The sequence below is a fragment of the Halictus rubicundus genome, chromosome 2 (genome assembly GCF_050948215.1).
Source record: "Halictus rubicundus isolate RS-2024b chromosome 2, iyHalRubi1_principal, whole genome shotgun sequence".
Lineage (NCBI taxonomy): Eukaryota > Metazoa > Arthropoda > Insecta > Hymenoptera > Halictidae > Halictus > Halictus rubicundus.
In genome coordinates this window covers 9,094,609-9,238,787 of record NC_135150.1, presented here as the reverse complement: position 1 = coordinate 9,238,787, position 144,179 = coordinate 9,094,609, and the positions used below count along the sequence as shown (strand labels likewise).

Here is a 144,179-nt window from a genome sequence, read left to right as displayed (position 1 = left end):
GCTTTTGCTACCTTTTGCGCCTCATCCTCTAGAATCTTTTCTTCAGTGTCGGAGAACACTGCTTTAGGTATTTTAAATTGTTCTTCGTTGACAGATTTTTCGTTTATCTCTTCTATTTCTTCCTTCTTATCTTCATATCTTAAGGGTGATACTACAGATCTAGTTTCATCTTCATATTGTGGGAATTCGTTAGAATTTACATTTCTTATCTTAATGTCCGGTATTGGCGTTTCTCTGCCAGTTGGAGTAGGGCAATCTAAAGACCTTTGAATTGCCAATTCTGTTAAAATATCAGGATCTTCGCTATTACAAGCCAAGGGACGATGGTCTGATACACGACTATCGGTGTCTTGCTGAAGATAAAAAATAAATTTTCATGTAGTACTACATAAATTGTACCTATTGCATATTGCGTACTTATAGTGTTTTGATTTATTATTACCCTAACGGACTTAACATATACCTCATCTTCAAAATTTCCGGAACACATTTCATCATCGGAACTATCGTTCGAACTGCTGGAAGATTCGCTACAACTCATTTCATCGCTGCAGCTTTCGTTTGACGATGATGAGGATGAAGATGATGAAGAAGCACTCGGAAGAGAAGTAAGTGGCCTTTTAACTTTCTGTACAGATGTTAAGTCAAGATCACTATCACTTTCTATAATTTCAGTATCACCGTGACCTGACTGGCGACTATCTTCATCTTGTGGTAATGGGCTTGGAGCTTTAATTTTACGCTATAATAGAGAAATATCGTACTATTATAAAAACTAATGAAATTATAAATAAAGCGTAGAAATATATACATATAGATCATACCCTGAAAGAAGGCATCTTTGGCATACTAGCTCTAATTCCCAAACCAAATCCATCGTAATTGAATCCAAGTGGAGTTGCCTGTTCTAAAAGCAATGATATTCCTTGAGGTTTCGAGCCTTCTTCTTTGTTACTGTTATTAACAATAGTATTATTATCTCCTCCTTGAATTTGACTTTTCTCAGACTTCTTCTCATCCCACCATACTTCAAACAATTTGAATGCAGTGTTCTCAATCATTTTTTTATTAAAATCCCTTTTCAAAATTTGTTTTAACTCATTTACGACTCTGTTTAATACTCCATTAATAGTAGGACCCTAAATTTTTATTAATTCATTGTTATAAACAGATGAATTGTATCATATACAACATATAAGTAGTTAAAAAACATATACCTGTGGATTATCTTTTGTAATATTATGATTTGCCATGGCATGAAGCCGCGATTGAAAAGAAGGATAATAATTTGCTCCTTGATGATTTCCTACTGCCCCAGAGAATGGTGTTGTACTAGGTTGACAATGGCTTGGTAAGTATGTTGTCCCATAAGGATATGGATATTGGGTTGGTCGAGGCCAATGATACATATCATTAGTGGGATAATGGGTTAAATGCCCAGCATAACCTGCTCCTGGATACAACTGATTTGTAGTTTCCGTTTGAGCTATCACCTGTATCCATTAAAATTATACAATTTATTACGCTTGATCTGAATATTAGAAGTATGCAAGAATTTGAAAATGTCGATCGTGGTGAGTCGAGAATTTTATTTGGGATCGGGACGGGTTTACAAAAATTTTAGGATTCTCGAGCTTATGGGGTTCTCGAATATTCTCGGGAAATTTTCGAGAACCCGATTCGTCTCGACCTGTCCCGACTATTGGGTTCTCACACACCTCTACCGAATATCAATTATATTATTCAATTTTATAATCACCTCCTCAATTTTTTCATCTCCCGAACTTAATGGACTTAATGACATCCTATCGTCGTCAGGTGGAGGTGGAGGTGGTGGTTCTTTTGGTGGTTCTGGTTCAATTTCATCTGGCGCAGGACTGTAACTTCCAAGTAATGCTTCGTCTTCACTTGAACTTATAACACTACCTAACTCTTCATCGACAGAAAATTGATTAATGTTGTTCTCATGTATTTTCCACCTTTCTTTATTCTTTTCCCTCATCTTTTCGAAGCATGATTTATACGTTTCATGAGATAAGAAAGGACTTGGTGGTTCTGAAAGCATTTCGTTGTCTGCGTTGACAGACTTTTTTTCATCTTCAGAATCGCTACCAAACTGTAGAAAGGGTGGTGCCATTCCTCCCGCTTTATCCTTCAACAACATGGCAATTCTTGTATCTAAATCTAACGTTTTACGAGTTTCTACTGGTGAGTCTCTTGAAGAACTTTTTGTGCCACTCTGATTTTCTTTTTCCTTTTCCTTTTTCGGTGTATGATGCGTTTTTACATTAGAAGCCTTTGTAATTGGAATTACATTCGAATTAGAATTATCTAAATTTGTCCCATGTTGTACAGGCCACATAGATGATGATGATGCATAACTAGCAGGTCCTGTATTATTTCCCCACCACATACTTGAATTTTGTTGTATTGGAAGATTATGTGATACATTCTGAGACATATTTGCTAGATAATTATTTGGAGGTTGATGATGGTAACCACCATAATAAAAATCATAATTTGTGGCTGGGGTAGAATTTTGAGAGTAATTATTAGAATAATTTAATTCGCTAGGTGCAGTACCATAGCCTAAATCGCTTCCGGTACTGCCACTAGGGGTAGGGTAATCTCTATATTTGCTGTATCTTGAGTTTTCTATGTACGTATCTCTGGATTTGTCTATACTTGACACTAATTTTTTACTACTCCGGAAATCATCTCTGTCTTCAACAATTTTATCGATAGGTGTATGTTTTTCTTGATCATTTTCAGATTTTAATTCTTTTTCTATTTTCTTCTCTGGTTTTTTCTCTATAGTTAGTTCATCATAGATCTTTTTACATTCTTCTCCAAATGCATCCAAAAACACTCTTAAGACTTTCCCCATCACAGACGTATTGTTTAATTTTTCTACACATGCTTTCGAAGCCTTCGTAGTTTCGAATACTACTCTCGCGATTCCGAGATGCTTGTTAGTTACAGGATGGTAGTAAACAGTAAGCTCTTCTACAATTCCAAACTTTTGAACCATGTCTGTTAAAAAAGTTTTATCAATATTGTCATTTAAATGGCAAAATGTTACTTCAAGCGGAGGTGGTTCACCACAATAATTAGAGTCAATTTTAAATCTAGGTACAGGCAAATCAAGCTGTTCTAAGCGAGTCCATATTCTTGTTAACTGTGATCTCGGGTCTCGTGGTTGAACCTCAGGATAAGTTGGATCTCCTGGAACCATGCCATCGTACCTATATAATTTTGATGCACCTTTCACTAAAAATGGATCAACTAGCAATTTGTAATTTCTTGGCTTCTGAGGTGTCTGTACAGCAGATGCATCTTTCTGTGAATGTGTTACATGAGTGTGGCTATGTTTCGACGACTGATTTGAGTTTTGTGATGCACTCTGCGAATTTCCATGTGAATGACGATGACGATGCGAGTGCGCATGTGAATGTCCATATCCATGCCCATGTCTCTCCATTCCGTTCATTGCCTCCAAGCATCATCCATTTAGGTAAATTGCTGCAATAATAGCAAAAAGAATTCAGTAATTAGAGAAATAAATGAAAGTAATTTTAATATTACAAAATACTTAAACTAAAAATATTCAAATGATGATACAATGTATATGATAAATGTACAATGCATATAACACGATAAAAATCAAATCTATAATGATTACAAATCAACTGTCACCGTTAGTTTAAAATATAGTATAGTTTCAATATGTAAAATTATAATAATACAGAACAATTTATGAATAAATGTTACAAACGAACGAATTGACAACAAAAAGTTGAATGGTATTATAGAAATGTACTTCCAAAAAGGAAATATACAGAATACATACTAATATAAAAAATATTTTCTAGGAAAAACAAGTGTAACACATAATTAAAGGTCTGTTTCCATTTTTAACTTACATCCAGTTTGTTTGTGTTGTCTTGATAAGTTACTTCGCTTGTTAATTCAAGAAATTCATGTTTTAATAAAACATAACCTTAAACATTTCGTAGCTTTTAAATTGGACTTTCAAATAAAGAAGCAACGTGATAACCATTTCTTAAAAAGAATTCCTTATAAGACGGCTTTTATACTTATTTCCTTGTACAAACTTCAATGAAGTTGAAATTTTTCTTATGCAAAACACAGCCTTTGAGTTTTATACAAATACGTTCCGGTTTTTTCGCTAACATGTAATTTCTCAACTTGTTTTTATAATATTATATTTACTATGTGGACATCGTTCGAATATCGCCTTCGTATCTTAACTCCTTTTTATTCTTCGTTAACCATTTTTCGTGAAAAATATAGGAGTTTATTGCTACTAGCTCTCGATCACACCAGCGCAAAACTACCTCAATGTTTGACTGCTAGCACAACGCACTGCGCCCTGATTTTCCTAATTTTTATTGAGTATTAATCCGTGGTAAAAACAACAATATGCCAATGAACTATTTCAGTGGAGTTTATCTCACTTAAACTTGGTATATAAAGTGCGTTTGATTAACTTTAACAAATCCATAGCTTTGATAAAAGTATGCAAACACATTCGGATGACGCCATCCTTGTTATAAAGACCATGACGGTTCTTTTGACCATTTTACTAAATAAATTGTACAAACATCTTGCTAAACAACATATACTTTTTTATCCATGAGAAGATATTCATATCATTGTAAAATAGTGATATGTTACAGTCCACCAAATGAAAGTTTAAATTGATGATTGAACCAAGTATTTAACATTTTTTTCGTCTCTTAATTCGTCTTGCCTCACAAATTTTATTATTGCCCAAAAAATTGTAGAAAATTTCAATTACTGTTGGCATTTTGTATATTTACCAATTATCTGCAAAAGGTAATTAAAGTTTAACGATAGTATTACAAAATTATTGCTGAAAATCTTTTTCCCATGCAATGAATGGCATTTGGTCCATGTATTGGCTAACTATGATCTAACAGAAATTTCAGTCAACTTATTAGCAAATCACCTTCCTGCCTTTAAAGAAAAGTGCGCGTTATCGTGTGCACACGTACAGTATCAATCAAAAATGTTAATTGAGTATGTATACATATACAATAACATATCATTTTAAATAAATTCAATGATTATAATAAAACTGATCATGAACTCTACTTTTTTAAATAACTGAATGTTGTCCAAAAACTTAAAAATGAAACTAGTAAATACTATCACATGATAAATGTATCTATATAGTACATGTATATGTATTTATATAGAAAAAGTAATTTAAATAAAAATACATTAATACTACTGCTTAGTTCAAATTATTTAAATATTTAACACTAGGAGAATTATGTCTAACATTATATATACATATATATTTTTACAATTAGTAACTTGTAATAATAACAATTGTTTTCATAGAAATTGTACCTAAGGTGCCTAAAGCCAGAGATTCGGTTCTTATTGCCATTGAAGATGGTACGTTTTAAGACAGGCAACTGCAACGAACAATTTCAGTCTCTTTATATCTGAAAGGATACCACGGAAACTCGGTGCACATTCTCAATTAATTTAGAATACTTTCATAAAACAAAACTCCACCTTTAAAAATATGTCTTTCCTACAAAGTTTGTTAAATCGTTATATTCCTACTGTAAAAGCAGACGACAGTGAAGATGAATTGGTAGACCCTCAAAAAGTACTTCGTGTAAGTTATAATTATTACATAATATTTTTATTACAACAATTCAAAATCCTTTTTCCCAATATTATATACATATAGCTCCTTCTAGAAATTATATTCAGCACTAGTCTTTTTCCGTGAATGGAAACATAAAACCTTACAAAGTATATACCAAATATGCTACTATTGCTGTCATTTTCTTACATATATATATATATATATATATATTAAATAAACTAATTCATAAAATGAGTAATTGTGTATCAATAATAAGACAAGCAACTGTTTTCTCTGCAGGAAAAATGTGCAGCAAAAGCCGATTGCTCCAATTTGCAACAGAAACTTAATACATGTAACGATCGGGTCAATTCAAGATCTAATACAGAAGAAACATGCCTTGAAGAGTTGATTGATTATGTAGAATGTGTAGATCACTGTGTATCAAAAACGCTCTTTAGTAAACTTAAGTAAAATTACACTGTGACTACAATTATATGATCCTGGTTAAAAAATGTTATTGATTAACTCGGTGCATTGTAGATGTACAATTACTGTTAGGAATAAATAATAATTTATCTATGGGTATTAATACTTGAAATGATATTTCCTTCATGTGTATTTAAAATTTTATAACTATAAATTTAACAAACGTTCAACAAGAATAATTATATAATACATATATAAATGAAGTGTATATAATATATAATGTGGCTGACATAGACTCGTATGGACTTTCTATACTTTCTATGAGAAGTGCTTATGGAATGACGTTTATTTTATTTACATATGAATATTTTTTATTATTTAAGTCTTTTCTCATTCAGCACCTACTTGCAATACATCGAAACATACTGCACACACACGCACTGGTTTATTCAATCCAAATTTTACAATTGGAACATCTTGACCAGAACATTTATTGCACAAAATTCGACCACAGTGGCGGCTAAAAAAAAATTAAAAAATTAATTTCACATATTCATTACATATAATCACACATTTATATATAATCATTTCATGGATTATATACCAGTGATGCCTTCGCATTGTGATAGAAAATTTTGTTCCACACTCCAAACATAAATCTTTTTCTGCCCATGGTGCTTCCTGCGTTAAAGAATCCAACAGTCTGTATAATAATTGTTTTGTTGCTACTTGATAGTTAAAAATAGTAATTCCTTCCTTATTCATAGAGGCCAAACATGCGCCAGCCTTCACCAGCGTACGACAAAGCTGGCCATTGCCTTTCATATAGGCAATTAATAATGGCGTATTACCCTCTAAATCTTAAACAAAATACCAAATTATAAACTGATTTGTCATAAGCTGACTAGTATATACAAATTTTGTGTGCGTTTTTGCATACATTTACCTGTTTTATTTATTGGATATTCTGGCATACATTCCAAGAAAAATTCACATATAGTCGCAGCATTATCCTTTCCACATCGAGCTAATTCATGCAAGGGATTTCTTCCCTTAAGATTTACTGCTTCTGCATCTAATGTACATTCAGTCAAAAGTGTTCTCACTACTGATATATGTCCCTCTCTTACAGCTACATGCAGAGCATTATCACCATCTGCATTTACTGCGTCAAAATTAATTTTATTCTACAAGAAAAAAGTAGTTTTTGTTACATACAAATATCACACACACACATTTATCTACTTTTCTAAAATAGTTAATATGTTAGAGTACTCTTCATTTTTACAACATTTTGGTGTCATAACAAAGTTTTAGTGAATCGAGCCGGAATTATTATACTTTTGTTTAAAATGATCTAAATAAACTGCTAAATCAGTAGGTTTATAAGTTTCTTCGACTACAAGCTTTATTATAAAACTTATACAGTTTTATTTCTATATAAGACAATGGCTCAGGACGGCTTTTGACGTACAACGGATGAAGAAATCTGTTCAGCTTGACATTGTTCTTGAGTGGACCGAGTGTTGTTCATTGGAAAAAATAGAATATGACATCTCGTGTTGGCACTAAGCGGTGTCGAGAGGACAACATCAAAAGAAGAAGAGAGGATAGAGATTTTCTAGTTGCGAAAAAAGCATTGTCGTCTTATATCGAAAAAAAGAAAAAGAAAACTGTAATACCATCATACTCCATGAATCTTAAAATTTTATCGGTTCGTAATTAAATTTTATTCATAGAATTTTTAGACACTTTCTACAAATAGGATTCGAATCTTTATGGACCCTGATATAAACTGTAATACCTGTAACAAAGCAGCTACGACTGCAGCGTGACCCGCTTTCGCTGTAGCATGTAACGCAGTGTTCCTATTTGCATCCGTGTCGTTAACGCGTGCACCAGCCAAAATTAAACTTCGTACTAACATTTCATTTCCAGAGATTGCAGCGAGATGTAAAGGCGGAGTTTGAGTAACATCGTGAACTCTAGAATTCACGTCTACCTACAAAACAATAATTATTTGATTATGCAAGGAAGCGTTGACATATCTACGATATAAATATATTTCAAAATTATGTTCACCTGTATAGATAACAGAAAAAGTATGCTTTCCATATCATTCTTCTGAATTGCAGTATGTAAAAAGTTTCTGCCTTTATTGTCGTATTGTTCAGCAGCTTTAGGTAATCGTTCCAATATTGATTGCGCTGCTTTATTATTTCTGAATGTTAAAGCTGTTGCAAATGGTGTTAAACCTTTCTTATCTCTCTTATTCAAATCTATATTAGGATGACAAAGCAACAAAGAAATAATTTGTGAATGCTGATTTTGTATAGCAACATGAACTGGTGTTTTTCCATCTGCATCCCGAGCGTTCACATCTGCGCCATGTTCAATAAGAGTCTGAACAACTTGTTCTAAACCCCATTGACAACACAGATGTAACGGACTACATTCATCTCGCGCTTCATCACCGCCTGAGCCATCTGGACCAGGCCTTCTCGGTGCATTTAAGTCGCAGCCACTGAAACAACGTTATTTTACAAACATATTCTAATTTTGAATACTTTACGCTTTACATTACCTTCTTATAAGGAATTGTGCAATATCCTCTTTATTTCCATCAATTGCTCTATGTAGTAATGTTTGTTGACAATCATCTGGTCCAGGACTCCAGCAATCAGTATCAGCTCCATATTTAACTAGGATAGATGCTATATCCTCTTGATCAGAATCTAGTGCATCCCATAGTGGACATCCTACAGAAGTATCCACACCTCTTTTACAAAGAGCTTCTACAACTTCACCCAGTCTACAATGTACAGACAATTGCAGTGGTGTGTCCCCATTTACAGTCCTAAATAAATTAAAATTTAATTTTTAATGATTTCCTGGGGAAATCTCTTACCTATCTGACTGGGGTGTTGTTTTAGTAATTGTAAAAGGTGTGCGAGAACCTGAAAATGTCGGGTCGGGATGGGTTGAGAATTTTATTCGGGATCGGGGCGGGTTCTCAAAAATTTCGAGATTCTCGAATTTATCGGGATTCCCGAGAATAATCCCAAAAATTCTCGAGAGCCTGTCCCGATTCCAACCATCGAGTACCCGACATTTTCGGGTTCTCGCACAGCTCTAGTAATTTCGCTTTTGACAAATTCAAATTTGGGCGTCTCCCGAAATATCAATGTGGTGCTACATAAAATTATCGGAAACAGTTGGATAACATTTACCAAAATCCAATCAAACACATATTATTGCAAGTATGATTGAAAGTTATCCACATAATCATTATTGTATGAAATTTACCTAGCATTCATATCTGCACCATTTTCTAGTAAAAAGATAGCTGTTGCTGAATCCTCCTTTAATATTGCTTGATGTAACAGTGTCAGACCCTCCTCATTGCATTGATTGATATTTGCTCCTGCTTTTATTAAAGCCAAAACGATATCTTTACCTTTCTTGAATGGAGCTTTTATAGCCAAGCTTAAAGGCGTTTCATTTGCATTATTTGTTAAATTTAATTGTGAACTTGAATTAGGAGCGCTTAACAATTCCAGTACAATGTCAAAATATAAATTTGCAACAGCAAAATGTAACGGTGCATCTCCATTAAATAATGTCACTTCGTCTAATGGAAAACCATTCTTTAATAAAGTCCTAGTTAAATTTTTCAAGCCAATTTTACAAGCTTCATGTAAGACAGAGTATCCTTCATTATTTTTTTTCATTAAATTATCTTTGCAATAATCAAGTAAAAACAATGCTGCCTCCTCTTTACTTTCTCTAACTAGAATGTGTAACAAAGTGTCTTCAGTATCTCTGTACACGGGGTTAGGAGTTGCACCCTTATCTAGGAGCTTCTTAGCAAAGGATTCACAGAAGGGTTCTGCTTTCATTGTAAGACACAAAGGAGTGTCATTGTCATTGGTAGTTCTATCTACATTTATAGTTTGACATTCTAATAAAATATCAAAAAGCGGTGTGTTTCCTTCCCAAACACAGCTATGTAAGGCAGTCCTGTAAAAACGAAACATAGTTATTATAAGGATATTATGAAAAAAAGTTTTAAAAAATCCTTTATTTAATTTATATAGTTATACCATCCTTTCTGGTTCTGTAAATTAGGATCAATGCCAGCTCGAAGTAATCTGGACCCTACAGCTGTCATATCTTCCGAGCTATGTTTTGTCACTAAATGCAAAGCAGTACATCCTTCAAGTTCTTCAGGATTGTTAATATCCTGTGTACTTTTTGTAATCTTGACTGGTTCACGTAACTGTTGTATATTACCACTACTTTCTAATTGTTCTATTATAAATTCTGCTGAATAGGAATCTCCTTTGAAAATAGCAGCTTGTAGTAAAGAAAATCCTCTTGAATCTTTTGCATTTAAATCAGCCCCGTGTCCAACTAAAGTACGAGCTAAAGAAGGCTGACGTGTTTTTAGTGCAACTTCTAGAGGCATTTCTCCCTTATTATCGAGAGCATTTACAGCCTTCGGTAACTAGAAAAATAATAATAACAGAATCTTAAAATAATAATAACACACTCTTCTTTTTCTTTATGTAACAAATTTCTGTGTATATATATATATATACACACACACACAGAAATATATATATATATATATATATATATATATATATAGAAGAAAGATAGAAGGAAAGATAAAAATATATTCTGCTATTTGATTCTTAGTTGAAATTTCATAATTATTCGGTTAGTTTGGCTTTCGTGACTGTACATCAGAATCGATTTAAAATACGTTTTCGTTATTAAGTAACAGTTTACATTAACTATGTATTTATTTTGTAATAAAAATTTATGAAGAAAGGCAGAATGGAATGAAAACATCAGAAATGACTGAAATGAAACTGAAAACCAGAAAAAATATACAATATCAAAAAAGGTTTCTGAAAATACACATGTATAGAAGAGACATGGATTAATATTGAACTAGAAATAATCGAAAAATAAATTTCCAGAATGCTAAACTATTACTTCGATAATGTAGAACAATGTTATGAATAATGTATTTGTTTTGTAGATAAAATATTAATAGATAATTAATAGAAATGAAATTCTCAATAACTGTACTATACCGAAAAGGAGCTTAAAAATGTTGTTTTAAATGGTGATTTAAATTTAGTTAGTTCTTTTAAATAATTTCACAAGAAGTGCTACTGAGAGTGACTTCTTGAGACAAAATAAAAAAACTATTGTTATTGAAAAATACTTAACTATGAATCATGGACTTTTAAAAATGATAAAATACTCATAAGTAGGTAATGTGTCAAAAAAGTCATTATAAAAAGTCATTATTTCGTTGGAATTTTTAACATGTTTCAAACTTTTAAGCGGGAGTGTACATGTATAGATGGTCATGGTAGTTGTCCACCCCACTCCAACGACACAAACGGTTGGGATAGGGTGGGGTGGATGACTATGTAACCACTGCATACGCCCATAGTACATATGTACTTGTGTAGCAATACCTGTATATTTTTAGTGTTAAAGATACACAAACGATGGTGTAAAAAAGTAAGCGGAAAGGAATATGATGATTATATTTGATATATCAGAAAGTGTGGTCCATAAATGATAGAGAGACCATGACGTGGCGTATAATACAGTCATCTGACTGCAGCCACTTCCCCATGGAAAGAACACGATTTGTTGTAAAACAGCAACAGATTCATCGAAAATTTAATATTGCGATGTGACGTTCGGTGAACATTAAGTGCAATTGGGAATGAATTTCAGTGTTGACTTAAATATGTTTCTTTCATTCATTACATGTAAACGTGGAGGATAAATAATTAAAGACGATCTTTTAAATGATTTTTAAAAATCAAATTATAAACACAAGATTTTTCATATTATATTCGTAAGTTAATTTGAATTATTTACATACTAAATCAATGATTTCTGTTAGTCATTGTAAATTAATTTTTTTTCCCTATAATTCTTGTTCAATGTAACAAAATGATATTCTACTAAAAATAATGATGTACTTTTATACAATTTGTTCTTAATTCGATTTTTTCAGGTTTTCATAATGTGGTGGTAAATTGGATTTTGAAGCTACAAACGAAAAAATTAAATGTTCACGAATGCTGTTAATTAAGTAAACATAAATAACATTTAAAAATCATTTCTTTGTAGAAGTTTTGAATTAATTGCAAATACCATGACTTTAAAAGTAAATTCAATAAAAATCATATTAATTCCTACAATTTTTTTGTGTATGTGTATGTATGAAATATTTAAGCTTTATTCATTTTACATTTATTATAGCATTTGTATCAAATCTGTTTATAGATTTGTTAATTGCTTTTTGTGAATTATTTACATATTTAAAACTTTTAGATGTGACAACACCAATAAGTGCAGACGGAATCTCATGCTTTAAATGTTATGCATCCCAACCAGGAACCGAAGAAACTGACTTATTATGCTCTCAATTTGATGGAAGTGCTAGATTTCAAGTATATTGTCCTTCGTCAACACTTTGCAGAAAGAAAACCATTTACTATAAACTCAAGAGTAAGTTCATTATAGTTTAAATTTAAAGTGTCATTGAATTATTTTTAATATATGTTGTATAGCATCTTTAATAACGGCTGTGGAAAGGGACTGTGCACCTCAAAAACGTACGATTCCTATTTATAGTGATGTAGATAATAAATGGCAAAACACAGAAGAAATTGTAAAAACAGCGTACGAGGAAGATTGTTTCCTTGGCGAAGACAGAGGAGCACCAGGAGGTCCACCAGAATATTGTTTTTGCAGTTATCATTTATGCAATTCATCTCAATCAATTAAAGCTATGAATATGTATTATATCTTCGCATTAATAATGATACTATTATTTGCAAAGCTGATATAATATTTTAATTTCAAGTATTTATTCATATAAGAATACTATAATAATATTTTTCTAATATAATATCAATTAAATATGTTATCATTTAAAACAAAGAACATGTGATATAAATATATGTAAATTAATATACTTAAGTAACACTCTTATGAAACAGAATATTCAGTTTATAGTTTAAGTAACATTAATAGTAAATATTTTTAGTATCAATGTTTAAAAGAGACCAGTGAAATGTACTTAAAACAGACTGTGAAAATGTATGTCTGTTTTTATCATACTGTGATGCATAAATTATTAATGACTATTGTGCAGGAATAAATCAAATTAACACAAATTTGAATACATAACTTACCCCTGAATTGTTTTCCACTAAATATAAAAAAACCACATCTTCTCTCATTAATCGGACAGCAGCATGTAATGGATATTTACTTTTTGTTTGTAATAACTTGTACAATAAGGAACCAGGCATTTCCTTAAAATCTTCTCCAGTTAAATCTTCCTAAATGAATAAAGTTTTAAATAAAGTTATGTTAAAATTAGCGTGTTTGAAGGTGTTTGCAGTATTTTTTACCCAGTGAGCTGAAATTAAAGAACTACAATGTTCTTTTAATTTTTGAGTCCCCAATTCTTCAGCGGCTGCATACAATTGTACACAATCCTTAAGCCCCACAATTCCAATTAAATATTTCTCACATTGATCAACTAATTCTATCAATTGAAAATTAGATGCTGCTTTCATTAGGTCCAAAGTTAAATTTTCTTGAGATATTTTTCCTGTATAAATCCACTTTAACAATACTAATCCAATATTTGTGTCCAAATAAGTCCAATCTATAAAGATGTTTCTCTGTGCTTATTCATGTGTACAGAATGTCTGGCATACCATGGACAACCAATAGGGAAGTAATTCTATATGCAAAAGCGAGTAGAAAAGAAAGAATAAAAGTTTTTTGTTTGATGCCTCGTTTTCGTGAGAAACGAGTTTAAAGATCCTAGATCGTAGATTATCATCAGACGCATCAGCTGAGTCCTATCTAATAGCAAGTGTATCCATTGAATTTTCAAACATGGTTTACTTGTAAACGAAGCGTCAAATGAAAAAATTTGATTCTTTCTTTTTGACTCAGTTTTGCGTGTAGAATTACTTTCCAATCGGTTGTCCATGCTATGCAGGGCACCCTATATATTATATAATTATTTTTCATATACAGTAGAGCTCTATTTATCCAAACCTGCTATGCAATCATTTGGCATAGACATCTAGAATATTCTTATAACAGTAGTTTACATATAAGTATTATTTAATTTGAAAATAAGTATCATATGCACATTCGTTTAAATAAATGGGGTTCTACTGTACTGCTTACTAAACCTTAATGTTTTACCTAAAGTATTTACTTCAGCAAGTACCGAATCACTGAAAAAATCTGTTCTCGCAGATAATATAAATTTATGTGCTGGTATATCTTGACCCATTAATTTGACAGTAACATCGCTATAAAATAAAATTGATTAATTATATATTATATGCATGTAATACTTTTGATTTAATAATCTTTACAAACCTATAACGATGTTGACCATATAAGGATGCTATAATTGTCAAAAGTTTCCCAATAAATCCAGATTCCTGTTTATCTGCAGTAGCAATAGCATATTCACGTTGAAGTTTTGCATTTGAATTATATAGATTAACGTATTGCTCACGCAATAAAGATAAATGCTGTTGCCATTTTTGTGCTTCCATCGAATCCTCTAAAATATACATGTATAACTAGGTGTCAACCAGATTACAACAAATGTAAAAACATTCTAAACTTACCCATAATTATAAAACTGTATCAAATCTTCCCACGAGTATAAAAGTTATTGCATGTTCGTTTTTTTTTTCACAGGAATTTATAGTTGCTTGTCATAATTTATTCCACATGAATACAACATAAAAATATATTGATATTAAATAACAAACTTAAAAAAGAACTTTTCAAGACGACGACGATATTAGGTTCACTCTTAGAAATATGTTAATCAGACTTTACAACATATCATACGCCCACAAACAGTACTTATTACATCTGTCACACACATAAACTTACAATATTTTCATTTCTAAAGGAAATGTAGCCACACTTTTGGAAGATACAAAAAGTTCTAGGCAATATAAACAAAAAATTTTCGTTAAGTTCAATACCAAATAATATAACAAGCAACCGGCACTGTTGGCAAATAGTATTTTTCCATTAAATAAGTTTAAAGTTCACACTTTGAATCGTACTTAATGCATAGATTTGTTTAATTATAGTTCGTCTAAAAGAATGAACAATACATTGTAGGTATGATGTATCGAGATATCTGGATGTATCATCTGGTATCATTACGAGTTCCCGGAACTAAAAGTAGCTAGAAACATGTGATAGTTTCCCTAGTCTTCAACTAGTAATATGAGATAATATTATCAGATATTTGATCATGAACACGTATGTACGACGACAAAAAGTACTTTTTTCTTGTATATCTAGATATAACGTGTTTTTGAAAATGTTCATAAACAGATACACGTATAGTAACTTATTGTTGTTGCAAATTTTAAGTCAACTTCCTAGTAAGAAACCATACATGTACTGATATGTACCAATCAGTGATGAAATATTGGCCAAGATTTTTTGCGCATGCACGGCGATTTTAGCCTCAGTAAAGTAAAATACTTGATAAAATGAGGTACCTTGATTTTGAAAATAGCGAACTGTACGCTTCTTTGTAGCTCCTTCTCTAATATTAGCTGCCATTGTATAATAAAATATTAACAATAACTTGTTAAAAACTCGTAGGATACTCGTCTTGTCTCGGAAGAGATTATTCCGGTATTTTCCCGCCAATATCACTGACCCACTACCTTTTCCTCATAATATAGATACGTTACTGTTTTGGGCGTGCATGCGCGAAAAAACTTGGCCGATATCTCATCACTGATACCAATATGGAAATACTTCAGCGCACACCAGTTGAGCACAGAAATATTGAGAAATATGCACGGCTGCAATGTAAAAAGCTAGAAACTTCCTTATGTTTCGAAAGTATTTATAATATCTGATAATATCAATATGAAATTCTGTATATATTTATTCATAATCTTTATGACAAATACTACACAGCAATGTTAACCAGAGAGGGGCTGCTCCTCTCTGTGTTGACTATGAACAATATACATGGTCATGATAAGTTCATATGTACATATACAGTATGTCAGTATACTTAGTAAATACGTGTGTAAGCATATGATTTGAGCTTACAAACCGGTAAGAATTGTATATATTATCTAAATTAATGAACCTATTACAAAAACAAAACTAGTTTTAGTTTAGTACAAAAATGTTTATATTTGTTCGTAGTACTTTACTTTATTTAATTCATTTATTGTAAATTTAGTAATTGAATAAACTTGTAAAGGGATGTTATATACTGTTTTATCAATATTATGACCCTGCTTGTCCAACTTTTTAAGAACAGATAAATTTTTATATAGATATCGAAATTAGTTTTTATACATAAATTTGAGAGCTGATTTTAATACCTATATGTATATATTAAAACATAATAACAAATATATTCGAGAATAATTTTAGAAGAAAAATACTTGACTTTTACTTCTAATTGAATTCATTGTGTATAATGCATATATCTCTATTTCTTTAGAGAAATGGAAATTAATAAAATGCACGATAGTTCTTCAAATGAAAATATGCACAAAGAAATAAGTGTTTCAACTACTAGAGAAGGTACATATAAATCAATTGACATATTGCACAACTTCAAATCGCTACTTTTGGTATTGCACATTCATATGTATTATTTTTTATTTTATTCTTATTTCGTGTTTTTATGTTTGCAATAGTTCTCACTTAATATTTATCTAAGTTTCCTTAGTAGCAAAAACTTTAATTGAAAATAAATATTAATACATTCATAAATTTATTATATTGCTTTCTTGGCATAGAAATATTAGTCTAAATATAAAATAATAAAAGTATGTGCTTTAGATTTGTCAGAAATACTTCAAAAATTTCAAGATTACAAGCATCACAAGTTAACAATTGGAATGTTTTTTGAGTTTATGAAAGTTGCATATCAAGTCAGTGATAACTGTAAAAGCATAACTACAATATTTACAACAGACAATAAATTTGATTGGGATAAATTAGCAAAAATTAATGTACATTTAGAAATATCCAATCATACAGTTCATGACAAAAGTATCGATAGCAATGTTGTAAACGAGAATAAAAATCCTGTTGTACCAGAATTAATGCTTGAAACTTCTGACATGAATCTTCAAAATTCAACTTATTTTATCACATCTTCAAATGAGCAAATTGAACATGAACAAACTTTTAATTATAATAAAAATTTAGCAACTAATACTGAAAACTGTAATAGAGTTATGGAAACTTTATCACATTTGGATGAATCGAAAGTAGTTAGATCTACAGACGCAACAGAAAATCTTTTAATAAGTTTGATGAAAACAAATTTAAGTGATATATTGCACGAAGGTTTATTAGATTCCGTATTACCATATATGATTCCAAAATCTACTGTATCACAACCTATTATTAAAAAATCAATTATAAACAATGAAATTAAGAAATCTAATTCATTAAGTAATAATATTGATACAAAAGTGGTTACAAGTTTAACACACAAAGAAAAGGAAAAAGATAAAACCAAGACAAATAAACGGTCACTGGAGTAAGTTTATCAACTGTAGTTATCGATTACAATTGTAAATTAGTATCAATAATTTATTCTATGTTTATACAGAAATGAAGTGGAAATTCATGTTTGTGACGAAGAGAAAAATATAAAAAAAAACTTTCATTGTCCTCAAAAACTCCTTATCCAAAAAATGCGTTATTTCGCCGATATAACAGCTGGACAAAAATTAGAAGAAATTGATATATCAGTTCATTGCGACATTGTAATATTTGACTGGTTAATGAGGTGGGTAAAGAAAGATATGACCAAAAAATCTGAGTGGCCAGTTTTAGAACCGTGTAATGTCATTCCAATAATGGTGTCTGCATCCTTCTTACAAATGGAACCACTTTTGGAGAATTGCCTACAGTATTGTCACGATAACATGTCTGACATATTAAAGACATCCACAATTTTAACTTGTTTAGATGATAATCTTCTTACAAGGTATTTTACTTTTCTACTGTATACTTACTTTATGTATCCAAAAAATGAAGAAATTTATTTATATTAAGCATTTTTACGTCTAAAGTTAATAACTTATTATAGATTAGTAGAAAGATTTACAAATGAAGATGTGGAAGCATTAAAAGACAGGAAAGATAAAATTCAAAGTAAACTATTCTGCAAATTGATTACTTCGTTGGCAGCAGTGATGCCAGACAACAAGAAAGGACATTATAGTTCTTTAGCTACATTATTTAAATGCAGTAAATGCGGGAAAAGTATTGTTCAATCTGTTTCCTATCATGTACCATGTATTGCAAGTGCAATGGTAATCGATAATCATGGACACATTCACAGTAAACACGTACGGTAAATAATAGGATAATAGAATACAGAATTTGCCTTGTAATACATATAGTAACAATGAAACATATGTTGTTTAGAGATTTGTCATGGACATTAAATGATTATATTATTACTCTTCGAACGGAGTTACGTTCTTGGCGTAAAGTTTATTGGAGATTATGGGGTGATTGTCATTTCTTATTTTGTACGCAGTGTAATGTATATTTTCCAATTCATCAAATTGATTGGTGCTGTTGCCATGCAGAACCTCCACAGTTTTTTATTAATGAACAGCAAAGATCTATGCCATTCCCTTTAGGTAGATATCCATGTTGTAGTCAACGAGCATACAGATTTGAAGTATTACCAAATCGTGAAGGCTGTAGGTACAGGGTAAGTATTTGTAAGTATTATTATTGCTACTGGTGAGTTGCTACTGAGATTATATGGGTAATTAGAAACAGTAAGTAGTTGTTTGTGTATTTAGGAACATATTCCAGACTTACAAACTCAAAGAGATATAAATATATTGAACATTTTCTCAATATACAGAGAAGTAATAGCGATGGAACCACCACAATTATTTTTTCCAGAAAAAATAACGAGACTAGTAGCTCGTGATACATCTCTTGATTCAGGAAAATTAATGTGCAAAAATACAATGTGGTGGGCTGGTTTAGAACTTGCTCCACAACGGCCGAGATTTGGACTTCTAGGTGAGTGTTTTAACATATATGTATTTTAGAAACATTTTTGTTTTAATCTACTATTCAATGTTTAGGAAAAATATGGAGTGGATCGGGATTTCGACGATCTTTTCAAATACAAGATTCGCAAAAAACATCGCTAAGAATTCATCAACAAGCCTCTCTTGCAAATGATGTTTCATCTATTACGTCTTCTGTCACCGAAAGTGACGAAGATGATGGCATTACAGTTGATGAAGATTGTAGCATTGATGAAGAATCCTATAACAGCGAAGAATCACTTACATGGTCTACTTTAAAAACAAGAAATAAAAATATGAAAAAGTCAAAAAATCAGATTCCGTGGAAGTAACGAAATTATATTTCTTCTTCATAACGGTTAAACGATTTATGATTATTGATAAAATCTTTACCACCTTCAGGAATAATGGACGATCTTGGAATAATGATTTAAGTGTGAGGCACAATCAAGATAATCAAAGAGAATTTGAAGAAAAAGCAAGTTCACAAATGGTAGCACTATTAACAAAAAGAGTATCTGCAGATTCTTCTCTACTAGTAAAATCATTGAATAAACACAACCGTAGAAAGAATCAGCTGAATGGTATTGTCGTGTATTTAATATTAATCTATGGAGAATTAGTATTAAGTCATTATTATATAGTGAACATTTATTTAATATTGTTTATAACAGGTGGAACATATATGAAACTAGAAGCAGAATTTCGTGATCAATTAAATCAATGTTGTAAAAATAAAACTCTGGCTGGAAAATATTTTCTCCGCATGAAAGCATCTAAATCATAAGCGGCGCTAGCACACGTACGTAAAACGTAGAAATTTGTCATAAAAATGAAAAATCCGCAATATGGTCAGTTGCACTCGACCTCCATATATGTACCTATCACTGAATAATAACTCTATCAGATCTTGTATCTCCGTCGCAACTTCCTTATAAATAATTACTCAAATATAAAAATAAATAGTATAAATAATATTAAATTACTTGACGCATTACAGAACTTTTTCATTTAGATTATCTCTAGCCATTTTAAGGAAATGTAAGGCAATCAAGTTTCTTTAGGTTTGCAGTTCTCAAATAAGTCACTTCTATCCATCAACTTGTTAAGTTCTTCTTCTGTAAAAACTGTAATCATATTTTGTTATTAAGGGAGCGTAAACATTGTTTATATTGAAAAGATATGAAGTTTTTATGGTTTACCTTCATTTTTAGATTCAACGACTTGATAATCATTTGACTCTAAAAATTGTTGTAATTCCAATAACGTCTCCTTATTTAGTACATTGGTAGTTTTGGAAATTACCATCTTCTCTAACACACGTTTCGCATCTGCACGTCTAATAATTATTTCGTCAATAGTTCCTTTAGTGCAGAATCTGTATATAACTATTGGCTTTGTCTGGCCTATCCTATGACAACGAGCCATAGCTTGTATGTCCATTTGTGGATTCTAAAAACATACATCATTAATTTTAGCTATTATAATAACGCTCATAAATCATATATAGATAAGTTAGTGTACCCAATCACTGTCATATATAATAACAGTATCTGCTGCGGTAAGATTTAATCCAACACCACCAGCTCTTGTGCTTAAAAGGAATAGGAAGACATTAGGGTCTGAATTAAAACTTTCTATGTTTCGTTTTCTTTCTTCAAGTTTAACAAGACCATCTAATCGGACGTATTCATAAGAACGCAATAATAAATAATCTTCTATCTTGTCCAATATTGTTGTCATAGTGGAAAATAATAAAACTTTATGTCCTTGACTTTTAAGTTTTGCAAGCATTGCATCTAGTACCAACAGTTTACCAGATGATTTAATTAAATTTTCATCTATTAATGGCAAACCAGATGGATCCAACGGACAATGAACCAGAAATGGATGATTTACAATCTTTTTATACATACTAACTGTAACAAAGAAATACATTTCATAACAAAAAGTTTTGTGGTTAATATCTTTTTACATACAGTTGGGGACAAAATTAAGTGGACACCTTTTAAAAACTAATAAGTTTTTTAAACTTGGACTAAACGACTTTAGTTTTTGGAGATGTTAGAAGGATTAGTTCACTAGGTAATGAGTAAAAAGATTTTTTTTCAAATTAATATCGTCACGATTTTTAACTTTTTCATCTGTGCCTGTGCCATCCATACACAAAGTTTCATCGAAATCGGTTGACGCGTAAAAAAGCTAAAAGGTGTAAGAATCTTTGAATTTGGGTTTACGATTGATCTAAATCGCATTTTCTCAATATTTTTTTGCCATTTTCAAGTATTTGTAGCAATCTTAATTGATTTTGATGAAACTCTATTCAGATCTATAAAAGGCATATTTTAAATTTTCGTTATAGGCACAGATGAAAAAGATAAAAATCGTGGCCTGCACGTTTTTCTTCAAAATTTTGACCAATAGTGATTTTTAAATAATTTTTTTATACATAAGCTAGTAAACTAATTCTTCTAACATCTAAAAAAACTTCCAATTTTAAAAGAGTTTTTGAAGGGTGACCAATTAATTTTATCCCCAACTGTATTATTAATGATAACGAACCTCTTTGCAGAAATGTAATGTTAAGAAGGAAATCTCGATTACGTTCTGTGACATCAGTATACTGTCTCCACATTTGTAATCTATCATGAGTTGAATCATTTTTCTGACGTGAACTACCCTGTAGATTTTCTTTCTCAATATCATTGTTGAGTTCATTGTTGTTAGCCATATTTCTTAAGACACATCTTCTCTTCCGTCTTTTGCCATCATCTGTATATATAGTAGGTTCTTCACTAATTTTAGATAATAATTGTAAATCACGGTTTAATACTGCTTTGTATAAACTATGTTGGAGTTCCGTAAGAGGAGCATAAACAATCAATTCTTTTTTTGGTGGAATCTCTAGACAAACATCTGACTTCTCACGTCTTAGCATAAATGGTTTTAATATTTCACGCAAAGATGCCAAAACATGCTTTTCTTGTTCACGTTTTAAAAATTTTTTAGTGCCTTCATCGTACTGAAGTTCCTTTGCATCAAACCATGATTCAAATGCAGCTAGATCATCAAAAATTTCTGGCAACAAGAAATTTAATAGTGACCATAATTCTGCTAAATTATTTTGTAACGGTGTGCCTGTTAGAAGAAGTCTATTCATGGATTTGCAGCCTGCTAACACCCTATATCACAATAATAAATGTAATTATAATCAACAGCTTCCATAATTAAATTAATTGTAAATGAAAAAATTGAGTGTACTCAAATATTTCAAAATTTTTAAATGCAGCAAACATACTTGATAAGTTGACAGTTGTAGTTCTTTATTCTATGTCCTTCATCAATTATTATATATCTCCATTGTTGAGATCTAAGAAAGTTTTTATCCTTCATTGGTATCTCAAATGTGGTAAGTACAATTGGTTGTGAACTATAATGACCTGCAACGTTATGCTTCTGTTTAATCTTTTTTTGTATGATTAATCTTTCATTCGTTGAACCATATAGTATGGTGACTGGCAGTTTTGGTGCAAATCTATCAAATTCCATTGTCCAGTTTGGTATAGTTGATAAAGGAGCAATTATTAAGTATGGTCCGCTTTGTTGTTTCTCAAACAAATGACATAATAAAGCTATTACTTGGATTGTTTTTCCAAGACCCATTTCGTCAGCTAGAATACCATTTATACCATTTTCATAAAGGACTTTTAACCACTGAAGTCCATCTTTTTGATAATTTCGTAAGTTTCCATGAAAATATTTTGGCATTTTAAAATTATCATAATTCTCTACACCATTTTCATCATCATTAATTAATTCATTTTGAATATCTTCTTGACTTAAATTTAATTTACTCCTGTTCATATGTATTTGTTTTTGTACCTATAGAAATTAATAATATTAAAAAAGAATAGATGAAATATACTAAATAAAGTTTACGAGTTTTCTTACATCTGTGGATATATGATTTCGTATATCTTGACTTTTCTTCTTTTTTTCCTCTAGAGGTGTGCTTTCATCCCTGTTATCAACCTTTTTTGTGTTTATAGTAATACTTTTCATGTTTTCCTGCTTCATAGTACCATCAATTTTATTAAAAATGTAATTGGAAAAAAATTTACTTTTATTTAGTAAGTGCATCAATCGTTTGTATTGCTGTTCTTGCATTTCATGAATATATTGTTCTTCTGCTATTAGTTTAGCTTGATATTGAGCTTCATTTCGTTTTCGTTTCCTAACATATTCAATATCTGATTTTAAGGGCTCATTATTAAATTTGACATCGGTTCCTATAATATTTGTATTGCCTTTCCACATTTAAAAGAGAAAAAGGAGAGAAAAATAAATTTTTATTGGATTTAAACCTTATTATTATATAAAGAAAAAATATTAGCACTACTATTACGTTTAATATTGGACAGAATACATTACTAATAAGCAACGGTGTTATCCCTTTTAATGTAAAATGTAAACTAGATGCTTACCTGTATTATTTAAAATATCAGTGTTCACATTTTCTTTATTAGTTTCCATTTTAATAATTATTATGAAGTAATAATAAATAAAATTAATTAATACAGATACAAAGAAAACAGTTTCAAACTGACGGCACCGCGTGACCTTTATATATAAATGCATATAAGTAAATCCCGCCAAATGTGACAAACACTATGTCGATAGTAACATAGTAAGTGATAGTAAGCTCACTTACAAAATCTGGACAGATAACTATATTTATGAGACATGACATCAGGGGGCGCTGATTTAATTTTTAGATGATTGCTAGGCAAAGTGTAATAATATACGTTCTAAGCAATTTTTCGGCCAATAGCGATGCCCGATCATTGCATGCATTATCGCTATTGGCCGAAGAATCGTCTTACGATTACAGTTAGAACGTATACACTTTACCTAGCTATGGTTGCATTTGCTTTCATTCCCTTCTATTAGATTTACTCTCTGCTTATATATATATATATATAATATATAATATATATAATATCTAGTTATATGTAATATATAAACACAATAACAATATTTTAGTTGCGTAATAATCAGTTCATGAGTATATTTGATCATTGTATATATTTGTTAAATATCGTTTTCTACCATATTATATTTCAAGTTTGACCAGCACAGGGGCACAGAGTATGTAGTATGTAGAATTGAAAAAATCCCAAAGTATCTGCGAAAGGAATACAAGTCTACTTAGATCACTGATCTACATAACTGGATACAGCAGACTTCGGAATGATGAGGAAATCTATTGATATGATAGTCGCCCTAATGCGCCACGTACAGTTCATAAGGTACGGACCTGAGGTATCTCGAGAACTTGGACCGTCACGGGAAACGAGACGCGCGGTGAGATCTAGGGGGCGTAGCCCTCGAAAATGCCTCGGAAATTGCTTTTAATTCCGAAGTCTGCTGTATCCAGTTATGTAGATCAGTGATCTAAGGAGACTTGTATTCCTTTCGTAGATACCGTGGGATTTTTGCAACTCTACATAGTACATACTCTATGCCCCTGTGCTATCGCGACCAATCGCGACGATACATACTACCTGATGCTACGTATATTATGTACGTGTATATGTTGAACTGTTCAGTGGTGTATTTAGTATCACACTGTATTACACAGAGGTGAACTTATAGGAATTTTCAAATAGGCACTTTGAGTTGCTGTGAGTCCGTCATTGTTCCCGGGGAGATTTGTATAACCTCTTCCTATTTGCACAATATTTGCGAAAAATATGTGTGTTTGCTTAATTTCCTAGTCATTATTAGAAAATTGACAATTTTTTAAAACGGAGTCTACATTCCTTCGTGCTCTACCAGAAGTTATTTACTAGAAAAAATTTGACAGTTCGAATCCCGACAATTTCATTTTCACAACAATTTAAATTAAGGTTATTTTTTGGACTTTTGTACGTATCTCGCAATGAGAACGAATTTGACAGTAGTATTGTGATTTAAAGAAGTAAAACTAAAAGTATTCGTATATTAATATATATTGAACTACAAAAGTATTAAATTGATCAGTACGTGTTGTAATTTTTAAAGACTTCGTCAGCAAGTGTGATTGCAGAAAGTTTGTGTATTAGTGGAGTTCAGTTGACATTACCAAATGTCAAAAAATAAATTAAATTTAACATTACCTCCTGGCTCAATAGAACCAGTACCAGCTGTTTCACCATCTCCACCAGTACCGTCACTGCCTATATATTCTGAGCCACCAGTAATACCAGAGTAATTAAGTTTTCTTATTCTGATAGATTCTTTGTTTATTAAAGTATCGATATTGTGTTTTCATTTTGATTTTCTGACTTTTGTTTGTTACAATTACAGCGGTGTTATGGGTAAAATGAGTATAGACGCAATCCAAGAGAGGCTAGAAGAATTAGAAATGGACGAGGAACAGAGGAAAAGATTGGAAAGCTTCTTAGGACAAAAGGAGAAGGTTGGAGAATTGTGTGCCGATGATTTTGAAAAACTTGGTGAACTCGGTGCTGGTAACGGTGGTGTTGTAATGAAAGTGAGACATAAAAAGTATGGACTTATAATGGCTAGAAAGGTGTGGTTTATAACTATTATTACACAATTATTTAGTACAATTGAATGATATTTGATAGTGAATAATGTAACAATAATGAATATGATATTTCAGTTAATACATTTAGAAGTTAAACCTGCTATAAAGAAGCAAATAATTAGGGAACTAAAAGTTCTTCATGAATGTAATTTTGCCCACATAGTAGGTTTCTACGGTGCTTTTTATAGGTAAAATTTGTTTATAAAATAATCAATGAAATTTAATAAATATCATAATAGTTGTATATTATGTAGTGATTATTATATTTATTACTTTAACTATTTAGCGATGGAGAAATTAGTATATGCATGGAATATATGGATGGTGGATCTCTTGATTTAATATTAAAGAAAGCTGGCCGAATTCCAGAACCTATATTGAGTACGATTACTTCTGCAGTAAGTATTAACTGCTACCATTTTTTATATAATCAGTTCAAATGTAGTTTACTTGTTTAATACATTCATAGTTCAAAATGAAGATATTATACTTTCTCTTATACTTTCACCATAGGTCATTTAATACAATAAAATTAACTACAATTGTATTTTTGAATAACAGATATAAAGAAATCATAAGTATCTTAATAATAAACAAATCAATTTCTTCATTCTTAGTTTCCTTGGTAATAGTTAGAATAAATATGTTCCTATCTTATTTGTATTAAGGGGACTGTCAACGTGTTAAAACAATAATGGAACATTCTTTTACTAATAAATAAGAAATATGCTATTATGAATGAAATGAAGTAAAATGTAACTTATGAGAAATACTTAGTAATAAGTTTCCTGTTCCATAATTCCTCCAGGAAATTTACGTATACATAATCTCCTTATTTCATCGTAAATCCAAAGAATCAAACCAAGAGGCAGACAGGGCCAGTACCAGTAAATACTTAGAGGCATAGTCTTAAATATTTTTACACTTCCTGGTATATACATTATCATACCGGTTAGAATAATTTCGAAAATGAATGAAAAATTCAAGAACCAATTGTCCATTCCTTGCTGTAGGATTGAATTCATCCGTGTTTTACACATAACTAAATCTATGAGTTGTGTTATAACGATAGATAAGAAATATCCAGTTCTAGCTTCATTCAGTAATTCCATTCTAGTGTCATATGTCCATGTTTGACCATAAGAATCTCTTAAATCATTGATGGATTTATTCTCCCACTCTAATCTTAATCCGAATAGACGATTAGGTAAAAAGCCATTTAACATTAGGATCATAAAGTAGGTATAAAAGCCAGCTAGAGACTGTGTCATGCCAATTTGTCCATAGGCCACAGATATTAAACGTTTGTTCACAAGTTTATCGTATTGTGGATTCCGTGGTGCGCGTTGCATAATGTTAGATTCTGCTTTTTCGTATGCCAGCGCGATCGCTGGGAGCAAATCTGTTCCAATGTCTATGCATAGAATCATTTCAAGAATGAATGGAAGAGGAATAGCTAATATGAGACTACTTAACATAGGTAGCATCTCAGGAACGCTAGATGTTAATGTGTATGCAATTGATTTTTTAAGATTATCGAATATTAGTCTACCTTCTTCAATGCCAGTTACAATAGTTGCAAAATTGTCGTCCATAAGAATCATATCGGCTGCATGTTTCGCAACATCCGATCCAGTAATACCCATAGCTACACCAATATCTGCTTTTCTTAGTGCAGGTGAATCATTAACACCATCGCCGGTTACAGCAACTATTTCTCCTAATCTTTGACAACTCTCGACTATATGCAGCTTTTGTTGAGGGGACGTTCTTGCGAACACAATTTCTTCATAGTTCCTTAGAATGTGATCCAATTCTGAAGTATCCATACTCCTTAGTTCAGTACCAGTGATGATTGTTGCTTGTGTATCAATATCCAATATTTGAGAGCTTGATCTGTTTTGCAGTATTTCCATTTCGTATCTAGTTGCAGTTCCCTCGCTAATGATACCAACTTTTTTCGCTATTGCCATTGCTGTTACAGGATGATCACCTGTAACCATTATTACCCTAATTCCAGCTGTGCGGCATTTCCTCACAGCATCGGGTACGGCTGGTCTGGGAGGATCTATTAAACTGATAAATCCGACAAACCTGTAACCCTTTGTTGGAAAATTATATGTATTTGGAGAGTCTGTATTAAATTTGAAACCAGGCCCATAGATATCGTCAGGTAGTTGAAGATCACAATAGGCTAACACACGTTGACCTAAGTATCCCAGCTCTGCACAGGCTCTTCGAGATATTACGTGTTCCAGTGGTGTCATTTCATTAGTCTCACCTTCTGTAGTTAGTATATGAGTACAGTTGTCCAATATTATTTCTGGTGCACCTTTTAAAATCATTACATATCCAGTTTCATCTCTGTGTATCGATATTTGATATTTGGTATTCGAACTAAATGGTACTTCAGCAACCTTTGGATGTTTGTCACGAAATGCTCTTGTGTCATGTATATGCTCACAAAATCTAAGTATTCCAGTCTCGGAAGCATCACCAATTATCGCCTGTTCATCAATTGGTTTTACTAGGGTGTATTCTGCAACAAACTCGGCGCGTAAACAGAGGGTAGCGTTCTTAATCATAATGTTAAAAGCAGGTTTTTCCATTAGCAAGTTCTTTTCAACACCTAGATTTTCTCCTAGTGAAAAATTGTATCTTGTATGACCAAACCATAAATTGGACACAGTCATTTTATTTTGCGTAAGAGTTCCTGTTTTATCGGAGCAAATTGTCGAAGTGGACCCAAGTGTTTCTACAGCTTCCAAGTTTTTTATTAAGCAGTTCTTTGTTGCCATTTTTTGTGCTGTCAATGTCAAGCTTGTAGTAACAGTTACCAATAGAACTTCGGGTACATTTGCTATTATAATGCCAAGTAGATAGGTAAATGCCTTTAGTATATTGGGGTCTATGATTAGATATAACGCGAAAAATATTATTCCACATATTATGGAAATGGTAATAATTATTTGGACAAAGTAGTTAATTTCTTTAGCTATTGGAGTTTGAGTTTTTATAAGCTGTGATGTCAGACCGGCCAATCTTCCTATCATGGTTTTATCACCGGTAGCAATTACTATACCTTTACCTTCGCCGTCCACAGCAAAAGATGAAAAAAAGGCAACATTAGCAGATTCCAAGGGATTGTCGTCTGTAGGATAATTGGTTCTAACAACTGCTTCACTTTCGCCAGTGATACTCGAATTTTCAACTCTTAATCCGCTGCACTCTATGATCCTAATATCAGCTGGTATTTTATTGCCAAATTTAAAGAGTACTAAATCACCTCGAACTAGGTTTTCAGTTGCTACACGTTGTTTGATGCCGTCACGTATTATTGTAGCGAAAGTTGGTACCATTTTCTCGAAGGATTCCATCACCTGTGATCACCATTATCACATTCGTCATTAGTAATTATTAGAGGTGTGCAAGAACCCGAAAATGTCGGGTCGGAATAATCAGGTACTCGATTTTCGTGTTTTCGCACACCTTTAGTAATTATTCATTTTGTAAAATTGTGCAGTAATTGATTAATTACCTTTGTATTCTTACTCTCTTGAATATAGGCAAATACACCAGAGATTAAGCAGACCATAACTATGATACTTCCAAATATATCAATGCCACCACCACTGCCTTCAGTTAGAATACTGATACCATATAAAATAAAACACAACACCGAACAAGCCCATAATAAGATAGAAAATCCATGAAACATACATTTTAAAAATTTTATGTACTCTGGCGTTTCTTTCGGTGGAGTTAATGCATTTGGTCCTTCTCTATGAAGAACTTCACGCGCATGTTGTTCCGTTAAACCGTTATTTATGTCAGTGTTTAATTTTTCGCACAATCTTTTTAATGGAATTGTATGATCATTAGTACTTATTTCTTTGTGGAGATCTTCTATATCATTGTCGGTAGGCTTCTTTTTAACAGCATGGTTCAAATGTGTGGTTGAATTAATTCTAGATGGTGATTGCATTGTATTTAAATGAAATTACACATAAGCTTTAAGTAAATTACAACACGTTTGCAGCTGAATATTGATATTTTCAAAATTCAATTGTTTAGAAATCGCAATCATGGCCAATTTGTCTTCATTTGGTTTCATGATCTTTCATCCTTCTACATATATTGAATGCATTCAATTTTATAATAATTATCATCATAGTGATCTTGTTTATACAGTACAAAAGTATATCTTGACGTAAAAAATATAAAACTTCAGAATAATTTGGACTCCAGAAGGTTAAGAAAAGATGAAATAAATTTGTGTAGTAATATTGGGTATCTTTATAGGTGTTAAAAGGTCTAAGTTATCTACGAGATAAACATGCAATTATGCATAGAGATGTAAAACCTAGCAACATTTTGGTGAACAGTGCTGGAGAAATAAAAATTTGTGATTTCGGTGTATCTGGTCAACTAATAGACTCTATGGCTAATTCATTTGTGGGAACAAGAAGTTATATGTCGGTAAGCAGTGTGTATTAAGATCATTGTTATTTAAAATGAAAATTTTTGTTTAAAAGCATTTCTTCTTTTCAGCCAGAAAGACTTCAGGGCACACATTACTCTGTACAGAGTGATATTTGGTCACTAGGATTGTCCCTTGTAGAGATGGCTATCGGAATGTATCCAATTCCACCACCAAATGAGGAAACTTTAGCTACAATATTTAGCACTCCACCAGGACAACCACCTGCAGAAACTCGTACCACCAACAATGCTTCCACTCCAACACAGTCACCTGGACACAGTTAGTTTTGAGTTCTCTTAATAGTTCCACTTTAATTTTGTTTAATTTTGAATACTGCTAAATTTTGTTGCATGCGTATTAATCACTCAGATACAGGTAGTCCACCACCAATGGCTATATTTGAATTATTGGACTACATTGTTAATGAACCACCACCAAAACTGCCATCTGGAATCTTCAGCGATGCTTTCACGGATTTTGTTGATCGTTGTTTAAAGAAAAATCCTGCTGAGAGAGCAGACTTAAAGACATTGATGGTAAGTAGCGTGCGTGTTTGTATAATAAATTTGAATTTACTTCAAACACGTATATTATAGCTCATGTTCATCTTTTTGTTTATATTTATTGTTAGAACCATGAATGGATAAAGAAAGCTGAATCCGAAAACGTGGATATTGCTGGATGGGTATGTCGTACAATGGATTTACAACCGACTACACCAACACGTTTAGCGAACGTACAATCCTGAATAAATGTTACTCTTACATACTTGACTACCTATATACACGTTCAGTACTCTTAAATGAATTTCAGTTTCTTTTCGTTCAATTGGTGTAGACAGTGGCGTTCACGAACTATTTTTTTTTTATGATAATGATTTTTAAACTGAAAGTGGTTCGCGATTTTGAAAATAGACTGTGTACTGGTAGCCAGAATAAATTTTATCTATAATTTCTCAATCATTAACTAGCGTTTGAGCAAAAACATCCATCACATAGAGTTAAATATATATATAAAGGTATGTTTTGATACTGCGCTGCTCATATAATTTCTTTTAAATAAGCGAAATTAATCGTTAAAAGATTTTAGTTTTTAATTTTAATAGTGAGAATAGAGATATAGAACATTCGATTATTTTCATCTGTACGCTATGGTCCAATTTCAAAGTCGCGATGTAAAAATCACGTAGAAATGAACATGTTCGAGATGTAATTAATTTCACTCTACATACATATTATGAAATATGGAAACGTGTTTCAAACATATTTGCATAAAATACGTCACTGTACTTCGATTTTATTTTCTTAGAGGTATTTTTTATTATTGTCTTATGCTTTTGTTGAAAGTATGTAAGATGAACGATTATCGTATAAGTTTAACATTATTGTACTATCATGGGCAAATTGTGTTCCCTATGATGATACTAGGATACATAAATGGGCATCGAATTTACGAGAACATTGATTCGAACAAAAGAATTGTTAACTAGAAATCGAGTTACTAGTATAACGTTTGTACCTGACATTCGTAGAGCATTATTTACTCCATTGAAGAAAAAAACTTTTGTTCCATTATTACTAGAATGCCATACTATTTTTTACAAGCGACTAATCTACGATTCGACGCGATTGGAAACTGTAATGAAATAAAACAGTGTTTCGAGTAGTGGATATAAAGGTATTGAACATACATATGTGTATTTCGTGTAATCACAATAATTACTGTCTATGATATTATTGTATGGCAAACTTTGTCATAGAATTGGTGTTTGTTCATAATAATATTGTAAACAGCGTATTATTGTGTCTTGTGCAATTTAAGAATAACCCTGAAGTATTTTTTTATTTAGGATCAATTAATATGAAACTATTACATCGTAAACAAGTATACTTTGATCCCTTCAACCTGACGTTTGCACATGATACAGATCTATAAATTTTTTAATTTAGCACTTATTTATCATACATCTAAATACATATATTTGGAATAAATAAAACACTGATATTATGTTTTGATACTTTGTATGATACATATGTACATAGTTCTTCATGTAATAGGATTCTTAACTTGCATAAGTTAATTAATTTTTCGTAATACATCTACTTTATCAAATTCTCATACTTACTATAACTTTAGTTATCAATCTACAATAATCGTATTTATGTAAAATGTTTGTATTTATGTAAATTGCATTAATCTTATATGCAATTTAACTAGCTGTGGTTCATATATATTTTTTGATTTCAATGAATATTGCAATTTTAGAAAAGTGATGCTCTAACAAATAAAATTGTATCTATAAACATTATTTTCATTCGAACATAATAGCGAAAATTGAGTTAACAAACGATTGAAAATCATAGATCTATTAAAAGTTATGATTTATGCAATACTTAATGTTGGCAAGTCAGAATGTCGAATTTGATACGCTGTGACCGCCAAGGGATCGAAGGAGTTGAAACAATTTCTAAAAACAAAAGATACTTTTTCTAAGTATTTAATCTCTTTCTAATGTACATTAATAATATAATAGTGTAATATCTTTGCAAATATGCGTTAAATTGTCACGATGTATCGTGATCTAAGACATTATACTTTAGAGGTGCAATGGATAACATAATTTTCATGTCTATCCATGTGTTCACATGATATAAGTATATACATACACAACTGTACCTATTGTATAGCTATGCGTCGAGTTTTTTTTTTGTGCAATTTTTGTGAATTACATTTCAAAAAATAGTCACTCACTTGGCTGTCATTGTGTCTACATGTACTTCAGTAACTAAACATAATTACAAAATATTAATTATTTTTTTTATAACAGATAAATAAGAAAGATAATTTAGTGAAATTTGAATTTCAAATTGTTAATTTCGTTGCTACAATCCAGTACGTGTTTGTTTCTTCATTCTAATTGATTTTTGCTTTGTCTGCATCGATAATGAAATGTTTAATATTGTATCATTTAGGACGTATGTAGATTGCTTATCATTGTAATGTACGGGCAAAGAATATCTATATGTATATAGTATAATGATAATGTAAACATTCGTATTATGTTATATGCAAAGGTTACAGATTTCGTTATCTCCTTACATTACAAAATGTCGCAATAAAATAGTTAATTGAGAATTGTAAGTAAAAATCATTAAACATGTACATCTATTCATTACACATGTTATATGATATCTAACTTTCAGTTTTACTTATTCATGTATGCTTACACATTTTTTCTTTTGTAGAAGACGGATATAGTTGTTTAGCCTTTCCCGATTTGGCTTAAAAAAATATCGGATAGTACTATGAGCATATTGTGATGTTTGCAAGCACAGTGAGACTCTGCTCACTGTGAAGCTTCGGAGTAAGAGGCCCAAGAACTGATTTTTCGTATTATGTTTATATACATCTAATGTATGATGTGCGTAACGCTATTTACTAAAGACACGACTTTCACAATATATATATTGTAAACTAAGATCATTTTTAATATCAGAGTTCTGTTAAAAAAAGGAGAATGTAAAATAACAGTTGAGGAAAGCCCAATACACAAAACAGTGAATCTTAAATGTCGATGGAACGATTACTTCTGGCACTTATTATAAATATATGGATATATTCCTTGTTACAAATTTGTGTATAATAATTGCCGTTGTATCGATTTACTATCTAAATGTTGTAATTATGCAAAGAATAAATTTATCCTACATTGAAATATAATCTTGTTATTTTAAAATCTAGGTAATAATAAGATACCTTCAAACGTGAAAGAAAACATTATACATTTTATTTTGGAAAAATACATAGTTTTATAAAACCGTTACAGGATATTTCATTGTGACACGAACTATATGTAAAAATGATTTTACCTAAAGGATTACATTGACTATTTGCAAAAACGGTGAGACTTCCTTAAAATCATTCAAGTTTACTCCAGTTTCTCCAACAAAAATTTTCAAGAGTATATTATTAGTTCTATTTACAGTAACTGCAGCAGCCTCCTTCAGAGTTACGTTTGTGATGCCACGACAAAATGTTAAATCCAATAATTCTAGTTGAGATGCAGAAGCTAAAAGTTCAATCATTGTTGTGTCTGTAAAATTAGATCCACGACACTCTAATTTTTTCAAACTACACATATTCCGCATGTCCGTATCTGATACTTGATACAAGTAGTTCATTATCAATGTTTCTAATTTTGGTAATGTTGCTATGGCTGCTATACCAACACTTGTGACGAATTTACACCCTGCAACATGTGAGAAAATATGTATATGATTTTATGTATGCATATGAAAAGTGAAGGGCCTAAACTAGTAAATGCAAATAATTTGGCAATTGAAAGTTTCCTATACACTGTACATAATAACTGTATCTCTTTCTTTGTAGGTATAGGTCCTATAAAAAATTTCGAGGACAAATTTATTCTCTTTTTAATTAGAATGTTATATTTTCAGGAATAAGGTTTGAAAGAATGTGAAATTCTGAATAAACATGTGTTAACTACTGTTAGTTCTATATTTAATAACTAATGAGATATATATTGTTTCATAGGCTTCATTCTACAAATTAAATCCCTAAACATCTTGATAAGGAAAGTATACACATTAGGAAGAACTTCTGACAAAATCATGTAACTTTTATATACAATGACGTTTTATATAATACATAATTATACAATGCATAGTTTAGGACTTAGTATGATTGGTAGGCTTGCAAATGAAATGTCTTTAATATATAATCAACTAAATGTTTTAACGTCTTGTATACATTTTGAACATTCAACTTACCAGCGATATTTATGTAAGCGAGTTGCTGACATTTTAATACTACATTACTGAGAAATTCGTTCGTAACAAGCGTACTGCAATTGATTGTTAGGGTTTCAAGATTAGGCAACTGTATACTTTGTACTATATCATTAGTAATCGATAAAAAGTCTTCTTCAATAGCATCCAAGAGATTTAATATTTTTAGTTTTTTGCAATGTGTATTAATAGCTTGCAATGTATTAACGTAAGAATAACAGCATCTGTCAATTGTAAGGCTGCTTAGATTCTGCAATTTTTCAAATACCTGAAGAAATATAAGTAGTAGGTACATATTAAGATGATACTTCAAAAGAAAAATATTGTAGATTAAGTGTCTGCTTTACCTGAGATAAACATTTTTCTTGGAGACATGTACACTTTTTCAATACAATTTCTTCCATTGTTTCCACAGGTAAATATAATAAACAACTTCCAGATATTTGGCCATTGACGATTTTAACGTATCGTAATTTTTTATTTACTTCGAATAAGTTTTGCAAGTCTCTATCACAATTGTAAGTAGCTGGTTTAAGGCTGAGCTTCGTAATGTCATGACAATGATTAGTTAGTGAATTTATTCCAGTTGAGGTAATAGTGAGAGCAGTGACATCAATTTTTTGTAAATTGGGGCACAATTTTGCAACAACTGTCGATGTACTTGGTCTTAATAAATATTTCGTTTGTGATAGATTGATTTCATTTAAAAATCTACCACATCGCAATAGTATTTTACGAAGAATAGTTGTATTGGTTACCAAGTAATAAAGTGAATTTGGCATACATAAAAGATCCAGTTTTTTAACGCTGCTCCATGATTCTTGAACTAAAGCTCTCCACCTTTTGCACACTATAAATATTGAAATATACTGATTTATAATAAGTTTGTTATTAAAATATTTATTATAAATAGTATAAATCATTAACATACTTTTATGTTCTTACCTCTCTCTATTCTAATTCTATCTACGATTGGCAATTGGTGAAAAATATGTATTAAGCAATCATCATTTAATATTTGAATGCTATCCTTTGTAATGTCACTTTCAACCAAGTTTTGATTGCATTGTTCATTCGACTGTTTCTCATCACATGTTTGCCCATCTTTGTTATAGTATTGATATCCTATGCTATCTGGTTGATGCCAAGAATCTGCTGGTTCCACTCTCAAATATTTATTGTGCAGTTGAATGACTTCATCTCTAGCTCTATGGATTATTGTAATACATTAGTACCACAAATCCCTGATGATTAATTTTATCTTCATTTTTATTTAATTTTCACCTCACAGCTGATTCCACTGTATCAAAAGTAATAAAAGCAACATTACTTTTTCTTGGATTCCTTATTAAGAAGCAACTTTGCACATTTCCATATGTAGAAAACCGTTTAATGAGATCTTTATATGTGGTCTAGGGAAGTAAATATCTTGAATGTATCATCAAATAATCGTTGATCATAATATGAGAGATATAAATACAAACCCTTTTGGCTAAGTTACAGACGAATAATTTCTTAATTGGCATACCATCATCAGTTGTTTCAGAAATATACTTACATTTACTTAAATCTACAACACAAGAAAGATAGGATTTAGTCAAATATTAATAACATCAACTGATAAAATAATGTGTAATTATAATTACCCTCTTTTGTGTAGAGGTGTCTACAATACAAGTCATTCAATAGATTTGTAAAAGTCATTTTTTTGATTAATAATATTATCTCGTTACAAATTGTTACAAATTATCGTTCGATATTTTTATTGGACGTTTAAAAATATGTATTGTGAGTCAAAATACATGTGTGTGATCATAAAATATTTATACACCACTGATTCAAAATACGACAGCCCTCACTACCATCTGTGTTGATATACAGGGTGTTCAACTACAGGTGGGAAAAAATTTAATGGTAGGTTCTCCACGATGATATAAGATGAAAATGAAGAATAAAATTGTGATTTCAGCTTCGTTATTTAGGTATTGACAATTAAAAATCCGCCTAAAATGCAGCAACCCCACCAACGAAGGTGTATGTACTCGTAACGTACGTCGGAGAGACACACAACTACGTCAGGTTGCCGCATTGTAGGCGGATTTTTAATTATTAATGACTGAAAACGAAGCCGAAATCGCAATTTTTTTCTTCTTCATTTTGATCTTGTATTGTCATTGAGAACCGCCCCTTAAATTTTCTCCCACCTAAAGTCGAACACAATAATATGACAGTGACAGTGCAAGACTTTCAAGCTTTCGTTGGATGTAACCAATGTAACCAGAGAGGAAATGAGAGTGCTCACGCCCGGGATTTTAGTGTCCCCGGTATAGTGCTGCCCCCTAGTCTAATTTTTAGCCTGGACCAGAACCTGCATCATCTTACCACAGACGAGATATAGGAGTAGACCAATCACCCAATATATTTTTCTGTCTCACGTCCGCGGGGTAGGCCTGCAGCCAAGCTCGCATATGCGAGCCGAGCTCGGGTCGAGTCGAGCCGGGACTCGCTTTTCGAGTCGAGTCGAGTACTCGCACGATGCGAGCTGCTCGCACCGATGCGAGCTACTCGCAACGATGCGAGCTACTCGCAACGATGCGAGCTACTCGCACCGATGCGAGCTATCCGCACCGATGCGAGCTGCTCGCAACGAAGCGAACGGCTCGAAATAAAATCAGGCGTAAAATGACATGATGCGAGTTACAGCGGGAAGATCAGCACATCGATATTATCAAGCATTTTAGTATATTGACAATGCTAAATGTTTGCGATGTTTTATTATATATTTTGATAGTGAAATGTTGATTCAGAATTTGTATAACCCTTATTGAAAATAATTATGCAATAACAACTATTTCCTAGATTTATGTAAATAACTAGATGTGAAGAACGGTATTTTATATATTCCTTTATATTATACTCCGGGGTTCAGTGTACAGTCGTAAAAATGTGTTGTTGCAAAATTGTTTATAATGTTGAAAATTAACGTTAAACTTCGTTAAATAGTTTTTGAAGGAATGGATATATAAATATTGTATAATATTGATATGTATTTGTACGCATTCGTGCCAATATGTGCCAGTCTACAACCTTTCACACAAGTTGGAAGTTCCAACAGCCTGTCATTCGGTACTGTGCACGTATAGGTGATAAGATTTAAAAGGGCATAGCCGATTAAGATGGTCAAAACAATTGGAACCGCAAAAAGATTCCATTTCAAACAGTATTGATTTCTTGATTTTCTGGAAATGACAGAAGTGGATTTCAAAATTCTTTTCACGGAATCTTACCAATTTTCACAAGCAATTTCATATCTGGCGGAAATCGTGGACGAACACAATAATATAAATATTCATTGCCTAATCAATGTTACTTCAATATTTTTAGAACATTAAAAAAATATTGTTAAAATCACATGAATAAATAATATAAGAAATTGAAAAAATAAAGATGATGTATGGGAAAAAACATTTACCACCGACGGGATAAGAACCCCAGCGTATCCGCTCCTTAGTTCGACGTCTGGCGACGTATGTTACAAAACTTTACGAACATTCTGGTATATATCACACAAAATACAATTTACTCTTTCTCTTAAATCACATTTCTTAGGTCAAACAATTACTTGTTTCAATTTAATAATGCTAAAAATTACTTAATATATATCTGCGATAAAACCAACAAATGTAACTTTCCTCCTAATAGCAAAAACGTCGAAAAAATTCGGTTTTTATTGTTTTTTGACGATGATGTCTCACAACAAAAAATCTAAAAAAAATTGACGACACTGCCTGTTATAGTACTTTAACAAGGAACTAAACAGTAGAATAGCATGTTTTCACATTTTTGAGAAATCTGCATTTTTCCGATTTTTTGGAGGTTTTTCATTTTTTTACGACCACAGTTTGTAACAAAAAAATCTGAAAAAATTATCAAAAGTCAGCCTTAGAATCCAAAATATGTCACATTTTTTCAGAATTTTAGGAAGCATCAGAGTGCGGAAAATACGCGGAGAAGCGCGAAATCTAATTTACCCTGTAACCAACCTCATGGGCAAGATAGGGGGTTGAAATTTTACTCAGAGGGGTTTTTCTTAGTCAGCTTTCGAATTGTTCATTAATCATTGAAAAACCTCTAAGGGCAGTTTTGACCATAAATCGGCTAGGCCCTTTTAAAAGGATCTGATGTCTACGTTCAACACTCGTCATACTTTCTGTTTAGTTAATATTTCAATGTTTGTAAAAAGTTTACCGATTCTCATCTCGAAATCTTTTTTCAATTTGCAATTGTTGGCTCTTCTCCGTGGATAACAGTCGATCTTTTATACGATGGTCCAAAATCATGCTAACTACCAAATAATTCGTAGTGGCAGCAAAGTTAAATCTACTTCCTAGCTCGACAATTAACGCAATTATATAACGCAATTTTTCCTGAGTTTTCATTACATGTCATCTAGTAGCTGTCACGCCGACCAAAGATCACGCCGATCAAAGAGCACGCCGACGAACCGCCAGCATACATTGTAGACGCGGCGGCGACCTCGTATAAATACACATCAATATTATACAATATTTATATATCCATTCCTTCAAAAACTATTTAACGAAGTTTAACGTTAATTTTCAACATTATAAACAATTTTGCAACAACACATTTTTACGACTGTACACTGAACCCCGGAGTATAATATAAAGGAATATATAAAATACCGTTCTTCACATCTAGTTATTTACATAAATCTAGGAAATAGTTGTTATTGCATAATTATTTTCAATAAGGGTTATACAAATTCTGAATCAACATTTCACTATCAAAATATATAATAAAACATCGCAAACATTTAGCATTGTCAATATACTAAAATGCTTGATAATATCGATGTGCTGATCTTCCCGCTGTAACTCGCATCATGTCATTTTACGCCTGATTTTATTTCGAGCCGTTCGCTTCGTTGCGAGCAGCTCGCATCGGTGCGGATAGCTCGCATCGGTGCGAGTAGCTCGCATCGTTGCGAGTAGCTCGCATCGGTGCGAGTAGCTCGCATCGTGCGAATACTCGACTCGACTCGCACAATCGAGCCGAGCTAAGCTCGGCTCGCATTTTCGGGTACTCGCACAGCCCTACCGCGGGGCTCTAGATCCCCATTACCATTTTTTTGTCACATCCTACCGTATCAGTTGGAACTAATATTGTGGAACTAATATTACAGACGAGATGTAGGAATAGGCCAGTTCAGTCATCTCATCTTATGCTGTTTTGTGTCGCACGACATAAAATACCGTGAGAATGTTCATGGTTTAAAAGTTATTCTGTACCTTGAATTCTATTACCTACCTTTTCTAAGAAATTAGATGGCTACATGGTCAAAGGAGTGCTTGTCGACATCATTGGAAAAAGAAGTTGTTGTAAACATTACACAGCCAGAAATAAGAAATTTATCAGTCTATTGCGTTCGATAATTTAATGGGTGCAAATATTCATGGTTCAAAAGTTATTCTGTATCATGAGTTCTATCAATTACTTTTGCTAAAAAATTAGATTCCAAGATGGTCAAGGGAGTGCTTGTCTACATAGTTGCCAAAAAGAATTGTTATAAACATTGACCAGCTAGAAATAATCAATTTACCAGTGAATTGTGTTCGATAAATTAATGCGTGCGAATATTCATGGATTAAAAGTTATTCTGTATCTCGAGTTCTATAATTTATTTTTACTAAATAATTAGATGGCAAGATGGTCAAGGGATTGCTTGTTGATACCATTACCAAAAGAAATTGTTATAAACATTAAACAGCCAGAAATAATTAATTTATCAGTGAAATGGGTTCGATAAATTAATACGTGCGAATATTCATGGTTCAAAAGTTACTCTGTATCTCGAGTTCTATTAGTTATTTTTACTAAAAAATTAGATGGCAAGATGGTCAAGGGATTGCTTGTTGATACCATTACCAAAAGAAATTGTTATAAACATTAAGCAGCCAGAATTAACAAATTTACCAATAATTACTATCGCGGCGATTGAAATCTAGCGAAGTTAGTTTGGGGTGGGGGAGTTGCGCACCGCGCACCGCGCACCTGATCTCGGCGGCCGCGCTCAGTCCGTCAGTCGAGGTGCGCACTCAGGAGGGAGCGGGAGGGCTCCGGGACCAGAAGGACGAAGGACCTTGGAGTTGACCAAAGGTTCTCCAGAGCTGCCCTGGCCCACCCTGACCACCCTGGCCTACCTTCGCCTACCCTCGAGTGGACCAGGGATTCTCCAGAGCTGCAGTGGACATCACTGGTCAACCCTGATCCGCCTTAAGCTGGCTCGCGGTCGGCCCGCGGTTCCTGGAAGCCGTCTCCGCTCACCTTGGTCAACTTTCAGCAGCTGGTAAGTAACAACACAAATATACATTTTCTGTTTTGGAATACGTGTTGATTCAACGAACGCCGTCAATTATTATTTCTGTATTTTTAATTCGAATTTGCTTCGGAATTTTTCACAAGTTTCTTTTCATGAAATTATATTATATTATATTTTTGACATAAAATTAGTATTCTGAAATTTTATTATATTATATTATATTTTTGACATAAAATTGGTATTTTGAAATTTTAATATATTATATTACATTTTTGACATAAAATTGGTATTCCTCCGATCGGAGGTCCCTCAGGGGCTCACTCACGGGCCGGACCGTGGGTGAGTACGGGTATTAGCGAACCCGGGGCGACACTAGCTTGGTGTTTGTTGCTTCCTAATTTCGTTACATTTATTTTTTGTTGAAATTGATCATCTTTCCAATTAAGCATTACTTCTGAACTTTCAAAAGTTCCTCTTCTAAAATTTATTTATCTGATTTAAAATTGGTATTCCTCCGAATGGAGGTCCCTCAGGGACTCACTCACGGGCCGGGCCGTGGGTGAGTACGGGTATTAGCGAACCAGGGGCGACCCAAGCTTGTAGGTTGTTGCGTTTTAATTTCCCTATATTTATTCTTGATTAAAATTGTTCAACTTTCCAATTAAAAATTATTTCTGGACTTTCAAAAGTTCCTCTTTTAAAATTTATTTATCTGATTTAAAATTGGTATTCCTCTGAACGGAGGTCCCTCAGGGGCTCACTGCTGTGGGTGAGTACGGGTATTGGCGAACCCGGGGCGACCCGAAGCGCCACCTCAGTAGATTGAAGTTCTGACTCATCTACTCTTCTTGGTTTCTTGTCGGTTAGGCCGTACTTGCGTACGGGGTTAGTTTGGCTCCCTTGAGCCGGTTAGATTCGCACTCTTGTGCATATTAGGTAGGCCGTACTCGTGTACGGGGTTAGTTTGGCTCTCGTGAGCTGGTCTTAGGTAGGCTCTCGTGAGCCGGTTAGATTCGCACTCTTGTGCATATTAGGTAGGCCGTACTCGTGTACGGGGTTAGTTTGGCTCTCGTGAGCTGGTCTTAGGTTGGCTCTCGTGAGCTGGTTAGATTTCGCACTCTTGTGCATGTTAGGTAGGCCGCACTCGTGTGCGGGGTTAGTTTGGCTCTTGTGAGCTGGTCTTAGGTAGGCTCTCGTGAGCCGGTTAGATTCGCACTCTCGTGCATATTACGTAGGCCGTACTCGTGTACGGGGTTAGCTTGGCTCTCGTGAGCTGGTCTTAGGTTGGCTCTCGTGAGCCGGTTAGATTCGCACTCTTGTGCATGTTAGGTAGGCCGCACTCGTGTGCGGGGTTAGTTTGGCTCTCGTGAGCTGGTCTTAGGTAGGCTCTCGTGAGCCGGTTAGATTCGCACTCTCGTGCATATTACGTAGGCCGTACTCGTGTACGGGGTTAGCTTGGCTCTCGTGAGCTGGTCTTAGGTTGGCTCTCGTGAGCCGGTTAGATTCGCACTCTTGTGCGTGGTAGGTAGGCCGTACTCGTGTACGGGGTCATCGTTTCTTCATTGATTACTTCGGTGTTCCTTTATTTTGTGTCTAATTATTACTAGACTGTTTTAGTTATATCACAACAGTTCAGCAAGATCATCGTCGCACGAAGACAACCAATAGTAAGAAGACATCACATTATTTATAAGTTCGTATTAGTTCTCGAGCAATTATTGTGTTAGAATCACTTTGTTATTTTCGCTTGTTGATTTGCAGTTGGTAGCGTCACCCTCGAACCAGAGCCTTCTGCTCTGGTTCGCTTCTTTCATTTTTTTTTTTTCGTAAATCTGAGCCTTGTGCTCCATTTTTATTTTCTTTGTCATCATTCAGAGTCTTGTTAGACTTAGTTCTTTTTTTTTTGCTCACAATAATTGCTCGACTTAAGTTCGTGCGTTAGTTATTAAGCTTGTTTGTTAGTATTGTATATATGTCGAGTAATTTTTGCCCTAACTTGACTTTGCTCGACTCGATTGTCAACTCCGACACAGTCTCCTGCTGTGTCGGACCTTGCTTGCAAGTGTTGAACCGGTCCAGTTGCGATATTCGGCGTGGATGCATAGAGAATTGATGGTCAGGGAGCAGTACTCGCCAGGTAGAACCCTTCTTTCGTAAAATGTCTGCCTAAGTCATGTCAACGCTGGCGTGGCTCGCGCCGGGAGCAGGGGATCCTTCGTCCGTAAGTCTCTTCGTCGCCTTGTTGCGCCAGCGTTGCTCGTGGCGGGTAGTTGGGGAAGGTAGTTCTACCGTACGGTGGAGGCGTCCCTGGCCGTCGTTCTCTGTGAGGAAGCGTCGGATACCGTACTGGTCGGCAGATAGCTTGCAAGCATTGTACGCGTCGCGTCACCCTCGATCCAGAGCCTTCTGCTCTGGTTCGGTTTTGTTTCTCTCTTTGAAAGAATCAGAGCCTTCTGCCTGATTCGTTTTTCATCTCCCGTGAATCGGAGACTTCTTCTCCGACTCGCACCTTTTTCTCCGCAATAATTACTCGACATACGCTGCGAAATTTAGTTTGTAAGACTCGAAAGCGTCGTTGTAAGAAAGGGAGTCAAAAGGAAGCGTATTGAATTCCTTCTGGCTTCCTTTCGGGTCTCTCCTGCAGCAACCTCCTCGTGGTGAGACCCGGGCAATCGGTATTATTCTCTATTCGTAAGAACTTTTAGTATCTTACAAATAGAGAATAATATCGAGCTAATAGCTGCTTGTTTATAATTTCCGATAATAGAATTTAAGACTTACTAATTATAAAAACTTGTGTATTCAATTGAATTGTGTCAGAATTTACTTTAGGCTAGCTGGGGATGAGCCAAGGTGGGCCTTCAATGCTTTTCTTGTTTTCCCCTGGTCCTCCTTCAGTTTCTTGGTAAGCTCCTTTGAATTACTAACCGAAAAACACAGTTTTTCATTGTCATCTTTTTTCCTGGATTTCTAATTGAAATTTGCTTCGGAACTTTTCAAAAGTTCCTTTTCTTAAAATTGACATTTTTGTCTAAAATTGGTATTCCTTCGATCGGGGGCACCGACGAGATATTTCTCGTCGGTGATTGGGGCCGTTACCGACCGCTTCCAGTACCCAGCTGGGACCCACTTTGAGACTCGCAGTTTAACACGGGGGCTGGCAGTCTTTATATATATCTCGTCGGTGTCGGGGGTCCTTCCATTTATTATAGGTATATGGTCTAAGCTTCTCGTGGATCTAGTTGCAACATTTGTCGTTCGTCAGCGTAGAGGGCGTAAGAAATCTAGTTGTTGTTAACGATGTCGGTATTTCAGATTGTGAGACACGAAACCCCATATGGTGATTGGTCTACTCCTATACCTCGTCTGTGCTCTCATTCCTCTCTGGTTTTATGCTAAAAGACTGACCGGTTCTGTTCCAGGAAAGACTGACCGGTTCTGTGCCATGCTAAAAGACTGACCGGTTCTGTTCCAGGAAAGACTGACCGGTTCTGTGCCATGCTAAAGCGGAGATGTCACGAAAGTGGGAACGCCGAAACCCCGGGCGTGAGCACTCTCATTCCTCTCTATCTATATATCTCGTCGGTGACGGGGGCTCTAGAGCCCCCCGAGCGTGAGACAGAAAAATACATTGGGTGATTGGTCTACTCCTATACCTCGTCTGTGCTAAAATCCCGGGCGTGAGCACTCTCATTTCCTCTCTGACGGTACTATAGATTCCTAGGATACCAAGGCCCATAATGTGTCAGGTCTATTCCTAATAATTCCTATATCTCGTCGGTGCTGTGGTCACGTCACTCTTATATCTCGTCTATGATCGAAATAAAATTTCGTAGGATATACAAATAATATACTATACATTTGTAAATACTTATATTTCAACGAAAATGCAAATTCTATCGAATCGCTACAAAATTACAAATGTATAGTTTTAGTAGACATATTTAGATTTGTTGGGTTTTTCATGGTCAAATGTAAAGGTGCAATTACTTCTGACGTTTTTGTAATTACTTTAGAAAGATACATGATATTTTGATAATTTATAGTCGAAAAGCGATTATATTCTCAGCGTGTGCCCTCGTGCTGATACAAAACATGTCTATACGTATACAGTCCCGCTCAATTATGCGTGAAAAGACGTTACCGATAAGAGAATCGTGGGGCGTATGTAATTCTACGAGAACGTTGTAATTATTGCGGGACTGTATTTAATGTACAATCATGTATTTTCATTGTGACACTTAAAGGTCGCGATTAAATTTTTCAAGACAGTTGAAATTCTGGCGTGGAAACCTCAATCTTTCTCTTCTCCCTTTCGCCATTAGAAAATATTTTAAAGCCGATGTACATAACACTCATAAAAACCCGCAGTACCTGGTGTTCGCCAATTTTATTATGAAACCAATCATGCAAGACTGCACGAGCTTTTGTGCGTGCACTGGAGATTACTTTGCGCCGCGGGTTCGTCAACATGGAGAACACGATACATTCGAATAAACCAGGGTTGTGAGTATCAAATTTTCCCTCTCGGTCGTTCGATTCATGCAACACTATCTCGAGAATTCATTAACCGGGGGAATTACTCTAAGAGTCCAGGAAAGGACTACTTTCGAAACCACAAATTAGGAATGTTATAATGCTGTTGTAAACTCATTTTCACTGGCCATCAAAAAATTAGATGAATTGCATTCGTGTAGTACATTATTATGTGTATACTAATCAGCAACGTGATCGTTGTTTTTTAACTTTTTTGGAAAACAATAACGAACGGACAGCCGATTTAATCGGTTATTGTTAGACTTGGATTTTATGCATTTATCATAAAGACGAGTAGATCTTTGGAAAACTGTACAGACATTTAAAGAGTTTAAAAATGTACTATTTTCGATTCATTCGAATTATTAAATCAAGAAATAAATGTGTATGTAGCTTCTGTATCTTATTATAAGTTTAAAAAGATTTTTATATTCTTTGGAATATCACGGTATCCCTAATAGAAGAAATAATATATTTTGCGATTTTTATACAATCATTGATTGACACGTCCGCATAAGGACTGAGTAACAACAAAATCGCAAAGTTTATTTTAATATTTTTTTATTTTAATAGTACGATTTAATGATTACAATTTCGTTAAATTATTACTGCATTTCAATATGGCTTTCGAGTATTTAATTCACCGTTTGCAAAATATTCAAATACTAGTTTACTAAACAAATTCAAAAATGCACACACGGTGTTTAATTAACGTAAACATATTTTAAACGAAATATTAATCGATGCTGCTTGTAGTCATTATACGTTTCCGAATGTTTCTATTATTAATGAATGAGCGGTATAATTAAAGAAAACTGTAGAAACAGATTTAAACATTTCGTTTCAGAACACTTTAGTGCTTGAGATTCATGGCCATATATTTATTACAATAATTACTATCATCTGCAGTTACCGTTATGTATGTATATCTGCAAATGTAAAGTGTTCTTTTATAACTACAGGTTAGAATTAAAATTAAAGCAGTTTTTAAAAAATAGTTTCTTTTTTTAAAGACAGGCTATATTTGTAAGTGAGAGTAAACTTTATAATAGAGAGTAGTCTATAATAAAATTGAGTGGATCTAATGCAAAACAGTAAAAGCATTTATAGAATTTAGAAATATTATTGAATTATTTATAATTCACTAAAATTATTAACAAAAAAAAAAATAAATGTCTATGCAGCTCCTGTAGCTTGAAATTAATGCAGACAATGTTCGTTTTGCATAAATAGCCGAATCAAATAATTAATAGCAGAATGTTTCTCTCAGTCGGTATTCATGACAACCGAATGCTTCATATCTGCGTGAAAGTATATTTGGAAGTGACGATAGAGTGAGGTTGTAAAGAAGCCAATGGTATCATAAAGAAAAGTTTAGGTCCAGCGGTCAACACGAAATATCAACCTAATATCAACCTAATATTAACGAATGAAACGAAAACAACTGTAATTCAGTCTGGAAGAAATCTGCAAATAGAAAATTTTGTTTATATGTCGATCGATAGTCACCGAATGTGCTACCTCACTACTGAATCGTTGTAGTCGATAGATAAGATATAGATAGAAAGATAAGAACGTCATTTTAATGAAAATAACAGGATTGAGAATGTAACTAATATCGTAAATCTTAACTTTTCAATTTTTGTTTTATTAAAGAAATCGCTTCAATTTTATCCAATTTTTGTAATGTTTTTACAATGTTTAAATTGAATTCACCTAGATACATATGTTGCATTTGATCTTTTCTCACGTACAAGATAAAGAGGCACATATCATATAAAATTATGTTTTATAATCGAATCCGAGGATTATATAAACTAAATAACAAAATATACGAATATATGAATATTTCCAGTTTCCTTAACATATATGTGTAAGTGCTAATTTCAATAAAAAGATGACCATGCTATGCCAGTATAACTTTGCACACTCAAATAATGGTTTCCCTCCGTACACTCTTTATGCAATAATAATCAACAGTTCACATACCATTTGCAAAATGCTTTCGGTGTAAATCTTCCAAAAAATTCTCGCTTTATTTTATCTTGACCGAGGTTTAATTATGACACAAATAAAAAATTGGTTTGCGCTAAAGGTGAATTATTCTACATGCACGCAGTGCTTCACCATTGGATTTCGGAGTTTTATGTGAAATAAAAGATTGTTGCATTAATTGCGAGAAACACGAGCCGAACAAAAACTTCTCTCCTCCTTCAACAATTTCAGTATGTTGAAAGGAATGTGTATAGGTATCCTTAAATTCTTTCCATCTTCCTAATGTTTTAAATCGCACCCACTAATTTTTGTCGTAAATGCATAAATCCGCAGTCTATTCATCATTTTCTCAAATTCCAAATTCGCTAACTTAACTTTTGCTAGATCGTCTCGTCTTAAAGTCATAGACCTCTTTTAACAGAATGTTGAATATCTGATAGAGTTGAAAATTCGCTGAAGTAGCGGCTTCCGAAATCAAAATACGATGTATGATGTTGCGGCTATCCGAAAATGCTTACGGTTCCGCGATTCAATGTTGTTGATCGTTCGATAATGGAAATGATAATGTCGGGTTATCGAGTGTCCCCTACTTTCAAGATAATTACAATGGACAAAGATATAGGCTAAGCTACTTGAAGACAGACGCTCCTGTGCCGTTCGGTCATGTACGTCCATTTCGTTTGCGTAATAGTCCGTGGGAATTGTTGAAAGAAGATTGAAAGCTCATCGGTTCGCTACACGTCAAGGTCAGTGACATGTTGCGTTTTATTTTAATATAATGAGTCGCCCATATCGAATCGTAAATAAGAAACCTATTTAGGATAATAATCACATGATCGTACATAATTAGCGTAAAAAAATGTCGTTCCTCGAAGAACGATAACTGGCTCAACTAATTAATTTGATCGATAAGATAACGGGACGGCTTAGTGTTGAAATTTTGAGTCTATCCTGGCCGACCACGTTAAATTGACTGGTACGGGTCATGTTCACGTTGTACGCTCCTGAACAAAATGACAGACTGCGGATTTTACGCATTTATGACAAAAATGAGTAGCTATAATTGGAAACAGTAAACAGATTAAAGGTATTGCGAAGAAATGAAAAGAAATGAGAAGAAAAAGAAAACATTATTGGAGTTGTCTGCTAATGTATTAATTCCAACCTTCTGAAATTATGAAAAAAAGCAGAGACCAAAAATAATAGCTATTTTAGAAATATTTTCGAAAAAGATCATTAACAAAATGTTATTTTTTATTCAAATGGATGTCAGGACATAGTAAATGTTGCAAACATTTTTCACTTACGAATCACCGTTATCGCCGATGAGAATTACCTTTTTGGTTACCATTAACCATTATCGATGGCACGAACTCCGTTTTATTATATTTTACGAGGTAACCGATATCGATGGCGAGATTTTTATTTTAGGTCTTTCGTTTTAGTTATTTTCGATCATCTCATTTTTTCCAATAATATTATTAATAGTTAGTATCTACGCATGTTGTAAAATGAATTAAAGCATGTATACAATACTGGATGATCAGCGGTGCAATTTATCACCGCATAATTTACATAAATTATTTGAAAAACTTAATTTTGATTATACACGGTACATAATAAAATACATTATTAAAATATTGCTTTCATTTTAAAACATATACATACTAATGATTGATAGATGATTGATGATTAATGATTGATGATGGTTGATACTAATTATTAATAATGTTAGTTAAACAAATAAGATGATTGAAAGTAATGAAAACGAAACTCGTGTCATCGATAATGGTTAACGGTGGAAAAAGTAATTCTCGTCATCGATAATGGTTATTCGTAACCAAAATCATTTAAAGAATAATATTAACACTTATGAACTTACTATTAGAATACTACCTTTACTATTAGAATTTTGATTATACCATTTATGATCTCTGGAAAAAAGGAAAGAAATTCCCAAGTGGCTTCTGTTTCTAACAGCCTTTGTGCTATCCACAGCCGCCAGATTAAGACTCGTGTCCCCACTCTACCTTTCCCTTCTACCGCGCTGTTCCCCACGCTTCTGCCGCCGCCCGGTCACGTGACGCGTATCGTCTCTGTCGTGCATGTGTCACAATGTTATGTGACTAATCCGGTACTGGCAGAGAGAGGGTAACTATTTCCCCTCAATTCGTGCTCCCTCCCCTCATCTGACGACTCTGGTTTTCGGCCAATGACAATGTCACGATTGGTCGATGTTTTTCGTTAATAACTCCTTAACAAAGCTGCGGAGAATATTTTCGCAAAGGAGAAGTTACTTCAAATGAACTCACGAATCACCCCTTTGAAGGAAGCACAGCATTTTTGGGACACCTTGCATAAATCCTTACCAAATCGAATGCTAGAAGTAATAGAAAGTAAATGATAATATACTCGTTATTAATTACCTAGCAAGTAGTATGTAACTCTCTTCCTTGTGAAGATACATGTATAAACTTTGTAAATGTGCTATCATTTCGTCTCAATCAGTTCCGTTTTTCTTCTGTTTGTTCACAAAGCCAGCGAGGCGAACTTTATTTACTAGTACCTTCCGTCTTTCGGCGTTGTAAAAATTACGATTAGACTCCAGATTTTATGCATTTGTGACAAAAATTAATAGATCAAAACGGTAAAATCATTTGAAAATTTTGAAAATAATGTGTTGTTTTCAGCTTTATGATGTTACTAAGAAAAGAAATGAATGTTTATGTAGTTTCTGTACCTTGCAATTAATACAGACAATTTTGATAATTCAATCAGAAATTCTGTACAGCCTTCGAGAATTGAAGCCCCAAATGAATTCAAATTTATACTAATGATTATGTATTTGATGTGTTACTGTCCATAATATAACTATTTGTGGATTTAGATGAAATATTACTACCCTACTACGTTTCTGTTTACCATTTCGATGAAGATGAATATAAAATATAGATATAATACTCCCTCTGTCCCATAATAATAGTAGCAAGTGAATATTTAAACGGGAATTATTGGCAAATGCAGCTGTAAGTTACGTTGTAGCGAAAAATTGCGAAGCCTTCAATCAAAATCAATGTTTCATGACATCTGTCATTTGTTCTGACACATCTTTTAATTTTCAGGTTAACCTAATTATTAAGAATTATAATTATTTTTCTAATTTCATCCGTTGATCGAAATCAATTGTTTTACTTCAGTTGAATATCAACCCATTGTAAAAGTAAGATGGAAAAAAGGGAGTTTGAAGAACGATAGTGATGATCATTTTAAGCTCACGCATATAGGGAAAGCAAAGCTTCTCAGCCAAGGGATCCTACCTACAAGTTTAAAATGTAGTAACGAAAATATTGAAAAATCCAGAAACTATACCTGACCACTCAAAATAAAAATTGGGAGTAATACTTTTTAATTTGTTATTTAATTTAACCTAACTTTTTGATAATAAATGTTGCGTTCTATATTTATTTTCTTTTGCTACTATTATTATGGAACAAATTAAATTCATCAACTGCTACTATTATTATGGGACAGAGGGAGTATTAAATATAATTTCATTGAATCCTTGCATTTTTAAAGTACATTTTTAAGGTCCACTGGAGGGTTAAAGATAGCACACGTGTGTGTGTGTGCTATCATTTTGTCCAGGAGATTATTTCAACGAAGTCGTATGAAGACGACAAATAATGATCGGAGACGCGGACATTTCAGAGTTCAAAAGCTATTACGGCGCCCGGATGTTCGTAACTAACTCTCTGATGGCCCCCACATCTAGCACACGTATCCACGGTGCACAGAGCTGTTAAGGTGCATACGCAATTGTATTAGAGTGCAACAGAAGTGTGCAGATGATTAGATGCTAGATACGAACAAAATGTATTTATAATTCGTCAGATTCGCGGGCAATATCAAGGTATAATAGCGGAAGAAGCTGTCACCTTTCGTTAACTTATAATTTGAACATTTTCTTTTCACAATTAGCACTCGTTTTCATTCAGAGTATTATAAAAACGCGTAGGTGGAACACAAAGTAAAAGAAGAATCAAATAAATTTAATGCCATCGGTACATTATTTACAATCTATTAAAGTTATTAAGAGACGAAATCAATTTTTATGGAACTCCCTTTTCTTGTAATTGACGCAGAAAATTTGAGTTTTGCATAAAAATCCGGAGTATTATCATCAATTTTGGTTTAAACGTTTATTTTTATAATTCCCCGCTTTCACAAATTAATTATCAGCTACATTACGTTTCGATTTTTAGTGAAAGCATTTTACTAATTTATTGATTATACGTAGTAATTTTAGCTGGTTGATTGAACATGATGTAAACATACGTATCTAACGTTAAATCTTCCGAGTAAAACAACGTCTTTTGAAAAACCGTTTCTTTTCTGTATTTGTTGATAGTTTTGGTCTAATAATTCATATCTCCTGACAGTAATGATGAAAAATAATTCGAGTTTTTCGTTCAAGGGATCAATTTTTATTTTGAATGTGGGTGCAAGAGGAGCGGAAGAATTTAGAACAATTAAACTTATCAACAAAAGTTAGGAATTGCTGGAATAACAGTACGATAATTATAACAAAATTATGTGTTACAGTATGCATTGTAATCGTGATGTGGTTACGTATGTTTATGAAAATTCGAAAATTGAAAGTGTAATTTAGAAATATTACGAATAAACATAAATTTCACTCCCCTGTCGCTAATTTTTAAATGAAATATTATATATATATTATATATTATATATTATATATTATAAATTATATATATATATATTATATATTATATATTATATATTATAAATTATATATATATATTATATATTATATATTATAAATTATATATATATATATATATATATGTATGTATAATCTATTTATCATATATTATGTATAATATTTATACTCTTTAGTGTTATCCTAAAAGTGTGGACTCACCTTTAACTTGTTATTAAACGTGTAGCTTCTGAAGCTAACACGTTCAATTTAGATCAGGCATGAATGGTACATTTGATGGATAGTATGGACGCCTGTCATATCTGACTACCTGTTGCGTCAAAGAACTAATGTTTTTAATATCCATCATCGGCGAATATGTTGTAGTTCATTGAAATGGCAACTCTTTTCTAATGGAATTTCAATTGTATTCCAGTGGAAATGTGCACCAGTATATTTGTTAGAGCAGAAATCTGGTTCATTTCTTCGAGAGCACACGTTCCGTCGAGTTGGTCGCTAATTTAAACACGAAAACTGTAATTTCACAGAAAGATATAATCAACATAGCGGAACGATTACTGCACAGAGTAGCGAAGGTCGTACGTAAACGAATGATTTGTCAATACTGATTGCGTCGCGTCATTCGTAGCTTTGGAAAAATAGTTCCATCCGTAGCAAGAATTTTTAATAAATTCAATTCTCAAATCTTCTTAGTTGCTTTGTAAACTATAAACTACGCCGTTTCAATACAATCGAATAATATTTACTGTTTAATAAATTTTATGTATTATATTATAGTAGTATTGCTCGAACCGATAAAACAAATTCCAAACTTTAATAAACTAAAAATAATAATAGATGAAGTAACTGTTTAATAAACAACGACCGCTAAGTAGAACCTCCACAATAGATGCTATTCATATTAAAAAATCGTGGAGATCGGTGGATGGTATCTTTCTGTACATAGGGAGTAATCATTTACCACCAGTCATTAGTGTTTTATTAAATATTTGAAACATAACGAAATAATTTAACTTGTGGCAAAGGCGCGAGAAGAAATTAATAGCAGCAAAGAATCCAGACAACTAAAGTGAAACTAAACCAGTAAAACTAATGAATACCACAAAGTGAAAAAAATAATATTAAATATTATAATATTAAAAATTATTCGAGGCTGAACCAATCTATTAGACGTTGCTGCTAATGAATCTGTATGTATAATTACGTTGTGGAGCCTATGTATGCATCTCTGATAAAAATGAATAGGCGAAGTACAAAACAATGAAGACATTATATGATTTTAAGAATATTCTTGTATTATTTTCGAGTTATTCAAATTTACGATTAACTTAGAAAATATTCATTTTGCATAAAGATCCGCAGTCTAATAATTTACTTGTAGAGTAATAATACAACTTCGATTCAATGTTTGAGTTGACAAGAGTAAGGTGTCCTTGAGTATATTCAAATAATTAGATTTACTTTTAACAAATCTAACATATTCACAAGGTGTCCAACTTAGAGCGCCACTGTTCGTTTCTTGAAAATTTGAAGTCAAAGACTGAAAAAGACTCATGTCAACCCTACATAACTGAACTTTCGTAAATATGACGATCGGAACATTTAAATCTTGTGACATCAAATGGTCCACCAAATGATGGAATTATTCTGATTTTCACACGGTAAAGTATTTTGGTTATCAGATAAAAAGCGTTCAATTACATTTGTGTTTTTAATCGGTGTTGTTATTTCCACACACCATAGCTCGGTTACTTAGGGTTAAATAAACACGTTTCTTCTGATTATTTCAATAAGAAATAATTATTGCAATGTAGTTACTCTTATTTGACAATTTAACCTTATACGAATAAAACCCTTCACACATATAAATATTATTACGCAATAAATGATAAAACCCTAAATTTATCATTCCCATTCCTAAAATTCTTATTGTAAACCCTAACTGTCTTAACGTTGATAAAGCAATAATTTTTTCAAATTATATTCATAATTTGCTACATGATACTCTTATTTGCAACAAAGAAAAGTTCAAAAAATCAATTGTACATGTTTTCGAAAAAGCTTGTGCGTCCGGCGCTCGCAGAACTCCCCTAATTGCCAAAATATCAGAGATAAACAGCTTAGTCATCGAGTAAATTTTTCGTGGTTCGAGGGATCAACAGTTGGAATGTAAACAGAGTTTCGTATTTCGGATGCTCAAAATTGTAATTTTTCAACGGCTCAAACTCTGACTCACCATCTCGTTGGTCCTCCGTTATCCGAACACCGTACACGCGCATTGAACGGTTGCTCGAATTGAACGGAGCGGTTGACTCGTGGGGACACGTCAGGGAATAATAGGGTAGAAACTATCGTCAGAATGGCTGGACCGTTCGAACAAACAATCGACCTTTCGTAGGTAGATGAAGGGACCAATGTCGGCGGGGGTGAACGATAGCGGCGATAGCCAAACTGCTCATCCAGCCCGAATGGACTAAACGCAGAAGAACCGTGGTAGCGGTAGCATCCGTCTCGTCAATATCGTTTCGTCCGGAGAACCGTCCCGTTCGGTTCGTCGCTGATCCGTGTCCTCATCTTGTTGAATCCGTCGCGACGAGGGGAGCATAGTTGTGGTATAGTACGTACAAAGCAGCCGGGAATAGTAGCTCTATCCGCTCGAGTTTCCGTTATCGGTATCACGGTGAAACTGCGGGTATAGTGTGTTACAAGCATCGGAGACGGTTCCAGAAGAAAACAAGCGGATCGACACGACTGAAAGTAAAGTGATGCACGGTGAATCGTTTCGGTGGACTCTCTTTCGCCTAGTGACCGTGATTCCCAAGCGAGAACCCTCCGTTTCTTCTTTATCTACGTATCCCCTCCCCCTCCCACCCCGTCCCTTCAACTCGTACACCATATCTCTTCCGCTCCTCGTGGATACGACCGATGACAATCACCGTGTATACATTGTTTTTCCATCTGTATCGAACGGCCACATTCGTCGACCGATTCGAACTACGTTCCGATAGACGAGAGAATTCATGCCGTCGATTGTTCTGCAACGACCGATTTAAAACTGCGACTCGGGAAACATTCCGTCACCCGTTCTCGGCTACTTGGAATGTTTCGTTAGGCAAACAACGTGCGTACCTTAAATATCACCTCGTTCTCTCACCGAACTGTGTTACTAAGTTAGGAAGTATAGTGATCTCTGGGCTCAGGTGTGTGGGACTGTTGATTAAATCAGAATTTATTCATTGTACATTCCGGGAAAAAACGATTGTAGCACGCATTAAGATTTATTTGTTGCATATAAAACGTCCGATATTATTATACAAATGTTGTAGTAATGTTAATTGATTCAGAAATATTGTTACAATACTTAGGTTTAATATGCATAATTTTTAGGTAGAAAGCTGATCTTTAAGGTTTCGTCTTCTGTATTTACATATTGGGACATCTAATTTTACTTTTAAATCAATTTTATTTCAATGTATACTCTTTTTATGTGAGTGGAAAGCAACGCATTGACAATAGGATTGTGCGATGTTTGGTCAGTATGCAATGATCAAGCAAAACACTTTTCGTCGATGGCAATGGAGGTGCGTTCAAGCATCGTCTTCAATAATATTTTCTTAAAATATCTCAATAACCAATCATTTGTTTACCATTGTTCCTAGACCCGGATTTTGGACATATATCGAGTAAATACTGTGTGTATTGTGTGCAATGTGTCTCGCAGACACGTTCGAATTTGATGTCGTTCTTATTGTTGCACATTTTTCGTGAACGGATAGGATCTGTGAACGTCCAGGACTTTTTTCCATAATTTTCTGGATCTTTAAATAAATCCATAATTTATATCCATAATTTATATAACCATAATTGTGTCATTGAATATTGTTCATTTTTTAGTGTCGATATGGTATATTCTCAGGAGCACTTAGTCACTTCCTACGGCTCATTTTTATTAAGAGTGTAGTACTACTGAGTAGATAAAACGTTATAAATGTATATAACTTACTTAGATCTACAAAAGGCATGTTTTAAATTTTCATTACAGGCGCAGATAAAAAAGTTAAAAACCGTGACCTTTACTTTTGATCTTTTCTCTTCGTAATTGCGACATATAACAATTAAAAAAAAATTGTTTACACATTACCCCTAGCAGACTTGTCTTCTTAACGTCTCAAAAGCGCTCAAGTCGTAAAGAGTGCATGAGTACTTTTTACACTCAATGTACAGGCATGCTACTAATAATGTCATGGAAAATGTGTCTTTGCCAGATTTTACTACAAAACTTTAAAAAGTACGAGATGTGCTGTCTTTTTTGTCCCGGAGTTTATGACTGGTTTTACGTCGATACAGTTGTTTTCTAGTTTTGGTTCGAAATATATAGTTGAGCCGTTTTGGGTTAGTGCGAAAATGTTTTTGAAAACTATTTTTGTAGTCATCTTCAATGCAATTACCTAGTATTTACCATAGGATTTGTTTTTACATTTGTTATAGTTCTTTTTCATTGCAAGGAAAATTGCATCTCACAATTGAAAATTAATCATTTATTCCGAAGCAATATTCTGTTCTTTTAACTCGTATGAAAATTGACAAACATATTTTTGGTACTACAAACTCTATTTGCAAAACCCCGTCTCAAAAAAACCGCTACGTTTTTAACATTTTTTTAAATTTTTGACTTAAGTTAGTGTTAAATCACATAGGTACATTCTCATGGTAATTTTAACGTGAATTCTAACGTAACGTAATTCTAACGTAATTCATGGCTCTAACATAACTAGTATATTTTGCAAAGATGAGAGATCGTTCAGTCTATAGCGCTTATTTTGTACTATATTAACGTAACTGTGCATAATACCCTTCATTTTGAATATGTTTACAAATATCATTACTTATCATACACATTTTTGTCGGATAATTCAATTTAATCAAGATACTTATGTATTTCTACCGTTACTGTATTCTGTGTAGTTTACAATGATGTCTTTTCTACGATTTTTGGACATATAACATAAGATTTCGAAACGATTATTATTTTTAGAATCCGCTGAAACTATCTTCTGTTATGTTTAAAAGTATCATTTTAATGTGTATGACAAACAGTAAAAAACAGGGATCTTATTTCACGAAGTTAGTGAACCCATTCTTCGAAGATGTAGCTTTCAATATTCTGTAATTAATTTTTGAGATGGCCGCGCTGCAGCGAGAACATACATGTGAACGAAAACACGATATTATTGAATTGTTACCTTCCAACGATGTTATCTCTGCAAGAACATGTTGTAGAATGTTTGTCTGATATTAATGACATATGTACCACAAATGTTACGCATTTAATCTAGTTCGAGGCACACTATCAAACGTTTATGACTCCGGAAACGCTCAAGAGTTCTGCAATATGTGGTAAAAGGAATCGTTGAAAATATTATTATTTATCGAAATACTCAAACGACTCTAAGAAGTATCAAATCTATTGCAAAATGCATTTTTCTGAATATAAAACATAAATATAAAGATATAAGGACAGTGACGTTGTTTCCTAGTATTTTTAAAGATAATTACGGATGTCGTCCTTTTTTAACTTCTGCAAGAAATACACTTTCAAATAATAAATAGTTTTAATCATCTGAGGATGAACGTAAACATCTTAACGATATGAGATTCATCTTTCTACTTGTTAAAGTTTCAAACAAAATAACAAAAGATCTGTACACATTCTTATTTTGCCCCAAGAAAACGATCAGTGCACGTTTTTATTTCTTCCCAGTAACTAAAACTTTGCTGTACAGTACGACCTCGATTATCCGAATTTGTGATGTCGGAAGTTGCTAATATTTCGAGAAGCTTCAACTAGCTCAGTGTAAGTTGATCCATACGTAACACTATTTATTGTGCAAGGTATAAGGAAATTATATGTCGTGACTATCAGAGCGTGAAATCTCCTGTAAAATTAACTTCGACTTTGAATTTCACGGTCAAAAGGTCAACAATTTTTTTTTTATTGCGTCTTACTCTAATCACAAGGATAAAACATGCAAAAAACCATGGGTCAAAACTCAACCGTTCTGTTAAAAAATTATGATAACGTTTTCTCATTATTAAACTGATTTTATTTATATTATATTTTCGATATATTTCATGCGCAAAGAAATAATTTCCGTGGAATGGAAATAATATCTGAGGAATGGAAATATAATATAAATAAAATCAGTTTGATAATGAAAAATCTATAACATAATTTTTTAAGAGAACGATTGAGTTTTGACCGATGGCTCCTTCTGCACTTTTTATCCTTGTGATGAATGGAATACGATGCAATAAAAAGTTTGGAGACCTTTTGACCTTGAAATTTAATTATTAATAAATTGCGCTACGATAGTCGCGACATGTAATTTCTATACGCCCTGCACAAATCAATAAAGACTATACCTGGCATTGTAAACTAATTAACTGATCCTTTATTCGAACTCTCAGGTCTCTTTGTTCAGTTCAGATAATCGAGGCTGCACTGTACATACGAACTAGTTCTCCCAGAAAAGTACCTATGCTTATTGTCTCGTCAGTGAGGTGATAGAAAAAGCTCACCGTAAAAGAAGTGAAGAAGTTTGTGCTCGTGTGGCGCCTGGGTTAGAATAAGAACGTTCACTGTGTTGCTTTGCCTGCAGGATCATGGCTGTGAAAGAATGGTTCAGAAGACTACAACCAGTTCAGTTGTACCTGCTCCTCTTCTTCACCACCGCCTTCTTCCTCGTTGAGATCATTGCTAGCCATGTGACCCACTCGTTGACGTTACTCCTCAACGCCTATCACATGTTGTGCAACATCATCGCACTTGCTGGTTGCATCGCATCGATCAAGGTACAATTAAATTATTCAAAAATATTTTCACTACTTTCCTTCGTCTGACAAATCATTAATGGGTCTGAGAATGTTGTAAAATCAAAGAAACGTATTTATATTAATTATTAGATATTAATTATTTCTGGTTAAATTCCGGTTAAATTCCAAAATCATCCAAACATGAATGACACAGCAGTTAACGTGTTAATTGCTTGCACGCGCTGAAATATCTTCGTCATTTTAAACAATACGCGAAAATGTTTCAAATAAAAGTTGTAGGATTTAAAGCAATTAATAATATAGCAATAACAATTTTTTGACAACTGAACGCGTGAAGATGATCTAAAGGCCACTTTCGTTTTTTTTTAAATGGAATAATTTATTTTTTATGTAAATTCTGAATAAAAAAGTACTAAGATACATTTGTCCTAAAACTTACCGTTTCTGGAATCATTTGACTTTATTCATCCTATTGTATTGCTCGCAGATTACTTACAATTAGATACTTTCTTTGGAAATGCGTAAAATATGAAATAACGGTATTGCAACAGTTCAACTACAGTAAGTAGAAACATATATGTATTAATTCATGTGAGTATCGATGGGAATCATTGCGTAAATTCTATAATTAATATTTGTAATTTAGCGATTCTTTCCTTATTGAATTTATTAATGAGTTTGTTTACTTTATTACATACAATCTATAATGAATTTGTACAATTTTTCGAAGGAAACTACAGAAGAGAAACGACTATCGTTGTTTTATAGAAAATGTTTCGCATCGTGACAATGGCAGACCGCAGACTTCTTGAATGGCGTAACAGAAAAATGATTGCAATTTAGTTGAGATGTTGTTGCTTCATTCACTATAATCGTCGGTCGTTGTGCAAAACGATTTTCGTTTATACCGAGCTCTCCAAAAAATATTTTCGACGATAAGTTATTAACAAATTGCTGTTGGCAAAGCAGTATTGTAGTCTTGGTATTCGTTTAATGAAATATGAACGAACTTATTACGCCGTGTAATAGCACCTCTCTGGAATTGTTTAACTTCGTTACTCGCATGAGCCATTCATAAGAATTTACTGTATAGCCATTTACATAACATCCGTTCATTGAATTAAATGTAGTAACATGTAGAAGTAAAAAGGAAGGCAATGAAATTTTACAAGGCTGGCACGCTAACAAAGACTTTATAGCCATGCATTTTATTACAATCATTTTCATTGTTTCTGGACGTTGAAATAGATGAGTCATATTCATGAATACGCTATTTATTTAATTTCTCTCAAATAAGCAAGTTATTCCTATTTTACAGTATAGTCATCGTCAAAACGGCAGCAGTAACTCCAGTTCCTTGCGAAATTCCATAATCTGTATAAACAACGAGGACCGTGCATCTTCAACATCTCTCTCGACCAAGACCAAGGTAATCAAATGATAAACAAATTCTTTCGATTTCAACATTAATCATTAGGCTGCGCTTATGACAAAAATGTAAGGTCAAATGCAAAACAGAAAAGACACTTAAAAAATTGAAAAATAATTTTAAATTATTCTTAACCCGTTAGCAGTTCGACTGTCAAAGCAGCAATCTCGAAAATTCCATAAAATCAAAGTAATGTATTTAACAAACTCAAAATTTAGAAAAAGATATGTGTAGTACATAGTAGTCTTTCAGTCTTCTTGCATTTTTTAGATCTTATTCCATTCGATATAAATATATTAAAATATATTAGTGCAAAAATTAATTTTTCAATCGCGATATACATAGTACATTTGAACATTTTTCAGTCTGTTACCCATACATGTGTGACACGGCAGACAACGTGTTAAAACGATCAAGAAGATCACATTCTATATTATATTCTATATTATACTTAAGTACATTCAGTTTAGTGAACATGTAATCGATAATTTATTATAGGTGTATTATATTTGTTCCATTCGTGGTAAGGATATATCGTTTATTCATAAGAAATGTAACACAACTCAAAATTTTTAAAATTATTTTTATTGGTTCACTAGCTTTGAAGTCACTATCTTTTCTGAGTAAAAACGTCATAACTATAATTCAATCTTTCAACAATTATTCGCAAGAAAAACGACACAACTCAAAATATATTTATAAAAAAAATTATAACAATAAATATATAAGTTGTGGTGTACTTTATAGCTAATGTACATGACAATTAACTCAGTATCTAAATAACGACAAATTATTTTACATTTCTAACTTGGTTATATACAATAATAAAAAATTGGCAATTTTAGGTAATTTTCAAGTGGCTCTCCTGTAAAATTTTCTTTTTTTGACTTATGTCACTTTTCTTATGAATGAACGATATTAGCAATTATTGAAAACGGTATTCGAAAGCAACAGGAAATAATAGTTTTTCAATTTTTAACAAAGAAATTCATTTATCAAACAAATTCAGATATTTTATAACTGAATATGTATAATTCGAGGCAATATTCTTACTATAGCAGAAAAGCAGTCGGCCGTGTAATTCGTCTACCTGAATAGCCTGCGAGCGACACTGTCGACTAACATAAAAAAGAGCAATCCTTTTCGATTGAAAGAAAAAATATTGAAATTCCAACACATATGTCGAGGAAAAAAATTCTTCTGTAGAAACAGAAACAGATACAGGGTAGAACACAGTGAAACGATATTTTTATGTTTCTTCATATCAAGTGGGATTCAGGAACAGAAAACAAAATTAAAGTAACACATTGAATTTTCTAAAATAAATGTACCTCTACTATATGTAATGTGAAGAATCAATATTCAGCGTATTCAGAGATTTACTAGTCAGCGTTTTTCTCATAAACGGTAAGTACATAGAAAAATATGAATCGGTGTGGCGCGACGGTAGCGTGCCAAGTTTTCAGCCGAACGACATAGAAAAATATGTTGAAGGCAAAAGTTTTCCTTTTTTTTATAAGCTATGTAATGGTGTATTTCAATTTTTTATATCTCCAATATTTTTGGGGAAACGAAGCTGAGTTTTTTTAAATGCAATACTGCATATGTTGTTATATCATGGGCAACTGTATGTCAAGACGAATTCATTCGTGCGCGTGACTATGACCTTCGCGGCCATGCAAGGTCAGGAATGAAGGAAATGTTTTTCATATTACACTCCGCGACAATACTATAAGACATAAGATATTATAAGAAACCGTACAAATCTGTATTATAAAAAAGAATTTGTCCCTCCCACATATACAGAGTGTTATTGTTTACTTCGTAAGATTATTATTTTAATAATATAATCTATAACTATATTAACTTAATCTATAATCGATAAAAACACACATCTTCATTCGCGACAAGACTATAAAATATATATAATGCTGTTTGTAAAAACTGAATACGAATGCTTTATTTTTATTGTTCATTGACAGCGTGGAGAGTAGGGTGGATCTTATTTTCGACATTTGAAATTTTTTTATGTATGTTTTTTATGAATATCTTCTAAATTATTGACTGTATCGAAAAATATGTTGGACAAAACCTGTAGATCTGGACAGGCTGCGCCTTTTCTCAAAAATTGAGAAAAATGTCAGAACAAAATCAAAAAATTTTTTCTGAAATTTGGAAACTACAGGAAACTTACTCAAAATAAAATATTTTCCATCGCAGTTCACTTTCAACGATCTTAAATGATCTTGAGTCGTAGGTCACTGTACGCGTCTTAAAACGCCCTATTAGATAGTACCTAGAAAAGTATATCATTCTAATTTATAAAACGGACCTGACCTTCATATGTCCTCTACGCGTCCACCTACAAAAAAGCTATTAACATGGAATTATATCATCCTTGAAACCACTCAAGTTTCGTCTGACACATTTTTCTATCACCATCAGCAACCGAGTGGCCTGTTTTAGGTGCCTTACCCTTTATAGTGTCTTATAGTATGTATTGTCGAGAAGTGTATGTATTATCATACTTACCGACATGTCGTATTTTTGTTTAAAGCAATCACGATCGGACAGGAGAATGAAGAACACCTTTGGATGGGCGAGAATCGATGTCCTCACCATGCTTGTTTGCTGCGTTTTCCTCGCGTCCTTCTGCTTTTCCTTGTTGGTTGAAGCGTTGCAAACTTTGATCCACATAGACCATTTGGATGAAATGCATCATCCTATTCCGGTCTTAGCAATCGGCCTTTCCGGCATTCTCCTTAACGCTTTCTGTTGCATACTGATCGGAGGATACACATTCAACCAGGGAATCGTCCTGCATGTCACCGTCAATGGCGACGTAATGTTACGAAGGTAATCAAAATAATTGAAATAACATAAAATCGCAATATCTCGCCCACAATAATAAACACAAATTATCTTTTTGACTGCGGAGCTTTCTAGATTGAAGCTCATAAGCGTTTTGCTACGCGATATTCGCATGGTAATCGTTGAACATCTATTCGCAATTAAATTATTGCTGCAGTGAAAGCAAGAATTGCATCGTTAAGAATGAGAAAGCAATGAAACGTTTCTAGATATCTAAAACTCATGTTAGTTGAATAAAGGAGTTAATGTATTGTGTCCATATACGTCGGACGAAAAAATATTTCGAACAAAAGAAGAATTCCATCTTGACTCTTTTTAAATGACACTATGCATATCTGACTGCATAGTTTTGTAGGAGATTTCAAGACGAATTCAACGACCTACTCTATTATGACCTTGAGTTGACCTTAAACTAAGAAATTTGTATTCTATAACGACACTTCTTGTGTACCAAAGCTTTATCATTTCTTTTATTTCTTCAAAGAAATTTGAATCTTTCTCAACAAAATGAATGGAGAAATATGAAAACATAATAACATGTTATTATAAAAACAAGGAAGATACTATATATTTATTAGTTAAAATAGCAAAAAATTAGGGTAATTGTTCGATTGTGGACACTGTTGCACTCGCATCAGCGATACCATGGCTACTGGAAAATGAAATGCGCAATGTTAACGTACGTATGTAAATCTGCATTCGATTTTATTGGGTCTTGATGTTTATATACAAGGCAGTCTGTTACGTCACATAGTAATACGAAAACTAATTAATAACTAGGCAAACAAAATTGATTGGAGTTTTGACAGAAAAAGTGACATGCGTGATCTCGTGCACGCTCGCAGCAACCAGTTAATGTGTAGTTAATTTTCCCTTGAATCGAATAACAGATTTCATTACTTTGTTACAGTTTTATATAATTTTCAATACCCTATTGTTGGAACATCTGTTCGTCTGTAGTAATGCATCTTTTGAATTTTGGTTATATAATTGAGTTCTTTGTCATTCTGATGTGTATTTCATCATCCTTGAGCCCAAACGTTTCCCATATTTAAATCGGTCAAATGAGATCATTCTATGTACAGGGTGTATAAAAATTATACGTCACGACCACCATAGCGTGATTCTATCCCTCTGGATCGGTGGAGATCTGTTAAAAAAAACGCGTAATTTACCTTGACCTTGAAAATCAAGGTCAAAGTGTCGAAAAATTTGAGTGACGAGTACTATACGATGCAATAAAAAAAAAGATTTTCGACACTTTGACCTTGACTTTCAAGGTCGAGGTCAATTTTGCGATGCATTTTTTAACAGATCTCCACCGATCCAGAGGTGTAGAATCACACTATGGTAGTCGTGACGTATAATTTTCATACAGTCTGTACATCAGAACTTTTAGTGATTTTGTACGTAAAGAACATTTTTAGATGTTACATCTGAATTAATTGAAACATAGAAAAATTATTCACAAAAATGAGGAAAAATATCACAAATATGTACTACGTAGTTCTTAATATTATTACAATGCAATACACTTTAAACTTACTTTTGTCCGCTGTACCTGTCAAACCGTGAAAACAGACGAATAAACAAAAAAAGTTTGATTTCGTATAGCGTGGCGAGAATTCTCCAGATTAGATTAATGTAATCACCATTTTAAGATCGACCTAGTGCTAAAGCTATTAATACTTATATACAGAAATTCTAATTTTAAAATTTCGTTTGTCTGCCACTATAATGCAGACGTATGGTGTAAGATAAGAAGTTCTCCGAATTCTGTTATCATTCTGGATGGACTGGATGATAATGGTCTCGAGAAATTTTGCATTTCATAAAAGATTCCAAATAAACGATAATAATTTATTGCGCTCTGAATTCAAGCAAGAATTCACGATCTTTAATAGAAATACGCTTTAATAGAAAAGATCGTAGATTTGAACGTGTATTTCACGTAGACATGCGTCAACACATGTCATTTAAGTGCACATGTAGTAACTAACGTATAGTTAAATACATGTGTTACTCTTGCATAATACGTCCTTATTTTAATTCGTGTAATTTCTAAAACATTGAAATTAATTTATTTATCGGCACTATCGTTTCATAAGAAATAATTGGTATAAAAACGAATTAAAACATAATTTTTATTAACGAAATTTAGTCAATGAAGTGTCTGTTTTGATACAATCGAATTAACATATACATATATATTTACATTTTATAGTAAAAATCGACTTCGTTTGTAGATAACTATATCACCAGCAGAAACTTATAATCTACTAGAATATGTAAATATGTTAGTTCTTTCGTATCAAAACAAACAATTCATTGAATAAACTTTGTCAACAAAAATGTTATGGTTTAATTTATTTTTATACCAGAAGCATCGTTTGTGGGATCATAGTTTCGATCCAGAAACTTATAGATTAATACCAGTGTCCTAAAAATTACGCGAATTAAAATAAGGATACATTAATTAAATTATTTAAGTATAATTGAAATGAGGATTTCTAATATTCTATGTATGATAAAATGAGATTTTACTACTATAATCGTTACATGAAGAATTATCGGTTCCTTTCAAATAAGCGATATCACATGCTGCAGTAACGCGAGCGTACAGATATCCATGTTAACATAATTAATTGTCAAGTTCCTGTTTATGACAAATGGAGCTTAAAACAGCGCAAAGTTATCCTGTCATTTCGACATATTCTGAGGTACAGAATCTCTTTTATCTCAACTGTTCTATAATTTATGACCCAACATATACAAGGTGTCGTACGTTAACGAAGTCATCTATATATTTCCTTTATAAATAAAAAAATGTATTTTCAATGTCGAGGAAAATAATTTTAAAGATCACGGTACCTTCCTTTGCGGGAGAGTTTCTATTTTGCTTTATCACTTTATTATTTGAACGTGAAAAGGGAATATAATTCTAAGATAATGTGATTGTTACTCTACGCATTTTTCACGGGTAGCTACTCAAATACTAATAATAAGAAGGAAATTTTCAAATCGTTGGATTGAAAGTAATAAGCAAACATTTAGATCGGAATGTATAATTGGATTTGACCCCATTAGGACATGTTCAGCAGGCAAATCTAAGAAACGTTTACCAACAGTCATCTAGCGCTCTAGGAGATATGGTAAATGGCATAATAACCGATTGAGTTAATATCGTATCGTTATTTTCTTACAATTGGATCTTACATAAAAGAGATACAACAACAAAAAGGAATATAAAAATAAAAGCCTTTCTAGAAAAATAATAAGATGACCTCGAAAATTCTTAAGCTTGATTTCGTTTTTTTTTTCAAATAAATATTTCAAATCATAGTTATGGTATTATTACAAACAAAGAAGATCAGTACATACAGATAAATAAAGTTACTGCTAATTATCAACTATTTTGTTGAAAATAATTTTCTAGTATTTTGCAATTCGCTGGTTTGTTATGTTATTGTCTGAACTAGATCATGTAGCTTACTGTTAGAAGATTATCTTCTTGTAACTTGTAACTTGTAACAAACCACTGTTGTATGAATAAATGTTCCAAACGAAAGTTATTTTAAATTTCGAAGAGAGTAGAGTAATAACCGTAATAACATTCGCTTATGTGGAATAAAGAAAAATATTCACTTTCTTCACGATGATTTTAAGAAACGTTTCTGATTTACAAATATTACACAAACGTACAACACTAAAGTAAGGATGAAAATAAATTTTAAAGGTTCAAGGTAATAATTTGTGGGATTTGCTTTTCGTAAATTCTAGAATTAGTTGTTCTAAAAATACCGAACCAACGCATTCAGTCTATGAATGGGACGACTCTTCGTTTGCCTTTTCGTTTCTTTTTATTATCTTGTTGCGTCCTTCCATCGTCGTCTTGGACGATTAGCATATCATATATTAGGATCTCTACTTCCAGGACTATTATCTGCTTTCAGAAACGTTAGTTCTGAACCAGCGAAGGAAGGGGAACAACTATCTCCCCGGACCAGACGAAGTCCACTGGGTGTACCAAAGAGTCAAGGATTTCGAGAAACCTGTCGCGATGTGCTCGGCTGCGTCTTTGTTATGTTGGTGTCCGTCCTCGTATACTTCACCGACTCCGACGTAGCCAAATACATCGACCCGCTGTTCGCTATTATATCCTCTGTCTGCCTTTTTGTTCTTAGTTATCCGTACTGTAAGTAGCCCTATCTTTTCTCGTTCTAACGATCCTGGTTTCCGGTAACACGATCCATTCTTACAGTGAAAGAATCGGGATTGATACTCCTTCAAACGATTCCCAACCATATCAACATCGACTCATTGAAAAGGGAATTACTGGAAGCTTTCCCCGGCATAGTGAACGTTCACGATTTGCATGTGTGGCAGCTGACAGGCCAGAAGATTATATCTACTGTTCATATTATCTTCTTGGATCCTATGGTAACATTTTCTGGGCAAATCAAGTTTTAAGGGGTTAGTCTACTGTAACAGCCAGAAAGAAACTAAATACAGTAGGACTTTGATTATCCGATCCTCCGATGTCTGAAGTATTTAGTATCTCAGCATGTTTCACATAAAGGATGTCCCAAAAATATTGCACTTTTTTGAAAGAGGTGATTTCCGAGGTCATTTGAAGTAACTTTTACCTTTGCAAAAATGTTCTCCGCGGCTTTGTTAAGGAGTTATTAACAACAAACAAATCAATCAGAGCGCGGCTGCAGCAGACAGGTCTCGCTGAGCGTGGCGTTGGCATTGGCTGAGCCGGAATTCGTCCGTTGTAGCCTTGCTCTGATTGGTCCGTGTTTTTCGTTAATAACACCTTTACAAAGCTGCGGAGAAGATTTCCGCAAAGAAAAAAGTTACTTGAAATGACCTCAGGAATCATCCCTTTGAAGGAAATACGACATTTTTGGGACACCCTGTATAAAGGGGTCAATTTCAAGCGATCCATATGCAACACTATCTACTGTACAAATTAATGAAAATTGAATCTAGTATTATAACTAGACTGCGGACTTTACGTATTTATGACAAACATGGTGTAATTTAAAACGGTGTAAAAATTAAAATGATTTAAAAATATCAATATATCATTTTGATCTTATTCAGATTATTAAAGAAACAGATAAGCTGCTATGTGGCTACTAAATAATTCAAAGAAATGTTCGAATTTTTTATAGTTTTAATTACAGTAATCTGACCCCATTAGAAGTTGCAAGCGGGATAATGAAACTGTAATAATTTTATTTTACAGGTATATGCTAGTATTACTAATCAAGTGACGGAATTTTTTATTGAGATGGGTATCACGCAAGTTACCATTCAGCCAGAGTTCCATAAGGTATGCAAAATGTTATCGCACAAGTTCGACTAAAGATTTGGAATTTTTCTGATTATGAGAGTCAAGAAACACAAAAGTTTTTCCGTGAAAAATGTAAATTTAAGTAATTATAGAATAAGGAAGAATTTTCCAAATTATCAAGAGGTTCCAAACTTTTGTGTCCCATTTTATAAAAATAGGTAAGGTGATACGAAGTAGTAGTAGATAGACTGTGAATATTATGCTTCGCGAGTGGATATTGCACAACACCCGAGCGTGGAGATACACAATGGGCATTTTTTATATTTCAGGAATTTTACTATGTATGTTACTACACATCTCTGAAAGTAGGAAACATTTTTTAAAGAAATATGGTGCTTATCGATTATTAGTTTTTCTCTTCTAATGAAATTTGCTGCTATTCCAGACTCATACAGTAAATCTTCTTCATCTTTGCAAAATTTTTACACATAGATTTGTTCGTTTCTGAGAGCCTACCTTTTTCCTCATAGTTCCATACCGATCGATTTTAATGTTAATTCTAATATTAGGACATTTTTTTCAAAAGTGTCACAGTCCATGTTTTAAATAGAATCTGTTAAAAAATCCATTTGAATTAAATTTTGAAAATATTGAATTTAAATCATTAGTATTTAAAATAGAGGAAATTAATTAAAATAATTAAGATGCTTCAAAACACAATCCAAATATTTTCAATTTTCTTCAAATAAAACATTACCAAATGATATTTTAAAAACTGATTGTATGAAATAAAATATTTCATTTCAATTCAAAGTTACACATGTAGTCTGAAATAAATAACATTATTTACCATTTACTATTTAAAATAGTATTTTATCTAGCTCTGGAAAAATCTGATTGTTTTGACCAATTACCTCAGTTGACTACATTAAGGAGATTTTTGCACTATTATTAACGAGGCCTTTACCGGAAAACGGAATTTTTCGAAACCTGATTTACAAAACGTAGGTTTACCGAAGCATATGTAATCTAGTTGCCAATGTACCAGGAATTACAAAAAGGCTTCTAGAAAATAAAGTATAAGCAACATAATTATAATTAAAAGCATACAGTGACTCATATAATTGATCACACACACTTTAAAACAAAATAACTTGTTTACGAGTAGACCAAACGACGTCATTTTTTCTATAAAGCTGGAAGGATTAATTTAGTAGCTGACGTGCAATGAAAATGTTTGAAAAATTGCATTTGGTTAGAATAGCGAAAAAATAGTGAAAATTGCAGTTATAGGCGGAAAATTGAGAAAAATTGAAATTTTTATCACCTATGACCGTTTATAAGTCGTTCACCAATTAATCAAATTCGATTAAATTTTCCAGAATGTAACTTATACGAGTTTACAAAAAATATTTCTTCGATTTTTATTACAGGCCAGATAAAAAAATTCTTATAAAGCAAACTTTACTATTTTCTTCGCTATTCCGAACACACGCAATTTTTTCAAAATTTTCACTGCTTGTTATCTACTAAACTAATCCTTCTAGCTTTTAGTGTGTGTGTGTGTGTGTGCGTGTGCGCATGCGCATGCGGGTGTGTGTGATCAATTATGTGAGTCACTGTATCTAATCCACGTCCGAGACATTAAACGCACAGAATAATTATGGTATGGATTTTTGTCAACAGATGAAGCCTAACATGGAGAAAACAGGGTGTCTGATTCGCTGTCATGGCGAGCACTGCAGTTCCTCCCAATGCTGTTCTAAAGAAAAATTCATAGAGGACTCGTGTTCGCACGCAATGAAGGAACAGGTGCAATCAATAAACAAAAAACTCGAGAAGAAAGAAATTGTTCCGGCTGCGTTAGTGGTCGATTTGAAAGGATTCGCTGCTCTCGGCGGCGAGGCATCGCACAAGAGCTATGCGCTGGATAGTAGAATTACTAGTCGGTCGAATGATGGACAAGCAGGAGATAACAAAGATAACGCGGATGACAGTTCCTATGCGATAACCGTGGACGTTAGTAACCAAAAATGCAGCACCAATTGTAGTGCCGAGATAGAGTCGTAACGTTAAGACAATAATTAGGGAAACAATTCTATTTTTATATCACTAGACACTGAGAGTTTTGATTGGAATAATCGACTAATTATTATAATAAGTAAAGCTTAGTTTCGATTCAATGATAAAGCGGAATGCATAAATGACGCTTTAGGTTTTATTAAGTGGTAAACTTTTATTCAATGACCTTGTATTGTTTATATCATTGTTGTAACGACTATTTTCTACTGTGCTAATTAGTTTTAAGAAACAAGGTATCTGGTATGCCGTGAAAAGAAATGAGATCGGAAAAATACTGATAGTTAATATTGATTACTTGTTGTTAGTTCCTCAAAAAAGATGTTTTTAATAATTTCACGTATAGACACTCTGTGTGTATTAAGTTACATTTTTGACGGAATACAGCGAGGCGAACTATTTTATATACTTTTTACACGTGAGACTATGTCTTAACGAAGAAGACTGGAATCCTGAAGTAAATACTTCAATAATTTGTACATACAAATAATACAGATAAGGATTCACTTTCAAAAGGGTACTTTTGACAATTGGATATACACAATTAACACGTTGACTGCCAAGCGTATTTTATACGTTTCACACAAGTTTTATTTATTTTATTCGTAGAGGCGATCAATGTTATTAATAGCACAAGTTAGTTACTTGATAATGAACTTCTCACCATGCACTATAATCTAGTTAATGTCTGCATTAATTGATCGATATTCAGTGGCATTAATTTTATGGTAATCATTTTTAACTAATTCCAAAGCGCTGGTCATCGATGACCACCATGGCGTTCAACGTGTTAAGATTTGGAGGATACTTATTAATTATTCGAGTGAATTATACGAACGATGTTCATGTCTGTAACACGGTTTTTATAAAATAATCAGACTGATATGCTCATGTTATTTGTTACAAATTAACCAAGAAGTGTCAATGTTGAATGTATCTTTATAACATACGAAATGCAATAAATTCTTTTTTTTTATAAAGATCCGAGTATCGAAATGCAGTTTACTTACAATTCTTAAGTGTTACTATCACATTTCAGATCAAAGAATTTATTATACATAGCGGCGAGCCTATTTTACAAATATACAATTTCCGATGTTAAAACCGTTCACACCTTCATTTATCAATGTTTTGAACACATTTTTGAAGGCACATCTTGTAGACCCAATAGTCTTTCTGTTGTATCTAATGTAACAACTATTCAATTTCATTTGGTCGTCAGGCAACGAGATTTTAAATGACGATTCCGTGATTTAGTGATTCAAGGATTAAAAGATGTACAACTGAATTTGTAAATTCTTTCTTTAAAACAACGAAGATTTTCTATTTCCTTTTGTAATTTTTTGGCTTCCATTATTTTATAAAATGTAGATATTTATAAAAAAATTCATTGCTGCTTTAAAATAAAATTTCAGTTTGTAGAAATTATGATAGTTATCGTATACATAACTATTTATTAAAAATATTGCACTTGTTGGTATCCCGGATAATTTGCACCCAGTCGTGCGTCTGTGCTGGTTGGGTTGCCGCCGTTTAGGCGGATTTTTGATGATAACTAGAAGTTAATAACTGTTGTCGAATGTTCTTTATATGAGTCTAAAAATATTCACAATTAGTCAGTGTCAATTCGGGAGTTATCTTCATTTCAGAAGTGAATATGTAATGATCTTGAGAGATAAATTAAATAGCGGTTTCACAATCATTTCATTTATCCTCCTCAGACAAAAATTCACACATTTTCTGTTTAGATATATGAATTGCAAAATGTATTATTTCTCTGTGATTGTATCGCACATGTATATGTATAAATTATGAAATTATGAATAAAATACAATTAAATCGAATTAAAGTGTATAACGAAAACGGGTGAAAACTACGGGAGGATAATTGAATTTATTTTTTTTCATAAAGAAATATCATGTCATTTGTATGTCAATGACATCGTGCTAAATGTCCGTCCGAAAAGTCTACATTCACTCTTTAAAATGCTGTAACTTTCTTTAAACTGGACCAAACTATTTGAGTTTTTTTTCAAGAGCTTAAAAATTGTTTTTAAAAAGTTTTGTTTTTTAAATATTTGTAAATATTTTTTCTTACAGTTTCCTTACCTTAGGCTATAATAAAAAATGTTAAAATACGTTTTATAGATTTGTATCTGTCGTACATACAGTCGGGGACAAAAATAAGTGGACAGTTACTGGAAATAGGTAAAAATGAACTTTAGTCGAATTAACATGACTGTTATAAACTTAAGTTTTGTTTATTATATATCCCTATAGTGTATAGATTATTTGTCGAATAATTGAAGTTCATATTTACATCTTTGTGTAAACACGCCGTACCATAAAGTGTCAGCTATTTATCAGGGGACAAAAATATAAGTGGACACTTGGTTATAATGTTATTGTGAGATAAGAAATGTATACGAACACTAGGCACGCTTACATGCAGTGATCTCCATCAATCTTATTAGTGCCAATTCAAGCTTCGTACAAATAAGAACATGTATACAATAATTGCAGAATGTCAGAAACGAAAGAAAATAACAGTCACGTTAATTCGACTAAACTTAATTTTTACCTGTTTCCACTAACTGTTCACTTATTTTTGTCCTCGACTGTATATACAGGGTGTTTCGTTTACCTTATCCACCTGAATCTTGTCCACCCATCTTTTCCGCGTGAAAAAATGTTTTGAAAATAATGGAGGTCATATCGAAAATCTTGTTTAAATAATAAAAATCGTATATGAAAATTAAAAAATGTTTTTCTTAGTTTCCTTCAAATTACCATGACTTTTTGCTCTAGGTCATTTCAAAGTCAACTTATGTACATGTTTGAAATTTTTTTTATCAGTACTAAGAATATCATGAGATAAAAATATGTTCCATGCTACTAAATAAATGTCGATAACCTTGAAAATTACACAAAAAATAATCTTCAAAGAAAAAAAAAACATAAATCGCAATATTCGTCGCGATAAGCCTAACAACTTTTTCCTCATATCATCAAAATATGCGACACACCCAGCATAATGAAAATTTTATCGAAATTGGGTAACGTTGCCATGAGTTATGGATGATTGAAAATAATGAAAAAACGTATCAACTTATTTTAAAGAGGTTATTGATTTTCAAAGGATGTACGAAGACTTTTTTGACTGACTGTAACTCTGCTGAACGGATTGGAATAGACCTACTTTCATTGTATGCTAACAATCCTAACTTATTCACAAGTAACAACTGCCGATTTTAAAATCACAGTTTCTAACTGTTGATAGTTGAAAATATTGCAGCATGAACGTAATCGAAAGCCAACCAATAATGTATGTGCCTCTTCAGAAATGTCGAATTTGCTATTTGTTTTGCAAAGCGTTTGTTTGATGGTTTTAGAATATAGCCGTGAGTTTGTTTGTGTTTCATACGTTATGCGCGCTATTTACGCGAGTTCGCGTGCATATGTCAGCGATAAAATCTGGAGCAAGCGGAAACAAGTGTAAGCATAATATTGGATGAAGTAAATTAATTTTATATTTCTTTTTTTTATTTTAGTTTCGGCCTCACGTCTCGGATGTGGATAAATTCATTTTATATATTTGTAATATTTTTCTATAAAATTGAACTGTATCTGTAATAACTTATTACTTTTTATATCAGTCGTTGAATACTCGCTTTGAACTTACGGTTAAAATTTTTGTTCACCGTTTTGGATCTTTATTTGAAGTATAGTTTAGCATTGTTTTATATTTCGAATAAAATTACATATACCTCGCCGATTTTTATGTCCTTGAAATATGCTGTCAAGGTCACTATTCTAAACAACTTCTTCTTATACATCTTACCGCTGCTCGGGCTTAGTTTTTTAGATATTCACAAAAAAATAGTTCCTCTACTGTGAATTCCGCCATTTTAAACGAGTTTTGGTTGTTTGGGTTAGATTTGGGTTAGGGTGCGTAGAGGGGGAGGAGTTTCGCCCATTCCTCAACCTAAAACACGTATTCTGTCAATTAAAAAGGGGAAAATTCGCTATAGTGTGTGTTTGTATTTTTTGAAAATATCTTGAAAACGAAGGCCGAGCGGAGGTACCATGTATAGGAAAAATTTGTTCAGAATGAACACCTTAAAATCGGTAAAGAATCACTAATCTGCATAATTACTCAGAATTTGAATAAATACTCATGACATTCTAGTCATTAGTGAAAGCGTATAAACAAATGGTAGGTGTGTGAGGGAAGCTAATTTTTATGACTGGTTTGCTTTGTGATTTTTCTTATGCCAAACGTTATATTTAAATTAAAATCTACTATTCTGCGCAAGATCTGCGTTAAAATTTAAGTGTTTGTAATTGTTTTAATATGTCGTGCTTCATTATCCATATTTTTTATTACAGTGGATATGAGTTGTTACTTTATTATGTTATACGCAGTAACCATCGGCAACAATTATCATACTATACATATGTTTGGTGCAATATATAGGCAATTTCTGGAGGTATGTTTCTGGTTCTGATACAGGGTGTCCCAAAAATGTTGTACTCCCTTGAAAGGGGCGACGCCCGAGGTCATTTGAAGTAACTTTCTCCTTTGCAAAAATGTTCTCCGTGACTTTGTTAAGGACTTATAATAATGAAAGAAAATTTTGTTCCATACTTTGGCCAAATTTATAATAATAATAATCGATTACTCATCTTCCAATTAATTCAATAAATACTCGTCAGCTGATTCGTCATTTAAATCAACTATACTTTACTGCGGCAGGAGCAGAACAGCAATATTTTTGTTTTAAATACTGTAAAATTTATATTTTTATATGATCGTGTTATAATTTAATGCATTTGTTTAAAATATGAGAGTATGAATGAAACATAATTGGTGAATTAAAGCGTGAAACGAAACTGGATGGTTCTCCTTCAGTCGAAGCTGATTTATTTAACTGTTTGAGCGAGTTCATATTTAATACTGTATGCGTTAATATTTAATACTATACAAATCATTTCATCTCTTAACAATAGAACTGCAGATCGTCTAAGTGACGGGTTCTAAATGTTTTAATTTACTGTTATTGTGATTATAAATTTATGCGGAATTATTCTATAAATTTATTTCTTTGGACATTGTATATTACAATAAAAATCCTTAAAATTACTATATTCTCCCTAGTTTTCTAAAATAATGTAATCACTTTTAATGCTTTTAGTGCTCCGTAGATCTAGTGTTAATAACTTGAATAAGTACGAAATAGTAATTATAAAAGTACTCTTAAAGTCTTCTAATGCTTTTACTGTTTCGTATTTCACCAAATTCGCAGTCTACTTGTAAAGAAAATGGTGTTTCTTATTTTGGCTGAATGACATTGTGTGCTTTGAGTGACATATAGCACACATAATTTTTTTCTAAATAAAACTTATTGATTAATGTAAGCACCATTGTAATCAACAAATTCTGTTAATGGATTAGTTTCTCGATTGTATTAAGGTGGACACTAAATTCTTTGGTCGTTCACATTCTTCATTTACAAGATAGTCACCACCATTTTTGAGATTTTTTAACATCGACGAATACGTCACATAATACTGCACGAGAGACGCATTGATTGTCATTCAAATAAACTTTATTTAAAAATAAAACTGAATAAAGGAAAAAATAATAATATCTAAAGAAAAAATTGCAGATAGGTCCTCAAAGATCTGTTTTGTACCTTAAAATATTATAATTAGACTGTGGATTTTGTGCATTTACAGCAGAAATTTGCAGATCGAATTCAAAACAGTAAAAACGTTTAAAGAATTTAAGAATATTGATGCATTATTTTGGACTGATTAAAATGATAAAGAATAGAAATAAATGTCTATGTGGCTTCAGTATCTTCCAATTAATACAGGCAATTTTTATTTTGCATAAAACTCCGCAGTCTAGTTATAATAATAAACCTGTTAGAATGATATTTGTGGATCGAAACGCTCCATAGTATTCTAAAATCGGACATTTCATGTCCAACATCCACATATAATCGCAATAATCGTTTACTTCACTTTCAATCAACAAAATGAGCACTCGCCGGTTCGTTGGTCATTTAAAAGTACGGTACCGCGATAACAGCAACAGCAGCTCCGAGAGTATCAAAACGAAATGGCTGTATTTTTCTGGATAATGTAATGATTCTCACTGGCAGAGGCGGAGTCCGTGCACGCACAGCTGCGGTCTGGGGCAATTAAAGCGACGAAAGACAAAAGTGTTACTGTTAGCTCGTACTGGAGTGCAAAATCAAGGTGAACGATGGTTAAGATGACGTCGTCGTCGATAAGTCGTAGCCAGAGAATCGTCGGGGTGGGGCCTGCTCGTGGAAAGGCGGTTGTGGTTGTAACTCGTTCGTTGAGCTGGGAGAGCACAGTAGAACGGCCGTGATCGTTGCCGAAGAGTGACGTGCTTCTCTTAACAACGAGTGTTTCGATGTGAGCTACGCCGTTTCCGAGTGCCTTATCAACCATGTAAAGAGTTGAAAGTAGTGACACACGGGAAACCATTGCGAGGTAAAACAACGGGAACAAAACGGTGACAAAAATGCTGTGCGCCCGCCGACGACTCCTCTTCGCCGTCGTTCTTCTCTCGCACCTGTACAGAGGTAATTGCAGCTTTACCTGTTGTCCGTGGCCCGCGAACGTCATGATCACGCACCTAGTCACCATTGATTGTGAGTCATACGGCTCGAGGGCCACAGAGAAACAGGTTTTTTCGAATCCCGTACAAATCATCCAGCGGCGTTTGTAACCTGCCCGTGAGGCTTCATTCCACGCTTCATTAGAACTCTTCCACGGTTTTCACCTGATTCCCGGTTCTACCATTTCCCTTCCATTTTTTGTTTTTCAAACAGTCGAGTACTCCAGTTCCTGCAATACGATCGCTGCGTGCGCGTTTCATTCATGTGCCGTCCTTTTGCTCGAATCGTTGTTCCGAGACGTGTAAAGTACCCGGTGACTCGATTGTCTGGTAGTTGTTCAGTTATTCGGTTGCTAATGTTGTGACGCGATGCGTAATTTTATGCGCATGCTGGTTCTATTTTTAACACTAGAAATATTACTAAATTGGCGCTCAATTCATTGCTGGAATTGCAGGATTATACGCACCAAGTTAATGCAATTTTAATACTAAACCTACCACTACCGGTTACATGACCGGTTTTAGATTTTTTATTTTACAATCATTGAAATTATAAAGATGTTTTCATAAGAAATGATTTAATAAATCTCTTTATTAGACCACACATTACAATAAGAATCGCGTAAAGTTTAAATAAATTAAATCTTGTCATTTTTATAAAGCAACATGTGCCGGTAGTGTTAAAAATGAAATGCTGAAATGGTGGTTCCTATTTAAGATCAACGGTCATCTTGATAATGTTAGTATGAATGATTTGTTTAAATCCTTGTACTCAATTAAACATTTCTTAATGGTACGTTGTGATGGTCTGTCACGTCTAACCTTCTTTTACTCTTACATGGTAACTGCAATCAATGTTGCATTAATAATTATGCGTTAACGATGCAAGGTGAAATTATTTGAAATTCGTTGCGATGTAATAATGAATTATGCGTTGACCTTTCTGTGATTAGGACGCGAATGATTTCTTTGAATAAGTTTGAACGCTGCTCTGAGTTTAATAAGAATCATTTAGGTTTGGGGATTAATATATTTCTGTTTTAACATTAAAGTGGATGCAGCTTCGCGTAGGATTGTTGGCTACGAGTCCTTATTTGATTTACTACGTAACTATGTCAGATCGTGTTAACGAGTTATGTGAGACTTTCATTGAGCTTTCTGTTACCTAATTATAGCGACAATGAAACGGGAGCGAAGTTTTTTTACGCGAACTTTACGTGAATCATTCCGGAATGCGGTTACCTGTACACACACGTGTCGATTTTGCGTATGTATTCCTTTGTACACTGAGAACTACATACACTTTCTACGTGATGATCCATAGGAATCATGCGCATTGCACGTGTACACGATCGGCTCTCATTTATTTTTCCACTTGTATTTATTTTTGTTACCTTTTAAAGACAGTTTTTTAAGATATTATGACTTAATATCTACAAATTATTTAATTTTTCTAATATATTGGTCTTCAAAAGAAATGCTTTTAGAATAGAAATATTTATGAAATGTATTCGCATGTGCGCAATATTATATTGTCAGAGTATCTATGTTTTGAAATATGTGATACAAACGAGATGTTGAAATTTGAAAAATATTCTCTTTCGTAACAATAATAGGTTCAAATGTGCATGAATTGAATAATCGGATTTTATAAAAATCATTCAAACTAATCGTACCAGGCACAAAATGTTTCATTGTTTTATAAAAGTTACGAGGCTGAATTTATTTAGATTTCTTGCAATTTTTATAGCAATTTGTTCTTGAATGAAGAATTGTATTTAATAACTTCTAATGAAAGCATGTTTGTAATTTCTGTGGATTTGTATGAAAAGTAGAAAATTTCTAAGTCAACTCTAAGAAACAGAAATTAAATAAAAATGAGTATCTCTGTTAAAAAATTTGAACAAATCGAAAATAATGTGACAGTATTCTACATTATTCTAATATTATCACAGATTTGCATTTCACGTAACTATTTTTGCTGTAAATGCATAAGATCTGCAGTCTGATAATAAATTTTTATAGTATATGTATGTATAGTTCTACATAGCTGTAACAAAGAGGACAATAAGGCAAAAGTCAATCATTTTTTATTTTAATCACCAATAGAGTAAAGTTACAAAAATTTATATAATAAATAGGAAAGTGATTTATGCAAAATTAGTATATAAATGTTTCCTTTCCATTTATTGTAGATTGGGGCCATTTATAAAATACAATTTGTAACTGAATCAATTCGCAGAAATAACTAGTTTATAATTAGACGGTGGGTCTTTATGCAAAATCAAAATTTTCTACTTAAATTGCAACAAACTGGAGTAAAATAGAAATTTGTTCTCTTTCTCAATAGTTTTAATACGTTGAAAGTAGTACAACAGTATTTTAAAATATTTTTTATGTTTTTCCTTCTTTGCGTTTCCCCCATTCATTTTTCATAAATGCACAAAATCTTCAGACTACTTATATTTAAATGAAAAAGTTATACGTACGTCTAGAATGGCGTGTGTTTGGACACAAAAGGACTGTTACTTCGTACATAGGAAACTCCCACACATAGTTACGGATGCACGTGTCAATGGCACAACGATATCGCTCACAATTAGATTAGGTATTGATAACCCATAAATTACTACTCTTCTTTATCGCCTACATGAATGTAATCGGTTGCTTCCCAGCGGTGTTCCAATTATAATCCTCAATTTAAGCGTATCGTGCGTATTGTCTTAATAGGAATCGACAAATCGATTATGTTCGATCCATCGCGTTGGGCGTAACTACGTTCGAACTTTCGATTCATTAAAAATGGTTTCATTCGAACAAATTTTTAATCAATCAAAATTGTTTTATTCGAAGATGTTTCCGCCAGGGATCGAAATAAGTAGTAGTACTCGTTTAAAAAAAAATTCTGCTCGGACTTTCACGTTTCATTTAAGAAGTTCCTGTGGAACTTTTATGGAAAAAAACATTATCCTTAGGGACTTCTTCAAAGAATGTTCTTATGGAACAAATATTTTAGGATTTTTGTAATAAAAACAAATTATTTCAGAACGCTTATTAAAAAGGGTTCCATAAGAGACACATTAGCAAGGTTTGAATAGTAAATTGCCTACATAAATGTTATATAAAATTCTCACATTCAGATTGTCAATTTAACTGCAATAATTACACTAACTCTACGAACAATGGTCAAATGACCGGTTACACATTTTTTATTTTGTAATTATTGAAATTACAAAGATGCTTCCAGTAGAAATTATTAAATCAATTTCTTCATTTAAGCACGCATTGTTATAAAAATTGAAAGAAATCTAAATAAATTCAGTCTTGTAATTTTTATAAAAGAACGTAGACAGGTCCCTTTTTTTGATCGGTACGGTTAGTGTTAGTATTGTCCTAGTAATAACATTGGATATCATTCAGTATTTGTTACAACGATCGGAGAGTTTTTCAATATCGATAACTATATGTGTACTTGATATGACAATAACAGTACATTAAAGCTGCAAGAAATTGCTTAAGAAGACACCAATTGCCTCAAAAGATATACATATAGTTATAGTTGTTTTAAACAATTTTTTGGTCGCGTTATACGAGAGCCTACCTTATAGGTTCTATTCAGATTAATATCACTACTTTCCAGAATTTTTCTTTATCCATACACATCGATATTAATAACTAGACTCTTGACATTTATGCAAAGTAAAAAGTTTGTGCATCAATTGGAAGACACAGGAACTAAATATACACTGATATTTTTCACTAATAACTCTAACACAGTAAAAATAATACATATATTTATACTCTTAAAGACTAAGTCAAGTCTTTTAATAAGACTTTTATATTTTCACTGTTTTAAATTGCATCTATTCATTTTTGTTGGAAATGTATAAAATTCAGAGTCTACTTATAACTAGACTGCGGATTTTTATACAAAATAAAAATCGTTTGCATTGATTGCAAGACATAGGAACCAAATAGGAATTTATTTCTCTCTTTAGTGGTTTTACGAAACTGTAAGAAATGTATCGATACTCTTGTTTTCTTGTAATTTTTTTATTTTTTGAAATTACACTCACTTATTTTTATTACAAATGCATAAAGTAGCACCTATTAAAAAGTTCATAACTTTTTCGATTCCTGGTTTTTATTCGATCAGACTCATTTTATTCGAAAAAATAAATTTGTGTGACCTGAATTTTAGGGACTATTCAGTGAACTGATAATAATCTGCGTGTCGTGTCTGATAGGAAAGGACTGCCTACATGGTAGCTTATCTCGAAAGGACCATTTGTTTATCCCTTTCCTTTGCCGGCTGGTCGCTTCTTATCGCAGCTGTCTCATATGATGACCTTATATATTGTATATTTATATGTATACAGACACTTGTTCTACACGTGGATCGGTTACAAAATATTTTTCTAAGAATTTACACAGCCTCTTATTAAAACGGTGAGATCAGTGGGAATATGAAGTCTTCCCTTTTTATCAGTGGACTTCACTGAACCTAAAAATGGATATATTCCAGATGTAATGGACAGTCATAGAACTTAATAAACACAGGTTGAAAACTCAACTCTTGTTGAGGTGTATAGTGGGTGCTCAAATTATTAGAACGCCTCACAGTGCGGATAAATGACCTATTTTTGGGCACTTCTCTAAATTTGGTTATTAATATGTGTATATACAGGGTGAGTCACCTAACGTTTGCATCTCAAATATGTTTGTTGTTTCTAAAGATACGTAAAATATGGTAAGGACAAAGTTGAATGGTAAAATGGGGCTGACACGATGCCATAAAAAATTTTTTTTATGTCATTTTTTAAGAGATATCAAGGTCACCTTGACTTTTTTAAATGGAACTATCCTTTTTTAAACATCTACAATGATAGTCCCTTTCATTAGGAATTCAGTGACTATATTATTCCAAGGTCATTCAAGGTCAAGGACAGAAAAAACGTATAAAACTAAAATATGGAAACAGAATACCTGAATTTCATAAATTCCTGTATTTGAAATGATGGCCGTCTACGTCGATATATTGATGTAAACGAGCTCTGAAGGAATGTTGAACTCTGATAAGTACATCCGAGGTGATACTCGTACATGCTGTGATGATACGCTGACGCATATCTTCAACTGTTGTTGGAGCATCCATGCATACGGTCTTTTTTAGCAGACCCCATAAAAAGAAATCCAGTGGATTTAAATCGGGCGAACGTGCTGGCCATGAAACAGTTTCGCCTCGTCCAATCCATCGGTTTGGAAATCAAGAATCCAACGTTTCTCTTGCTACTCGTGCATAATGAGCAGTACAACCGCCATGTTGGTACCACATATCATAGCGATTTTGTAAAGGGACATCTTCTAACAAAATTGGCAGATCTTCTTGCAAAAATTGAGCGTATTTCTGTCCCGTTATCATTCCGTTAACGAAATATGGTCCAATTACTTTGTCGTTCAAAATGCCACACCACACGTTTACACTCCATTGTCTTTGATGATCAATTTCTCGCAGCCAGTGCGGATTATCCACAGACCAATAATGGGCGTTCCGTTGATTAATCGAGCCATGATTAGTATGTTGCTTCGTCCGTAAACAAGACATTAGAAAAAAATGAATGATTTTGAAGCAATCCCCATTGACAAAAGTTAATTCTATTTTGAAAATCATTCCCGTGCAATTCTTGATGGAGCGATATGTGGAACGGATGAAATTTATGTCGAGCCAGAATTCGTATTATGCTACTTTGACTTATGCCTGCTTTCCGCGAAATTTTTCTCGTACTCACGTGAGGATCGACAGCTATAGCTGCTAAAATATTAATTTCATTGTCTTCATTAGTCGTGGGATTCTTCCGTTTGTGCTGTCTTGCATGTACACTTCCAGTACTTCGAAACAACCAGTACGTATTAACGAAAGTCTGTCTAGAAGGAGTGTTTCGCCCGGGGTACCTTTCTTCATAAAGTAATCGGGCCTGCATTGCATTTTGTCTACATTCACAGTAAATCGTGATCATATCACACTTTTCAGTCATTGAATAAGACATAGCGGAATCGGGTTTGGAAACATACTGGTAGTACAATAAATAAGAATGCTCAATAACAATAACATTGAAGGACTTTAGTATGTTTACTTTAACTACGACCATAGTATGTTTATTATTTACTACAAGTTTCAACCGTGATAAACGTATTCTGCTTTCATATTTTAAATCTTATACGTTTTCTCTGTCTGTGACCTTGAATGACCTTGGAATAATTATTGTCACTGAATTCCTAATGAAAGGGACTATCATCGTAGGTGTTTAAAAAGGGTGGTTCCATTTAAAAAAGTCAAGGTGACCTTGATATCTCTAAAAAAATGACATAAAAACAAAATTTTTTTGACATCGTGTCAGCCCCATTGTACCATACAATTTTGTCTTTACCATATTTTACGTATCTTTAGAAACAATAAAGATATTTGAGGTGCAAACGTTAGGTGACTCACCCTGTATATACAGGGTGTTCATTTGAAAACTTTCGTTAATATTTGTGACAAGGTATTCATTTCAATGTTTCGGTAAAACTCAATAATAATCATGAATATTTCTTCTATTTCCATATGTAATAATTAGACTACGGATGTTTATGCAATTTCCAATTTTGATAGACAAGTTTTAAGAAAGTAGAATGAAATAAAATCCTATTTTTAATGGGAACGGCCTTTGTAGATCCAAAAAATAAATAAATAAATAAAAATCGTACTAAATTCTATTGAATTTTATATTCCAGCATTTTTTGAAAATTTTCATGAGCCATAAATGCATAAAGATCCGCAGTCTGGTAATGATTTTGTAAGAAGTATGCACAAATAGATACAGTGACCCGTAGCTACAATAATTAGTATATCTAGATTGTGTATCTTTATGCAGACTCAAAATTTTCTTTATTAATTACAAGAAACGGGAAATGAGTAAAAACGTGTTTTTAGTCGTAATAATTGCCCCTTGTTTATGGCTTCAAAATTGTTGATTTACTCTTAGTAATTGTTTGGTACTAATATGCGCCTCTGTATAATATGCACCTCTCTTACATTTTTGGATAATTTTACAATTATGTGTTAGACCATATCATCTCTTTCATAAATGCGCGAAATCCGCAGTCTAGTGATATCAATTACGGAAATGTCCATAAACATATCTACTCTGGAACTATTTCGGAACCGATATGAAACCGGAAAGTAATGATTATGGAATTGATATTGGAGCTGATATAGGAATCGTAATGTAAATAGTTGGAATAATCAATAATATAATAGTTGGAAATTTCGGTGATTCATAACAGTTAATCGGAGTAAAGGTTTTCCCTTACCGTTTTTCAGGAATCGAAATCGATATTATTACAGTTTTCCAGGATTGTTGTGTATTATTGTAATGAAACAAGTTAGCAGGGTGTATATGAAACGTACATTATATTCCCATATAATTTAAAGTATTAAGCTGTTGTCAAACGTTGTGACATCAAAGAAACATATATTTTTTCTGAACAAAACTTATTGATCTATTGTGATCAATAGATTCCGGACCTTTATGCAAAATAAAAATTTGCTACCCCAATTACAAGAGATGGGAGCCAGATACACATTTTATTTTTTCTTCAATAATTTTAATACGTTGAAAATAGTATATCTTTATTTTTCTCCTGTTTTAAACTGCACCAACCCATTTTTATCATAAATGCATAAAATCCGGATTCTAGTGATCAACATATTTAGTCAACGAATTACAAGTTTCTAGATTATGTGACGGTAGAAATTGAATTTTTCGATCGTTCACGTTCTTCATTTACAAAGTTATCATCTTCATTTTTGAGTTTGTGTACCGTTGATGAATAGTGTGTCATCATATAACCATCGAACAAATGGTGTTATCAATATGTTTATTTCTTCATTCACGAAAGAAAAGAATACCTGATAATCGCATTGGAATGAGTTTTATTTAAAAGTAAAATTACATTAGCTTTGCACCTTTTAAAATTATACAGTACAATAAACCTACAGATTAAAATAGTATTTCTTAATAAAAAAGTTTTGTAACATTTGCATTCTGAAATCGGACATTTCATATGCAATAACCCTGATACTCTAAGATTAGCTTCCATCAATAAGAAATGTTAATGAATTGTTTATTAACATAACCAGTAGTTAGATAGCAGTACAGTATATTTTGTTTCGCGAAATATCTTGTCGAATTTTAAAGAATAAAAGTTGATTACAGCTCATCTAAAGCTTACAAGGGATTCCGGTAATTTGAAATTCAGATTTTTACTTAGAATATTCATCTGGTTTAAAGCATGAATACATGGATAAATAAATAAATTACAGGTGATCTCAAGAACGTCTGGAACAGTTTTTTGGCCTAAATTCGGTTCTTCACGATGAAATGATCCCTTGAAAGTATTGCACAGCACATATACAAAATTAGAACGGAATCGGATGATATTTATACAAGTTATGATACATTTATTGCGCACTTATTCTACAATCATTTTGCACTTATATAGGGTCACAAAAATATTAGTATTTAGCTAGGTTTCTGTTGACTTTAATTATATATGTATATATTTTATTTTATATTAACATTTCTTAACTATTCTTTTTCAATTCTGACTGCTATGAATTGGGATCATTGTTTTACTGGAAATAAAATTTTCCCAATAATTTTGCACTGTTTTTAAAACGGGTCTCACGTCCATGGCAATTGTGTCTGTATCAGTATTGTGTGTAATTTGTCTTGCATTCACCTTCGAATTTAATGTCGAACGTCCAGAACGTGTTTTGTGACTTTTGACGTTCACATTTTGACCTTCAAAATGTTAAGCGTACAAATACTTTTTCGAACCATTCTAGATTTTCTATCTCGTTAGACTCACTAATTGTCAATCCTACATAAACGAATCATTTGTAGAAAGCACTATATAAATGCTGCAGCTTATTACAACTGTCTCTCTTTAAAAAATGAATCACATGGGCAGTCAATCTGTGTCTAGAGTTACAATCTCGCATAAAGATAAAACAGTCGAGTAATGTTGCTTAACACTTTGACCAAACAGTACCTTGAAAAATTCCAAACAAACAAAATGATTGATTTAATGAAAAAAAAATTTGAAAATGTATGATACTGTGTAGTCTTTCAATCTTCTATTAACATAAACATTCGTTTGTAAATGTGGACAAATAATTCCGTCACACATTTATGGGTGACATGACAGTCATTTATTCTGGTAAATTTTTAAAAATAAAATAAAAATAGAAAATAAAATTTTTTAATAAAATTGATTAATTAATTAATGAAAATTAATTTAAATGTTTTAAGTTAAAAATGTTTTGACCAGAAAATAGAAGTATATATTTAATTTTGATTGCTGTAAAGTAACCGGGCGAAGTTTGAATTTTTAATGAACGTCTACATCTACTATATGAATTATTTATCAAAAGTTGAACTGTGGCTCTAGCGAAAAAGTTCTCGCAGCTGGCTACTGTTAATTCATTTCTATATGTACTTGTTTGCCTCGTGGAACGAGCCCGCTAGCTGATAATGCGACTGCGCTATCACTAGAGGAAAGAAAGGACTTCCTTCCTACAGACTCTCGTATATACGCAGAAACGAAACTGGCAGCGCGTGTGCGTTTTTACGGTGTACTATAGCGGGAAGAATTGTATAAAACCAAACCAACCGCAGGACATTGTGGCTCCTTACAAATGTTCAACAGAATTTCGCAATATACGTTTGTAGAAATTCTGCGCATATAAAAATGTAAAAATCAAACGTTGTACACTACCGTTCAAAAGTTTGGAGGCAGTTGCATGCTTTAGTTGGTGAAACAGATAATTACGTGTTAAACGGCCATGTGAAGGCCGTGAGACTGGTATTTTTAAAAACGTATAAAAAATGAAATTTTCATGAAACTATTTAGAAATCAACGTAAGCCGAACTTAAATGTTTATTCCATTGTATTGGTACATTAAAATACATGAATTAACGAAAAAACGCGACAAAAGACGAATGGAATAAAGCAAATATAAAAATTTGCATAATCTCTTGCGAATATTTCAAAGATGGAATCTTAAAACAATATTTGTAGTAGATATTAACGCTTCAACATATTCAACATATTGATCATACACACTTCAAGTCAGAATAACATTTTTACAAATTGATCAAACGACTTCAGTTTTTTTTTTGGAAAGCTAGGAGGATCAATATGGCCGTTTGGTCTATTTTTAGAAACGGTATTTTCTTTTAAAGGATGTTTCCAATGCTCATTCGAGACACTACATTTTACAGAAGGAAAGATACTCCAGACATATACCTTAAGATCGTGTTTCAAGGGCATCAAAATTGGCGAGGTGTGATCTAAAGTAAATAGTTACCGAAAATGACTTCGTCATTTGTCCTCTCACCATATTATTTAAATGATCGAGATGCTTTCATTGAAAATTATTGAAGGAAATTTCTTCATTCCGTCACGTATTACTATAAAAATTTCGAAAAATCTAGTTAAATTCAATCTTGTTGTTTTTGTAAAGCAACACGTATCAGTTGCTCTTAGTGTTCGCTACGTTTAGCTTTAAAATCAAGATCGGATTAAGATTTTTGGTGTCCCTAAGGAACAGATGTTAACAATTAGTTTGGGATGGATAGCGGGTGTGCAAGAACACGAGAAAGAAACGAGAGATTCCCGAAACAATCGGGTTTGGTAGCGTAAAAAATGTATGTAAATAATAATTAATCAAATGAGTGAAAAGTAAAATGACGTAATTCACCAAAAACGCCTAGGATAAAAAATTAAAATGAATATAAATGGTAAGTGGATTCTCGGAATTTTTGGAAATCCAGACTCTTTCGGGAATCTCGATAAATTCGAGATCCTTAACATTTTCGGATACCAGTCCCGATCCCAAAAAAATGTGTTCTCGTATACCCCTAGTAGGAGGCATCTTCGGAGTTTCCCGTATCTCTATTTGCGAAATGAGAATTCAAACCACTACCAGGGATTTACGAGTGTGATAAATTGCATCATCACTGATATCAGTACGTGGTTAAGATGTGACGAAGATCTACTTCACTCTTATTTATCTTTTATTTTTATTCATTGCAGGAATATTAATTTTTGAGCATATTATTAGCTACAGAAATATAAAAAACTCTATTAGCGTAACTGCGTCCGCAATATAACAGATAGCAGTGCAAAGTTTTGTTATCATAATTTAAAATTTTCAATGCATAAGTAACTTTTTTGAAATTTTAGAAGTAAATAAACTTCTGTATGAAACATTAGGTTTGTAAATAAGTAGTACTTTCGTCTTGAATGAGAACGTGTAAAGAATGATGTTTCTATCGTCGGCTTTATCGATATGACGATAATTGTATCATTCATGTTTGTTCAGTGAATGTCGCGTTTTTTGGTGGAGTGATTTCCTGTTATACGCTTCTCGTATTTGCACTACTTTCAACAGTTATATACAGAGAGTGATAAAATTATTATGAACTCTTCGAAACTACTACTTATCTGAAGTTTGGTAACAAATGGAATTATTGCTGTACTTATAATAAGGCTTCCTTTATTACACAATATATAGTTATGTTTTCAATAGCATATGACGATGATTTTATATTATTTGCGAGTGAAAAAGCTGCTGCAATAAAGTGGCAGCTCCGCTTTCGAGTAATTTGAGTAAACCAATAAAAAAGGCAATTAAAAATAAAGTACATAAAAATAAAGAACTTTTCAAACGTGCTGTAAATTTATGTTCAATTAATAATCGTGTTGTTCAATTTTTACATTGTACATTAAGCCTATACCTCTTTTTTACAGCTCCAATTAATGGAATTTAAATATTGCAGCTGCTTGAAGCTATTTTTGTGCCAGAGAAGAAAAAAGAAGTAATCACTTAATAAAAAAATCTAAAAGAAAGTATACTTTATTTTAATCATTACTATAAACAGTAATGTATTTAGTCGGGTCGGGTTCCCAAAAATCATGAGATTCCCAAAGGAATTGGGTTATCAGAAAATTTCGAGAACCCGGTTATCGTTTCTCGAACTACTCTGCAGTGTTGTATAGTAGCGTATAAAATATCTAAATACACAGTCACATGCTTGTTTATATGACACTCCGAAACCATGGATGTATTCATTAAAACGAATATAAATGAGTGGTTAATGAGTTCTCGGAATTTTTGGAAATCCCGATTCTTTCGGGAATCCTGATTTTTTCGAGAATCTCGAAATTTTCGAGTACCCGTCCCGGTCCCGAAAAACTTTAGTATTCCCAACTCGACCCGACGCTTCCGGTTCTCGCACACCCCTAGTATTTAGAAATATATTTTACACTATTATTATAGTATGTTAGAAATAACCTTTATCCAGTGACAATAACGACTTGGATATGACCTTTATTCTGTATGCGTTGTTTGAAATAAATAACACACCCTTTACGTAAATACTTTATTATTTTTAATGTTTTATGGTATAATGCATGAACAGTAAACGTACACTATTTGCCACGGTGACTTTACATGGGACTAGACTTTACTGCGATCCGCACGGGCTAGCTTCTTGTCGGACAACGGTCTCGACTTTACGCCCCCGACTGGGTCCCACTGCCCCTTGTACCTGAACCTTCATGCCATCCCTTATACTTGTATATATAAGTGCTATGGCATCGTTGAATTCCAACATAGAACAATAATATTCACACATCTTGCGCGGGCACTTTGCCGCCAAAGTCTTACCGTGTTGCATTCATTCTTGCAACGCACGTTTTGTATTTTTGCAACGCATGTCTATCCGATTTTATTGTAAAAACATCACAAAAACCCATCGATAACAATAATTCATCAATAATCCGTGAAAAACGACTTTAGTTGCTTCCCGCTCAAGATGTGAAATCCGCACAAAACGACTTTAGTCGCTTCCCCCGCAAGATGTGTTCATAAAGATAGAAGCTATCTTTGTGCAATATTTCCATCTGTTTATAATAATTTGATCACAATCTGTACGTAAAGGAATTTAATATATCCGTTTCTATTATTTTTAGAGATTTATTCATTTATTCTTGTAATACGTAGTGTACGGTGTATATGACCATAAAAGAATATGTATTCTAATTTATAGCTTTTTGCGGTCGAAGTCCGAAGTATGTTCAGCATTGCTATGTTCAGTTCACTGTTGGGTAATAATGCAAAACTATAAAGATGAGGAAAATGATACCTCATTTAAATAAATATACAGGGTCCAATAACTTTGACCACCTTGAAACATTGACAAACTTGCATGGTCTAAAGGGGGAAGTATCGTAATGCAAACATTTTTTATATGAGTGAAGTCGTTTCGGAAATTTTAAGCTATTTAAATAAAGTATTTTATCAATTGCAAGTGTTCAAAGCTTGAACACTTCAATTGTACAGTGTGATTGCACTTCAAGCAGAAATTCTTGATATTGAAACTATGATAACTTTGTTAAAAGAAATAGTAAATTAACAAAGGAGTTATTTTAAAATTTGAAGTTTCTTTTTCACAACACATTGTTAATTTTTGTCTAAGATATTTTTTCTTAATATAGTATATTAATAAATTACACTTTGTCATTGACTGACCAACTTTCTTTCTCTTGTTCCTAGACTCAACAGCTCTAAAAGTAAATATATCAGCCAGTGATGATATTGTTAAAAATGAAGGCGACCCGTTGCTGCTACTGTGCTCAAGTGAAAAGGAAATTTTCTTTACGTATCCCACTAACTCATCGGATTCAGTAAGTACTTAGATAATAAAATAATAGTAACAGTACAGAATATAAAAGTAACTCTAATACATATCGTAATAACAGCGCACCACGTCTCCAATGGAAATAGTGAAATCCCAAGAGCAAAACGGTACATATAACTTTGAATTTCGGCGACCAAAAACAGTCTACGGGGACACTGGTTGGTATGGTTGTTCAGATCACCCCATCGATGCTACCACGGATTCTTATTCTGATCCAGATATTAGCTGGGTGTACGTTTACGTTGAGTGTAAGTGTATCTCTGACTTCTATTAAACTGCAGAAGTTTAGGCAATTTGCAGCTTTCAAGACTCTCCAGTTTTAAGAATATTAAGGATAAATATGAGATAAAATAAATAAAGCTTCGTTTTGTTTAACATCTCAAAAACAAATTTTCAAAGCAATGTACTTCTAGAATAACTGATTGATCGTTATCATTCAAGTAATGTAGCTCAATTTCTGAAAAATGATTCTATTTTAAAGCATGTTCGAATATCAATGAGAATCACCGTACGGATTTTTCAAAACAGTTTTTTTCGGCCTTGTGAACGTAATATATCCAAGACCTATTAACCCATTTGCATCATAAGGAAATATGAAAAGAAGGCCTTTACCACCAAACTTTTTTTTAATTATATTTAAGTACAAAAATGTCTACAAGTAAAAGAACTTCATATTTCAGCATTATAATGTTACGTATGGAGACGTTTTCTCCACGTTCATTTCGATTAGAAGTTCTAATCTCTTTTCTAAGAACGAAAAGCGTCCCAACAGGCCCCTTTTTATTAATGGAAGATACTGTGTGACTTCTTCATATGAAAATCTTTACAACACTCCCTTCTGGCATCCGTTAATTAAGATTCTGATAGGAAATAGCCCGGATAACCTTCATTAACCCCTTTTAACAAAAATCTAACTGAGGCCTGGTTTTCATTAGAAGTGACAAAAAATGTGATTGTGACCCTACGTGACATTAAATCTTAAACAGAGCACTCCTTTCATTTTCAAGGTATATAAACCGTTTCATTTTCATCCTCTTTGGTTCAGTAGCGGTTCAGTAATCGTGCAGTCAGTTACACGCATAAGAGTCAATTCTAGTGAGATCGGGTTAAAGTCCCTTTCGACTCAAATCGTAACCTTATAGATTCCGTTAGTTCGGTATATATTCTATGTGGCATTCAATAATTTGTTCTCTGACCTCGCATTGCCAGTGTGTCAAAACCGTGCATAGGTAACAATTTCTTCAATTTTACACCTACTAAATTCATTCGCGACACAAACAACAACACTTGTAACAATTTCAATTCAGAATATATTTGTCTTGGTTGTTAACTCGCGTAATCTACAACCCTTAATTATTGCCTAATATCCTAATCTAATAATTGGGGATAATGGTCAATCAAAATGATCTTAAAAATTAGATGATACATATATACATATAGAAGGTGTTTTAAGTAGCTTTTTTCGGCGGCGGCCTGGAGACACCCACCACCACGGCGTGATCTCTTTCGTGAAAAACATTATTTGCAGTCAACCAATCAAAAGATATTGCATACATTCTAGGGGGATAACTAATCTAATCTAATAATTGAACGTTCCCACACGATACAATCTTACCGCTCGGATTGTATCAATTAAATTATATATAAGTTACGAGGCTTACTAAACTTAAACTTAAACCAACAAAGATTTCTCTAACCTAGTGGCTCCCCAGTTTCGCATTGGGTACGTCTGTGAATTATCCACCTCCTAGCGGGTTCCCAGTTTCGCATTGGGTTCATCCGCGCTCTTATACAACCTCCTTTCGTACCGGGTTCGCCGCGTGTCTCTCTTAGTGACTCCCCGATTTCGCATTGGGTGCATTCACGAAGTTTCATCCTCCTAGTAGCTCCTCGGTTTCGCATCGGGTGCGTCTGCGTACCCAACTACCAAATTGAAACCATATCCCTGGGGTAACAACCCCCTCGCCGGCCTCTCGCGTTGCTCGCAGCTCTGGCTCGTAACAATAAGAAAAAATAAATTGAGCGTATATATACGTTCCGCGGGTAGTGACCAGGAAAATTGAGCGCATATATACGCTAATGATGCAAATGGGTTAATCAATTAATTTTAAATTTGATAAACGTACATGTACATAGTACATGTTCTATTATCGTACGAATTACAGTTAATAATTATTTAAATAAAAAAAAATGTTTAATATACCACGTTTTTAAGACGGACTAAAAAGTAAAAAATAATTTCCCTCTTGGGTCAGATTACACTAGGCTGGTAAGACTTTGAGGGTCTATAAACACTACATACAAAAACAGAGTAAACAAATTCTACCAACTGAATTTGTTTACTAAAAAACTAAACATTTTTTTTTATTTAAATAATTATTTTCTGCCTTTTAGTCTTGTGCGTGTTGTCATCTAGTTCTGAGCTATGTTTAAAGTTCCAAGTCTCTAGCTCATCGGGAAGTTAGTTTAAAATCGATTGCAAACTTTGTATCGAACAGACAGACAGACAAGAAAGCGAATTAATAAAAACGTGGTAATATTATTTTCAAAATTCGAATTTTTCGATACTAAACATGAATGCTATGTCTTTCTTTTAAAATAAAATAGAATTCTACTCTTTTGTAACCAATATTTGAGCATTAAAGTAAATGTAGACATACAATAAATATAACTTTCCTTCCCTCTTCTGTGAAATCATTACAGACAAAGAAGTTCTAGTTATTGTAACCATGCAGATAATCGTACAGCAAGGGATTAATTGCAAGTATACCAAACAGGCTATAAGCTGCAATAGACAGCAAGTCGGAGGCCCTACAAAGTAATAAAACTAACATGTTTGAATATCAAAATTGAAATCAAAAATAAAGAACTAAATTTCGTTTTGTCCATCCATTTTCTTTAATAGTCTACCCCTTTTGTAGATTTCTCGCTTCCATTATTTTGTAAGATGTAGATATTTATAAAAAATTCATTGAGATTTGAAAAGAAAATTTCGGTTTGTAAAAATTGCGATAGTTATCGTATACGTTACTATCTCAATTTACTTTTCTACGCCATCGCATATTAACCGTTAGTTTTGCTTTAAAGTCGTCCTCGATCTCCGAAATCCAATAACAAATGATAGCTGCAGTTTGTCGGATTGAATCTACAGAGATCTCTGTAAATCAGAACGTTGCAATTTAGTGGTTAAACTATTATGTTTCAGCCAACATGAGCGCATTTGTGGAAGAGGATCTTCTTACGACTTTGCACGAAGCTGTAGGCGGAAATGTTGTCATACCGTGCAGGCCAACGTCGCCAAATCTCGAAGTCAATCTTTCAAAGGATGATGATGTAAGTACAGTCGCCGCGGAAAGTATGTTGACAGCTTTTCAAGCGAAATAACTTTTTTAAAATTGGTCCAAATGACTTGAATCTTTTTCAGATATTAGACCAACTAGTTTGCGAGAGAATGACTAAATAAACATTTTTTAGATTGCAATTGGTTGGAATGATAAAAAAATGAAAAATTATGATTTTTCAACTTTTTTATCTGAGCCTATAACGATAATTTAGAAAATGAACAATTTTTTGAAATTCTTGTCATTGTCTTATGATTGTTTCTGTAAATGTCTATTTGTCCAAGCTTCAGAATCATTTTTACAATATTTCTATTATATAAACTCAAAGATAATATCGAATTCCTACAAAAATTACAAAAACACGAAAGAATCGTTGTGGAATTGTATAGGTGAAATATTCGAAAAATTGGAAAAGTCGATAGTGTATAAAGAAATATTGAAGTAAATTTGTTCTTTTGGCATGAATAAAGGCAAATTATTCTTTGTAATATATAAATGTACAAGTTTTTCGATTGACAATAATATTTGAAAGTTCTTATTTCGAATGATCGATACGTTTATACGTTGTTATAATTATACAATTATTTGTACAGCAAATCGAAGATGACAGACTTTCTTTCGATCCGAGAATTGGATTTACACTGAAGAAACTCACGCTGAAGGACAGTGGGTACTTCGTATGCATGATAAATCGTGATGGAACAGATCATGAGGTCAATTATCATTTATACGTGATCCGTAAGTGTGCCTGTTGGCTGACGTTCATTTTACTTTGCCTTTAAGAAACGTTTTTTAGAAGATTTTCACGCGCTACTCGCACTTTAACTTTAATCTAATCGTTGTTTTATGATATCTGAAAAATAACAACTGTCAGACGGGATCAATTTCAAACACCTCTACAATAATATAAATTTTCAACTTCTAAGTTGTTATTAGTAATTTCGAAATTTCAAATTTTATTTTAAAAGATGGTTTTATTAAGCTTGCCTCGATACAAACAAATTCAAATTCAGATATCAATATGAAAATTTTTACTTAAATTATTGGGGAACAAAGGCTACCAGCGTTTCTAAAAAATTATAATTCTGAATACTTCGAAAATTGAGAGTAGGGTTTATCGTGATACATACATAGAACATTATTTAACATAACATCAAGTCGATCATAGTTATTTTTCGATATTGAAAGCAGTCAAGAGAAAAACCGTATGCAATGTATTTATTAAATTAATAAGAATTCAGAAGGTACCAACTAAGAATCCATTGATTTAGTGCGATATCATACATTTATTTCAAGTGCCCTAATAATTTGAACACTGACTGTATTTTGGTCGAGGTGTATTGGTGCAAAGTCGAGATAGGAACGAAATACTACGTAACCAGTAAATTAAATGGAACAGAATTCAAATATTAATCTTTTCCAAAACTAAAATAAATGTCAAATTATGTGCTCTTTGAGATTTGTAGGACTTCATATTTGATTTCCTTCGTTTGGGATTATCGAAATATGTCCACTTTTCGTCTCCGGTCACAATACGATGCAAAAAATGGCTGACTTCTTCAAATGAAAACGGAAAATAAGAAGTTCCCGCAAATGATGCTTTTGGCTCGAATTTTGACATTTTAAAAATCAGATATACACGATATCGTGGTTACAAACAAAACGTTTACCAACTGAACATTAATGACAGATGTCAACGCTAACCCATAAAGCCTTTCGCAGACATTAGAGATTAGCAAATTACATACAACGGCATTTCACCGCCAGACGGACCGAATTAATTCACACACCTAATATTTTGCAATGATACTACGTAATTTCTACAAAACAGTGAATTGCAGCATTTAATAACTTGCGATTGCTTTCGTTAGTCGAGCATCCGCTGAGCGAACCTAAGATCATAGACGATACCTTGCGGCACGTAACATTGGGCCAAACACTGTACGTGAACTGTACCGTAGATGTTTCAAAGGACATGCAGTATATTTTCAATTGGAGTACACCGCAACAAGTATCGATCTTTGCTTACAAGTTTCATTCGCGCCATGCGTTTGATCTGAATTTCAACACAGCATTTTTTGTATTTTAGAGCAGCAGAATAACTACTCGTTCCTACGACACTGCTACCACTGCGAATGTCCGAAGGATCACCAACGAATTAATAATAAATAACGTGATCTACGACGATGAAGGTACTTACGAGTGCCTGATCAAGAGCTACAAAAATATGAAAAAAACGCAGAAGTTTATACAGGTGCATAGTAAGTACAATGACAACATTTAATTTATCCCCTTTAGCGACCAACAACGATATATCGTCGCGTTGGTTGCGCTTGCGAAAAGTGATTGTTCTAGCCTAATTTATAGATCTCTAAATTGAAACAGTCAACGGAAAATCTCATGGAACACAATTTATATAGCCTTTGAAGTTCAATAGTACAGAAGTAAATACAATGTTACAAAATGTTCGATTTACATGTTTCTCTTGTTCCTGACCTTTTATGGCCTTGGAAGTCATTGTGTTACATATGAGTGAATTCGTCTTCACCCACACTTTCACATGACGAAAAACTGAAGGTCACCTTCGTTTATTATGTTGCTAGTAAGATGTACTGTAAGTTCTAACTCTTCCTATATTTTTAAATACTGTTTACGAGGAAAGCGCTGGTCCAGTTTACCGCGCACACTCTGTACCCTAAAGAAATGCACATATTCGATGTAATGGTGGTCTTTAGGTTACCTTCGGTGTTGTGATGCTTTGTATTTACATTTGCCTCGACTACGCCCTATACGTAATAGTCAAGGGCATTGCAATCGGGGCTACAGGGGGGCTTACACGTCGCACAGTGAGCAGTTTCAACAATTTAGCGGGAAAAAAGTCGCAGACTGGACAGAAATCAGCAGTTGGGTGCAAATATTTACGTTTTCTTTGAAAAATACCACCGACATCCTTTGACTAACCTTAAAACTTTCACTTCTCAGCCTTTAAGGGTGTTTTAAAATTAAAATTCATATTTTGGAGTTTCTTGGACTGTGTGAAACGAATATAAACTGTGTTTATAGAGAACATATTTTTAAACCTATTTTATTTAGAATAAAGAGAAAAATAATTGAATATTTTATTTAGTATAAAGAAAAAAATATTTTGTATTTCAAAGTCCACCGAAGGTCATCATATTATAGGTCGTTGAATTCGTTTTTTTCAGCGGCTACAGTACTGTATAAAAAAGTGCGGTGTGTATTAAAAAACTTAAGGTCATCTTGAAAATATAAGGTACTCGAAAATGAAAATACATTGATCAGATCAGCCACCCCGAACAGAAGTTGAAACATTCCGTCCTCCTCTTCCGTGATCATACTATTATTCATTTCGAAATTAAAATATTCGTGGGCGAAGCTTAATTTATTGCTTACTAGTACGTCTACATTATTCAAAATACCAATAATTTAAATCGCGGTACAATCGAGTATTTCTCATATTTAACTGATACTGGCGCGACGTAACAATCTGTTACTTCTTACTTACTACTTAGTATTTCTTAATCGGCTCGTATTAGTTTAACCGATCGCCATTTTTATAAAATACCTATAAAGGTACGTACCGTTCTGCTCTAGTCAAGAAAATAGTATATACACCACATTTGCTTATAATCTTCGCAAGAAAGATTGATTGTACATAAACATGGAGTAAAAAAAATTATTCTGATATCTCTGACTCACAATTAGTAGCTTGTGATGTGACAAAGATCCATTCATTTAGGATGGGTCACGACTTTTTTCTCCGCTAGATTATTAGTAGACAGGCCTCTAGACGTTGCGAGACCAGTGGTAACAGAGGTTATCGTAAAGTCTGATGAATTTTTTCTTTCAATTCGATTATGAATTCCACACGGCTCAACAAAAGTCATATTTGTATTCTGTCCGTCGAAACGCATAGAATGACATATAATAGGTACCAAAAGCTTGGGGGGAGGGGGGAGATTGGCAATTGATGGCAACCATTAATGAAATGATTCGACGGAGTTATTATTAATGAAGACGTTCATTTTATTTATTGATAAATATTTATAAGAGAAACATTGTAGTGAAAGTGCAGCAAATTGGAAATACTTCAGTATCTAAAAAGCTACTACGTCATCTAATTTACAACACCAATAATAATAGAAGTGAATGACCCGTTAACTAGAAACATTTGGGGGGCGAATCTTAATTTTAATAATTTTTTACTCAAGCTACAGATTAAAAAATCGTCAATTTATAAAAGTTTTCTAGCAAGTATTCACTCGTTGCGATCTTAGTTAAAATATATCAACACTTTAGAATACATAATATAATCCACTCATTTGTATATCAATTTTATGGTTCGGTGTCAATTGTGCTATTATTTCGAGACTACAAAATGTGTTATAAAAGTTTCCGTTTCAATGGCGTGTTACTAATTTGGAATACCGAAGATGAATACTGAGAAGGTTGTTAAGTATCTCTTCTGCAATGAGAATTACAATGAAAATAAAACTGGGGGTGTAGTGTTTCATGTGTGAAACTTACCAAATTATTAGATTACGTAATTGAGTGTGATTTGTTGGTTTATGATTGAAGTTTCTGTTACTGTTGAATTATGGTATAATCGCCGGTAGATGTTGCGTTCAACATATTGCTATTCCAAATATGCTGCACCTTCTCTATGTCTTGTGCATGACACAGGCGTCATTTTAAATTTCTACGATTCGTGGTTATATGTTTAGATCCGGAGAATAAATTCATCAACCTAACGTCTCAGGATTCTGACAGGCATTATCAACGTCGATTCGATGATAAAGTGCAATGGGTTGTATACGTGGACGCATATCCTCCGCCCCAGCTACAATGGTATGTTGGAACATTTCGAATAACATATTTAGAGACCTCCTTCAGAATGAAAACAGTTGACTACATCATCGTACAATGTACAATATATATTTAAACATTCAATTTTTTTTAGCTGTTTCTTTTGGATTTCTGTGCGGTAATCCTACCAATCTGTAATACTCTTTTATTCCTTTATGTATAGCTTTGGAAAAAATTAATTTTTAAAAAAATGTAAATCTTTCATGGCGAAAGAAAGTTCTAACGGCAATAGTTATTTCTTGCACGAAATTATTTCGTGGATTCCCTTGAGAAAAATGATCGCACTTAATTCTACATTATGATTACGTTAATATTTTTAATCCTTCTGTCAATATCAAACGTTTTCTATGATGTTTAATAACATTGTAGTTGTTAGACATTATGGTTTCAGTAAATATTTTTATTACATCAATTTATAATTCTCAAACTATGGATCTTTATGGAAAATAAAAATTGTTCGAATCAATTGCAAGAAACGAAAGCTGTATAGAGATTTATTTTGCCTCATGATAATTTTATTAAGTCAGAAGCAGCGTAATCATATTTTTAAAGTCGTCTGATATTTTCACTGTTTTGTATTTCAGTTAATAATTTTTGTCATAGATGCATAAAATCCGCAGTCTAGTAAAATTATCCTAAAAATAGAAGTCTAATAATTATATGTTTATCATATAAAAATCATGTTACGTAAGAAATAATTGCATTAAAAGTGTTATTAAAGAACAAAACAGCTTCGAAGTTGAAAGTTTGTAAACGGGAAGTATACAGCAGTTACCGACCTGCTGAGTCTGAAAAAATCACGTGACTACCCTTGGCCCTTAATGTTAGGTAACTTTCAGTATTCTTTTTATGGGGTGATTTCATCACCTAAGATTATATACTATGAACGGGCCAAGAGTGTGCATGATGAACCAAAGTGTGTATGACGAATGATTTACAGCAGTAGTATACCTATAATTTTTTCAATTTCTTGTCCCTAAATTCAAAATTTTTCATTTTTTTTGCAAACGTTACTTAATAGATTGAAACATGGAGGAGTAGTCAAACAATTCTTACGATTTTTTAATTATTATGCAGTTTCAATGTCTCGATTTTAATAAGTTCTATTTTGCAGGCTCAATCCAAAAGGCGAAGAAATTTCAGCATCTTGGTCAGCACCAGAGAAAGACAAATTTTCAATTAATATTACGCCAACCAAGACGATATTGAGAATTAACCATTTAGATGTTGATGATATGGGAAATTATACGATTACAGCTACCAATCACTATAGGACTGAATCGTTGTATTTTCTGTTGGATGTAATAGGTATGCCATTTTAATTGTTTATGAACGTATACAAAAAATTAGTTAGCTTTTGCAATAATTCCTAGTCATCGAGCTGTTATTAAAACTTGAAAGTGTCATTGTTTTTATTGACAAATAGCAAAATTGTTATAGATTTCCACTACCCTTCGCAACTGTAAATTGATTTACACTTGAGGCATAGACGCAGTCTTTACTCGATATATGTCCCAAATATCTAGCCAATAAATGTCCCAGAACTATCCCCACTGCCGCGAGGTACACTCCCAAAGCTCGAGTGGCCTCGGTCACCGAGCAGTGTAAACATAACATAATACAAGTCGGGTATACCGGTGTGAGATCAGGAGACACTACTAATTCGATAAAAAAACGTCTTTATTTTTCATTATTTTTTTATGGAACTTTCGGGTTCATTGGAATATGATATAAATTCGACGATATTTACTTTCAAATGGGAAGTAACTTTCATCGTTCATTACACAAGTAAATATCGTCGAATTTATATCATATTCCAATGAACCCGAATGTTCCATAAACAAATAAAGAAGTTCTGTTATTGGATTAGTAGTGGTCTCACACCGATACATCCGACCCGCATTATGTTTACACTCCTCGGCGACCGAGGCCACTGGAGCTTCGCTGTCCTTTCCTGCGTTCGGCAGTGTATCAAAGAATAGTATCTTCCAGCCAATATATGACCCTGGCCAGACCCATGCTTTGGACATATATCGAGTAGACACTGTATGTCGAGACTGTGAACTATAGCGTTATTGAATGTTGTAGAAAGTTTCAGGTATTGACCGAGGGTTAAAGCATTTTCGAATATTACTGCGAGTCACTGTTTTTGATTATTGATTGATTTGTCTAACTGGAAATAAGTCTTTCAGCTAAGCCAATGCCGATAATGAAAGAACTAGGGTCATATTATGCCCCTAATGAGGTGGCGGAGATACTATGTTACGTAGCAGCGTTCCCTGAGCCGAATATTACTTGGAGTTTCCTTAAGTGTCCAAACTATCCGTCTTGCGAGGATAGCACTATTGAGTACTTAACGGTACACACTGTTTTCATTCAATACATGTGAACTCATTTCATTAATTACCACCAGTTAATTAAACCAAGAAAACTTTACACAGAGCACTACGCAATCCGCATCGATGACTGCCTTTCTCTCCAAAGTATCGATGACTATCGAAGTGTCCGGCAAACTTACCTGTACCGCGTGCAACATTGCTGGTTGCGATTTTGTGACCGAAATTGTGTTTGTTTCCGGTAATGATAGGATCACATTCATTTTTAAAAGACACGTGGAACTTAAAAGTGCTGAACGCTTTCTATTTGTTCATTTAATCTTCTGTATCGAAAGTATTCCGCCTTCTACAGAAATATACAGGGTCATTCAACTAAGTGCGCCACCTAAATTGCATGTAAACTATTCGGTATAGGAAAAAATGGTTGAATAGAAAGTTATGCGATTTTGAGGGTAACATACAATGTAATAATTAGTTTTTTCTGTTTTGTTTTTCTATCGAAATGCAAAGATCACATCTTTATTATAACAGGCCAATTTTAATCTTGTAGTTGAAAACAGAATTACGGAAATGTGAAAATTATTTGTGGTTCGACCTAGTGTGAACATTTCGAAATCGTTGCACGCACACACAGTATTGTCTATATTTAGCATGCTATCGAAAAATTAACATAGTATATTGTTGGACGTTTTTGCACATGTTTGTTTATATTGTACTTGGAAATATTTCAGATGGAAACGGGGGATTCGGTATAATTCGACCGACAGAGCCAGTGGTAGAAGGCGACGATTGGCAGCTGACCTGTGCTGCTTCGATTTATAATTATTCGAACACCTTCGAATGGACCAATGGAAACGACGAGCCCATCACAAAATCCGGTAATTTTATGTCTAATGTTTAATCTTGGACGTGTTTCAAAGCTTCCTTTAGAAACAAGTGAAGTATAATGGGTAATTATTTTAGTCCAACAACCAAAAATAACAGTTGTCTTGTTTTTTTGATGGAAAAAAATAGTAACTGATGTTGACAGATATTGACTGCTTATTATTCGAATTAAAAATATTCATCACAGAATGCAGAGAACCACTTTTCAATAAAAAATAAAAAATAAAAGCTTTTCAGAAAATCACATGCTTGTAAAATTTCGAATATGCTCGATTAGAATACAATCAAGCAGGCTGGCTGGTAAGCTGCCTATATGAGTAGGCTGCGAATCTTTGTACAAAATAAAAAGTTTCTAAATTAATTGCAAGAAGCAAAAATTGAATGGAAATGAATCTATTAATAAATTTCAGGAGTCGGAAACGATAATATTTTTAAATACTTTCAATGTCTTCGCAGTTCTGCGTCACAAATGAATTTTGCGGTTTAGTCATGAACAACTAATATAAATTTCTCTCATCGACGATGGTTATCTCAATGAAAAATTATGTCAGTCACTTACAATTATCATTATTATTTATTTATTTATTGCTTTAAACCATATAAGGTTTATATAGCATAAACAATACAAACTATACAATATATGGTTTTTGTATTCAAAAACATTATTAAATTGTTATAAACAGATGGAAAAATTGCACAAAGATAGCACATGTCTTTATGAATATTATTGTACTTTAATAGTGTAAAATATTATAGTATATTTCTAAATACATTATTCTTTATAGTAATGACTAAAGTAAAGTAAAAGTCTCTAAGTCTCTTTTAAATCTTTTTGATGAGCGATTACTGTATTTTTCTACTGTAGTATAAAAGTAGATCCAAGCATCTTCAATATTAAAGTTGCATTAACTGGAGCAGTAAAAAAGGTAATATAAATGTGAAAATTTATACAACACGAATTGGCCATAAATTCGTAATACATTTGAAATAGTATATAGTTTATCTTTAATTGCCATTTTTATTGGTTTACTCAAATTATTCGAAAGTGGAGTTGCCTTTTTATCGCAGTAGCTATTCAAAACATCAAAGAAGTAGCAGTTTAAAATTGTACATAATAATTTCATCACTCTCTGTATTAATATTTACCTCGAGGAAGCAATTGAAAAGTTTATGTAATTCATTTGAAATTTTTAGACAGGCTATATATCGATCGAGGGAAGACACAATTTACGTACAGATCAATTTTGAGAATAAAAGACGTGAGAAAAGAGGACTCGCAGTACTACATTTGTGTAGGGAGGACCATAGAGAATATAAACCAGTCTACTGGATATGATCTGACAGTGAGGGGTAATTATAAATGTGAATTTCTGGAAAGATTGAACGATAAATGATTTAATAAGTTGATATTTACTTTAGATGCACAAGCGCCCATTATTAGAAGCACCAATTTAAAAAAAGACGAAGTTATTATTGATTTTAACACACAAGGTCACAAGAAACTGATTCTCAGTTGCTACGTGGATGGTATGCCTACACCGAACATCACTTGGTTAAAGGTAGGCCTCAATTAATTTTATAAACGTTAGTACAGGTGAAATTGATGTAGATTCAAAGTGATTTATATAGATATTTTTGTGGAGTTAGATTTATGAATTTTTAAACGGAGATCGGAATAAGTTGATACTTTTTTCGGTCTTTTATAATATCTTCTGATTTCTTCTGTTTGCATTACTATATATGAAACTTTGAAAATTTTAATAGTCTCAATTAGAGTCTTAAGAGTTTCAAGAAAAAAAGTGTTAATTTCATAAAGTCAAGCAGTGTCAATTTATTTGTTAGCGGTAGTAATTTCTACTAACAATAAGTGGGAAGGTGGCCCTTTATATACATACATATGTATGTATATGAAACAGGCTGCAGCCAGTCCTTGGGTCCGTGCTGTGACATACTTAGATTGTGTAAGGCTTCTATTTTCTTGTTACTCTACGATTGTTGCTCTACGATTCATTAGGTTTGATATATGGGCGTCTTCTCGTGAGAGCCAGCAGTTTTTTTATGGTTTAATCGGTGGAAGTCGAATTGGTCGCATGTGAGAAGGACTTGGGAGTATTTGAAGTTGTTTTGGGAGGTGCTGGGGTCCGAGTGGTGGTATGCAATGCGTTTGTCGGTTTTGTTGCGTCTCCAATGGTAGATGATGTTGATATTGTCGCAGTGGATGAATGCCTGTGGGGAGATGTAGCCTGTTGCGAGTTGGTTTTGGGAGATGGAAGGGCTTGGTATGAGATGGACTGTAGAATGTTGTTATCGATTTTGGAGAGTGAGATGAAATAATCTCTGGTTTGTTTGATTATGAAGGAGTCTATTCTAGGGATGTTGGTTCTGTTGTAAATTGTTTGATTACTGATGAAGTGCATTCCATTCGGAGTGCTGGGATCGGTAGAATTTGAAGCAGGCTCCAAGGCATCTGCGCTCGAACTTCTGAATTTTTCCATGGTGGTGTGATTGCAGTTCCATCATATGGGGGAGGCGTATGTGACTATGGGGCGGACCAGTAACATGTATAAAATGATTTTTGTTTTTTGTAATAGGTGTCTATTGTAAAAGATTCGGTTGTTGGCGAGGGAGGCGAGTGTCGCCTTTTCAAGTTGGATTTTGATGTGTTTGTTTCCTCTCAGCAGGTAGTCAATGTGGACCCCTGGTATTTTACCACTGTTTTATGGGGGATGGTCATTTTAGAGTTAGTAGCCGGTATTGAGATGGCTATTTGGAAGTCTGCGCTGCCTGCCTTGGGTTTGGACGATAGGTTATAGAGGGGTTTCCTGAAGAGGATTGTTTCGCTCTTGCCGGGGTTGAGGCGGAGATTCCAGGTCATGTAGTCGTTATTTATTTTTTCCGTGAGGGCTTCGAGGTTGTCGCGGACTATGGAGATTTTATTGCCGGCGGAGTAGATTAGGTTAAATGTGCTTAGGTTAAATAGTTTGGGTAGGTCGCTTAGGAAGATGTTAAAGAGTATCGGGGTGTTGACCGCACCCTGTTGGAGGCCTTCCATTATTGTGAATTTTTGGGATGTCAGATGCTTGCCGTCCCAGGTGGAGAAAGTTTTATTGAAGATCATGACCCAGATCGTATATGTCAGCCATGTGGGGAATTTCTTTTTGATAAGTTTGTAGAGAAGGCCGTTGAGCCAGACTGAATCAAAAGCCATCTCGAGGTCGAGGAGCGCTGCCCTTACGAAGTGACTTTTGGCCACTATGGGGCTGACGTGGATGAGGAGTTTGTGGAGTGCGTGGGTTGTTGAGTGGCGGTGTTTAAAGCCAAATTGGCAGTCTGGGATTATTGAGTTTTGTGCAGTGGAGGTCTGGATGGTAGTGTTTATAGAGGCTTCGTATACTTTCCTGAGGCTGGGTGTTAGGCTTATATCGAGCGGTAGCTGGAGGGGTCGTGTGGGTTTTCTCCTTTTTCGAGGATGGGGATAATTTTGGATTGTTTCCAGGATTTGTTGTTGATAAGAATGGTTAGGTTGTGTGTCATGGAAGTTTGGAGGTGTTTTAGGACAATAGGGGGAATGTTGTCAAGGTCGCTGGAGGTTTTGTTAGGGAGGTGTTTAAGGATGTAGGAAGCCGGTAGTCAATTGATCTAGGAAGCCGGAAGAGGTGGAATTGGTTGTTGGCTGTGTTGATGTGGTCGAGTTGAAGTCATTTTTTAGAGTGTTAGCTGTGTTGTCGATTATTTGCTTGAGGGGCGTATTATTGTTGAGCTGTCGAGGATAGTTTATTGTTTCATAGAATGCGCCTAGTATGTTGAGTTTGTCGGGGGAGGTGGTGAATATGTAGTTTCAGTTTGCGATGTGTGTTTTGGAAGTGTCGCAAGTGATTCTGTGTATGATGGTGTTATTGGTGGTTGGGATGTGTAGTTTTTGATGTCAACGGGGTGTCTGGGGTGGAAAATAGTTGATTTTGGGGAAGAATTTGTCGAGGTAAATCTATCTATAGTTAGGGAAATCTATCTTTTTGATTGTGTTGGTCCAGTATTTGTCTATAGCTAGTTTGGTTTCGTTTTGGAGGTGTCTGTTCAGTTCTTTTAGGATGAGTTTGCAGGCGGAGGTTAGGGGTAATCTGTGATGTGGATTTGGGGATTGGAGTTTGTGCACTGCTGTTACGATGAGGGATTTGGTTTTGAGAATTTTGGAAATTTTTCGGTTTAGATATCTGTGTGTGTTGTTGGAGGGTTTGTGTCTGGGAACGTAGTCGGAGATGGCGGTGTCGATAGCTGCGGTGAATTAGTTTAGGTGGGCGTCGATTTCGATTCGGGTATTGTAATTTTTAGCTAACTTTGCTGTGAATCTGGACCAGTTGGTGGCTTTGAAGTTATATCTGTGCGTGGTGGGAGTGGGGGACCAGAGGGGTGAATTGACGTTGGCTAGCTCTAAGTATAGAGAGATGGCCGTGTGGTCGCTATCGTAGGGGAGCGTTTTGGATTTTCCGTTTATGGCGTTGACCAGATTGAGGCGAGCGTCGGCGAGACAGATATCTAGGTAGGATTGGGCCAGTTTGTATGTCGGCTGAAAGGGGGTGATGATTCTGGTTTTGTATTTAGTTCTGAAGGAGTCTTCCCATTCTCGCATATACCTGTCGCGTTGGTTGTCTGCTTTGTCACCCCATGCTTCACGGCGGGCGTTGAGGTCACCAGCTATAATGTAGTAGTTTGTTATCCTGGTGAAGGTTGAGGGAGTCGAAGAGGTTGGTTAGTTCGGTTATGAATAGGTTTCTATTGTCAAAAGGTGGGTGTTGTTACTGAGAGTGATTGTGACTACGGAGTGTTCAAGCATTTCGTACTTCGCTGTGGGCGGGGAGGGGGGGGGGGGAGATCGGTTCGTAAGGTATGTCTTTTTTTATAAGTATCGCAGGACCACCACCTTGGGTTGCGTTGGGGCGGTCCGTGCGGATAATGTCGTAATGTTGAAAGGTTAGTTGGTGTTTGGCGGAGAGTTTGGTTTCGGAAAGGAGGACTATATCGTGGTTGTGTTTGCTGAAGAAGTGGAGGAGCTCTAGTCTTCTATGGTTGGTTATGATGGAGTTTACGTTGATGGCGGCAACTCTGATTTGGTTTGGATGTCGGTGGGGAGGGGAGCCATTTTAGTTGGAGAAGAAGGAGTTGAAAATGTATTCTATTTTTGGGGAGTTTGCTGCTATTTGGGTTGATAGTGTTTGTAGTTGCATACTAACTAGTTTGGTTATTTCGTTTTTGAAGTCGAGTAACCATGGCGGTGGTTGCTGGGACTGGTGGTGCTGCTGGTGTTGGTGTTGTTGGTGATCGATGGGTGCGGTGTATCCGGGTGGTCCTGGTGTTGGTTGCTGCGGTGGTGAGAGGTTTGCACGTGGTGGTGGTCTGGAGTTTCTGACGGCTTGTGCGTTGGAATACGATTTTATTGGTTGTTGTGTTGCGGCGGTCGTTTATGATGGATTCTTTTTTGTTGAAGTGAAAATTTAATATATGGGCAGCCTTTGTAGGAGGCCGGGTGTCCGGCCTGCTTGCAATTGGCGCATCTTAAGGCGGATCTGTCATCTTGCAAGGGGATGCAGCATTTGCCGGGTTCATGGCTTTATGCGCACTTGACGCATCTGTACTGCAGGAAACAGTTGCTGCTGGAGTGTTCCAGCCTTTTGTTTACACTTTACACTGCTCGGCGACCGAAGCAGCTCGAGCTTCTTGGCCCCTCGCGGGATATACCCTTAGTAGAGTGGATATGCGAACTGATTAAGATCGTGTAGCACCGTTCGGCTTGTTAGATCAACACTTTACTGTATTATGAAATTTAAATTTGGAAACTTAACTGTACTTTGTTAATTGTATGTTAGGAATCTGAACGAATAGCTGCAAATGTCTTTTGTTGATTGTATTATGCATATCCAGTGTTCAGAAAATGTTTTTGCATCAATTTGCTCCTGTATCGACTTATTTTCACCTTTTTCATTGTATTTGGTAATACATTTTGATGTAAATTATGCAATATAGATATATTTTTTTGGCAGGACGACACATTGTTGGAAGCTAATAGTACAGAGCAGTACAAATTTTTCCATGACAAACAAGAACTTGAAATACAATATCCATTGGAAATTGACAGTGGCAAGTACATGTGCCGAGTGGAAAATCGTCTAGGAAAAGTCGAAGCTTACCAACAGATAACAATAAAAGGTAATTTATTGAGTGACAACATTGAGTTTTTAATTCTGCCGCGGCCCGGTCACGTGACGCGTTCCGTCTTTGTTGTGCATAATCCGATACTGGTAGAGAAAGTAATATAATGTTGTAACTTACACTACTATAAAGTTGGTGGCACAACTCTCGTTTAAACTTTAATAAAACGACTATAAACAATCGTACACCAATTTAATGTATCGTTGTAAGGAAAAGCATCGATCTTTAAATCTATGGTGGTTTCAGTAACGAAAAAAATCCTTCAAATTTTCCAATACGTTTAAATGTACAGCATTTTCGGGAAAAAACGCGTTTCAATTTCTCGCTCGCTAAATCATGGAAAATTCTTAGAATAAAATGAACGATGGATTATGAAACTAGAGGCTTCATGCTTTAAAGTGAGTCCAAATTTATTGTCATACGATCAATTTTTACAATATTATCACAGTTTAAATACGGGAAAATTTTTTGAGAACCTGTTTTTGACCACGGTTTCTCCTAAACAATATCAATTTTTTTATGACCATTTCCAATTGCGATTATCTTTTTAATTAACAGGGAAAGGAGTTCCCGTAGGTTTGATCGCCTTAATTGTCATCTTAGTAATTGTCGTTGTGGTCTTGATGATCTACTTCACCATCAAGGTTCGCCGTGAAAGGGTAATTTTGATTTGTAGTGATGCGCGGTGCCATTTCGTAGTGCGAAAATTCCACCGATTACTATAATGTTCCAGATTCTGAGAAAGGAACTAATGGAAGCAGGACTAATGCACTTCGAAGAGGGAGCAGTCGAGTGCTTGAATCCAGAGATGACAGTGGACGATCAAGCGGAGTTTCTACCCTATGATAAAAAATGGGAATTTCCCAGGGAACAATTGAAATTAGGTAATGCTTCCTCGATTTAAAAAATTAATGATTATTTTTGAGATCTTCGAATCATTCGAAATTCGATAAAGTGCAAAAACTAAACGTAGGTTTGCAGTTTTTCGGTTATTTTTTAACATTTTCGCTATCATCGGCACACATACGTGACGTCTATGAGTTTATAGTTTACACAAAACTGGTCAAATAAATTTTACGAACGCTCTTGCTTAAAATTCATAGAACATATTATGGATCATCTAATCTTATACAATAATATCCTGTGAGTTAATTTCCACTTTTCTTTGCTAAATTGTTTTACAATTTTATAAATCAATAATTTCATAATTTCCAAAGAAAAGAAAAAAATTTGTATCAATTGCATGCCTATATGTTCTCCAATGGACACACAAACTACATTTATTAACTATTTGGTACATGAGAAAATGTTTTAAACGAAAGTTGTATGGTTTCTGGAGTAGCATACAATGTACCGATTACTTTCTTCCCGTTTTGCTTCTTCATCGAGATATAGAGGTTACCCGAAGTTTCTTTGTTGTAAAGGGTAAATTTTAATTTCGTGGTTTAAGAGAGAATTGACCCCTGAATAGAAGACTGTAGCAATATTTAAATTAAAATAACTGCTGAACTAATTTTTCGTAGGTTAACATATTTTTTTATAGCGAATAATATACGGTTCCATTTAAAAAATCAAAGTTGACCTTCATAAGTCCTTGACGCGTCCACCTCTTGGAACTATTTAATCCACCGAAGCATTTCTCGCTGCGAATAATGCTAATGGCGTAAATCAAGGTGGTAATATCTGATGAATAATGTTGTATATGTATATTGTAATCGTTTACAGGAAAACAATTGGGATGCGGCGCGTTTGGTGTAGTCTTGAAAGCGGAGGCTCAAGGGATTTGCGAGGACGAGGCGGTTAGTACTGTAGCTGTGAAAATGGTACGCCGTACAACCAATCCCACGTATGTTCGTGCACTCGCCAGCGAACTGAAGATTTTGGTACATCTTGGCAAACACTTGAACGTTGTTAATCTTCTTGGTGCTTGTACAAAAAATATCTCCAAACGTACGTATCCAAACGATTACAGTAATTTTTATTGTTTGCTTTCAAACTTCAAACTCAATCGGGAGAGTTCCACTAGTGCTGGACGATTAAGGTTTTTCTTAAATAAATCAAAAAATATTTTAAAACTAATACTAATATTATTTTATAACACTTTTATAAATAAACATTTATTGTTTTATTCCACGTTATTTATAAATTAACAAGATTAGAAACCAAAATAAATTGGAAAATAATTAACATTTCCGTGATAATTAACTTAAACATTATACCTTAGCTATACGATTTTAAAAAATTATTAAAGTGTCCCCTAGTACAGAGCACGCTAAAATGGCTAATAACAACTTGCAACTATCGCAAATATAATGGTCAAAACATTTCGTGATATCGTCAAATATTTCAAATTTATTTAATAATTTATGATAATTCTTCAGGTGAACTATTAGTGATCGTTGAGTACTGCCGATTTGGAAATCTGCATAATTATTTACTGAGGCATAGAAACGATTTTATTAATCAGATTGATCCAACAACTGGCAAATTTGATCCTTCTATCGGTCTCGATCAACTGACGAGAACTGCCAGCGTGTGTAGCAATAACAGGTTTGTTCTGATAGCTTTCCCTTTATGCTTCACGTTACTTGTTAATAACACTATAGTTATTGAATCTTTACGAAAATGAATCTATCTCTGTGATGGTAATTACACAGTGAATTGCACGTTTTATAATAACACTATCATTGTTGAATGATAAAATGTTATAAAGGTTTGCTGATATGCATTAACATCTTTCCCCAGTAAACAAAATGTTAATAAATTGAACCAACGTTTGCCTAACACGACCGCGGTTGGTCTACCCATTTGTTTTCACGACTAAGCGCGGTACATATTGGAAGCAGAGCCTGGTACCAGCAGATTTTTATCCGATGCCACCATCTAGCGACTATTTTAGTGATTCGCTAGTCAATCTGCAATTTCTACACTTTCAATTTTTACGATAGAGGGCGCGCATATAAAATTATACATTTCAATGAGTTTTAGGTTTAAATATGACTAAAAGAGACTATTTTAATTATAATACATCATAATACATTAATTACAATTTAAATACATTTCTGTTTTTTCTATAAAGTAATGAAAAATAGTCGCTAAATGTATATGCGCGTCCTCTATCATTGTAACTGAAATGGCAGTAGTTGCGTACTAGCACAGACGAGGTATAGGACTAGACCAATCACCATATGGGGTTTCGTGTCTCACGATCTGAAATACCGACATCGTTAACAACAACTAAATTTCTTACGCCCTCTACTCTGACGAACGATAAATCTTGTAACTAGATCCACGAAGCTTTAAACTATATACCTATGATAAATGATGAAGATACGACTCTGAACCCCATACACGAGTATGGCCTACCGTTCTCGCACACGGGTGTAAACAGGTGTAAATCTAATCTGCTGAGGAGAGCAAACCTAACACTAACCTAACACTCGCTCAATAGGGCCAAGCTAATCCTTTTTCATTGAATGAAAAGTTATTCCGAAACAAAAACTGCGTGTTTCGATTAATAATTGAAAGGAGCTGCCTTGAAGGTGAAGATGGGCCAAGGGTAAACAAGGAAAGCATTGAAGGACCTTCGGCTCATCCCGAGGTAGCCTAAAGTAAATTCAGACACAATTCAATTAAATACACAAGTTTTTATAACCAGCAAGTCTTAAATTCTATTCTAAAATGTTATCGCAAAGTTATAAATGAGCAGCTATTAGCTCGATATTATTCTCTATTTGTAAGATACTAGAAGATCTTACAAATAGAGAATAATACCGATTGCCCAGGTCTCACCACGAGGGGTTGCTGCACAAGAGACCCGAAAGGAAGCCAGAAGGAATTCAATCCGCTTCCTCCTGACTCCCTTTCTTACAACGACGATTTACAATCTTATAAACTAAATTTCGCAGATCGCTAAATGGATGAGATTACTTTTTCACAGAAAGAAAAGTTCACTTTTCCATTTAGCGTATGTCAAGTAATTATGTCAGAGCTTTCTGCCGACCAGTATACGATACCCGACGCTCCACACGGAGAATGATGACCAGGGACGCCTCCACCTTTTGGTAGATCAACCTAACCCAAACTACCCGTCACGAGCAACGCTGGCGCAACAAGGCGACGAAGAGACTTATAGACGAAGGATCCCCTGCTCCAGGCGCGAGCCACGCCAGCGTTGACATGACTTAGGCAGACATTTTACGAAGAAAGGGTTCTACCTGGCGAGTACTACTCCCTGACCATCATTTCCCAGTGCATCCACGCCGAATATCGCAACGTGGACCGGTTCAAAACTTGCAAACAAGGTCCGACACAGCCTTCCGCTGTGTCGGAGTTAACAATCGAGTCGAGCAAAGTGAAGTTAGGGCAATAGTTACTCGACATATTTCCAACGACGATCTTAAGAATTAAACTAATTCTAACTTACAATTATTTCGATGTCTTCGTCGATGCGTTGTTTGATATGATGTCTGCGTTCGATGACCAGATGCTCAGCTGTTGGATTTCAGCTGAAACAGACTAATAATAATTAGACACGATGTTGTTGACGTCCTCGTTCGTTGTCGATATTGTTGACGTCTTCGGTCGATGTGTTGTCCTCCGTCGATGACAAAGATGATGAGCTGTCGTACTCCAGCTGAAGCAGACAAATCATAATTAGTCACAATTCCATATAGGTACAAAAATAGAAGGAGACGATGAAAAGAAGACGAAATGTTGACATGAAGAAACGACGAAATACAACTCTAAACCCCGTACACGAGTGCGGCCTACCTAACATGCACAAGAGTGCGAAATCTATCCAGCTCATGAGAGCCAACCTAAGACCAGCTCACGAGTGCCAAGCTAACCCCGCACGCGAGTGCGGCCTAACCGACAAGAATTCAACAAGAGTAGTTGAAGTCAGAACTTCAAACTACTGAAATGGCGCTTCGGGTCGCCCCGGGTTCGCCAATACCCGTACTCACCCACGGCCCCATCCGTGAGTGAGCCCCTGAGGGACCTCCGTTCGAAGGAAAACCAATTTTAAATCAGATTTAAAAATTTTGGAATAGGAACTTTTGAAAGTTCAGAAGTAATTTTCAATTGGAAAGATGAACAATTCCAATCATAAATAAATCGAACGAAATTGGGACGCAACGACCTACGGGCTCGGAGCGCCCCGGGTTCGCCAATACCCGTACTCACCCACGGGACACACCCGTGAGTGCGCCCCTGGGGGACCTCCGATCGGAGGAATACCAATTTTATGTCAAAAATAAAATATAATATAATTTCAAGGAGAGAAACTTTTGAAAAGTCTCGACGCAAATTCGAATTAGAAACACAGAAATAATAATTGACGACGTTCGTTGAATGAACACGAATTCCAAAACAGAAAGTGTATATTTGAATTGTTACTTACAAAGAGCTGCTGAAAGTTGACCAAGGTTAGCGGTGAAAGCTTCCAAGAACCTCGCCGTTTCCTAGAAGCCCACCCCGAGCTAGCTTAAGGTGGACCAGGGAAGTTTTAAATCACGGTTGGTCCACCTTAAGCTAGCTAAAGGTAGACCAAGGTCGGCCAGTAATGTCCAGTGAAGCTCTGGAGGATCCCTGGTCAACTGGAAGATAGGCAAGAGTGGGCCAGGGCAGCTCCAAAGTCCTTCGGCCTTCTGGTCCCGCAGCATTTCCACTCCCTTCTGAGTGCGCACCTCGACTGACTGACTGAGCGCGGCCGCCGAGTTCAGTTGCGCGGTACGCGGTGCGCAATTCTCCCACCCCAATTAATTTCGGTAGATCTCGATCGCCGTGATAGTGATTATTGATAAATTTGTTATTTCTGGCTGTTTAATGTTTATAACAATTTGTTTTGGTAATGATATCAACAAGCACTCCCTTAACTATCTTGCCATCTATTTAATTAGTAAAAATAAATTATAGAACTCGAGATAGAGAGTAACTTTTAAGCCATGAATATTCGCACGCATTAATTTATCGAACACAATTCACTGGTAAATTGATTATTTCTAGCTGGTCAATGTTTATAACAATTCTTTTTGCCAACTATGTAGGCAAGCAGTCCCTTGACCATCTTGCCATATAATTTTTTAGCAAAAGTAATTGATAGAACTCATGATACAGAATAACTTTTGAACCATGAATATTTGCACACATTAAATTATCGAACACAATAGACTGATAAATTTCTTATTTTTGGCTGTGTAATGTTTACAACAACTTCTTTTTCCAATGATGTCGACAAGCACTCCTTTGACCATGTAGCCATCTAATTTCTTAGAAAAGGTAGGTAATAGAATTCAAGGTACAGAATAACTTTTAAACCATGAACATTCGCACGGTATTTTATGTCGTGCGACAATAAACAGCATAAGATGAGATGACTGAACTGGCCTATTCCTATATCTCGTCTGTAATATTAGGTCCACAATATTAGTTCCGTCCGATACGGTAGGATGTGACATAAAAATGGTAACGGGGCTCTAGAGTCCCGCGGACGTGAGACAAAAAAATACATTGGGTGATTGGTCTACTTCTATACCTCGTCGGTGGTGGTAGTTGCAATGGCAGTGAGGTGGCTCTGTACCAACCGTCTGGTTTGATCGGTAACCACTTTGCTGCCTATGTCTCCTAACAGACTCTGCTGATTTTCTGACATTGCCTGGTTTGGCTGACTGTTTACCAATTAAAGTAGTTAGATAAAAGTAGGTAAATTACATACTTTGTGTGAAATGTTTTCCAGTTAAAAATATTGTCAACAACCAAAACAGTTCTGTTTTAATGATATACATTGTCTATAGAAATGTTAGAAGTGGCAGAAGCATCAGATTGATTTTTTCATTTATCTTTTAAATTTGAGAAAATAAAATATTAATGAAACGTTAATTGACATAATAGTTACTTATTAAAACATAAACCTTCTAAAGTTGAAAGATTATATAATAATGTAATGTCTTATAAAGTTAGAATTTTGTAAAACTGTTATTTTTACTTATGAGTGGCTATTTTCTATACAAAATAATCTGCATTATACGGATGAAGGGCTAATTATGTCTTCTTTCAAAGGATTAATTTTTTTGGTTCTGTGAATTAATAAGCTTTTAATGGTATTGTTCAACACGTGATTTGTATTTAAATAAGCAAAAGGTCGTGTTTATAGCTTTTGGTGTATTGAATGCAAATCGAAAAATCGTTTTTTTTTCGATTATACTCGCTTACTGATTGTGAGAAATGCAATTCTGATGGAAAAGCACGCGTTCATTTTAGAAAAAATGTTTGCACTTTAACTATAAAAATTGTACAGATGCTATTTACAGAATATGATTCCGTAAACTCTTCGAGCGATATTTTTCTGATTGAAATGACACGAAACACAATGTAATTTGAATCATATTTACTTGTTTAATCCATGATACAGTAGAATCGAAATTCTCCGTACTAATAACTGGAAAATGTTACCTGGTTGCAGTGTTACACGTTATTACCACGTTGACTGCCATGCCACTCATATTCAATTATTTGTACAGGTTTTAAAATGAATTTTTACGTTAATATATTCATTGTACAAAATTTTATTAGGATCTGTAAAATACATGAAAGTTGGAGGACTACTCCAGTAGTACTAGTAGTAATAGTGGTAGTACTAGTAGTCTACTCTAGTCTACTACTTTTTCAATTTTTCTTTCATTAAATAACTTACTTTGATTTTATGGATTTTTTGAGGTTTCTAGTTTAGCAGTCAAAGTGTGAAACGTTTACTGATTTGTACCATAAATCGTGTTATGTATACATCGCTTTAGATTCAACTGTCCATGTGTGAAACACTATAATGGTGAATTGCGATATCGGTTCGGATAATCGTGGTTCTACTGAATCGTCAATTGGACAAGCAAATATGTATGTTTCGAATTATGTCATGTTTGGTCTCATTTTAATCCGAAAAATGTCACAAGTATGTTGGTAAAAGTTCTCTTTCACATATATCGACCATTGCCGTATTTCTCGATCAATTCACATAAGTAGGAACGTAGCAATAGTATTTCACGCATCAAGATGCAACTATTCGCTTCCCGTAAATAACACGATAAAACGCCGGTGCATGCAAGGGGTTGCGGTGCTAACACTCTTCTGTTTTCTTCTGTCTGCACGATAGGATAAAATATGCGGAATTGTCATTTTCTCGCAGTATCAGCCGTAATTCAAGAACTGATTCGGTGCAGTATCAAGGTACAGCTACCGATTCCCAGGGTGTCAGTATGTCGCCTGATGGCCTCGTACTTAGTAACGGCTCCACTCAACCGGGGTGGTATAACTATCGGGGGGACTACAAGGACTATAATTTAAAACCAATTTGCACTCAGGATCTGTTGTCCTGGGCGTTCCAAGTGTCGCGTGGAATGGAATATCTTAGTCAAAGAAAAGTGAGTGTCATTCATTTGCTACATTTTATTTATTTATTAGTTTCACATTTCAGTTTCATACTCTACACTAACAATAAGTGCTGTCAAAGATTATAAACGGAATCTTATTTTTAGATTTTTCAGGATAGTGAAACAAAATTTCACAAAATTGTTTGTACAATTTCTACCGTAATGTTCAACTAAACTGAAAATGCAACAAACAGAAATCTTTTTCTTTTAAACTTTGAAAAACATTCAGTTTTCTTTAAAATTGTGCTTTTATCTATGTATAAATATAAATTCAATGTGAATTTTGTTAAGTTTCCAATAAATATTTAGTGGAGTTTCCTTTATTTTTTGTTGCTTCTATTAATCTGCTAGGAATACTATCTATTAACTTATTTACAGTTTTGTTTGAAATATCCTGTCTAGCAGATTATTATTCCTCGTTTAACTCGTTTGACTTCTTTCAATCACAAACTTTTTGCACTAGAATACTGTACAGCTTCTCAGTTGGGTGGTAATAATTCTATTGCAGATTGTTGTTTCTGTTTCTTAAAATCATTCAGTTCTGTACCACATGGCAGAATGAAAAACTGGAAATTCTTAACGAATTTTCAAGTACACAAGTGTTTTCAAGTAATTTGATTAAATCAATCGCGCGAGAGCAAGGAGTCAGCATCGACGAGCCCTGAAAAGCAACTGATTCTAAGAAATATTCACAGGCATAATAGTCTCGGTTTGTAACATCCAACGGATAAACAGTACCAACAAGAGGCAACAAAAAACTGATTACTTATAATAGTTCGTACTGCCTTATCACAAACATACACAGTTATGATCAGTAGTTTCTTGAAGGTATTGAAAAAATAATATGGAAAATGTGCTTGAGACACCCCTTTACAGACTAAAATTTTTCAAAACATTGAAAATATTTTTCTTGAGAAACCAGATTGTATGTCAAAGTCTTACACAGGGTAAGGCACCTAAGACTTTCACCGAAAATATCTCTGTTGTATTTAGTAATACGAAAAACTGTTTCAGAAAGTAAATGTCTAGTTCAGTGGGGCAATTATTGTAACGGAAAAGTTTTTTTCCCTAGGTCATATTTACTGATATTTCAAGGTCATCGTCGTTTTTTTTAATGGAACGACGTATTTTGATTAGTGTTACATTATAACGAATGATCTTAAAATAATCTTTTGACATCGTTTCAGTGTTTACATGAATGGAACCCTAGTAGAGTACGGTAAGCAGGAACACGGTCTCCGTACGTTAAGTTAGACCTTTTGAAAAATGTCTCCTACGAAGGTCATTTGAAGGTCATCATATTATACATGGTTGAATATGATTTTTCATTAGCTATAATGTTACTTTAATCAAAATACGTCGTTTTATAAAAAAAAAAACCGACGTTGACCTTGAAATATCTCTCCATCACAATAATTGCCCCACTGAACCACACATTTTCTTCCTGAAACATTTTTTCATATTATTAAAAAGAACGAGATATTTCCGGTGTATGTCTTAGGTGCCTCACTTTGTATAGTGCGTTGAAGTAAAATTCAAATGTTATATAGTAAGAAAAAGAAAGATCGGTTACATTTTGGCACTGAGCACTGGGTTTTCTTGATGAACCGGTATAAGTCGCTACAAAGATTTTTCAACTTATCGTTACTTAAAAATTCATTTTTAGGTGCTACACGGTGACTTGGCCGCCAGAAATATTCTGCTAGCCGAAAACAACATAGTGAAGATTTGCGACTTCGGTTTAGCAAAGACCATGTACAAAGACGAAAACTATAAGAAGAAAGGCGACGGCCCATTACCTATTAAGTGGTTGGCCATCGAATCGATCAGAGATCGAATTTTCTCGACGCAGTCGGACATCTGGTCGTTTGGTATAGTTCTTTGGGAGTTTTTCACGCTGGCTGAGACTCCGTATCCTGGGATGGAAGCGGAGGTACAATACCAGAAGCTGATCACGGGTTATAGAATGGAGCAGCCCGAATATGCCACCCCTGAAGTGTAAGTTCAGCTCAGATTCTTAATACAATACAGGGTGATTCAGTTAAGTGTGTTATCTCAATTACATGTAAACTATTTGGTATATGGAAACATGGTTCAAACGAAAGTTGTACGGTTTGAAGAGTAGCATACAATGTAATATTTCGTTTTTTTTCTACTGTACTTTTTTATCGAAATATAAAAGCTACCTGGAATTTTTTCATTATAAAAGATGTATAATAAGTGTATAAGTGTATAATAAGATGTATAATGTAGATAAGTGTATATGGGATGTAAAACTCATAGTTACCGAGATATTCTCTAAAATGTTCTCCATCACAATTAATACATTTACGTAATCTAAAATAACCTTCTACTAAACCAAAGGGCGTATGTCATTTGAAAAGACATGATGAGCCTCTATTTTGTAATTTTTAATTTGTAGGTACGACATAATGCGTAAGTGTTGGAAGGCAAAACCCACTCTACGTCCAAGTTTTACAGAATTAGTCGAGAGTATAGGAGATTTGTTAGAAGACAGCGTGAGAACGGTAAGTTCGTTAATTCTTCTTCATGCTTTTCTAAATCTATTTTAACGCTAGGTTTGCGGAACTCTAAGAGTGACCATTTTACACTACTTCATAAAAATAACCGGAATCTATTTAACCGATTCGTTTTTTTTTTTTTAAACCGTTCGATTTTTAACAGTAACGATTAGCAAGCACAATTTTTTTCTAAATAAACGTATTGATCAAAGTGGGCAGCATTGTAAGCAACTTCATCGCTAGACTGCGGATTTGATGCATTTATAACAAAAATGGGTAGGTGCAATTTAAAGAAGTGAACAAATTTAAAAAATTTCGAAGCATCAGTGTATTAGTTGCAGCTTATAAACATTATTGAAGATTGAAAGGTATTTAACGAACAATTTTTATTTTGCATAAATGTCTGCAGTCTAGTAATCACATTTTTACCAAATATCACAGAATGTTATAATCAACATGTTGTTTTTCCATTCATATAAAAACAATGTACGACAACCACATTGATTGACGTTCAAATGAAATTGATTCCAAACGGAAAATAGATACCTCAATAAAAACTGAAAATAGGCTTCCTTAAAATAATATATATTAAGTTTGAAGATTGTAATAGTATTTCTTGATCAAAATACTTCATAACATTTATAATAACTATAATAATTAATATTAAATATAACATTGGTAATTGATTTCAGCATTACATCAAGCTAAATGCCCCATACATGGACATGAACACACTACTGCTAGAGGGTGGTAAGAACGACTACTTGACAATGTTGTCCGCACCCGATCACGTGATGCTTTCGTCGCCAAGTCACGATTATGCGAACTCGCCTGTGCTTCCGTCGACAGAGGACACGACCTACCTGTGCATGAGTCCTAGAAGCCAAGCTGTTGAGTCGGGTATATTCAGTCCGAGACCTCGCCTGGAACGGTCTCATTTCGATTTCCCGTCGCCGACATCCGACTCGGAAGACGCTGTGGAGATGTCACCAATGCTGAAGAAGGAGGAAGACGATCCCTATCTGAAGCCAATCAATGTCCACGAACGGAGGGCTGAGTTTGCCAAGAACAGGCAAGCTATGAAGAATGAGCCGGTACATCGACCACTAGATCGGGACTCCGGTTATTGTAACACGCCGAAGAACATTGAGCTGATAGATCTGAACAAAAAGAACAACGAGAGCACGGAGAAGGCGGAGATCAATTCGAATCCGACGACCAAAATGGATTACACTCCGTCGATTATTAGGACTCAGGACAATTATGTGAATATGCCTCAGCAGAAGAACGATTTTAAGAAAGAGGTGCCTGATGGATTCAGTAATCCCAGTTACGTAATAATAGGTAAATGAGAGGTGAATCGAACCAGGATCTGAAGTGTTGAACAAGTGGGAGGTGCGGTTTTAATGAAAACAAACCGGACGACAGTGTGGCAAACCAATTAAATCTCCGCGATGGAATTGTCTGCGTGCAATTTGTGAGCTTGAATTTGCGTGACGCGAGAGTGAATTTATTTGTATATTTTAGTATAATGATCAATCTAATGTGCCATGGAATGTTCGGCTAATAGTGCACAGTCAGATTTTGCTGAAAGGAAGAGGGAAATCAGCAAAGTGAAGTTATTGAAGTTATTCTAGATCAGGCAGAGACAGAACGCGTCACGTGACCGGGCCACGGCGGAAGCATGGGGAATGGCGCGGTAGAAAGGGAAATTAGAGTGGGGGTAGAAGTCTTGATCTGGCAACACTGCTGGCGGCTCGCGAGCCAGTTGTGGCTACCATCCCCACTCTCTCCGGCTTAGGCAGAGGAGAATTGCCCCTTCTACTTGGTTGTTGAACTGACAATGAGATGGAGGAGTGGGGTATTATGCCTATCACTCTCGCACACGAGTTAGGTCGGAGGTGAGACGGCTGCTCTGTTCCATAATGGGAGAACCGTCGCATTGGTAGTGGGGGTTCTCTGGCTCCCGGCGGAGAAGAAGTTTGTCACCCTGAAGTTTGTTCTCGATAATTTAGGGAAGAATAATATGAACAACATTTTCAATCAAAAACATACTCAAACAAATGTGTTCATGTATCTAACAAGTTGTGAGGAATTTAAAAGACGCGAACAGGTGGACAAATAAAGAACAAATGCAGAATAAAGTGTATTGAGGAATTTATTGCTCGAACGCGCATGCACTCATTTTTGGACGATCCATGACAGATTATGGAGTGCAGAGAATGCTTGAAACTGTCTTCAACAAAATGAGCGTTCATTGAATCGACGAATTAAATTCTCTCATTTAACGAAATAATATTTTTCGTTTCTAACGAATTTTCTATGTGAGACCAACTTTATCAATTAAAAAATACAATATATACGTATGTGTATATATATCTAAAAGATCGTCTTATCATTGTGCATTTATTCGTCAAAAATACTTTGAACATTTGACTCTTGTGCTAACGAAATTTCTAAAACACCTGTTAGTAAAATGAAAATATTTTTTGTATGTCCCAAGTGTGGGTTCACTTTTTAATCAAATATGTATGCGAAAATGGATAGTTTTGTTTCCGAACAAATACTATTTAAAAAGACTCTTCTAACATAATCATCCATTACTATTTATTGTAAACACAAAGACAAGTGTATCGGTCAAATTTTCAACATCGATTTCTTCAGAAATGAAATTTTGCAAGAAAAATGTTACTCCACGTTTGTGACTTATTTTTTCACATTTTCTGCATATTTTGATTGCACCATTAGTTAAAAAAACCGTGTTCGTCTGTTAGCCGTCAATTTAATGGATTGTACAATAAATTATTTTACTATTTGCTGTTTTAATATCAATAATAAAAGAAAAATACTAGGGTGTTTCAGGCATCTGTGTCTACCATTATTGATGGCTTGTCAAAGTTTCCAGAGATTTTTAATTGTTGGTGATTCGATCATTTCCGATGTAATTTCATCAGCCTCAATTTTCGTTTAATTTCGACTTTGTAAACTCGTTCTGGGAATGAACCACTACATGTAATCGAACACTTTGTACACGAGGACATTTTCATACTGCAAATTACCATAAACGTTTAATTTTGCCACAAGCCCAAAAGCGTTTTGTCATTGACGTGCAATCCGTCACACAAGAGCGTACACCATGCCGCAGGCTCTGCAAAAAGTAATATGTGTAGTGAGCTATGTACATACGCGTAGAACCAATCTCCATTTGTGATTATGGCTTTGTATCGGGCAGGCAGGTTTTTAACCAATTTTCAGCAAATACAATGAAATAGACTTTCGCATCTTACTAATTATTATAGTCTTGAAATTTTCGATCAGTAGTTTAGTACAAAATGAAGTATTTATTTTGTATAATACAATATTAACAAAATTTAGAAATATATATAAAAGAATTTATATTTTATTACGGAAGAGGCCTCGGTCACGATCGAATCGTACACGATCCGATTCGAGGCAAATTTCTACAGTGGATCTAAAAAGTGTTTGAAATTTCGATTCTGGAAAAATGGTCAATATTTAGCCTGTGGTAATTTGATAAGAAACAGTAGTATAGAAATAAATTTGGACTCATTTTGAAGTTTACCATGAAGCTTTTCCTTTCGATGAAAATTGATCACTTTTTTCTACGACATTTTCGCATAATGTAGCGGGTGGGAAACTGAAGTCCTATTTTTCTTGAAAAATGTTATGAATTGAACTTTCTGTAAAATAATTAGAAACATTTTTTCACAGCTACAAATCCTTATACGATTTTTTTCACTGTTTTATAGAGTAAAAATAGAGTACAAGTTCGGTAGTGAAAAGCTCTCATGGTGTACCTTATATGACTGTAAATTTAGCAGTACACATAAACTTTTTTATTTCGTTGCAAAGCGGAGGCTTCAATCTTTGAATCTACGATTAATTCATTGACGAAAAAAATTTTTTAATGTTGTTAGAGACGCTTCGATTGATAGTATTTTCGGGGGGAAACCTCACTTCAATTATCAATTTTATTTTGATTATTGACGATTTTTCAAAAATCGCAAATTTTTTTTGTTCAAGTACTTTTTGGATCCTCTGCATATATTTTTCTCGACAGTAACTACTTGAACGATGTTTATACATTTCTGTAAGAGATCAGACCAATATTTTGATTGCTTTTGTAAAGGACTGAAGATTTTTTTCTGTTTGCCATAACTCATTTCGAACCTTGATTTCGGCGCACCATTCGATTTCGTCTATTTGTGTGGTTGTATTTATATTATAATTAGTTCTGCAGAGTTTCTTGAATGGTTAATAGCGTTCACCAAACTTATGTTTAGTTCTTGAAGACAATGAAAGATCCCCTCAAACTGTTTTATGTGCTGAACATTTTAAACACGTTTTACCATCTACTCGTCGTCATTTTTCTTTCGATGTATGAAATCCGTATACAGTAAAGTCTTGATCTGAGCTGAAGGAAGCTACACGATCTTAGTCAATTCGCTTATCCCCTCTACTGGGGGATATATCCCGCGAGGGGCCAAGAAGCTCGAGCTGTCTCTGTCGCTGTCGCAGTGCAAAGTGTAAACGTGCCGCATAATCCGATACCGGGTCGGGTATATCGGTGTGAACCACTACTAATCCAATTACAGAACTTCTTTATTTTTCATTATTTTTTATGGGACTTTGACCAACTTATTTGTGGCACTTTTCTGATTAAAATGACATTAAACACGAAACAATTTGAACTGTATTTAATGGTTTCACACTTTCACGACAGGATGTACCACCGGTGGTACAAATACAACGGCCAAAATACCGGCCCGTCGTGAACGTGTTAATTGACGGTATGTAGTACGCCATCGGTCGTGCGGTCCATGTTTACACGCGCTGTCCTTTCATACATTCGGCGCGGTCGACGCGGTCACCAGAAAGTAGTAGCTCTACACGATCTATGTCACAGCGCAGACCCGAGAATTGGATTAAGATCAAGACGTTATTATGTTTTAATGTCATAAGTGTTATATTTTAATGTCATTCTATGGAATGTGAGCAAGACTTTAAAGATTACGCCAATCTCCTTCGTCTTACAACTAGTTGTAGTCTCCCTCCAATGTTACATGCATGTTTTTGAGTGACGCATTATACGCACAAACGCATTTCGATTTACTTATTCGACGACACGTTACTAAACTGTTAATTGTTATGTTGTTTTCAGCTTTTATCGTTAAATGTCCGAAGACTGATATTCGGCAGAATAAAATTGCCTTGATAAAAAATTCCAGAAAATGTTCAATGAAATTTTTGCTACGATACATGTTTTATTATGTTTTACATAGTGCAATGAGATGTAAATGTATAAATATTCACAGTTTGCTCACCACTACACGTTCGTTTCGTTTTTACAGTGGACTCCTTTGACTATTAACGTTTAAAATTGTTGCGAAGATCAAGTGATATCTGTTTAACGTTGAATTTCTCTTAACTTTTCATCAAATATGGAATAATGTATTTCGGCTAATATATTGCTCGGTAAACTGCGGGTTTTATGCATTTATGGTAAAAATGGGACGGTAAAAAACAGTGAAGATATCAAATGAATTTAAGAATATCAGTAGGGTGAGCCGGAAATCGCAGTAAAACCGGGCAGTAAAAATAAAATAAATCGAAAAAAGGAATAAGTTTTTTTCGTTTGACGCCACGTTTTTGAGGAAATCGAGGTTAGAGTTCCGTCGGGTTCGCGTGCTTTAGTGTGTGCAGGAAGTAGCATTGGTTGGTCATGATTAGACGCCTCGAACGACTTCTACTTAATAGCAAGCGTCTTCCGTTGCACATTTAAACACGATTTTCTCCAAAACGGAGCCCCGGATGAGAAAATGTTATACCAAAATATCTTCTTCCTTTTTCACGTAGAATCACCACCTGCCAGGTTGTAATACGATTTTCGGCCCACCCTGTATACTACTTTCAACCTATTACAATCGTTAGAGAAGAAAAAAATTTGTCTATTTAGCTCCTGTTTCTTGCAAACGATGTAGAAAATTTTTATTTTGCATAAAGATCTGCAGTCTGTTAATCAGATACTAAATTTTTCACTAAGTATTTGATATTGCGGTATTTGTCTTATACTTATCATTAGACTCCGGATTTTATGCATTTTTGACAAAAAATGAATAGGTTCAATTTAAATCAGTGGAAAGATTAATTGATTGAAAGTCTTAAGAGTATTAATATATTATTTTCACTGCATTGAAATTATTACTGAAAAATATAAATTTATATGTAGCTCCTTCGTCTTCCGATTGATGCACAAACTTTTTATTTTGCATAAATATCCGGAGTCTACTTATCATAGTGCTACACATTGTATCTGAGGGATTATATTATAATTTTATTTCTAGTTGACCAAATGTACAAAAAAAAAAAGACACAGAAACAATACTTTGAAGATAAGTAAGCGTATATGTAACAATAGAGTTTAATATAAATGCTTTTAACGACGTACTTATTAACTGTTAATGATGAAAGATGGCTTCGAAAAGCGTGCATTTGAATTGAACCGCTTTAAACAGTAACAGAGAAGTCAGTGAAAATAATATTCAGTAACTGAACTGTAAATTTGAGATGTACAAGTTATACATATGTATAAGTAGTAACACATGTATAAGAGTAAGCACGGACTTTCTAATCAGTACTTAATACTCACTGTATCGCGAGTTTGTCACAGGGTTTAGCGTTACCGAGTAACACATATGTGAATTTTTGTGAAACTTATGAATATTATATATCTACGACCAAAGACGTGTAACGTTTTAGTGTTGATAAAGTATTTTTTATTTGTATGGAAATATTCTTATAGTGACGCTCGAACAATAAGATTTGTAATGTTAAACGATTTTTTACGATCGAAACTAAGTAAAATAAAATTTTTATCTATAAAACATTTTGTTTTCAATGCCTCGGCAATTAATTTTTTTTACACACACACGTCGTTTTCGATTCTTATAGAGTAAGGCACGTCGTGCATAGTTACGTTACTGTGGATTCGTCGTCCTCGTTTACCAATTGTGTCGACTAACAGTTTTTTGTGTTGTCTCCACCTACGAACAAGAAAACATTCAAGAAATTCATATAGGAGTGATCTCCTAATTAGAAATGAGCAGAGATGGGTAATATTAATACTACATTTAAATACTAAATATTATAAATAGTATTTAAAACAGGATATATAATTTCAAAAATAACGATCTGAAACACAAAGTAAGATAATTTATTTAATCTGACATAAAATAAAATACTTTTATCTTACTTAGAATATTCAAATCATCCTGTGAGTAATGCAGGTTTTGCAGTTTAAAATTTAAAAGTTTCTATCACCGAGTTATTAGAAGTCATTAAAAAGCAAGTTTTAGATAATGGTGGTAAAAGGTATTTTTAATAAAGCTGAATGTATTTTCTGGCTTCGTTTTAATACGAAGATATTTTACAACAAATGTTGATAAATAATATGCACATACAATGTATCTTGCCATTAGGAAACAATTTATACTCATGTATAAAGCTATTTAAAAGAGAGAAAATAAATTAAAATAAATAAAATATATCAAGTCGAAATCCAAATATTTTTATTACTCTTCAAATAAAATTCTATTTTCAAGTACCATTTAAAAAACTTATGGCACGAAATAAAATATTTTATCCCCTATTTACTATTTTACCCAGCTCTTGCAAATGAGTATATTATGTACTTTCGGTCCAGGACGAACTTATCGAATAGTTCCTTCCTAGTCGGATATTTCGAGTCCATGAACAGTTTCACGTGTTCCCAAATGTTTGCTCGATTATGCTCATTCAAGAAATATCGAGGCACCAAAAAGCATCGTACGTTTGTCGTGGACACTATCCTCCGGTTACGCATGTTCTCACCTATATTTTTTTGTAAGAGGCAATTTATCATTCGAGATACAATTGAAGCTGTAATTCATATTAGCTTCTATATACACTGGATCCACAAAGTATTTGAATACTCTGATTCTCGAAAAATTGTCAATATTTGAAGTATAATCATTTCGTTAAAAAAAAAAAATACAATAAATTTCGACTTATTTTAAAGCTCGAAGTGTCTACTTTGGCAACTCACCATTAATTTTTTTCTAGGATATTTGTACATGATATACATAGCAGATCAAAAACTGAAAACACGTTTTTGGTCGAAAATGCTATAAATTGAATCGTCTGTAAAAGCATCCAAAGTTGTTTTTTCTGAATGAATCGATTTGTAATATAAATGAATATTGCGCGAGTTAACCTTTCCAGACGATTAGCAACCATAATAACAACGAGAATAACTTTACAATATTTACTTTCGTCGTTGAAATTTATTTATTTAAATTAAATTATTTAAAATTTTATTTAAATTCATAACATGTGGCGTAGTCTTCAGAAAATTAAATGGCTTTAATTGTTCAATTTTTTAATATTTTCTACGGAATACACACGTTATTTAGAAAAACATAAGTATAATGGTTTTGACCAAACAAATGATAACGGCGAACATATTAACAAACATGTACTCGAGCGATGTAAATTGTTAGAACTGTATATATTTAAATAATAGTACAGTACAATAGTAGTAAAATGATAGTAAAATTATCAAAGATATTACCTAAGCCGAAACAGGCACCTCTTTCAAACGTACAAATTTGCATAAAAATCGTACGTACGTCTTTTGGATACTGTTGTTGAGAAATGGAGGACGGTTGCCTCATCAACATTTCTACTACATCCGTAATTTTGTGCCATTCGTTCACCTATATATTAAATTTAGATTATTTAACTCACAAGTTAAATATTAATGTTAGCATAGTGTGCCCCACAAACTTTGTCTATCTGAAGTGTCTTCGTTGTTTTAAATAATACGCGAAAATGTTTCAAATAAAAGTTCTAGGATCTAAAGTCTTTTCTTATTTCAAAGAAGAGTAACAGGATGAATAAAATTAAATTATCTCGGAAGCGATAGTTTTAGGACAAATATATCTTATTGTTAGTAGTACTTATTAAGAATTTATCATTTTATCGAAATTCAGCACAAAAAATAAGTAATTCCATTTTAAAAAACGAAAGTGACCTTCACATCTCCTTCACGCGTCCGCTTGTCACAAAACTGCTATTACTATATTATTATTTTCTTTAAACCTTACAACTTTTATTTGAAACATTTTCACGTATTGCTAAAAATAACGAAGATATTTTAGGTGCATAGAGTTTGTGGCACACACTTTGTAGTACAAGATTCCACTGGAAATTTCCTGTTTAGTATATGTAGTTCTGATACATATATCAGACATACATATTTAGTATACAATATTATACATATATAGTACTTACGACATCCAAAAGCGTAGTTGTAATGATACTAGAACGGTCATGATCGAGTTGTTCAGCAAGTAATTTTGATCGTTCTGACATACGTAATAATTCCATGGTCGAGGCATGGTCATTGGCTGCATCGTTTTGGTTGTTCATCTTTAAAAATAATTTGTTTTTGCTATATGACACTTGTAAGAAAAAAAGGAGTTTAAATGATTAATTGAAAGTAGAATTAAGAGGATAATAAAGGCAATATCACTTAATTGTTTACATACTTACGCAGATATTTTTGCTATTTCTTAAATGAACATTTTGAATTATAGATCAACAATTTTCTTAACACACGTCACCGAATCATAAGATATGCAAAAATACTGCCGCAGTTACAGTTACCAGAGAATAGGTTTCATTAAAATCAGTTAATACATAATATTCATTATGCTTTAAAAATAAGAAGTAATTAAGGAGCGGATGTTGAAAATAGCAATGAAAATGCTACGAAATTCTGAGGACCGAACGACCACTAATCAATTCGTCTCCGAATAAATTGGTTTTACTATTAATTTACGAAATGATGAATATTCATCGTTATCATATTGCGACGAGTTTTTTTTCATAAAAATGGCGAAGGTCGGAAAATATTATTGTCGTATTACTTGGCTCTTTCTTTCTTTGTCGATTTTTCTTTTTGACGTATCGAATTTTCCTGTCATTTCAGAAACTCTGGGATGGTATAATTCATATCGCACGTTTCCACTTGAGATGTACTCCTCATGTACGGTCATATGTTCTATGAGACGGCATTCGCCTTCTAGCACGAAGTGAACATAATTAACCATTCCTTTGCCGTCACCTAATAAGACCTTAAATAGTTTTTATTCGATAGTTTTATTCGGTAGTATTCGATAGTTTTTATTCGATTATATGAATAGTATTAATTCCTAATTTTTTATATTATAGTTTCATTTTATAGTTCAATTTTATAGTATAGTATACCATATTTGTAATATGTACTGTTGCAGACATACGAGTCGGACACTTCAATTTTATATAAGTCATTAAATATATTAACTACATAGTTATTGTTGTTGGCTTTACCTATAAAAAACTACTATTTTCAATAAAATATTTAAACAAATCTGTTTATGTCATTAACACTAAAGCAATTTCCAATGAAAATGATGAGTGCATTTTGTAAGAAGCACTATTCTATACTTGTCTGAGTTAGTGTTTGATTTGTACAACACTTTCAAACAAAAATATGTTTATATTTTTATTGTAAAATATGCAATTTCAAATTGGCCTTTTTGAACATTTTCGGTGTTCTAATTATCACATTATCAAATTCACCAATATAACTGATTATCATATATTACTACTTCGTGTACTTTTTTTCAATTATCTATTAAAATGGAGTTATTTACACATTAAGTTAAAAGTTAGCGTTCAAACCGAGAACAACAATTTACTATTGGGTTCATCAGAAACACAGGTTTGAATATTTCTTACCTCATCAGGGCGAAAGTCTTTCATTCTGCTTAAAATACAGCATTCTCGCACAGTGTCTCTGTCCCAGGTTTTAAAGTAATTAAAATGGACCAAAGCATCTTGCAAAATATCCCACTCACTTGATAAATAGGGTCGGAGGACCATATTGAAACATTTTTGAGGTATAAGAAATAAATCTACAGTAGCTGTCAATTGAATTTTTAAAGTTATTGGACACCTATAACCATGAATTGCCTATTGGAGTTTGAATGAAATGATAATATAATTTTTAGTGAACTTCGAAATATAAAATATTAGCTGGAAGTATTAGCAATGTACTGTAGGCTTTCTTAAAAGAAGTAAGTATTAAGTTGTTACACATTTGAAATATCCGATATTTAACAGTAGTGTAACAGTAATATATTTGTAAATGAAACTCATTGATTAAGATAAGCACCATTGTAATCAACGATATTCTGTCAACGAATTACAAGTTTCTTAATAGTAGATAGGTATGTTTAGTATAGTAGATATTTTTTAATATCAATAGATTGATATTAAAATAAACTTTATCTAAAAATAAAACTAAATATTTATATAAAAGCTGGAGATAGAGCCTTAACCAGTTAACTGCGTTCGACGTATGCACACGTCAATTCAAAGCTCTATGGAGGTGCAGTTGACGTGTATACTCATCGTGTAAAATAAAAAATTTCCATTTACTATAAATATTGGAAATTTCAATAAGATATAATAGAAATATCATTTGATGCTATGTTTCTTTTATATTACCAATAAAACTGCTATGTATTCTTTAAAAAAGAAGTTTGATTATTCCCTTTGGTATATTGGATATTGTCCGTACAATGTGTTACTTTTTACAAGCTAAGTTAATTATTTTTTACCTTGCTTTGAGAAATACCATAGTGAAATCAACTGAATTTCTTAAAATTATTTTTTTCTTTAATTTATCTTTATGAATTTTATTATTTTTTGTCAATTTTTAAGTTTTTAATAACAATAACCTTTTCAACAACAAATTGTTGAAAAATATAATCCTTTCTCATTTTGCTTTACCTATTTTGTGAAAATAATAGGAGCGTTTCCCCTGGCTTCGACGTGTATACTCGTCATTGCTTGATTTTAATTCTTGATATTATATAATATTATACAATATAATATGGTATTAAAAATATAATTGCTTGATATTAATAATTGATATTAATAATAAACTCGTAGACTATAATAGTATTTCTTAACCAGAGTGCCTCATAACTTTTATCTTTTAAAATCGGAAACTTCGTATCTAACAATGTAATATGTACTTTATTTACAAATATTAGTTTATTAAGTAGCTTTACGCCTAATAAAGGAAATGATCTTTAAAAATGCTGGACGCCTCGTAGGAAAAGAACTATTACCTAATTAATAATACAATATGTATACAGGAATTTCTTCCTTAAATATTAACTGATGCGTCGTTAAATCTTGTTGAGTCGCGATACAGTGATTCATTAAATAATAATTTTGTCAAAGACTCGGAAGTTCTCGTGTAATGACGGAGCTGTGATTGAAATTTTGTTGAAGCAGAAATATACTCGAATATTCGTTACAAACATTCAACTACATTGATATAATTTAATTACTTTCCTATGCATAAAGTGACGGTTATAGAAATTACCTATATATACATAATACATACTTTTAGTAATTACCGTTGCAGTCCTTGGTACCACATGCAGCAATGCAATTTCACCGAATATGTCGCCAGCAGTTAAGATGCCCATATCGATTTCTTTTGACTCATCTAATGTACAAAATTTGTAGCAAAATTAATCAATTAGCGAAATGAAAATTATATTATTTGTCTCAAAAATGTCCCAGTGAAAAGTCGAAGACTTAACGAAATTACTGTTAAGTACTTGCAGCAAAATACAAAAGAAAACAAATGTATCACAGGTACACAAAAAATTAAAAAATATTATTAGATTGAAAAAATGATGATTGTTCTATCGGACAATACAACTAAACTGGAGACAAAAATGTACAAATAAATAAATCAACCTTTTTATTGTCAGATGGTTAAAGTATAAGCGAAATAGAATTGTATTTTCTGTATTAATAATAATTTTAATTGGCTACAAGCAACATAAAAGAGTTGTACTTTCTATATTAATAATAATTTCAATTGGCTACGAGCATCATAAAAGAATTTGAACTTCTATTGAAACTTATTATATCTAATGATTAGGCTGCGGATCTTTATGCAAAATAAAAATGTTCTGTATATGTTTGCAAGACACAGAAATTAGAAATATCTTTTATCTTAGAAATATCTAATAATTTTAGTAGATCGAAAGTAATTTATGGATACTCTTTAACCCCTTAACTTGTACGCTCGAGTTAATTCGAGCGCGCTAAACAGGCCAAACTGTGCACACTCGAGATAATTCGAGCGGCGTTGTATTTTATGCTGCTATAATTTTTCACACTCGAATATAATCGAGAATTGAAAATAACAATGTGAAAGCAAAGAAAAAAAATCGTTTTATTGATATTTATCATTTACATGGGATTGTAAGCTATAACACTTATTTATTCAAGAATAAAATATAGCCTTTTTCTATGGAACAAAAGCGCAGTATATCAAAAATTGATTTTTTTGGCCGGTTTTTTTTTAAACTGTGCGTTAAAGGGTTCATTCTTTTAGTCTGTCTACTGTTTCAAGTTGCAACTACTAATTTTTGTAATATATGCATAAAACTCGTAGTCTACTATGTATTAAGTAGTCTAATTATTGTTGGAGATTTTTGTAAGCGTTAAATACTAAGGATTCACAGTTTAAATGTAACATAAAAGAAGCTCACGAACCCGTCCAGCGGTCGATCACAACCCTAGATAAGCTCACTTCTCCGGTTATTATGAAATAGAGATTCTCTGCTTCACGACCTTGTCGTACAATTACTCGCCCCGGTTTTAAGTATTGGTAAAGACACAACCTTGCTATAGATTCTCTTAAATCTTCCGGGTATTTTCGAAATGCACGAAATTTCTTGAATAATTCGTATATGTACGTTTTTTCCACCGCAGTCCTTTCTTCTGGTCTAGTCAAGAGCACAGAACGATCCTTAAATATAAAATAGTATTTCATTTATTTTAGCTATATGAAGGCATTCAGAAAATATTATGCAGTTCCAGTTATTTGATCTTTACTCTCAGTTATTGTATTTATACACACAGTGCTGAAAATATTTATAAATTCAAACAGATTTTCTGTATTATTTTTCCAAAATAGTTTCAAGAAACAACGGAGCATGCCTGCGTATGTTTGTGATAAGGTAGTAAGAATTTTTATAAGTAATCAGCTTTTTGTTGCCACTTGTTTTGATTTTACAAAACGAGACTATTATGCCTGTGAATATTTATCAGAATCAGTTGCTTTTCAGGGCTCGTCGATACTGACTCCTTGCTTTCGCGCGGTTGATTTAATCAAATTATTTTAGATGAATTGTTTAAAACTGTGTATCTGAAAATTTCATAAGAATTTCCAGTTTTTCATTATGCCATGTGGTACAGGACTGAATGATTTCAAGAAACAGCAAATTATTAAACAAGTGACCAGGAAGACCAACACCGCTTTTGCAAACTGTGGAACGTGCGGTTTTGAGGGAGATGTCGAACATTGGAGCTTTCAAATAAAAAATAGTGAGTCGTTTCAACTTAAAATGTGATTTCAGTGTAACAAGAAAATCGGCTGTACAAACTGAAAAATTAAAACACCAGAAATGTTTGCGATAGAAATCGTTAAAGAAACGACATATCATTGCGAGATTGAAATCGCTGTAGAATTCGTCCAAAAACTTAATGTCTAGAAACATATAATATGGCGCGATAAGGAAATGTTTCGTAGAGATGGGCCTGATGGTTTTCACTACTATAGGCATGATCTGCGAAAAGAAAAACGGATCATATCGTTAAGGCCTTGGTGTAGTCTCAGTCAGTAATGATTTGCGCGACATTTAAAACAAATTTTAAGAGTAAAATTGTTTTTGAGAAGGGTAAATTAAATGCTGTAGAATATCTGGAGACGTTACATGACGAATTATTGCCTTTCATACCTGAAAACAGAAAGGCAATTTTACAACAAGACAGCGCTCCAATTCGTTCAGCTGCTACCATAAAAAAGTACTTTCGAGACTCTGCAATAGAATTATTACCATGGCTGACATTGAACCAAGATCTGCACCCAACTGAGAAGCTGTACAGTATTCTAGTGCAAAAAGTTTTTGATTGAAAGAAGTAACTTATACAAAAATATTATTGGACTTAAACGGGGAATAATAATCTGCTAGATAGGGTATTTCAACCAAAACTGTAAATAAGTTAATAGATAGTATTCCTAGCAGGTTAATAGAAGCAACAAAAAGTAAAGGAAACTCCACTAAATATTTAATGGAAACTTAACAAAATTCACATTGAATTTATATGTATACATAGATAAAAGCACAATTTTAAAGAAAATTGAATGTTTTTCAAAGTTTAAAAGAAAAAGATTTCTGTTTGTTGCATTTTCAGTTTAGTTGTACATTATGGTAGAAATTATATAAGCAATTTTGTGAATTTTTGTTTGACTATCTTGAAAAATCTGAAAATAGAATTCAGTTTATAATTATTCGCAGCACTGTATATATAAAATTTTTATAAAATTTCAAATTTTTAGAATTTTTATAAAACAGTTACACAAACGAAGCTTGGACAGAAATTTATTTGAATTGCACACGCTTTGACCAATTCCGTGAACACCCACGTACATAATTCTTTTTAATATAATTACAACGATCGTTAACCACTCATCACGCGCATTATTTCCAAAAGTTTTATTTAAATTATTATTTAAAATTATATTTTCCAATATTTAAAATTCTACGTTTGATTGAATAACTTAAAATTACTTTCTTCATTGAATAAGTTTACAATTATTTAATCCCCCGACATACGAATTAAATGAAATTGGATATGACCAAAGATACTATTTGTTATTTAATTTATTATTTGTGTAGCCTTAACAAAGAATTTTTTTATAGATTCAAATCGAATATATTCCTAAGACGATAGCAGATATGTAGCTGGTAATGTTTGATGTTAATATTAAACAATATTTTACTTCAACATGTATAATGTCATACGAAAAGCATAGTGTATCCGAAACGTCTTTCCACTTCAATGGGTCAAATGCACAATATTTTCTCTGGGCGAGAAATGGCAATGCGTAAAATCTATTTGACCAACCTCGAGGGACAAACCTTTCTTTTCCACTTTTTTCTGCTGAGCCATTCGAATGTTGACCGCCACATCGTCGCTAATTTCCTCAACCACTGCCTCTTCGGTCAACCAATCGATATACTCTAACACGAGTCTAGCCGAAGCTCGGAAAAGATAATTTCCTTTCAATCTGGGCACCTATTTAACGTCATTAGTTAATTTATTATCTCATAATTAGACTTCAGATTTGTATACGACTATACGACTTGGATTTTCTTGAGAAGTTAGAATAATTAGTTTACTACATAATGTGAAACAAATTTTGAAAAGATTGTAAGTGATCGGAATTGCAGAGGAAATACTGAAAGCTGTTTTTTATAACTTTTGTTATGTGGGTAAATTTTGTTACACTGAAAATTTAAAAAGTACGTTTTGTAGATTTGTGTCAAGAATATACATTCTTAAAATTTTATTACTGGAGCTATTAGAAGTACCCGTAAGTAATCTCATTTCTTGACATCAGTATAATTTAATAATATTTACCTTATATATTTAGTATAGAATAATTAATTACAGATTAATTTTACAGTAACTTGAATAGTATGTAGCCACAAATAAGGTGGTAATTTAATCAATCTGTAAAAACTACAGTACATATGGGCAGCCCGAATGCATAGACATATTTCTTTTCTTAATAATTTTATTGAGTTGAAAACAATACAACAGTGTTTTTGAATTCTTTATATGTTTTTAATGTTTTCCATTCGATGCATAAAATCCGCAGTCTAATAGTAGGCTTTACTAGTTGAAAACAAATAATACTCCATTTTACTGTATAGACAGGAGAATATTGAGATTAACCTTCAAATAACAAACGTAGCATTATTTTGACTCACAGTACTTATAAGTGCTGACTTCCTGGATAGAACATCGATAAATGATTCTCGAAGAGACGTTCCTCTCCTATACATTGCCATGTTTCTCTGTTATTAAGTACTCACGAGCCTGAAGCGTGTACATGCAGATAAATCATATAAAACATCACTTTATAATTTCTTGACGAGTAGAATGTTAATTCGTTGGGGCTGATAGCTACAAATATTGTGAATTGATATTCATCGGTAACGAACACATTGTTTTATCGATAAACGCGTGGAAGATTGCGCATGCACTGAATATACAATGAAATTGGCTTCGGGCAAACAGTATGTATAGTTACAGTCTCTCGCTAATAAAACAGAAATTTTTCCGGTGTATGGAATACCGAGAATTATTATGCAAGCATGCTCTCAAATATCTTATCCCATCGGATTTACATTAACGATTATTCTACCGTACGAGAAGGATACGATAAAACTTTGAACTGGGAACGCAGGAAATGGACTACTATACCTCAGAAAACAGATATAGTTGAGCTATTTAAAACTTGTAAAAAAATACTGGTGCAATGAGGGACCCGATTACTGTGCTTATATTAATTATATTTAATATTAAAGCATAATGAATATTAAAAAAGATATATATATATCTTAATATTCACTATGCTTTAAAAAGAAGTATAATTAATGCAGCCACAGTAATACCACAGTACTACGGTACCTCCACAGTAATTGGGTCCTTCACATTATAAAAATTTAGAAGAATATATTTATTAACAGATAACATACAAGAAACTTAAGTCAAAAAGAAATAATACTAAATTGCTACGGTCGCAGTAGAAATAAAAACTAAAACATTCTAACGCATGTTTTCACTATTATTCTCTCGTTCGATTTCGATGTCTATTGAAAATACACGTTGATTATACATACAAATTTATAACGTAAAGCAATTGCAGAGGAATGAGTAACAAAAGATGAAATGAGGCAGATAAACAATACTACTACAATTATTTACCGCATTATTATTATTATGTTTAAAGTTATTTAAATTAGGTATATTTGATTATATATTTACATATTTTAATTATACATACAATTATTATATTTTATTAGTATACATATTCGATCATTATTATTTAATTCTGTTATGTATTTGTTTATTAAGTCATTATCAATCAACAATCTCATGTTAAATTTTAGTAACTTCCATAACTTCCATAATTTTGTAACCTTCATAGAACAAAATTTGTTTAACAAATACAGTTATAATTGGTTATCGGTAACTAACGTAGCATACAGATCAAATCGTGTGATGGAGTGTTCTGATTTTTCATTTTCAAAAAATCAGTTATTTCGCACCTTTTTCAAGTATAAGTATTGTAGAATACGCGTGGAAAAGGATTTATTTAATTTCATAAAATTGACGCCGTTATGGGCGTTTGAAGAATGCATCTTGAAATAATTCATACATAATTGAACCTTTATAACTTTAAACGCGTTTTTCTCGAAACCACTCTTTTCGAAACCGTTGTCACGATATCTCAAGTTGTAGTTGATCAATTGACTTGAAATTTTACCAAAACCAAAACCTTTTTGGTACCAACCAAAATGTTTAAACTCTGTCGTTTTTTCTGATTTTTGTAACGTGCTAAAGGCGAAAAAATATTGAAAATATCGGTAATTTGAGTTCAAAATGTCCCTCTTTTGTAAATAATCAAGATTTTTACGACATTGTGGTTCTGCCTATAGCGTCATTCGTACTAATTAGTATACTTTCTCATTTTTCATTTTCGATCAGCAGAAGAACTGGAATCACGGCAACAGTCAACACATGTTTTTCAAAACACACTGCTATAAAAAAATACATAACTCGTGCATTTTGATTATTTTTATTAAGAAAAACGTAACATGTATACTTCAAATATCGATAAATAAGTGTGCAAAATCCTAATTCCAAAAATGTTATTGTTCTTATGAAAAAAATTTCTGAAAGTTGTTGAAAAAATCGACCTCGAAAACCGGAGCACCCCTAAAACTGATTTGTCACAAGATGTGTTAGTGGTTAATTTGTTATTTGAAAGACGAAAAAAGTGAATGGCAATCGAGATATCTTTCACTCCGCCGTTCAAGACAGCATCCACTGATCGCAGCTTTACCGTTTCCAGAAGAACGCTGATTGAGGATCAGATGCTAAAATTAAAACTCATCAATGCGTGAATAGCCCGGGCAGGTTCGATCGATAGAGATTTAATTAAAACGCAGTCATTCGGTGTGTACCGTGGCTGGGTCGTGTGAAACGAACCTATGTACTTTTATGACGGGCCTGTTCAACCGTGACAGTATGTGGCCCGATATTTCCATCTATTACGAGCAAGGATAGAAATATTACACAGTTCGATGACGTGCGTGAAACTTCGCCGAGTTCCGCATTGCCGATTCATTTCAATGGAACAGATGAAACCATAGACGCGTTGCTCAGTGACGACCCCCTTTTTTAAAAATAATACCGTGATCGGCCAAGCCATTGGAAGAAAAGCTTGATGTCGACAAGGACCAGGATATCGCATTGTCGAATCGAAAAAAAGCTGAATGCTCCCGAAAATTGCGCGTTTTTTTCCACCTCTGAATTGGCCTATCATCGTTGTCCTCACTGATTCTGGATATGGCTGACTAAAATAAATCGTGACGTCTATCAAAAATTGTACCCATAAAATAAACAAAACATGTATTTTATGAGTACACAGTAGTGAGAATAAATAAATATGTTTTACACCCCATAAGTGTTTTAATTTATACTTAGTCATTAGATAATAATAGTATTCTTAGAAATGGACATTCCATAGATAGAAAAGATAAAGATTTGATAGAAAAACTTATTTTCAATGAGAAAAATACTAACTTTTCCGTACGAGTCCGAATGGACCTAGTATCCGCCGCATGGTAATCCGCCGTGCGAGGGGTTAATTTTGCTACGCACATTAGAGTGGACTCGTTTGACATACTTGTACGTGTACAGGCATTTGTGTACATTCGGTGTAACTCACGGCAGCGTGTTTACGAAAGTCGTGCAGTTATGTTGATTCAGTCACACGACTGTAACAAACACGAAAAATCATTCGAGATGCCCGAACCCGGTTAGCCTGCACTGTTTACAGGAAAACTGGAGCGTGTTTGGCGACTTTCAGTTGTAGTGTCGTCGCAAACAATGCAGAATATGCGCGAATTATCGTAACTTTGCCCATCTACGGAGATTCGTGAAGTTGCATTCGTTGCGAGAATATCTGGTTCGGCGCACGTCTGGTGCCAAAGCATTTTTAGTTGAGTACGAGCTGCTAAGTAGCAACATTTTCACATTGTACTTATTGCATTTTTAACCGTTTGTCGATAAAAATTGTATCTAGTGCATTTTTCGATGTAGCGAATGTAAGATTTACATGATTTTAATTTATTTCCATGTTGCAACTGAAATTTGTTTCTATACACCATTTGAGCATACATTTAATAACATATTATAAGTAAAGTTAAATTGAATTTTACCAAACTGTTGTTTTATTTGACAAAAATGGCATTTTTGCCAAAATCTAGCGGAACAAAATGATAGCGCACGTGTATAGAAACTTATAATATTAACTTTGTGAATGATTTTGTGTACTTAATATTTTGATGCCTCTTCAATGCATTTAATGACAGTAGTGATTCTGTTGGATGATTTATATAATTTTTTAATATTTTCCTGAGGTAATTTATCGCACTTTTCTTAAATAGGTTGTTCAAAATCATTCAATGGTTACAAATTGTCTGCTAAGTTTGATTACTACTCTGACGAGAATCCTTTAACTATTTTTTTAATAATGTTACGATTGGGAGATTTTGTTAGCCAATCTACAATTTGAGTTTTTTTAAAAGGAAAAGTATTACTTCGCTACCTTTGCAGTATGAACTACAGCATCGTTTTCGTGTTGATAAATGAACTTGTTTTCAGCAGCTCTTGTGGCATATGCGTTTATTTGTTCATCGATAATTTCTATATACTTTGTGCTATTCATTTCTTCAGCAATAACTGTCATGTCCATTTTCCCATAATAGCCAATATCGGAACAAATCATTACACAACCTCTACCTTCCATTTGGCGATTGCACGACATTTGTTACTGCTGTCTCAAATCACGATAAAACTATACTTTAATGATTAAAACTATCAGGTTCTGATTAAATGATTAAAAGATAATGATTAAAACTATCATAAATATGACTCTTTAGCATTTTTTCTTCAAAATATATGCTTTTTTGCAAATTACAGACGATTTAATTTATGTTGGTCATTGATATACGAAATCTTCTGAAATTTCCTCCTTACTAAATGCGTAAAATTTTTTTAAAACGTGTCTCACATTTTTCGTATTAGTGTGTACAGGGTCTCCCAAAAAAAGTTGTATTTCGGGAGTTATTGACGAAAAACACGGACCAATTAGAGGCAACAGGTCTCGATAATCGTGGCGTTGGCACTGGCCGAGCCGGAATCTGTCTGCTGTAGCCGCACTCCGATTGGTCCGTGTTTTTCGTTAATAATTCCCTAACGAAACCGCGGTGAACATTTTCGTAAAGGAAAAAGTTATTTCAAATGACCTTAGGAATTACCCTTTCTAAGGAATTGCAACATTTTTGGGACTCTCTGTATATCAATACTGTGTGAGATTTGTCTCGCAGTCACCTTCGAATTTGATATCGTTCTTATGGTTGCCCGTTTTTCGCGAGCAGATAGGATCTGCGAACGTCCAGAGCTATTTCTCCCATAATTTTCTAGGTCTTTCAATAAATTCCATATAACTTTACGACTTCTGTTTGTGACTTCTGATACTTGTGCCAATGAATATATTCCACAGCCCCGTTTTATTAATTTATTGACTTTTTTACCAAATGTAGATCAGGAAATGTTATTACACATTTTATCAACTATGTTTCATGTTCAATACTTGTTATTTAGTAGTTCACGTGTTGTAAAAATGAGAAGCGTAAATTTTATGCTTGTGCTATCATTTTGTCGCGGTGGCGTATTATAAAATTTTCTTTTGCATTCGTATAATTTTGTCGACGTGAATATTGTGGGCAATATTCAGCATGTTACACATACAGGCATGTCAAAAACCAGTAATCACATGGAAAATATATTTTTACCAGATTTACTACAAAACTTTAAAAAGTGTAAAGCCATGTCCACTCTAAAGCAACATCGAGAAACTTTTTGTCGTCTTCCACATCTTATATTCGGCAAAAACAGCGACTTTTCCAAGATTCATATCAACATCAACTAAAAGTCGCTTGTTGTAGCTTCAGTGTGGACAGAGTTTAAGATTATTCTTTGTAGGAGCTACATGCGCTGAGTTATTAACTAGTCGTAAATTCTACATCTTTTATCCTGGAGTATCGTTTAGTCTTCCTATGACACAACATTATGATTGAAGAGGTAAATGTAAGAATTAAATGAAGGAAAAATATTGTGTTTAATATTATTGAGAATAATAATTTTGTTACTTCCTCAGAGGTGATATTCGTTCGCAAAGGGTTAATACCACTTTTGAGTGTCGTGTAGTAAAAAGAAAAAAACCTCGTCGAGAAGCCATGTCAATGTGATTTATTATACTTATTTCTACATTTTATACATCTAATAATAATTACATATATGTAAGGAAAGGATACTTTCTTTAATTCAAATTAGCCGCGCTTTATTAGCTCAGCGCGCCCTCTAATCGATATATATCGATGCTCAACGAGGGAGATAAAAAAACATAGAGAGATGCTGTAAGTGAGCACATGAGCAAAGATTAAAGTGATAAATAATTAGCGATAAATAAAATAATAGATCTAGGAGTAATTGAGCAGAATAGACTTTAATTGTCGTTTCTCTTTCTTTTAGGTAATTAATAAACCGTTTTGCACATTTTTAAATATTGTATATACATCATATGTAAATTATAACCTCTTTCTTTTACAGCAACACATTTTGGTTGTTTTTCTGGAAAGTTCTCAATATTATCCTTTGTCTTATATATAATACATACAAATATATTCGCAGAACGTGAGTTTATTAGCTGCGATTGTTTTCTGTAAATTAATTTCCAGATATTGCTCTAAAAACGCGCGTTTACACTAGAACACCGCCGTCAGACGTGTCAAACTTACTATTAGACAGGACTAACTTTAATACTGGCAAAATATCATACAGGGTAGTTGTCCGAGAATCTGTTCCACGAGGTGGACGAGGTTCTCGCGGCGCTCGACACGGGGCAGCACTTCCTGGACGAACGTAAGATTTAGCAGGTTCGATATGCCCAAGCAGAACCGTAGAGCAGCCTGCTCTGCTGGACGTAAGACAAGGAATCGACAGGTCGTTAGAGAGGCTCGTCTTCGTTACCATTACATACTGTATATTTAATTAATGGGGCTAGTAAAATAAAGATTGACTAAGACGCACGTGTAAACACTGGAAAACGGAACGAGAAGAAGGTGAAAGCGCACGCGTAATCCAGATCCGACGCTATTCCCACACTATGGGGTGTTGCCATCTGTGAGAAAGTTTCCCAGCGCAGCGTTGCTAACTGTGGGCAACTCTCCACACGAAATCGGTTGGCGCCACGAGGCGAGCATGGTGCTTTCACGCACGCTCAGTATCTTTTTGTCGGTTACGAAAGCAACAACTCTCTGGATTGCTGATTTAATTTGTCATCTTGTGGTATTATAGCGACACTCATTATTATAGACAATGAAAATTGTGATGTAACACAATTTGCAACAACGGTACAGCAACACGTGGCCGTGCCAAACCGCGTGAAACGTAGTATTACATCGGGTCACTCAGCGAACAATTACATCAGTGATTAATACAATCAGCTGAAAAGT

At 33.6% G+C, this 144,179-nt stretch overlaps 12 protein-coding genes across 29 annotated transcripts in view; 6 read left to right on the top strand and 6 right to left on the bottom strand.

The window, feature by feature from the left end:
* The window catches only part of Set1 (SET domain containing 1), a 7,003-nt gene extending 2,067 nt beyond the window's left edge, over positions 1-4,936 (bottom strand). Inside the window, exons 1-6 of the mRNA XM_076804942.1 lie at positions 3,924-4,936; positions 1,760-3,522; positions 1,218-1,493; positions 825-1,139; positions 464-742; positions 1-353 (exon numbers count right to left, since the gene is read on the bottom strand). The exon at positions 1-353 is cut by the window's left edge and continues 282 nt beyond it. Of these exons, the coding sequence (XP_076661057.1) occupies positions 1-353; positions 464-742; positions 825-1,139; positions 1,218-1,493; positions 1,760-3,490 (2,954 nt within the window). The 5' untranslated portion in view covers positions 3,491-3,522; positions 3,924-4,936. The remainder of the gene's footprint in view (positions 354-463; positions 743-824; positions 1,140-1,217; positions 1,494-1,759; positions 3,523-3,923) is intronic.
* A 489-nt stretch (positions 4,937-5,425) lies between these two features.
* Uqcr-11 (Ubiquinol-cytochrome c reductase 11 kDa subunit) lies at positions 5,426-6,238 on the top strand. Its single transcript, XM_076804939.1, has 2 exons — positions 5,426-5,677; positions 5,951-6,238. Exons 1-2 carry the CDS (start codon positions 5,582-5,584, stop codon positions 6,122-6,124), a joined length of 270 nt encoding a protein of 89 aa, XP_076661054.1. The 5' UTR covers positions 5,426-5,581; the 3' UTR covers positions 6,125-6,238.
* A 13-nt stretch (positions 6,239-6,251) lies between these two features.
* Positions 6,252-15,353, bottom strand: LOC143364767 (rabankyrin-5). The gene is made up of 13 exons (XM_076804930.1): positions 14,791-15,353; positions 14,534-14,723; positions 14,354-14,463; positions 13,540-13,799; positions 13,318-13,467; positions 10,183-10,586; positions 9,386-10,099; positions 8,664-8,936; positions 8,162-8,603; positions 7,884-8,081; positions 7,026-7,266; positions 6,684-6,939; positions 6,252-6,599 (listed from the first exon to the last, which is right to left on the bottom strand). The coding sequence occupies exons 1-13, from the start codon at positions 14,792-14,794 to the stop codon at positions 6,470-6,472; spliced, it is 3,372 nt and encodes a 1,123-aa protein (XP_076661045.1). The 5' UTR covers positions 14,795-15,353; the 3' UTR covers positions 6,252-6,469.
* LOC143364779 (uncharacterized) lies at positions 11,433-13,299 on the top strand. Of its 2 annotated transcripts, none has more exons than XM_076804933.1 (4): positions 11,433-11,969; positions 12,132-12,327; positions 12,452-12,628; positions 12,691-13,299. In XM_076804933.1, exons 2-4 carry the CDS (start codon positions 12,273-12,275, stop codon positions 12,969-12,971), a joined length of 513 nt encoding a protein of 170 aa, XP_076661048.1. In that variant the 5' UTR covers positions 11,433-11,969; positions 12,132-12,272; the 3' UTR covers positions 12,972-13,299. The 2 variants fall into 2 exon arrangements, with proteins under 2 accessions (XP_076661048.1, XP_076661046.1); XM_076804931.1 differs by having other exon boundaries at positions 11,434-11,969; positions 12,132-12,333.
* Positions 15,354-16,182: 829 nt separating the features above from the next.
* Positions 16,183-20,243, top strand: LOC143364685 (SANT and BTB domain regulator of class switch recombination). 10 transcript variants are annotated; one of them, XM_076804897.1, is made up of 10 exons: positions 16,183-16,264; positions 16,662-16,744; positions 17,006-17,714; positions 17,787-18,167; positions 18,270-18,536; positions 18,611-18,905; positions 19,000-19,228; positions 19,294-19,567; positions 19,642-19,823; positions 19,914-20,242. In XM_076804897.1, the coding sequence occupies exons 2-10, from the start codon at positions 16,666-16,668 to the stop codon at positions 20,024-20,026; spliced, it is 2,529 nt and encodes an 842-aa protein (XP_076661012.1). In that variant the 5' UTR covers positions 16,183-16,264; positions 16,662-16,665; the 3' UTR covers positions 20,027-20,242. The 10 variants fall into 10 exon arrangements, with proteins under 10 accessions (XP_076661012.1, XP_076661031.1, XP_076661036.1 ...); XM_076804916.1 differs by having other exon boundaries at positions 17,378-17,714; positions 19,914-20,241; XM_076804921.1 differs by having other exon boundaries at positions 17,648-17,714; positions 19,914-20,239.
* Positions 20,244-20,254: 11 nt separating this feature from the next.
* LOC143364759 (lymphocyte-specific helicase) lies at positions 20,255-23,903 on the bottom strand. The gene is made up of 7 exons (XM_076804924.1): positions 23,724-23,903; positions 23,191-23,546; positions 22,538-23,121; positions 21,802-22,421; positions 20,764-21,158; positions 20,442-20,691; positions 20,255-20,366 (listed from the first exon to the last, which is right to left on the bottom strand). Exons 1-7 carry the CDS (start codon positions 23,875-23,877, stop codon positions 20,290-20,292), a joined length of 2,436 nt encoding a protein of 811 aa, XP_076661039.1. The 5' UTR covers positions 23,878-23,903; the 3' UTR covers positions 20,255-20,289.
* A 963-nt stretch (positions 23,904-24,866) lies between these two features.
* On the top strand, positions 24,867-34,089 carry Dsor1 (mitogen-activated protein kinase kinase 1). Its single transcript, XM_076804886.1, has 8 exons — positions 24,867-25,488; positions 25,588-25,813; positions 25,907-26,019; positions 26,118-26,229; positions 30,134-30,310; positions 30,383-30,593; positions 30,684-30,850; positions 30,946-34,089. Exons 1-8 carry the CDS (start codon positions 25,367-25,369, stop codon positions 31,060-31,062), a joined length of 1,245 nt encoding a protein of 414 aa, XP_076661001.1. The 5' UTR covers positions 24,867-25,366; the 3' UTR covers positions 31,063-34,089.
* LOC143364673 (sodium/potassium-transporting ATPase subunit alpha) lies at positions 26,352-30,127 on the bottom strand. Its single transcript, XM_076804891.1, has 2 exons — positions 29,370-30,127; positions 26,352-29,211 (listed from the first exon to the last, which is right to left on the bottom strand). The coding sequence occupies exons 1-2, from the start codon at positions 29,814-29,816 to the stop codon at positions 26,605-26,607; spliced, it is 3,054 nt and encodes a 1,017-aa protein (XP_076661006.1). The 5' UTR covers positions 29,817-30,127; the 3' UTR covers positions 26,352-26,604.
* On the bottom strand, positions 32,951-54,989 carry LOC143364589 (putative RNA-binding protein EEED8.10). Of its 4 annotated transcripts, none has more exons than XM_076804867.1 (8): positions 37,327-37,517; positions 36,769-37,012; positions 36,607-36,692; positions 36,407-36,534; positions 36,068-36,330; positions 35,470-35,972; positions 35,105-35,390; positions 32,951-34,563 (listed from the first exon to the last, which is right to left on the bottom strand). In XM_076804867.1, exons 2-8 carry the CDS (start codon positions 36,824-36,826, stop codon positions 34,184-34,186), a joined length of 1,704 nt encoding a protein of 567 aa, XP_076660982.1. In that variant the 5' UTR covers positions 36,827-37,012; positions 37,327-37,517; the 3' UTR covers positions 32,951-34,183. The 4 variants fall into 4 exon arrangements, with proteins under 4 accessions (XP_076660982.1, XP_076660983.1, XP_076660984.1 ...); XM_076804868.1 differs by having other exon boundaries at positions 36,769-36,987; XM_076804869.1 differs by lacking the exons at positions 36,769-37,012; positions 37,327-37,517 and adding an exon at positions 54,974-54,989.
* Znt77c (Zinc transporter 77C) lies at positions 48,487-72,230 on the top strand. Of its 5 annotated transcripts, none has more exons than XM_076804882.1 (8): positions 48,487-48,742; positions 59,397-59,589; positions 60,890-61,000; positions 63,558-63,856; positions 67,825-68,066; positions 68,133-68,311; positions 69,126-69,212; positions 70,860-72,230. In XM_076804882.1, exons 2-8 carry the CDS (start codon positions 59,401-59,403, stop codon positions 71,241-71,243), a joined length of 1,491 nt encoding a protein of 496 aa, XP_076660997.1. In that variant the 5' UTR covers positions 48,487-48,742; positions 59,397-59,400; the 3' UTR covers positions 71,244-72,230. The 5 variants fall into 5 exon arrangements, with proteins under 5 accessions (XP_076660997.1, XP_076660995.1, XP_076660993.1 ...); XM_076804880.1 differs by lacking the exon at positions 48,487-48,742 and adding an exon at positions 55,020-55,354; XM_076804878.1 differs by lacking the exon at positions 48,487-48,742 and adding an exon at positions 55,020-55,494.
* Positions 72,231-77,546: 5,316 nt separating this feature from the next.
* On the top strand, positions 77,547-127,223 carry Pvr (PDGF- and VEGF-receptor related). The gene is made up of 24 exons (XM_076804779.1): positions 77,547-77,871; positions 91,573-91,703; positions 91,779-91,965; positions 94,923-95,050; positions 95,652-95,796; positions 96,930-97,069; positions 97,148-97,319; positions 99,804-99,927; positions 101,060-101,253; positions 102,138-102,304; positions 102,387-102,522; positions 103,013-103,159; positions 104,361-104,516; positions 104,586-104,725; positions 109,202-109,367; positions 109,929-110,029; positions 110,104-110,254; positions 111,096-111,320; positions 111,752-111,920; positions 117,553-117,787; positions 119,463-119,794; positions 120,219-120,324; positions 121,011-121,741; positions 121,791-127,223. The coding sequence occupies exons 1-23, from the start codon at positions 77,811-77,813 to the stop codon at positions 121,668-121,670; spliced, it is 4,173 nt and encodes a 1,390-aa protein (XP_076660894.1). The 5' UTR covers positions 77,547-77,810; the 3' UTR covers positions 121,671-121,741; positions 121,791-127,223.
* On the bottom strand, positions 123,903-137,508 carry LOC143364561 (uncharacterized). The gene is made up of 10 exons (XM_076804852.1): positions 137,298-137,508; positions 136,429-136,599; positions 134,011-134,266; positions 132,842-132,946; positions 131,161-131,345; positions 130,327-130,514; positions 129,670-129,724; positions 128,948-129,092; positions 128,031-128,208; positions 123,903-127,382 (listed from the first exon to the last, which is right to left on the bottom strand). The coding sequence occupies exons 1-10, from the start codon at positions 137,376-137,378 to the stop codon at positions 127,259-127,261; spliced, it is 1,488 nt and encodes a 495-aa protein (XP_076660967.1). The 5' UTR covers positions 137,379-137,508; the 3' UTR covers positions 123,903-127,258.
* Positions 137,509-144,179: the final 6,671 nt, after the last annotated feature.

Coding starts and splice junctions, on each gene's coding strand:
- Dsor1 (XM_076804886.1), top strand. CDS start 25,367: ATGTCAAAAAATAAATTAAATTTAACATTACCTCCTGGCTCAATAGAA. Junction 26,230..30,133: donor TGAGTACGATTACTTCTGCA/GTAAGTATTAAC, acceptor GTATCTTTATAG/GTGTTAAAAGGTCTAAGTTA. Junction 30,311..30,382: donor GAACAAGAAGTTATATGTCG/GTAAGCAGTGTG, acceptor TCTTCTTTTCAG/CCAGAAAGACTTCAGGGCAC.
- Uqcr-11 (XM_076804939.1), top strand. CDS start 5,582: ATGTCTTTCCTACAAAGTTTGTTAAATCGTTATATTCCTACTGTAAAA. Junction 5,678..5,950: donor ACCCTCAAAAAGTACTTCGT/GTAAGTTATAAT, acceptor TTTTCTCTGCAG/GAAAAATGTGCAGCAAAAGC.
- LOC143364561 (XM_076804852.1), bottom strand. CDS start 137,378: ATGGCAATGTATAGGAGAGGAACGTCTCTTCGAGAATCATTTATCGAT. Junction 129,725..130,326: donor ACGTCAAAAAGAAAAATCGA/CAAAGAAAGAAA, acceptor AAAATTACTTGC/TGAACAACTCGATCATGACC. Junction 128,209..128,947: donor AGGTGCCTGTTTCGGCTTAG/GTAATATCTTTG, acceptor AAAAAAATATAG/GTGAGAACATGCGTAACCGG.
- LOC143364767 (XM_076804930.1), bottom strand. Junction 10,100..10,182: donor TTACAGAACCAGAAAGGATG/GTATAACTATAT, acceptor TCGTTTTTACAG/GACTGCCTTACATAGCTGTG. Junction 8,604..8,663: donor GCACAATTCCTTATAAGAAG/GTAATGTAAAGC, acceptor ACGTTGTTTCAG/TGGCTGCGACTTAAATGCAC.
- Znt77c (XM_076804873.1), top strand. CDS start 58,043: ATGTACCACAAATGTTACGCATTTAATCTAGTTCGAGGCACACTATCA. Junction 58,135..59,396: donor CAAGAGTTCTGCAATATGTG/GTAAAAGGAATC, acceptor CTTTGCCTGCAG/GATCATGGCTGTGAAAGAAT. Junction 59,590..60,889: donor GTTGCATCGCATCGATCAAG/GTACAATTAAAT, acceptor CCTATTTTACAG/TATAGTCATCGTCAAAACGG.
- LOC143364673 (XM_076804891.1), bottom strand. CDS start 29,816: ATGCAATCACCATCTAGAATTAATTCAACCACACATTTGAACCATGCT. Junction 29,212..29,369: donor AAGAGAGTAAGAATACAAAG/GTAATTAATCAA, acceptor TGGTGATCACAG/GTGATGGAATCCTTCGAGAA.
- LOC143364685 (XM_076804896.1), top strand. CDS start 16,666: ATGGAAATTAATAAAATGCACGATAGTTCTTCAAATGAAAATATGCAC. Junction 17,715..17,786: donor ACAAATAAACGGTCACTGGA/GTAAGTTTATCA, acceptor ATGTTTATACAG/AAATGAAGTGGAAATTCATG. Junction 18,906..18,999: donor GTGAAGGCTGTAGGTACAGG/GTAAGTATTTGT, acceptor TTGTGTATTTAG/GAACATATTCCAGACTTACA.
- LOC143364589 (XM_076804866.1), bottom strand. CDS start 36,826: ATGACTTTTACAAATCTATTGAATGACTTGTATTGTAGACACCTCTAC. Junction 36,693..36,768: donor ACACCTCTACACAAAAGAGG/GTAATTATAATT, acceptor CTTGTGTTGTAG/ATTTAAGTAAATGTAAGTAT. Junction 35,391..35,469: donor AAGAAAAATGTTTATCTCAG/GTAAAGCAGACA, acceptor ATATTTCTTCAG/GTATTTGAAAAATTGCAGAA.
- Pvr (XM_076804779.1), top strand. CDS start 77,811: ATGCTGTGCGCCCGCCGACGACTCCTCTTCGCCGTCGTTCTTCTCTCG. Junction 102,305..102,386: donor GCACTATTGAGTACTTAACG/GTACACACTGTT, acceptor AACTTTACACAG/AGCACTACGCAATCCGCATC. Junction 110,255..111,095: donor CAGGGAACAATTGAAATTAG/GTAATGCTTCCT, acceptor AATCGTTTACAG/GAAAACAATTGGGATGCGGC.
- LOC143364759 (XM_076804924.1), bottom strand. CDS start 23,877: ATGCATTTATATATAAAGGTCACGCGGTGCCGTCAGTTTGAAACTGTT. Junction 23,547..23,723: donor TGATATTTTAAATAATACAG/GTAAGCATCTAG, acceptor AAATGTGGAAAG/GCAATACAAATATTATAGGA. Junction 23,122..23,190: donor GAAATCATATATCCACAGAT/GTAAGAAAACTC, acceptor TAATTTCTATAG/GTACAAAAACAAATACATAT.
- LOC143364779 (XM_076804931.1), top strand. CDS start 12,273: ATGACTTTAAAAGTAAATTCAATAAAAATCATATTAATTCCTACAATT. Junction 12,334..12,451: donor TACAATTTTTTTGTGTATGT/GTATGTATGAAA, acceptor TAAAACTTTTAG/ATGTGACAACACCAATAAGT. Junction 12,629..12,690: donor CATTTACTATAAACTCAAGA/GTAAGTTCATTA, acceptor TATGTTGTATAG/CATCTTTAATAACGGCTGTG.